The sequence below is a fragment of the Pholcus phalangioides genome, unplaced genomic scaffold (genome assembly GCF_987345545.1).
Source record: "Pholcus phalangioides strain wild (caught in Gottingen) unplaced genomic scaffold, Ppha-v1.0 ptg000009l_1, whole genome shotgun sequence".
Classification (NCBI taxonomy): domain Eukaryota; kingdom Metazoa; phylum Arthropoda; class Arachnida; order Araneae; family Pholcidae; genus Pholcus; species Pholcus phalangioides.
This window is the reverse complement of record NW_028301602.1, coordinates 37,532,298-37,646,750: the sequence shown is the minus strand read 5'-3', so window position 1 is coordinate 37,646,750 and position 114,453 is coordinate 37,532,298. Positions and strand designations below refer to the sequence as shown.

The following is a 114,453-nucleotide window of genomic DNA, read 5'->3' as shown; positions in this document are numbered from 1 at the left end:
AATAGGGAGAATGTTAGTTCAGGTGCCCAATAACTATCGAAAGGTTTTTCCCGTTTTTGGCGCACCTAATAAGATGAAGTCATTAAGAATATTTCATATCTTTATAAAAGGTGGTTGATGATGGTATGATTATTACCAATGGATGGTATTACCAATTTGGATGATTTATATGGAAGTTTTAGGAAAAATAGCCCGATGTTATGCGAATGTGTTAAATTTCGCTCGAAAATAGAATATGGTACACGGCCCACACAAGGTTGATAGGGCTCCAGCCCGGGACATATCTCATTACTTTTGTTATGAATTCGCTATGAAGGGGAACCCGGATCAAAGTGAACGCCATGGATATCAACGACTGTGATATAGATTTCACTTTTTTTAATGTATGATTTCAACTGAAGGATCGGAATTTCTAAGGGAAGCGTTGCGATCCACTGTGTGTGATTCCCCTTCCCATTTTTTTTTCTTCAATTCAAACCAAAAAAATATAATTAGCTGTAACTTTAGCCTTACAACATACGTGTAAGAAAATTGCGTTCAGAGTCGGCTTCCGTCGACGTACTCGCTGTTTGCGGTGGTCTTTTCACGGTCGACGTTTACCACCTGCGCTGGCTTCGTGTTGTTGTTGTTCGTCTGACTTTTGTGCATATTCTGAATGTCTTTTGAGAAAGGGCAGTTTGACGTCAAACGAGGAATGAGTCCGTCGGTGAGCGGTAACTGCTGCTGCTTCTTCTACCATGTTCGTTTTTGGTGAGTTTTTCCATGTTTCTAACGGGTAACATTGAAGTATGTACATGAATTTTTCCTTATTTTAAATATTATCATGCGATAAACATGTTCAAAACTACTTGGGGGAGACTAAATTGATGTCTATGATACTGTAATAACCTGTATCACATACACTTACTGGACTTACTAAAATATACTTCGACCCCCCTTATGTAAAGCTCATCTTAATAGGTAGTTTGGTTTTTATAAGCGTTCATACCGTGCCGTCTTCGTTATTAACGATTTGAAATGGATGAATTCGGTCCTTCACTGACAATTTGCAGTCGATCTTGTAAGGTTGCGAAGCGATCACTACCTCGATAATAAGCGACGACATCTGTGAAAGATTTCTGTCGATCTTTTCCAGACCAGTGTTCCTCAGCCTTTTTCCCCTTGGATTATATATTTTTTTCCGTCGGACCCCAGAGCCTTTTCATCATCATCCAGGAGTGAAACCCTGTCTAATTACTGAATTGATTTTTTTTCTTCAAATTTATACTGAGCATAAATTTTGAAATTGGGTCGGTCTATGGACGAGTTCAGTGAAGTTCTCTGATGTCTTGGTTCTATGTAGGATTGTCTCCACATCATTGGTAAAGTTATGCTCTGAGATGCTCCGTACTTGGCAGGAAGTAAAAGTTTGCATTTTCACATGCTACCCTCCATAATCATAGCAAAGGATTCTACATTTCATCATAGTAGCCCCCCCCCCCATGCACATGAGGCACTCTGGCTATGTCCGGATAGTTAAAATGGATCCATACTTTGAGAAGGACTGAGTTTTTATGTTCAGTAATTTGTTAGATTCTAAAAATAGTCACACTTTTCTTTCAGCATATAATTAAATTTAAAATTTTCATATCTTAATTTCTTTCATAGCTCTCTGTGGCCTTGTGATGGCTTCTCTCTCCCTTGATTTTCACCTGTGGCCTTCTTCAGAATATCCTAAGACCACTGGGGGGGATATAACCCCAGGTTGAGAACCATTTTTAACTTTAATTTTTCCACGTTTGTTTGATGATGAATGTGGTGGTCTCAACCGTGACCTACGTGAGTGACACTTACTTTCGAAGGTCACGTCTCAACTCCCGGTTAATGTTTTTCAGAGTACTGTATGACACATCCGTGAATTCGTTAACTTCATTCAGCTGTGTTATTTTTAACCTGCGGATCAAAAGATACTGAATGTTTTTGTGTTTCACGGACCCTTTGTGCCAATGATACGAAGGACAGGGAGTGATGATAAGATGAAGGCCACAGACCCCTTGAAAAAAAATAATCGGCATATTATAAATTAAAAAAAAACAATAGCTTAATTATTTTTCTATCCAAGATCACGGATTCCTTGAAATCTCTCCATGGACCTCTAGTTTAGGGCACCCCTGCTGTAGCCTAAAAGCTTTGCAGAAAGTCTGCAGAGGCTCTACCGACAACTACCGATCAATATCTGGTACTATACTTTTTTGGAATAACTGTGTAAACTGGTGAATTTGCACTTCCAGATGGGCCTTGATAGAATGGCTCCAAAGCATTATTTTTCCTAGGAACCCCAATGAGTCTATTAAGGCAGTCTTGGATCGCACACACCCCAGTTTAATTTGCATTTGTTATAATGTAAAAGTTCGGGATGGATGCAATTTTACCTTCTCTGAAAAAAAAATGAAGGGGTGGAGCCAAACGTTTGAAAACGAATTTCGAGTGGCTTTCACTCTGAAACGGATGAAAATAGGCTTGTAGGCAGTCGATATCATGCAAGATCATTACTGGATATATGTGACATCATCCATCCTATCCAGCAATCGATTCCGTCGTTTAGTACACGCATGTATCGTGTACTGAAAGAATAGATGAAAATGAAAAGCCGAAAATGAAGTTGAAGGTTTAAAAGAGAAATTTATGTAGGAGGGGGGGAGAGAGGGGAAATCGCATGCATGCATTACATTATCCAATTATTTCACTGGTTTAGCACTTTGTTATGAACGTTCTTTCTGTGAGATAGGGGTTTTTCTTTTCTTTTTTTTCACTTCAGCATGTTGCACTTGTTTATTAACTCATGTTGTCGGTCAGCCGCATGTGAGTTTCCTGGGCAACCGCAAAGGGTGGAGGGCGAGGGCTAGTCCGAACAATAAAAACACGACAGTTTCTGCGAAGAAGCAAGCTAATGGAATTCGAATCGTTCTGATCACGGAAAAACTCTCACTTTTTTTCGAACGCTCATCGATAAATATAAGAGAAGAAGCATCAGCAGCACCGCCACGAATTAATCTCTCGTGTTTCACGCATATTTCGTACGCAACATAGACCTTTCTTTCAGGACATCCTCAAAGATGCCTTTTTCTGCGGGACATGAAATATGTCAACCTAAAAAGTCGGGTGCAATATTATTATCGTTGTTTTTCGTTTTTTATTATTATTATTATTTCCAAGTTTTCTCCAAGATTGCCTCTCGTTTGTGGATAGTTTACCGAAATTCCCTACTTTTTGACGTAGAATAAATAAGTCATTCCAATATTTTAATATAACTGCAACGTACTCATTTCTGCGTACTCCATCGAATTGCGTATATACAGGGCGATTCAAAACTCAACGTACAAACTTTTAGGGGGGAGGTAGAAAACACAAAAACAAAACAGAATCACACATTAATGTATGACCAGAAACTCAACCTGAGCAGCTGTAGGATAAACGAAGATGCAGAAATGACAAGTTAATAATGGGCGGAAAAACTCTTTATTTAGCGATACTTTACACGAGGACAGTACGTTTACACGTTAAGTTTCACAACAAGTACTCAAAGCTCTTAACGTCCAGAGTTATGCATGCTTCACGACGCCCACGAATCCTTTCAAAAATACTCTGCATTTCGCGGACGTTTGCAGTTGCGAAGATTCTTACGGCGACGTCGGTGTCAGAGTCAACGGGCGTCTCGTAGACCATGGCTTTCAGGGTCCCCACAAAGTAATTGTTGCATGCTCTCCGTACGCAATCGGAACTTTGAATGACTAGTGCGGTATTCCAACTGAATCACTGGTTAACAGCGCCCTCCAGAGGACAACAGCGTACTCAAGCGTTCATAACTGTGGATAGTAAGAACTTTGAGCACTTGTTGTGAAACTTAACGTGTACACGTACTGTCCTCGTGTAAAGTATCACTAAATAAAGAGTTTTTGCATCCATTATTGGATTGTCATTTCTACATCTTCGTTTATCCTCCAGCTAATCGGGTTGGGGCTTCCGGTCATACATTCCTGTGTGATTCTGTTTTGTTTTTGTGTTTTTTACCTCCCGTAAAAGTCTGTACGTTGAGTTTTGAATCACCCTTTATATATTAGACATAGCTCTCCACTTCCTGCCAATTTTTCTTTTGGCGTTTTTTTGCTTTTTTTTTGTTTTTGTTTCTTTCAGCGTTCTTTGAGGAATTGTTACTAAGATCGTTTTGTAACAATTATGTATAAATACAATCAAAACCATAATACAAATAAATCACGAAAATAGATTGTAAATATATGCCAATTCATTCGTTTATTTCTATAATCCCTCAGTCTTTAATTTTGTGAACATCATCCAAAAATTCCACAAGATGAAAAAGTAAACACGGTGAAAAAAAATTTGGTGTCCTTGAACGGGACCCCTGCATGTTTCCCCTTTCGCCCATGCGCCAAGGTCTCCTACGACGTCTAGAATTGTTTAGTGTTTCTTTCTTTTTTCTATTAAACTAAAGACGCGTGTGATACTGCAGTCCTATTATTTTTCTGACAGAATAAGTAGATTGCAACGCTGGTTCCATAGTCTTGACGCATAATTATCGCCTTTTTTTCCGATCCGTAGAGTTCAATCAAGACCACCCTGTATGCATGTCAACTTTTTTTTTAGTAAGTTTCGCTCCTTCGGGCGAGTTTTGTTTTCTTCCTTAATGTAGTTTCAAGAACCGATCAAATGACTTGTATTCGTATTCATTTGTACATTAACGATTAATCACCAGACCAACTGTTAACGACGATGTTATTCTCTCATCTGCAACAAAACAACGACGATCACAACATTTAGAGATCGAATTTTTTTTTCCAATATGTCATCGTCATCATTACGACGTTGTACTAATGTCATTATAAAGTGAATTAATGAGCTGAATATACTTTTGACTCCAGCACGAAACGAATACTCCACGATTACATCGCAATATACTAATTTTATTGTTATTATTGACCAATCCTGGTTATAGATAGATTGGCATCACTAACCAATAGAAACGCGATGAGTAGTATATTTTCTTTTTACTAAATGTTTGTGATCGATAAACGCGATTGGCTTCGGTCTATTGCGAAGGTGATCGTTCACAATGCTGTCTTTCCGTGACAAGTCAAATTTCAGAGACACTTCGTCTCCTAGAGTTTTGTTTTCTGTCACTATAGTGGCTGATGAAGTAGGCTGGTGGTTATATATGTGCGCTTACAAGTCACTCACTTTTCAGTGGTCTTTCCCCTCCCCCCTTTCAATCAATGTTTGCGCGAGAATATATGCGATACAAACTCTGCTAGACCGGAAAATTAGCTATCGATCAAAAACATGTTATCTGAGAGTCAAACGATCTCTATCTTTTAATATAATATAAAAAGAAAACAAAATTCCTATTTGTTCTCTGCAATTGTAGTTCGTTTCGTGCACTATAAACTTTTCTCTCTCGCATAAATTAGAAATCTTATACACAATCACATCAAGGGACTTCAAAGCATCACCCTCGAAGTTTTTTGCAGTGACTCGCCTTCGAAAAGCGTTCCTGCGCAATTATCCGCATATGCAAATTCCTAAGAATGCAAGGGGTTGTTTGCCCTGTTTCGTTAAAAAAAAATGTTGGTTTTTCTATTCTGTACGTAATATATGTATAAGTCTTTAAAAATTGCTTTTTTAACAAACTAAGTTCGAAAACTTTTATTTCTATTCCAGCCATGTTAGAAATGACACATGGCAGTTCACACGTTTATGAAACGTGAATTGAAAAAAAAAAAATTTCTCTCCTCTCTTTTTATAGTCAAAAATTTGCCGCCCTGGGCTATAGCCCGCTTAGCCCCCCCCCCCCGTAAATACACCACTGGTTCATAGCCAATTTGCTGTAAACTGAATTTTTTTTAATCAAATAATTAAGGGAAATAAAAGGCCACAGGAAATCGCAGTGAATTATAATATAAATTACCTAAAAACGTTTAACATTACAAGTATGTTGAATTAAAATATGCATTTATAGCCATAAAATTATAGCCGCTGTGGTGGTCGAGTGATCACGGTGACTTACTCGCATGACGAGGACCCGAAACCGACCATGACCCCTCCGCTTTGTCCCCATAGGGGATATAAGCTCGTCACTCAGAGTGTTTGGGCCATGGTGGAAGAGCGATGCAACGTCCGCGGAGCATTAAGCACCGAAAGACCCACAGCGGGCAAGGAGACAAAAAGTTGAGGTTACATGGGCATGTGTGTACGAACGTCGCCAGCAGGCCTCGCAGGGAGCCCACGAATAATTATAGACACGTGTATATATATATAAGAGATATATATATATATATACAAACATATAAACACTCATATATATAATATATACACCCAGACGACATTGGCGACACATGCGACATTGTCCATTGACAGCAACGGGAATCAAGGAACTTCATTGTCTGTCAGAAGCCGCGCACAAAGACACCGTGAAACACCTCCAAAATATCTCATGTCATGCCAGAGGATCATAGTCTGAGTCTGATGAAGGCATGGACGGAGATATGGGGGGCGTGGGTGCCCCCCAGTGTCAAAGGTGGAGTCGACTGATCTAATGTATGAATTGACATAATCATCATCGTGCCCCCCCCCCCCAGACTCCCAAGTCTATCACCGCCTATGGGCGAAGAGTTGTTATCAGCTTGTGAGGGAACTGACACATTCGTACTTTGGCACTGTTTCGTGACTGTGATTTTGTCTTCGTTTGAAATGACGTATCTAATAAGGCGCTTAGTTCTTTCTATTCAGGAGTGTTTTCTCAGTAATTGTAGCTTCCAGGTGGTGTGATTCTGTGGCGTAGTAGAGCCAAAATGTGAAAGTCCTTGGTGTACTCGCATGTCGTAGCATAGTGAAATACGGTTCCCTCCCCTCCACATTTACACATGCTAGGAAACCTACTCTTATGAAAACGATGAAGATAGGAGAGGAAGGGGCCATGCTTTGGAAAAACAGGAGTTTTGAGACGGGTCAGGAGGCTACTACTACTATTGAACCAGACATTCATATCGTCCATATTCCTCTGCGGAACTTCTTACGAATCGGTCCATGTTGGAATGTGTGTGTAGTGAACCTGACGCGAAGTTTGCTTCTGTGTAATGCTTGTTGTGTGTAGTGCTTCCATCTGCCATCAAGTTTTCTAACTATGAGTGAAGCGTAATGATTAAATAATTGTATTGTTGTAGGCCTGTTGCTCTGTGTGGCGAGACTTTCAACGGGGAGATCGGTTCGCATTCGCTCCTCGAAGTTGGGAACCACAGAAAACCAACTTCAGCCGACCACCACTATGTGAATTTGGCTTCACATTCTACCAGGAGACTGAGTGGGGGCAATCCCAGTATGACTTGAAGTGCATTTGCGGTCGTGGTTGAATAGCCTTAGAGATATATGTATAGCAGATATCCTCCCTGAATTGAGTCAAGGCGCTTCTGTATTGATACGGTAGCATTGGCTCCCCATAAGGCGGCTCCATACACCAGAATACGTTGCGCAACCGTGATGTAAAGAGTCCTGCGCATCCTGGTGTTGATTCCCTCAATTCCTGCCTGCTATACAGTGAAGCCTCGTGAGTAGCTGATTGGCTCTTGTGTTCAGCTCTGTGATATGGTCTTTCCAGTCCAATTTGTCGTTAAAATGGATCCCTAGAATTTTAATTTTGTGGACTCTCTTGATGAAGTAATTTGACGAACGAATTTGTGGCGGGCGTTTCCCTTTGGGGGAGACCATCATAGAAAGTTTGTTTTGTTCATGCGGGTTCGAGCCCCACCGTTGCCACAAAGGTGGTCGGCTGAAGTTGGTTTTCTGTGGTTCCCAACTTCAAGGCGCGAATGCGAGCCGATCTCCCCGATAAAAAGTCTCGCCATAGAGTTCAACAGGCCTACAAATGGTGAAAATATTCAATCATTACACTTCACTCACTTCTGAAATATAGATGGCAGCACTGGAAAATCATACAAAACACTAGGTATGCTCTCAGACTGTCAGGTGCACAAACTTACACTTCCGCCACAACTTACTAGGTAGTAAATTGCTCATGGCTTGTGTTGTGCTCGGTTTGAAAAAAAGAAAGAAAAAGTCGTAGTTATATAATATAACTTGTATAACATCGAAATTATCTCAGTAAAGGATTAAAAATTCAAGTAAGCTTCGTTGAACAAACAAACGAAAAAAAAATGTGGCATTTCTGTTGAAAATAGTCATGGTTGTCAAAAATACGGGTCATATGGTCATCACAGTTATCGAGGATGATCGAAAAACTGATTCAGAGAGTTATTACTTATCTCCGTAGTTTTATAGCCTTCAAGCTCATACTCAACAATCATTCACTTTAATAGTTATACATAGACAGAGAAGAAATTCAGCTGTCAATCTGGCTTTGATACCGTGTAGTGAGCCTCATCCGAAAGTTCACAATTCCCAATCTGTAAAAATATATCTTTCTCGAATCCTCGTATTACTCATAGACATTCGAACGATACACACCTGAATGATACCTACCTGAATCGACTGAAATGATTTCGACCGATCGATCTTAATAATGTCTTGCTTACAATGCAGCTGTAGCACGTCCAATAACATTCCCGAGAAACTCGGGTCAGTTTATCTCGCACGATGATTTTTGAATTTGTCACCTGACCTGTATAAATATATATTTGTATAAAAAGTACAGTCAAATCTCGATAAGGTCGGAATTATACTATAAAAGTTTGATAGAAAATCTTTTACAAAATTTGACAAAAATACGATCAATAAGCATATTGGTTTCATTTGCTCGATGCAACATATAAGATTATCGTTGCATTTGTTAAGTTCTATAAAATAATTTTTATGAAACTTTTATTGGCTTAAAATTAGCAGTTCTATTAACGAACATCGCGTTTGACTGGTATCGCACTATAGGAGTTCTTTGACAAAGATCTCCCTTATACAATAAGTTTTGAAAAAGACATATGATAATGTAATGGTCAACTTTGGTAAAATACGTGTCCTGTCAAAGTTTCTTTTGTCACAGTTAGTCTCCTCATGTCATATTTGATATAAGCTTCACAGAGTTGATGCACTTTCTATCCTATAGTTTCAACCGCTGAATATATACTTTGTGATTTGATCGAATTAATTAAAAAAATGACTGATAGGTGGTCAGAGAGTGGGAGGTACAAATATCTTAATATATGAATATCAGAGATATGCATTTTTCCATGAGCAATCCATAGTCTTAGGCCGGTATTATATATAAAAGTTATAAAAAAAAATATTATAAAACGAAAAATGCAACCAATAAACGTATAGGTTACGTTTGAGTGAATGTGACCAAAAGGCTTATTGGTAGTTTTTTAAAGTTTTGTATAAAAGATATTTTACCAAAGTTTTATAGTGTAATCCCGGCCTTATCCACACACGCTTCTTTTCCTGCCTATTCTTTAAAATCAAAGCCATTACAATAAAAATGCATATGATAAATTTGCTACATAAATTTATGAATTATTATTTACAGCAATGATGATGATTCAATAATTATTCTCATGCCTAATTATTGACCGAAAATATAAAAAATGGTTCAAAAACCAAAAATCCCGCATAAAACTTTAGTGTTATCGGTTTGTCGTAATGCAAAAGAACTTGTGAAATTTTTTCCTCCATATTTCATGTATTAATTATTGATCTGCATTCATAACTGGCAAAAAAAACTTTTCCCTTAATATACTGGTAACAAAACAAGTGAATTCAAACTGACCAAAACTTTCAAAAATATTTTATAAATCTTTCATATAGTGTAATGTGATCTCAAAAAACCGACCTTTACGCTGGGATTACACTATAAAAGTTTTCTGAAAGTTCTTTTATAAAATTTGAAAAATTCAACCAGTAAGCTTATCGGTTGCATTTGCTCAAATGTAACCTATGAGCTTTATTGGCTGGATTTTTCAAGTTTTATAAAAATAATTTTATCAAACTTTTATAGCGTCATCCCGGAATTAGTAAAAAATTTCAAACTACTGGATATGTAGAAATTGTCAATGATGAATTATCCTTATGCCTAATTAATATTGAATATTTAAAAAAAACCGATTTAAATAACAACAAGCATACACAAAACTTTGGTATCGTCGATTTTTCGTAACTTAAAACTTTCCTTTTCATGTATTAATCATAGTCGAAGCTCGTTAAAAGGACCACCTTCGTTGCACGGAAAACGGACTTGATATTGGGAAATCGTTATATCGAACGTTTTGAAGAAGTCATAACCGTTTAGCTTCTTCGGAAAATTGTATATCGTATTGTTTTTATAATTATTTTATTTTATTTTTTATAATGATGCAATGGAAATTCATCTGGCTGAAAAAAACTATTACATTATTCAGTATGTACATTTTTTTTTACTCATGAAAGTACCGTTTATATGGCCTATATAAACTTACATTTATATTTTATTATATGCAGCAAAATAATAAGTTCACTTGCCTGCATATTGCTCCGTTGAGAAATTAAGTAAATTGCTCAATAAAATTCAGAATAATATTTTAAAAATAATCAGCTTCGTAGGAAATGAGAGTGAACCATCAGGTTCAAAAGCAAAACAGAATGGTAAGCAAAGTTTCCAGCAATAGCGCTAGTTAGCCATTGGGTTTTCTGTAGAAGTTACAGCGCTTGATCTTTTAACAATCCATGTTCCATAACTAATCTTCTCCAAACATCAAAGGTGAAGGTCAAACACACACTCACAACGGCAAATCTTTTCTATTTCTTTAAAAAAACGAGGGCCGAGTTGTGTTCGCTCGTTGTAATGGATTGAATGATATGCATCGGTGGTTATATTTAAAAGATAACATGGTGGAAATAGGAAAATGTTTGGGACCTGCCATACCTGTCGTTATAATGGAAAGGTCACTATAATGGACGGTCATTATAACGAGCGTCGACTGTATCATTTTGTGTATATATAATTTCAAAAAAAATATGTATACAATTTTGAAATCGAAAGTATTCTTGCTGAACCACCCTGTATTATTTTTGTCCGATGCCCATCCAAATGCTGTCTATAATAATTTCTGGTCCCTGATAAACTTAACCTCTCTTGCATCTCAGTTTTGAGGGAGAAAAAAATTCTAATGCCTGTGGGGTGTTTAACGGGAATTTTGCCCACAGCGGCATTTTCAAACCTACTTGAAGGCTTGCCTTTGCCAATTCTTGCATCATTTCATAATTTATTCTGGATTAATATATATATATATATGTATGTATGTATAAGGCCGGGACTACGCTATAAAAGTTTGATAAAACTTGAAAGTGTCACCTATAAGATTATTGATTACATTCTAGAAAATGCAACCGATGATCTTATTCGTAGCATTTTCAAGTTTTATAAAAGGACTTTTATCAAACTTTTACAGTGCAATCCTGGTCTTCCGGGGATGTTTCCCAATCTATTCCAAAACGGTTTGAGATTCCATCAACCGATCATGCCGTTAATTTTCGAAAACAAAATCTCTGGTTTTTTTTCTCAGAGCGCGATCAGAAATCTCTCCCCTTTAATTTCAAACCCATTACAGAAATACAAGTGTCCCCTAAATTCGTAAATAGTTGAAAAATTCATAAAAATTGAAGGAATTGGTATGTATATTGGAAATGGTATTTGCGGAAATATTATTCTCACGAAGACAGACTTTTTGATACCGAAAAGAAAAATCTGTTCAATTTTTTGTTGATAGAGGTCGCGGGACACCGGCAGGAGTGATTGAATCTTTCTTCAATCTCTTCTGTGTCCGACACTTTCGTAAACGGTTCACCATATTTTCGATTGTATAAAATGCTATGCCACACATCTTCAATACGTACATTTTTGAAAATTTTGAAACAATAAGAATAAAATGTGTTGCTAGCACCTTGCGCGCATAACATGTAACATGACACAATGTAGGTAATCAAATGTGATTTGCAATACAGCAACTATTATAAGTGTAGAATATTTATAATTTACATTGTTAAATACTTTATTTATAAATGAAAAATATCTCATAAATGCTCAAATAGTTAAAAAAAAATTATTAAAATCAAATAAATCAGTATATTTCTATGTAATTTGCGAAAAAAATTATTCTCACGAAAGGAGATTTTTTCAATTAGAAAAAAAAATTAGTTTTGATTTTTGTTAATAGGGGGCGCTGCACAAAATCGAATCGTAGAATTCCTTCACAGAACCTTTCATCAATCTCTGTATCCGATACGTTCGTTAAACTTCAGCCAGTGACTCGTGCGCTGAGCGAAACAACTTCACCAATAGTTCTTTATCCACCAATGGAAACCTTATCTTGGGTCCAGTAACAAGAAAATTCAGAAATGAGCTGTTTGTTAATCATACACCTTTTATAGGATTCTGATTTGTATATTTCAAGGGATTTGCATTTATATGCTGCATCCTCTGTAGTCTATATCGACAAAAATCTGAACTACTTTTTCTTCTGTACCGGGAAAAAATACTTTTTGTTAGAATCACTTTTTCGCCAAAATTGCATCTAAATATACCAATTCCTTCAATTTCTATGAATTTCAAAATTGTTTACGTAATGAGGATTTCCTTTCCCCCTTTCAAATCAATGGAAAATGCTGAAGGAAATAGAAGTTTCAGGGTGATAATTACATACATACGGAGATCCAAAACAACAGCAGAGCATCAATCAATCACCAGTCGAGGAATGATAATCAAGCGACCATTGTTCTCCTCGGTGATGTATGCGCTTATTATCTTCGATGCATAAAAATTAGATTGCTCAATTTAATCATTGATCAACTGGACTTTTTTTTTTTCGAAATTTCTATCTTTATTTTCCATATTTTTTAAAAGTTCGATTGATTCGCATTCGATAAATTTGGTTGAGTTCTATTTTAATTTTCCTCCGAATTTGGTCAATTTGCTGTAGATACTAATCAGATGCACTGTGATTTATTTTTAATTTCCTTATGTCGTACCAAATAAAACTAAATAAAGGTTATTTTTTCCCTTTTTCTTCCATAATTGATGTTTGATTTTATTCTTGAGGTTTTGAGGGAATCCGAAAACTCCCATCAAAGATTCAGTCGAATTGTGAAGAGTAACTACAGTCAAACATATTTATAACAGCATCGAAGATTCTACGAAATTTTGTCGTAAAGGACGAGAGAGAGAGAGAGAGAATTGTAGTTATAATATAATCAATGGTGACGTTATCATGACCTTTTGACCTTTTAGGTATATGGTGGTCACTGACCAGTATTTTCATGAAATTTTGGTCGTCCTGACTTAAGTGCAAAGAAGTCCCGTTATTTGACGTAGTTTCAACGAAGCCAACTGTTATTTTTATTAAGAGTATCCATACTTTTTGGGCTATATATGTTTGAATTTTTATACTTCATTGAAATCGAGGATTAAAGTTATTTTCCACAACTCATTAATTATATTATGACTACACTAATGCTCACAAGTTAAGCAAAAAAATCAAAAATGTGTGCTTATAAAAGCAGATGTTCTAATTGTTACTAATTTACACAGATGTCGGCCAATGTGAGATATGACCACTTATGTTCTGGATGCACAGGATCGACAACGCATCGATCCATACCAATAATAAGATTTTCAATGGAATTTTGCGGTATCGGGGTCCATTTAAGCGAAAGACTTGTTTGCAGCTCACCGAGGCTTTGGGAATGGTCATCGGGAGCAGTTGAATGTTTTGTCATGGATGTCAAATTCGGTTCAAGGTCAGAAGAAATGGGTGGCTATTCCACATACGAGTCAGCGTTCCAGACTGAACGTAATGCTCGACAACACAAACCTGGGTTAACTTTTGCATTATCGTCCATAAACCTGGCATCAGGTTCCGTGACAGAAAGAAATGGTGCGAGCATATGGTGCATGGATATCATCTCGATAGTACACTACCGTCTCTGAACCTCTAGTACAGACATAAAGGTCGGTGCGGGCACCAATAGCAATTTCTGTCCGGATCATCATATCGTTTCATCTATTTTCAATTGGTGAGATAAACAGTGGAATCCCGTTTTAACGAATACCGTTATAGCGAAAATCTCGTTTTAACGAACACTTTTCTGATTCCCCCCCCCAGATAAGTTTACATAGGAACAATACAAAAAACGTGGAATTCCTTTATAACGAAGTGATTTCTCCGGTCTCTTGGAGTTCGTTATAATGGGATTCGACTGTACAAGTGAAATAACTCGGCAAGATTCATGTAATAATCAAAGATAGATGTCTTTTTTTTCTAGATTTTTACTCTGTTCCCCCGATTCTATGCGATTTATGATCCGGCTCTGTCTTCGTTGCACGTGAGCGGCGGGTGCATTTGTAAGGTAATCGACAGTAAATACGTATTCTGTGATAATCGCGTGCGACTTTCTTATTTCTATTCGTAGCTATAATTGCCGTCACGTGCTCAATTCCACCCTCTTGTCATGTGAATGAACCACCTGTGGTCGAACGTCCGCCCCCTTCCCCATTACATATACCGTCGTTGTGGAACTCGAAACATGCAACTGGACGCGAAATGAAACGCCATTCAACAGATGCGCGTGTGTGTGTGTTTCCTTCTACTTTTGCTTTTTAAACGAACGAAAATATTCGAACTTTAAATTCTATTAAATATCCGTTTAAAAATTTATGAAATAGACTGCAGCGCAAATATTAAGCAGTTATGCAGGATAATTTCGTTATTCCCCTTGCCGCATTTTACTGACAAAACAGTCGATTCTAGAAGTATAGCCTACTTCCGATTAGGAAAAAAAACAAAATAAAACTGTGGAACTCAGTTACGTCATTCATGATGCAAAGGGGTTGTATAGTTATTAACATATAACTATAAAGGGGTTGTATTATAGTTATTAAAATATAAAAATTAACTTTTCATCTGCCCCCTCCCCCCGCCTTCAAAAACCCAATTAAAAAGTTACTTTACTGTGTCTTCCGAGGACACCAAAAAAAAGGGTTCACGTTTCTAAGCACAATATTCGCTGAGATATTTGAATTCAAAATCTGAGAAAAGTTGGGTGAGAACAGCGTAAATGATGGGGGGGGGGGGAGCGTTGTTCGTTAGTTTATATAATGCTGTTCTTCCCCAAATTTTCCTCCGATTTTTCAATTCAAATATCTCAGTGAATACTGAACTTTGTGACGTGAATTTTATTTCGTTGGCCTCAGAAGAGACAGGGCAACAACATAAATTAGATTTTTGAGGATAGGGTGCCTGTATAAAAAGTTCATTTTTATATCTTGGTAACTACACAACCCCTTGCAACATGAATGACGTATCTGAGTACTACACGTTATTCAGAAACTTTTCCTATCTGGAAGCATGCATCTAGGATCAACGGTTCACAAGTAAAATGTGGAAAATTAGAAAAAATTATTTATTTTTCTTCACTTACGATGAATTTTCATCAAATTTTTAAACTAATTCTTAGAATTATTGTTATTATTACTTTGATATTAATACTTTCATCGAAGGCTTTCTCAGCGTTAAGGTAAATTCTTATGAAAATAAATAAACTGTAAAAATATCACAGTTCCAAATACCGAGGTGTAGTTTTTTAGAGGCCAGCGGGCTTCATCGTAACTATTATCATTTTATTCAATCCCCCTTAAAAAGTTTATTGTCTGTTTTTTTTTTTAAATATTCGGTGGGACGTGGAAAGAAAGCTCAGAGAGCCATACATTTAAGATCCCTGTTCTTAAACATGTTTCTAAAGATGGTCACCACAATCGAGAAACTCATTTTCAAAAAGGAACATTTACAAAATTACTAAATTTACAGTACAGGTGAAAAAACGTATTCCTCCGGAACGGACTGCTTTACAAAAAGTGGAAAATAGTCGAACAGGTAGTATATGGGAGTGGTATAAGAATATTTAAATTCTATGTTTCTTGATCATCATTCAAGGGAGTTAAATACATTCAAATTTTCGAAATATTCAGTTTTGAAAGAAAATTAGCGGAAAAATATTACCTTTTGATTAAAATTTGAGGGGGTCTAGTCAGAAAAATTGGAAATTTTCTACGTCGCATGTTGGTTCCAGAACGATTTTACTAGCCCAGAGGAAGGTACCCTTACTACCCTCCCGTCATTAACATAAAAAACACAGTCATTCTACGGTGGAACTTCCAATAACGGACACCACCAACGGACACTTTTTTGAATTACGCCGACAGGATGTTCTTTACTATCCATTAACGGACACCACTCGTTAGTGGACAAAATTTTCGGTGTCATGGGTGTTCGTTATCGAGAGGTTCCATTGTAAAATATGACTTCGAAAGCGCTGCTGAAAAAATGTGCCGTTTTGAAAAAATTCCCTTATTGCCAATAAAACAACCACTTTATGTCCCCTTTTGAATGAAAAATAGCGAAGTTAAAGAACGGGGTGTATATGTTACCTTTTGGTAGGAACGACAAACTTCACATTTTAATTTCTACCAAAAATATTCCTGTTTGAATAAACAAGAGGTTCTTAACCTATGGGTCGCAGGGTTCTTGAGACAGGTCGTGAGAGCACACTTCAATCCAAGATCAATAAAAAAAGTTCCTAAATTATGCAAAATTCTTCCAGAATTAATGAAAGATAATTAAAAAATTAATGAAAGATAATTAAAAAATTAATGAAAGATAATTAAAAAATTAATGAAAGATAATATCTAAAATTAATGAAAGATAATTAAAAAATGAATTAAATATAATTGGAAATGATAAAGAAGTAAAATTCCAGAAGTGATAAAAGATATCTCAAGAACTAATGAAAAATAACTCAAGACTTGATTGAAAATACGTCTAAAATTAATGAAAGATAATTAATAAATTAAGGAAGGATTCCAGATTTGATGAAAAATAATTCTAAAATATTAATGAGACTGAAAATTGTACTGAGAAATAATTTTAAAATCAATGAATATTCACAATTTATGAAAGGAATATTTGGAGAATTATTGAAGGCTTTCAATAACCTTGGGTCCACTGTTTGGACTAAGGCCGTGTATGACAACGTCCGTGTGTCAATATGACCTATTGACAACATGGGTTTAACTAGGTTCGAAAACTAAACATTTTGTTAATCAGAAATATTTAACAAGAATTTTTAAATTTTAAAAGTAGCTGTGATGGGTCGCGAAGCTGATCATGTCGTTGATTTTGGGTCACGGCTGAAAAAGGTTAAGAACCCCTGGAATAAACCCTGCCGCATAATGAGACAGAACTCCTCCCAAAAATTCAGAAACCGTTAAAAAAAGTGCATTTCGGGAAGAAAAAAAAAACCCCCTTCCCTCTTGGAAAAAATAAGCTCCTCAATTGCGGTTGAAACATTACAAATCGGTTTTCTTGAAACACGGCCCTATAAACGCTCGGAAATTTTACGTACAGCATTATGTTTAGTTTGTTATGTCATCTCTTGATGCTACAATACTTATACAATATGAATTATGTAATGTAGTTGAAAAAAATATTAAAAAAAACGTGATAATTTCTTTTCGATTCGGGAAGTATTTTTCTCCTATCGATATTACAATTACGTAAAAAAAAAAAAGCCAAACTTTTCATTATTCATTTCTCTAATGTTCTTTTTTTTTTTTCTTTTCCTCATTGTCTATCCTCATTTCTTTTTAATGTCCACTAAGATCTGGTTACAATGGCTTGTGAGGCGCGAATTACTTCACTACAGTATACGTACAATTTCGAAGCATATAAATCGGAGAAAAAGAGTCTCTCAGGAAGTGCTTAATTCGATCGCTGATGCGAAAAGTCGTTCGTTGCGCACACAAATATATACTCACGTGAAAAAAAAAATAAATAAGACGAGGGGGGGATCTTTCTTGAGAAAAAGAATTGGTTGCATTAGGCAAGAAAGAAAAGAAAAAGCTTAATTCACTTCCCGAACATATTCTAAATGTACCACAAGGAAAACGATCTCTTTAAATTTATCTCGGATTAACTCGCGTCAAAGTACTCTTTTGGCTTAAGTAGCTTTTTTGATGATGATCCAAAAACTAGCTGAAACAATCAAATTGACATTTTTTATTCTTTCATCCAATATTGTTGAAATCGGACCGATTTCCGTCTTTTTTTTTGGGGGGGATTTCAACCGCGAACGTCCGAAATGCCTGTCTGTGTTGTGTAATGTATTCATATTTACCCTTGGTTTGAAACTTTGAAGTTCTACGGAGAAAAAGAAGCCAGGTTGATTTTGATTTTTTTAAGTGGTAGGCAAAAAAAAATGTGCAACATCAGACCACCGAGTCTCGATTGTTCGTGTGGTGATGTCTCGATTCATCTTTTCCCTTTTTATCCTCTTGTTGAAATAGTTGCCGTTTCATTTTCGGGGGGGGGGTGTGATAAATACCAGTTCTGTTTCTTTCGCTCCGTTTCCCGCCCCGTTCGTATGTTGACATCTTAAAAATGGGGTTCGGAGTGGACTTCAATATTTTTTTGAGTCAAGAACACGTGTGCATGCCCATCATCAGAAGAGCAGCGCCGATGTCAAGGATGCTCAACCTTTAGGACTGTGAGGGGTCACTTTATTGATTTGAAAACGTGTCAGACGCCACTTAAGGGATCTGGAAATATGCCGCGGGTCACTCGAGTGATCTCTAAATGTGCCGTTGGTCACTAAGCCATATGGAAATGCGGCTTGGACCGCTTGAGTGCTCTGGGACTGTACCGCAGGTCACTTTCGCGATTTGTAAATACCGCGCGAGTCACTTGAATTATCTGTAAATGTGCCGCCTTGTTAATTTTGACAAAATTAAGTTTGCCGGGGGTAGCGGGGTTGCGGGATTCATAAGATGACTCCGATAGCCACATTTGGCCCAAGAGCCATCGGTTGAGTATGTATGACCTATGTATTCATATGTCTAAACTACGACCAACATAAATGATGAATGTTTAGAATGGATGTCGATGTAGTGAGTATAGATTCAATCACATTGAGGACACTTACTACTTTGAAAGAGCATTGCGGTCCTCGCAAATCGTCATCGGCACGCAAATTTGTACCAGTCTCTGCCGCAGGAATATTTGAATTTGAAGTTATGAAATCGTCTATTTTTTTTTTTTTTTTGGCGATATTCGTGCGATATAAAAAGAGATAAATTGGATTTTTCAGTTGAGCCTCTGGTGAACAAGTACGACTGATTTCACGTCCCAGTGTCGGGTCATGACCCGGCTGTTGAAATGCACTGGTGTATACGTGAAAACTTTTTTTTTATTGAAATGCTGTATTTATACTGTATTAGGGGCCATTCAAGTATTACGTAAGCAGATTTTCAGCCATTTTTGACCCCCTCCCCCCACCCCTTGTCAGCAAAAGTCAGCAAAACACTGACCCCCCCCCCCCCCCGTCAGCAGCTTAGAATATTTCATATCTTCAAAAAGGGGTGGTTTATGACGTAAGCAACCTTTAAACCCCCCTCCCCCCCCCCTTGTCATCAAAAGTCAGCAAATCCGAAACTCCCCTCCCCCATAGATGCTGACGTAATACTTGAATGACCCCTTACTCACTGATATCACAATGCTCTGGAGACAAGACAACCATAAGTATTCTTTATGGGCATTGTATAATATTTTATCATGTGTATATATTGTTTGTAATTTGTGTTAATTGCATTTTTAATTGGGTTGCTGTATTTTTGAAACATATGACAACCATATTTTTATGGGCATCTTTTTATCAGCCACCTCGTTGGGCATTTTGCCTGTTGTGGCGTTGTATTTGTATTTGTATTTGTATTTGTATAAAAAAATCAATTTATTACAAAAATTTTGACAAAAATTTTGCGCCCCTTTTGAATAGAATACGTATTGCAAATCAGATATCTGACCAAAATGACTGCATTTCCAAAATTTGAAGTCACGAAACAGTTTTTTAACCGATGTTGTTTTTTTTCGGCCCGAAATATACTGAAAAATAGGATTTTTCTGGATGTTATGCCGAAATGAATCTGCCGAAAGAAAAGTGATTTGTCTCCTCCGAGAGATGATCGAAACCGGGTCTCCTTGCATACGTATTAGTTAGCGCTCTTGCCCGCCCGGTATACTAGGGGACCGGGGTTTGATTCCCGGAGACGACACAAATCCATTTTCTCCCCACAGATTCGCCTCGGCACATAACGTACATAAAATCTTATTTCTCAGTTATTTAACCTTTTAACTGGCGTTGACGAGATATCGTCTGAATAAACATGGGGAAACATGTTGATGTGTCTATGGGTAGATCACGTTCAGGCAAATCCAATGGTACCCTTCACTGGTGTCAGTGATGCGGTCTTCCGGTCTGAGTACCACACTATCATAACGAAATCACCTCACACTAGATCTCATGAATTGCTGTACAAGATGGGGGTAGATCTCGTTGAGGGGGACGAATATCCTAATTTACATATGTGTGTGTGCGTGTGTGAAGACTCTCTCTCTCTCTCTCTCTCTATTTTTAAGTTTTAGTTACCAAACCAAACAGGCCGTATTATACTGTAACGAGATTAAAAAAGGCGTTTTCTCGGATGTGTCGATGGCACAGCCACCATCCAATTTTTTTAATGTTGAGGCGATGAACTGGGAAGTCGAATCCTTATTTATGCGACCGACGCACAGTGGTCAATATAGCGAATTTATAAGGAAAAAAAATGTTTTCTCGAAAACTAATGAATAATTTTTGAAAAATTATTTTTGCTTCACATCAAAAATAGGCATCCACACAGGCTGAGAATTATAATTGAATAATAATAACGTTTGGGTAATTTTAAAACTACTTCGGCATGATTACTACGTTTTCTACATTTTCGATATTCTTTCCTTTTCAATGAAATAATTACTTATTTACTTTCTAGCTTTTACTGATGTTCCTTACTTTTCTGATTGAGTCTCCAAAATAATAACGCGTCACTCATATTTATTGCGAATAATATTTAGAAAATTATAACAATACCAAAACACATTCTAAACAAAATATTGCCGCGAAAACTTGGGATGAACACTTATTGGAGTTTATGAAGAATATGTAAAAAAAATCAAGATTTTCACTCAAAAATAATAAACTATTCTCTAATAACACAAAACATTAAAAATAAACAGTGCAAATGAACAAAATCTATGATTTGTGGGCTTGATTACGATTGAACATTTAAAATCACCATGCTGAATTTTTGTAGAAGAAACGTGTAAGGGTCTTGTTACTAGATCTCCACTTTTTTGATTAGAAACTGATGAAACATTTAATTTTCAGACGAAACTTACTACTCTTGACTTCTAGGCTATGTTAAAATTTTGACTTTTCATCAATATATTGGCTTAACAGGTCTGCTGACTTTTTAAAAGGCAAGCTCAACCCACCATTAGCGCGAATAACGTCAATCAACTCTAGACGAGTCACACGTAAGGCCATTTCAAAAGTTTCTTACGTAAAAAAGGGCGGCTGGTGGCGGCTACGCACAATGCAAAACGTTCACCATCAATGTATGGAACATCGGAAAAAACATTTCACGATTGAACCAAGTTAGTGGTTGTTTCGGACATTAGCCTACTGTTGAGACTGTCGACGTGTTTTTTTCCCTCCTCCCCTTCTCAAATGCAGTGAGTGTCACGTCGGGATCAAGAGATTCATTTACAAAATTTGACTTATTACAGTAGAACCTCTCCGTAACGGACGCCCGTAGGACCGAAAATTTTGTTCACTAACGAGGTGAGAGAATGGGTAGTAAAATACATTGAGACGTGTCGACGTAATTCAAAAAAGTGTCCGCTACGCTAACGGGGAGTCTGTTATGAGAGGTTGCACTGTAATAGGAACCCCAAGAAATCCTAGCACGTCTCTCATGTGGAAATATATTTTACAATTACCGATAAGGTAATAATAGTTTTTAGACGTTAAAATTCGGTAGAAATATTCAGTTAATGGGATATACTTTATTAACTATACACAGCTCTGATTTATCGCTCCTCCCAGAGTTGGATAATGTGGGAGAAAAAAAACAGCCTGTCCCTTAAATATGCGGGACGATCCAACGAACCTACGCAACTAATTGCCCGTCGTATAACCCTGGATACGCGTCTGATTGTGAAGGAAATTCACTGGTTTTTATTTCAAGATGGTGGCTGTGTCGGAATTCATTATTGTGAACTTATATGTATATTTAATATTTAAACAAGTTTCATGTATGTATTTGTGTGCTGCCACCTACCTTCTAAAAGCGAAACTGGCAATGAATAATATTCATATGAGTGCAATTTAAATGTCATCAGGTCTGTTACTCGCTGTGGTGAGAATCTTTTGATGGGAGACCGGCTCACTTATGCGCCTCGTAGTTGGGAAATGAGATTATACTGTAAATCATGATACATATAATGCTACAGGAAACGGAACCCACTTAGGTCAGTTATAATAGAAGTTATATACACTAAAAAGGCAAGCATATCGACTCCGAATTTTCGGTATGCAGGGTGGATACTATCGACCGTCCAATAATCACACACGTGATTCTTTGTGAAAAACTAATATATCGAAAAGTGTTTTCCCTTTTAGGATCGGACGAATATTAAGGAAGTTGTAACGTTTTGAAACTTTGTGACGTGTCAGTTTTCTAACGGTCAGTTACGCGCCAAACACCCAAGAGAACAATTTTCTCATGCAGTGGGTTGGTTGCCGCTAATTGAACTGAAATATTCTTCCCCCGTTAGAAGCCAAGTTCAGATATTTTCTTTCACGATTGGCACTTTTTCCCCTTCGTGTAGAGCAGTGATTCCCAACGTGAGCGTTAACACCACCTGGGACGACTGGATGTTCCAGGGGGACGGTAGAAGCTACGGGTATAACATAGGATCCTATGGGTTAGATTGCGTTGGGGATGATGTGGGAAAAATTTTCTGAAGGAGGCGATGGGACAAAAAAGGTTGGGAAACTATGGTGTAGAGCAGTAATTCCCAACGTGGGCGTTAACGCCCCCGGGTGGCGATGGAATATTCCAGGAGGGGGACGGTAGAAACTACGGGTATAGCATGGGATTCTATGGGTTAGATTGCGTTGGGCGGCGGCGGTGGGGGAAAAATTTCTGAAGAAGGGGGCAATGGAACAAGAAGGTTGGGAAACTGGTGTAGAGTGATGCTAACCTTGTTATTGCGTGTTAACTTCGCCCCACTATATTGGCAAATTTATCACCAGATTTGCGAGATCTATTAGAAAAATTGCTTTCCCTAAACCAACACTTATTTGCAAAAATATGGTAATTTTTTATTTTCCTTCACAGTTAAGTGAAATTTTTTTTTGACGGGAAAAGGATGAGGAAAAAAGAAAACTTGTTTGCACAGCTGCAGCTATCTTTCTTGATTCCTCTCGGATTATAGCATTGCTATCAGCTTAAGAACGCCGAGTTAAATTTTTGGTGCACGTTCGGTGAATTTGGCAGGATTCGAAAGTGAGACATCATCAGTTTTTAATGCATTATAACCATCGAGCTTATATTACTGAAGGGAGCATCCAGCCGCCACGACGTCGTCTACATCTAATGCAAGGAAACCACGTGACTCGGTGAAAACAAACACGATCCCCCATAGAGATCAATGTTAAAATTTCCGATTTTAGCATAGAAATGCGGAAATTTAGTAAGGTTTTCCGCCGCATCAATAATTTTAAAAATTGAATTCAATTTTTGATTTTCGAAATGTTAAGTTTGCTTAGAGATACGAAGCCCAGAAAATTAATTATAAAATAATGACCCAGACCCACTTTTGAGGTGGATATCTATGCAATAACACATTAATTTCAGCTTTTTATTTATATCTTCTCAAGCACGAAAATGAAAATTAATGTCTCCGTATTGTCTTTGTCTTATATTATCCAATTGCATCAATCCATATAGTTTAGGGTGTTTTGAAATTAACTGGAATTATTTCTCTAATTATTATTTCTTTCATTACTTCTGGAGTATTTGCTTTAATCAAAATTCTGGATTTGTTTCTTTCATTAATACTGGAATTATTCCTTTCATTGATTCTGAAATTATATATCATTAATTCTGGCATTATCTCTTTCATTAATTTTTTAATTATCTCATTAATTAAGTGAATTACCACTTTTTCATTAATGCTGGAATTATTTCTTTCATTAATTCCAGAATTTTTCTTTCATTAGTTTTGGAATTCTTTTACTTTAATTCTGGAATTATCGTTTTCATTAATTTTGAAATTATCACTTCATTAATGCTGAAATTATCACTTCATTAATGCTGAAATTATCACTTCATTAATGCTGAAATTATCACTTCATTAATGCTGAAATTATCACTTCATTAATGCTGAAATTACTTCTTCCATCGATTTTGGAATTATCTCTTCTATTAAATCTATAATTTTTTTCATTAATTTTGGAATTATCCCTTTTTCTTGATTCTGGAATTATCCCTTTTTCTTAATTCTGGAATTATCCCTTTTTCTTAATTCTGGAATTATCCCTTTTTCTTAATTCTGGAATTATTTCTTTCATTATTGATGCTGAAATTATCGCTTTCATTTATTTTGGAACTAAAATTATCTGTTTCATTAAAACTAGAATTTTTCTTTCATGAATTCTGGAATTATCACTTTCACTAATTCTGGAATTATCACTTTCACTAATTCTGGAATTATCACTTTCATTAATGCAGGAATTATCACTTTCATTAATTTTTGGAATTATCACTTCCATTAATTTTTTGAATTATCTTTCATTAATTCTGGAATTATCTTTAATTACTCTTATGAAAGGAATGCCACATGCGACTCATGAAAGGAACAAATCTAAATGAAAGAAGCATAGAAATGAATCGATCTGCCTTTTTTGTGCTTCAAAAAATACTCGATTAAAGCTGCGGAATTTCTTCAATGTAATCTATGTGGGCCCATAATTAATTTCAAAACACCCTAAACTACATGGATTGATGCAACTGGATAATATAAGACAATACGGAAGACATTAATTCTCATTTTCCCGCTTGAGAAGATATAAATAAAAAGCTGAAATTAATAGTAGTAATAATAAAAAAGCAATTACAAGTCCGGGATAGTGACACCATTCAACTAGTAAGAGAAACGTGGGTTGTTCGAGCCAAAATGAGCGACCATGTACTTGTCAACGCTAAACTTCATGCTCCATTCATTTGCCCATGTTCCAATCCTGTTCAAATAGGTCTGGAGCAACTCCCTCTCGCTTTGATTCCCGACTACCTCCATTAGCTTCACGTCATCTGCAAATTTGCTAACAATCCCATCGATAACCTGATCGAGTTTATCCATAAAAAAGTGAAAAAAAGTATGGGATCAAGGGCACTTCCTTGAAGGATTTCACTTGTGACGCCTGTCCAATGAAAACTCAGAATTAATGAAATAAATTGTTCCACAATTAATGAAATTTCAGAATTAATACAAATACAACACCACAAAAGGCAAAATGCCCAATAAGAATTCCCCGTTCACCATAACTCTCTTAACCACGATTCTATCCAATTCAGCAAGTTGCCCCCAATCCCAATATCGTGTAGTTGACCCGATCCAATGCCTTCTGGAAATCAAGATAAACGACATCGACATTCTTGCCTTTACCCAAAGCCTTAGTCACGTGATCATAGAAGCAAAGGAGGTTAGTTACACATGACTTCCCCTTCCTGAACCCATGCCGATTATCTGACAATGCATTATTCTCGTCTATCCACTTCACAAACTGGCTTTTGATGATAATTTCCAAAATGTTCGAGAGGGAGCTCGTCAAACTCACTGGACGATAATTGGACACAGCCTCTCTACTACCTTTTTTAAATATTGGAACAACATTAGCAAGCTTCCAATCTCTTAGGACGATATCCTCAGCAACGCTACTCCTGTAAATCTGTGTGAATGGCCCCAACAATTCATTAGCACATTCCCTGAGGACCCTGGGATAGATATCATCTGGTCCTGGTGCTTTGCTTACACATATATATATTTTAGAATATTTAGGACCTCCACGTCGTCCACTTGAATATCGTTGAGGATTTTATCACCCTACGCAACACCCGTACATTGAATAGCATTTTCTCTATTAAAAACCGACGTGAAAAAAGTCATTGAAAGCACTAAACATGCCTACATTGCTCTCTACCCTAGATCCTCCTATTGTGAGGGGGGCCAACTGTCCCCTTGTTATGACATTATCCATTAATGACGTTCCTAAAAATGATTTTGGGGGGGGGGTCAGAGCCAATGTTATCTGCCAACGTAGATTCAATTTATTTTTTTACTATCCCTTATCGCTTTTTTCAACGCTCTTCATTTATCAGTAAACAAGGAAAGGTCACCTCATCCAATTTTATACTCTCTGAAGCTCTTTTCTTTTCAAGATAAAGGTTACGCACGCTATCCGTGAAACATATTGGCTGCGATGTACAAACATGCTTTTTTCGAACAAAGTGTATGACGTCGTGCCGAACAGAGGACAGCTACGTACTAAATTCTTTCCACTGACTTATCACCCCGATTGATTCCAACCGGTCTTTGAAAACTTTCGCTAACCGTTCTCTCAAAACATCAAAGTTAGAAAACAAAGAACCAGTCTTTAGTTATCAACCCTACACGAAGAAAAGTTACAGAAAAAACTAACGACACGATGACCACTGGAAGAAAACTCATCCCCCATCGAAACATGTTCAACACGATCCTCGGAACTAGTGAGAACTAAATCCAAAATAGCAGTACACCCCTCTGATACATGCTGGTGCAAAAAATTATCGAGCACCAAGCTAAAAAAGTTTATTTCATATTGATCTCTAGCTGAAAAGTTCTTCCAATAGATACCCGGGTGATTGGAATCCCGTAATATGACAACCCTCTTATTATGCTAGCACATGTAGGGAAATTTCATGGTTCCACAATAGTGTGAAAATTAAAAATCAAGGGAAAATAATTCCAGAATGAGTAAAAATTCAGAATTGATACGAGGTAAAAATTTAAGAATTGGTGGAAGTCTCTAAGAATTTATCGTGAGTGCTGGGGGTGGGGGGGGGCTAACCTCTCACACACAAAGAGCGGGAACCGGTGCGAGGCACCTCTCGTTGTGTATGTTGTGTGTTGTCGCACACCCCTTTGGGCGGCTCTGAATTTACGGCCTTTTCGATTATCCACTGGTGAGAGATTCTTTTCTATAATCAAATTTGCACTTCAAAATAAAGCTTGATATTCTGGTGCGCTGTAAGTTTTGGAATATTAAATGCTGTTTGGGTGTGGATGTGAATTGAATACAATGATTCTAGAACCAATCCCCCCCCCCTCCAGGTTTTTCGTTACTAATATATCACCACTTCATGTGAACATAAGCGTGACATGCTAAGCAGATGGAGGAACAACTCATTCAGAAGTAATTTGTGCTCAGAGATGCACAGCGAAGAAGACATGGGTCATTAGAACATTCTTATGTATATGTAATCTCTATCATTATCCATCAATATTTCATGTTAGGTACATTATTATTACTTTTTAGATGTTTTTTATTTTTTCATTTGGCTGTTTAACGTCTAAGAAGGCATCCTAAACAAGATGGAGGGATGATATCCGAAAGATGGTGGGAGTTTAACTGAATGGCGAAAGAAAAATGGAAAAATTTAGAGCAAAGGTGCTCAACCTTTAGAAGAGTGTTGGCCCCCTTCATTAATTTGAAAACGTGCCGCGAGCCACTTGAGTGATTCTTTCTTTCATAATTTTTGAATTATATCGGTGATCAATGGAACTTTGTTCAAATTTGACAATTCTTTTGACAATTAGTTGCGATGTCCCGTGTTTTCACGTAGGGATTTCCGTATTTTTATCGAAGAAATATGATGAGGCTGAGTATATAATGTATATTTTCCCTAACGAACTCTTGAAGCGGCCATCGACAGACAGCGCCTTCATTTCCAGCCCATCTCATTCATGGCTGTAAACTGCAATGTAGCGATATGGACAGAGTTGGTGTTTGGTGAAGTAGGTATATAATGAGTCGTGTTGTGAATTGATACTTTTCTACCGGAACACCTTTCGTAGGCCGGGCTCTAGGACAGGCATCTTCAACCCATTGCTCGTGAGCACCACGGTGCTTCCTGAAACATCCAGAATGGTTGATGATCGTGTCTGATTTCGTGCTCGCGAGCACTTGGTCAACGTTCCAGTTAAACACCTTGTACAAATTGCATTCAAGGATTGAAATCCATCCTGATTTCATGCATTCGTACGCCAAATAAGGGTAAGGTCTTCGTAAGTGAATAAGTAAGTGAGCTCTTCTGCCGTAAGGGTGCTCTTCTTTTGATGATGGGTACAGGTAGTGCTCACGACTAGAAAAAAGTTGAAGACCTCTGTTCTAGGACATCAGCTCGACAAAACTTGTCTATTTTCATGTCGCTACGCTTTCCGTCGAAGTGTTGAAGTTCAAGTCTAAAATTTGCATCAAAATCGTTCATTATTTTCGGGATGACCATAAACGTATTTAACGTGAGAATTTTACCATATTAATTCCAAAAACGAGTTGTGAAAGAACTTGATGAAACATGGCGGTTTTTTGCCTTCACTGAAACAACATGGAGAGGCGGGAATTGACAATTTATTAATGACCTGTTCGTTTCGTCTTCATTATTATTCGATAAAACGCATCGCGTTGTTCTCGGATAAAATATTTTGTGGTGTAGGAGATAACGGATACACTGCTCTACTATTGGCCGTCATGCGTGAATCAGAGTATCGGATTGGTGGTAGGTTCACGCTTGGCTGGCCATTCCGGTGCGAGATCGAGGTGTGATGGGAGTGGAGGAAAAAAAAAAGCGATTCACTCTTCTCATTGCACAAAGATACTGTTGGTGGCAAAAGAAATCTAGAAATGTTCAGTGGCGTACAACGCATCGATCCTCTTGCGTGAATCGATTCGCGAGACCGGAATGTAACTCGCTCGGACACGGGCAATGTATAGAAATATGTACATAGAAATAATTGCGTGGAATGAACAGCCTACGAAATAAAAATGCCAGGTGAAAAAATTACGGAATTTTGACAGGAGAAACAATTTTCTTTCATAGCTTTGGATATGACATCTCAAGGTAAGTGAGATAAAAATTCGATGTTTGTAATTAAGTGAGAATCAAGTTTTATATGATATGAAAATATATAATTAGAGATAGAAGGAACTGAGAAAAAGAGTTATAGCACCACCACTGCTCTTTGGATTAAAAAGAAACCACGAAGAAGTACTCTAAAATCTTTATAAAGAACGATTTGCTTCCAGGGCAGGGGAATGTTAACTATCGTTATTTCACGGACCCAATAAGGTGAAGACCATAGACCATTCATAATAAAAATCAGTACGTAGCAATGTAAGGCCGTAGTGAGAAGTGGGGGGGGGGGGACCAGACCCCCCCCCCCCCAAATGTGAGAAAATGACCGAGAAAAGAGGTCTTCCCCCCCGAAATGCAAGTGGTCCCCCCCGAACGAGATTTCTGGCAACGGGCCTGTAGCAATGGAAAAATATTTTGTTTTCTTTTCTTCTCATGCACGTTTCACCCTTCCCTTCCCCCTGCAATCTCTCAGGTGAAGAACCCCTGCTTTTTAGGGTGACTTTTTCCCCTGATCGGAAGCATTTCACCTACTGATTTAATGCTAATTTATATTGAGTTAAAGAGCCATAGGAGAGTAACACAGCTTTTCTTTTCCTTGGAGGGGAACTTTTTCTGCGAGGGGGGAAAAAAAATCGTTTTGTTTTCTTTTAGATGACTTCGCATCATTCACTTAACAGATGCACACGAGGAATAAATCAATGTTAAATGGATTTTTACTTGCCAGAACCTGTGGGTTCATTTTACCCGAGCCTCCTAATAAATTCAGTGAGGCTTTAGGGCTGAGCACTAAAGTTCATATGAGGCATTCTATACCAGTGGTTCTCAACCTTTTCTGACTCGCTTTTCAGGATATAATTTCTATGGCGGAGCCCTTTACGCCTCTTTTCTGTTTGTTTATCAAATTTATTGATTTATTTTATTATCCTCGAGTGGTCGCGGAGCACCGGTTGAGAATCGCTGCTCTATACTAAGGTTTTCAACAGCTGGCTGCTGCGAAGATGAATTTGGGAAAGAGAAAAAAATTCAAATGCCGTGGCGCTGTGGGAATCGAACCCTCGTCCTCTTAGGGGCCGTTCAAGTATTACGTCATCATCGATGGGGCGGGGGGGTTCCGATTTGCTGACTGTTGATGACAAGGGGGCAGGGGGGTTGGATAATGCTTACGTCATCAACCACCCTTTATGAAAATATGAAATATTTTTAATAGCATCTTACTCGGTGAGCCAAAAACGGGAAACACCTTTCGTTAGTTTGTGGGCACTTGAAGTGACATTCCCCCTATTGATGAATTGCCCTGTAGAGACACTTCATAATCTCTAAATATTTCGCGGATCCAAGCGATCTAGAAATGCGCCCGGGATGCTTGAGTGCTCTGGAATTGTGCCACGCATCACTCAAGTGATCCGTAATTATATGCCGCGGATCACTTAAATAACTGAGAATGTGCCATGGGTAACTTGAGTGACGTAGAACGGCACTGGGGGGGGGGCACTTAAGTGCTCTAAAACTGCGTCACATATCACTCAAGGGATGTCTAAATGTGTCACGGATCGCTTAAGTGTTCTGGAACCGTGTCCCGGGTCATTTAAGTGATCTGAAAATGTGCCGCTTTGTTCATTTTTACAAAATTATGTTTGAAGAGGGCAGGCCGCATCAGATAACCCCCAGGGCCATATTTAGTCCGCGGGCCAAGGGCGTTCATGCGATTTATTACATATGGCTTAGAGGGTTGGTCGCAATGAATTTATTAAAGATAAATTTTGAGTTCATAGCCTTCAAATAACATTGAAATTAACAGAAATTGATCATAATAACATATAAAGGTATTCCGAAATTTCAAATAAGTTTTTGATTTTCGGGGGGGGGGGGCATGAGCTAGCCCTCTATGCCACCCTGTTTACGTCTCTGATCCCACCAATATGCGTTAGTATTCAGAGGGGCAGAGCTGATGACGAAATTTTGCTGACAAAGGGGAGGGGGGTCAGAGTTTTGTTGACTTTTGCTGACGGGGGGGGGGGTTGTCAAAAACGGCCGAGTGAGCGCACTAGACTACAAAGGTTCATATGAGGCACTGCCTTATATATCTCAAAGAAATTGGCCGATTGCTTTGTATCTATAAAATGCAGTTGTAATATTAAGTGAATCAATTAACACCGAATAGGCAGCTGAAGTATGTGAGAAGGCCGGTCGTCCACTGGGAACTATAGGGGCGAAAACAAGTCGCGTGTAAGCGCAAGACCCCCCTCTATATAATGTGTATGTACGTCTTGCGCATACACGCGACTTATTTTCGCTCCTAGTTAGCTTCCCAGTGGACGATCGGCCTAAAGGTGCTTGCTGAAGTCGATAGTGGCATAAATATGAAAAAACTCGTCAGTAATGGACCCTTTTTCTCATACGTTGGTGATAAACGAATTGCCTGAAATAAGGGCTTCAGCAAAACAAAGATAATTTAATTTAGGTATTAAATCATGAGCATTCATACAAATCAGCATTTCTCAACCTTTCTGAACCCAAGAACTAGTAAAAACGTCCAAAACGCTCTGATTCAACGCAATGTTTTTCATGAATCCGATTCTCTTGCTTGAACTTACGCGACTATTACTAAAATTTTCAGCATAAAAATGAATAATTTTCGTTAAATTAGACCTATATTTTCAAGTCTGCCTTGGACCACCTCTCCTCCGCTGACCATAGTACGAGAAACGCAGATACAAACAATCAAATAACTGGAGATTTTTATTCGAGGTTAAGGAATCAATTAAGTTACTTTCAGATCTTGCGTGCATATTATAACGCTCGTGGTGCATTGACTCTTCTTACTTTATGGTAAAAAATACTTTATTGGTTACTTTTTCTATGCTCTTAATCATCATCATCATCAACAACAACAACCATTTTCAATCCACTGCTGGATGAAGGTCTCCTCTAAATTTTGCTCAGGTCTGATGCTTTAGCCATCCAGTTGACTCCAGACACTTTCCTGATTTCGTCAATCCATCTTGCGTGGGGACGCCTTCTCGGACGTTTAACACCACGGGAGTACCACTTTAGAATACTTGTGGTCCATCTGTTGTCCTATCTTCTAGCAATATGTCCAGCTCATTTCCAGTTTCAAACGTTTGATTATTTCCATGATATCATATACCTTTGTGTGGTTCCTTATCCAAGTGATTGTTTTCTGTCTCTTCTTGTGATGCCTAACATACATCTTTTCATGCTCCTTTGCGTTGTCTGTAGCTTTTGTATCGTCTTGCTTGTGAGTGTCCATGTTTCAGCTCCATAAGTCAATGCTGGGAGCACAACACACTGGTTAAACAATTTTCTTTTCAGGCATAAAATGGCATGTGACTCTTCAGAATTACAAAGTGTTCGCCAAAAGTGCTCCATCCAATCGTGATTCTTCTGTTTATTTCATTAATGATTCCGTTGTCCATGGTAATTTCTTGCCCCAGATATACATAGCTTTCTACTTCTTCTATCTCTGTGTTGTTGTGCAAGATTGTCCTCTTCAACGCAAACGGGTTGAACATAACTTTAATCTTTTGCAGGTTCATTTTCAAGCCCACGTGAGAATTAGATTCAATATATAGAGAATTAAATGATGAAAATAATTTATTTATGCATTTTTCGAATTGCCTGAAACATGATTTTGGAAATCGGCACTCGGAAAACACCGGCTGTCAAAGGAACCGGGGGGGAGGGGGGGCTTTTAGTATATTTATGTAGTATTATTCGTAGTATATATAACGTGTATATTACGTAGTATATAATGCGTATATTATGTGTAAAATGTAGTATAATCGTGTATATATGTAGTATTTTTAGCTCCCCGTTAAAAATTCTCGCCACAAAAAGCAACAGGCCTACAACGGTGCAATTAATTAATCATTACACTTCACTTATGGTTAGAAAAACTGATGGCATAACTACGCAGCACATAACCCCCCTTTTCTGTTGTTTAATGCAATTTTGTGTTTGTTTGCTTACGGGCTTCGGCCTAAAGCAGGAATAAAATATTATTATTAGTATTATTATCAGTCTTGTAATGTTGGTTTTCGTCAAAGGTATCAACAAACAAAACCAATAATACTATTCGATTTACTCATCCTGGACCATAGTTATGTTCAGTTAAGTAATTAATTGACGGTTTAGCATATTTACCAACACGAGCTTCGGATTGAACATAATCTTAGTTGAATATGATAAATTCTCGGTACCAAAAATTAGTAAATTAGAGTTTGCCTGATTTTACTGACCGCTGTCGAGAGTGTCTACTAACGGGGAGTGAAATACATTAAAGCCCTATTCCACGGGACCGCGGATCGGTAAAGTGTCCATTAGGGCATGTTCCACTACATTTATATCGTTTATTTTATCCATAATCAACTATCTTTACCCGTTAAAAACTCGTGTTATTATCTTTGATGAACTGTATCAAATTTCAACGAGCCACGGAGCCGTAGTTACCTCTTACAAGGGAACAACATTTAATAGGTTTGCAGAACATTTCATGGGTGTCGATTGTGATGAAGAAAATACAAAAAAAATCTTGTTTTCGACTGTTTCTTCTTCCTCCGTAACAAATCATACCCCACCGCTCTGTCTAAAGGAAGAGATTCAGTCTACGCTTGTTTTAACGACTCCCATTTTTCCGTTGAAACCGAACGTTATATGGGGTGGTCATTATGACCAAAGGAAAGCATGTAGAATAGGTGTCATATGAAAACATTTTGGACTTGTCGTACCGGACGTTACAATGGAATGGTCGCAAAACGTAAGGTCGTTATAATGAGCGTCGACTTATAAGCCTGGGCCATGGCCAAAAAATGTGTTCACAATAAAAAGAAAATATTTGATTTTTTGAACAGAATTGCGCCAGCAAAAAATGAACAAAATCAGACTTTACACTTTCTTTTTCAAAAATAATGGAACTTGCTGCTTAGATATACAATTAAATCTCGTTATAACGAACTCCAAAGAGACCGGAGAAATCACTTCGTTATAAAGGAATTCCGGGGATTTTTTGCATTGCTCCTATGTAAACTTATCTGAGGGATTAGAAAAGTGTTCGTTAAACCGAGATTTTCGCTATAACAGTATTCGTTAAACCGAGATTTTCGCTATAACGGTATTCGTTAAAACGGGATTCGACTGTACCTAGAACGTGGCTTTGAAATTCGATCCTGAAGCAGAGACGGAGATCTGTCAGAAAATCTCCCTTGAGTGAACGTTAGACTCACCTTTTGGAATGACCTTGAATGTAGCTTGTTGTAGAAGTAGAAATGTCTTGAATAGTTTTTGTAAACCACACGGGGGCTAATTTGACTGAGAGTCAAGTTTTGGAAATGTTTCCATACGGCTATTCTTCCACGAGATTACTGTGGTTCCCAAACTGGAGGTTTGTGCGCTAACCCCTGGGCTGCAAGTACTGCTACTAAACCACGCTGTTACTTTCTGAAATTCCACCGAAGAACTTTAACCACCGTTCAGGGTTTTTTATTCGTTCAAAGACAGCGTAAGTTCTAATTTCGAACTCGTACATAAAGCTCAGCAGTTATGAGTAGAGGCGTGAGTGGGGGAGGGGGTGGGGGTGAGTAAGGAGCTCGATCCCCTTCCCCCACCAAGTCGACCGCTTAATTTTTGTAAGAAGGAATTATTTTTATAAAAAAAAACATGGAAAAAGTATTGAAAGAAAATAATTTTACATGATATTCATGAAAGTATCTTTTTTCTAATATAATCTCGATTTCGGTTTCTGTTAATTTTAATCCCTTTTTTTTAAGAGGATAGAGAATAACTCAAAAATTCTCTCGATGAAATTCCATGAGCTTTCCCCCTCCCCCCCCCCTCCCAATGGTCGAGCCTGCGTACGCTCCTGACTATGAGTGTTATTTCTAACTTTCAAAGTAGGAATAAAATGAAGCAATCGTGAGTAACGCCTCCCACCAATGCTTTCGAGAGAATTCGCGTTGAAACCATAGTGAGAGGGTGGGAGGAGGAGCAGGGGGAGGAGACCCTTCGTTGGATTGAGGTAATTTCTAACAAAATTTATAAAGCGTCGAAAATTACCTTTCGCCGGCATTACACTATAAAAGTTTTAGAAAATTTCTTTTCTAAAAATTGACAAATGCAACCAATAAGCGTATCGGTTACGCTTTTTTTAAAGTTTGTAAAAGACCCTTTATCAAACTTTTATAGTGTAATCCCGGCTTACGGAAAGGATTTTCAAGCATTTGCATGTTGAAACTAATTGCCTCATATTTAATAGGCCTATCTATTCCTTTTTTTTTTTGGTTCCGCAATAATCCCAATATTGTAGCACTTCGTGATATAGCCACTCTTTTATAACGTCACTTGTTCATGCCAATGAATAGTTCGATTTTGCCCTTTTTATAACATGATCCCCCCACCCATTTATAAACTAATAGAGTTCGTTCGAATTTGTAAAAATAAGAGTGGATTGTAGTTTAGTAAAAGTCCACTATATAATGAGTACAGCTTATAATGACGAAGAAATATAAAAAGAATTCAAAGTTGGCATCATGTTTATTAACAAATATAAGAATTATAAACAATAATGGAGATAAAACAGAAATGCTCACAAAATTTTCACCTGACAATACGACGGAAAAGAAAATTAAATTCGCTTATAGCGGAAATTCATTTTAACGGCAATTTTTCCCCGCAATCATGACATCTCGTTATAAAAGATTTCCTCTGTATGCACGTTATATCTAAATTTCTCTCTCACTAGGGAAATGTAGTATGATTTATGAACTAAAATTCAAAAATAGAGATTATATTAAAAGAGAAAATTTCACTTTTTTTCGGTGCACGTTCTGTGTTTTGGAATTACGGTTAACTACAGAAAAAAAAACTGTTTCAAGAACTGGTGCTCGTCCTTCTGGTGACTAATTAGTCAGTTCGTTGATCTTCACGTTAATACTGGCATTGATAGAATCAACTGTCATTGAGAAAACTTTTCACACAGTTTCTCGATTGTTATTTTTATGAGAGTACAAATCACATTTATGAAGTTTACTTCGCCAGGAAAATGTGTACAGGGTATCTTGTAAGTGGTTATTGCGGCCTTTATTTCACCAACCATCCGCCGTAGAGATATAGTTTCAATTTAAAAAATGCTCAACAGGCATTCAAAAATTTCCTTCTACCAAAGTTCTGAGAGTGAAAATACAGTGTGTAACAATCTGTTTCTCTAAATCTATTTTTGATACGGTCTCCCTGTCCTCTAACTTCCAATTAGATAATTGTTACCCTGTGTCTCCTGAGGTGAAAATAACAAAAAAAAATGAAAATACAATCCTACACAATTTCAAGTTTCTAAGTGCAATGTTCGCTTAGATACAGTCGAATCTCGTTATAACGAACTCCAAGAGGCCTGAGAAATCACTTCGTTATAACGAAATTTCGTTATAAAGGAATTCCGGGTTTTTGCATTGTTCCTATGTAAACTTATCTGAGGGATTAGAAAAGTGTTCGTTAAACCGAGATTTTCGCTATAACGGTATTCGTTAAAACGAGATTCGACTGTATTCGAATTCAAAAATCGGAGAAAAGTTAGGAAAGGACAGCATAAATGAGGGAAAGGAGCTTTGTCCGTTAGTTTTTGCTGTTATTTCATAACTTTTCTCCGGTTTTTGAATTGAAATATTTCCCTCAGAAACTTGGATTTTTTTTGGCCTCAGCAGATACAGGGCAACAACTTTCTAATTGGAAGTTAGAGGACAAGAAAATCATATTTTGATTTTTTTTTATTTCGTGGCACACTGTATTTTTAATGTCAAAAATGGTCCAGGGTAATTCTTGAACGAATTTTGAGCATTTTTAAAATTATAAGCACACCTCTACGACGTACGGTTGATAGGATAGAGGCCGCATTAGCACTTACAGGACACCCTGTATACAGAGCAGGGAATGTTTTCTTCTCATAAATTCCTCTTCGCATATTTTACTTATTCACGCAAAAATAAAGAAAAACAGTGTTTTTCTCCCCACCATTTTTCCAACTTTGAGGCTCGAATGTGAGCCGGTCTCGTGTTTAAAAAAGGCCTTTTCACTGACAGCACAGACAAGCCTTCATACTCACATAAATACGAAAATTTAGGCTACTGCCAATTTCACTTCTCATTTGGAAGCCAGGTGAGATCACCACTAGAACACGAAACAATAAATCATAAATATAATAGGACTATGCTTATACAGTCGAATCCCGTTTTAACGAATACCGTTATAGTGAAAATCTCGTTTTAACGAAAAAAGTTGTCTAATCCCCCAGGAATAATGCTAGGTAACCTGTAATTCCTTTATAACGAAATTTCGTTTTAACGAAGTGATTCCTCCGGTCTCTTGGCGTTCGTTATGACGGGGGATTCGACTGTACTTACGCACAATACGTTTCCGGAATGTACTAATTCATTAGAATTTCTCTGAGGAATGTTTACGAGACGCATGTAACGGTTCAGTAAGTTGCGTAAGAATAAAGAAAAGAATCGGTCTATGTCTGAAATGGGATTTTAGAAAACATGCAGACATTCAAAAATCTGGTCAGAAATTGTTCGAATTGACTCTTTTTATGTCATGTTTTCTTCACCCCAATGTAGCACAAATTGTGTGCCACCGTGAATAAAATACAGTAGTATTTAAAGTATATAAATTAATACAGGCGTTCACCTTACTCAGATACTACTACTTAACTGCACATGCACCTCGTACACATTCCCCCACTGAATTTCTAGCTAATCGGCACATGTTGTAACGTGTAGTGGGACGTGTGAGTGTATGTACATGCATAGCCCTAACGTATTCATGTTGTTAGAGTTGTGCTTATCTCGTGTTGTTGCTGGTGCTGCCATCTGGGTTCCATATTTTGAAGATGATCTTGATTAATCAGTAGCTAATTAGTAACCGATATATCTCGAAATTATTACGTATTTAATCTCCCCTGTTTGTTTAATGTCAATTTTCTGCGTTGTCTGAATGGCCGTTCATTAAACATCCTGCGAAGTATCTTTCGAAGTCTTTATCCCGGTATAACCGGGCCCGAGGTCAACTTAACCCCTTTCTAAGGCCGTGGAAAGTATATCCCCTCCCCCCTCACCTACTTCTTGTTAAATACTCCTTTGAGAAGTGTTTTTCTCACTGTGATAGTTTTGCGTTGCTATGACTGACATATGACTGGAATCACTGGTTGCCACCTCAAGATTGTGAATTTTTAAGGGTGGGGGACAAATACTCCCCCTCCCTTAAAAAAACTTATTAAAGGGTGAGAACTTAATCAATAAAATAAAAATGATTTCCCTCAGTGTGGTATTCTCAAACGGTAAAAATTCATAAATACAAAAGAGAAAAAAATGACCCTTTAAAGGGTTATGGAAGCCTTGAGCAAAGAAGACATAACGGAACTTCCTAAAATGATGGGCAGGCATCTCTGGGCGAAAGCCCCATTTGTTAATACAAAAATGAGGACTAATCAGGGTTTTGAAAACTATATTAAATATTCACTTTATTGTCATCGAGGGAAAACGTTTGACGTCTTCCTCTTATTCGATTTTTTTCAATCGGGGCCGTTCAAGTATTACGTCATCATTGATGGGGGGGAGGGGGGGGGTTTTGATAATGGTTACGTCATCAACCACCCTTTATGAAAATATGAGTTAGGATTCAGAGGGGCAGAGCTGATGACGAAATTTTGCTGACAACGGGGGGAGGGGGTCAAAAATGGCTAAAAATTTGCTTACGTAATGCTTGAACGGCCCCATCTCTCGTGCATCTTTTTTTTTAATCACAAATTTGGGGCCATTCAAGTATTAGGTAAGCAGATTTTCAGCCATTTTTGACCCCCTCCCTCCCCTTGTCAGCAAAAGTCAGTAAAACACTGACACCCCCCCCCCCCCTTGTCAGCAAAATTTCGTCAGCATCTTAGAATATTTCTTATCTTGAAATAGGGGTTGTTGATGACGTAAGCAACCTTCGAACCCCCCCCCCTCGATGCTGACGTAATACTTGAATGACCCCTTTCAATATTTCTCATCACATGAAGCATTTACTTAATTTGCGTATTTTCTCATGATTCCTATTCGTTTTTACAACCCATTCCACTTCATTTTGGATTTTTTTTTCCCCCATTAAAAATCTTGAGTTTTTCTTTCGCGAATCTTACACCCGTTATAATATTTCTCTTCTCGACGCTCGTCGTTAGTTAATGAACGAAATAGAGACTCGCAAGTCTCGAATAGTTCATGTCTGTTCCGCTTCCATGAAACAAACTTGCAGGTGGTATTTGTACAAAAATTAGACCGACGAATTCCCCCACGAGAAATAGTCGAAAGTGATAAGCAAACCACCGAGTAGACAGCACCTTATTACACTTCTTCGGAGTTTTAACTCCGTTCGCGGATCGCATTTCGGGGTCGAGCAAAGTTCGCGTTAAGACAATTTGACGACTTGAGCCTGCTTTTTCTGAAATTCCTGGGAAAACTATTCCATGACTCCTACTTATATCGGAGAGTTACAACTGGATTCAATCTATACTTTTATTTTCTGCGCGCATTTCGATGTCTTTTGCGCGATATCGTTGAATAAACTTGACTTTTACGGGGAAACTTTATATAGGAAGTGTAATATTTTAAAGTCCTAACTAACAACGAAATACTTTAGTTTTTTTTTCTTTACAACGTTTTGCCCTAGATCAGTTTATACAGACATACATTGGCTAAGGCTGGGCGTACACTGGTTGGACAAGACAAGACGGCCATAGCCAAGCTTAGTCATTGTTGTTCACGTCGGTTTTCATGGCGCAACGTTTTCATTTGTAGTATGACTAACCAGTGTGCGTTGCGCCATACAAATCAACGCGAACAACAATGACTAAGCTTGTGTTGTCTAACCGGTGTACGCCCAGCCTTATTGAACTAAGTGCACACCAGGGATCCATGAACCACTTGAGGGGAGGCGGGTCCCCAGGAAGCTTTCAGGAGGTCTATAAGCTTGGATGAGAAACAAACTAAATAATATTCTGAAAGGGAGTCCGAGGTTCTTATTTTATAGGTAAAAAGGGTTAATGAAACACAAAATGTTAGGAACCCCTGGCGTACACAGTGCTTGGAAAGTACACAACGCTGAGATCTGGTACGCCGGTTGTCATCACCGTTTCAACAACAGGCAATGCATAAAAAGTCTGTGTGACCACAATATGCCTTGATATTTATGAATCCAGTGTGAACATAAAACGCGGATGAAGACAACACAAATGTGCTTGAGATTTGGAAAATCTATTGTGTAGTCTCAAAATCATACCCATACATCCAATTCTCAGACCCAGTGCTGATCCTCGATATCAAAGATAAATCGTTCAGCCAGGGCCAGGCTTAGGTATTTTGCGGGGAACGCTTGAAAAACAATTTCACTTCACTGCTCTTCTACTACTCAACCGTATATGCACCTCATACACATTCCTCCAAGGAATTTTCACTGCCCTTCTGCAATACCTGTATCAATGCCCCCAAATAAGGGGGAACGCTGTATATAAACTGCAGTGATTCTGAAATTTTTGTCATCCGCGTTTGCTCACAAGTCTAACAAAAAATCGCTTCAAAGTACAGAACCGGCACATATCAATTTCAACATTTCACCACGATGCCCCTGACAATGATTTGGCGACAACCCAAAAGAGCCAGATATCATCGATTCTGTTAAAAAAAACCGTCTATTCACAACCAATTAAGTGCCGCTTCAACGCATGGGATCACCTAAGCAATGCCTTGTGGCCTCGGGTGCATACGAGTTCTCAAAATCGCTTACGGTTTTTGAAAATATGTAAAATGTTGGACTGCATTTCCAGCCAGGTAACAGGGAGGAGGGGGGAGTGATGTTTCAAGATGCTTTCGAGATTCTGACAATAATATAATCGAATTATATTACGTTATATTCACCTGGAGCAACTCAAAAATACGATAGGACACTGAGACTTATGATCACGTAATGAGTTACTTTCATCTTTTTTTTTTCCACTTGCTTCGTCTGTATTTTCTGCGTCGCTCGTTCGGGAAATAAATATTTTAATTTGAAATTGCAGAAAAGTTTTCTTCTAATCCTTCCGACGAAAGAGAATCCAAAAAATTCAAAAAAAAAAAAAAAAAAAAATCTCATAGACGTTCCAATTTCGAGAAATGAACCGAAAGCCTCGTAATTCGATCTAATACTCTGTTTGCCCGGAGCCATCTTATACTAACAATAACAATAATAATCCCCTCATCATTCGATTTTTCAGAGAAAAGTTTTCTTTCTCTTCCTTTGAATGAACTTCATTTCAGTGGAAAAATAAATAAAACCATCGATACGGGGTAGTGAATTCCAACAAACGATAACGCGACGACGACATTTCTACAACAAACGTCGTCTTCTACTCTTTTTCACCTCGGGGGCAGACACGAGATATTTTTTTTTTTTTTCGCATTTTATTTTGGAATAGGTGGTGTAACGGCGTCAGTGAAGCACAAACGAGGACAATAACATTTTACCAACTATTCCACGACGATGATGATAATGATGATGATACGCCATCGAAATATATACGCCATCTTTATTATTATTATTATTATTACTGTATATTCTTTCTGGTTTGATGACCGAATAAAGAAAAAGTGAGAAAATAGGTCAAGCTGACAGAATATGTTATAGCATTGCGATTATTATACCACCATTATTATTATTATGGTCCATAGCTGATGGTTCGAAATGTCCGAATGAGAAACTTCTCCTAATATTCACGTCATATCAACGTCTAAACCCGACGAAAAAACGACCATGTGGAATATTCAATTAAGAGTATCTTGTCACTTTTATTGCCTTGGTATATTACTGTAGTAACCATCATTGCAGGATCGAATTAAATGGTAGAAGGTGTGAGGGATTCGTGGGCTAGACGGTCGGTTACTGGCCTATATTAAGATTAAACGGAATTATACGTGAAATGCGTCGCGGGTAACTGAATATCTGAAACGTATTGTTAACAATCCTATATAAGTTTGGTTTTTCTTTTCTTTTTTTTCAAATGCATCCAATTTCCTTTGTACAGAAAATAAGAAATTTTAGAAAGAAGGAAATAACAAGTTTGTCTCCGAAGTAAGGTAGCTTTTTAATTTTTTTCTACATTTATTACTTTGAGAGATTTGTGGGAAAATTTTTCGGTGCTTTGTTTGAATTTTATTTATTTATTTTATTTATATAATAGTGCTTGGCCGAGGCCTCTACAAGAGAATGCGGTGGAGATGCTTGACATAGATTAGGATTGAAAATTTTTTGATTTATTGGCATATGACTTGACAAGTTTTAGAAATATAATCAGGAATCGTAGGACTATCAATAATATATGTTGCCTCAATCGGTTATTGTTCGAGAAGATAATACAGATTATATAAAGATTCCATCCCAAAAATATCTCACGACACCCCTGACAGAGCACATGACCGACACATCATTTGAAGAAATCACTTTTCTTAGACATTCAAACCTGTCGACATGGAATAACAACTTGGGAATGCAACCCAGTTGCTTCCTGTGATGACCACTTAAAATAGAGATCTCAAACCTTTAGATCATTCATTTTTGACTTCTGATTCGACAGATTGAAAAAGCGTCTCGATTGTCTATAAACTGATATTAACCATACGTACAAAAACAGGAATTTATGCTCCTCTAAAAATTTATTTCTTTGAGGAGACCTGGTGAAATCTTTTAAATCTCTTCACATAAAAAAAGGGATATTTAAAAACTTTTCTACTTAGCTCTCAAAATTTGCAATCCCTTAGCATTCGTATTAACAAATATAGATTCTAACAAATGCTCTCCATTATTATATCCATTTATATGCGTCCATGTGATTTTAATAAATTTTATAAACTATGATCATGTAAATTTCATTGATTGGCTTCCAGTACGGGTATAATTACCTCTTGAAAACTCATTGTTTTTAGTTTTAATTGCAAATAAAATTGTATATAAATAAATATATATAATTAATTATATTAATTCGATTTTAACTCAAATGGGTGTAATCGTGGGTGTAGAAACGAGTGTGCTAAGAATGATACTCGAGGTTATTAAAGATGACGAAGGTTTTTAACAGCCGGCTGATGCCAAGATGAATTAAGGAAAGAAAGAAAATTCAACTGCTCTTGTGGGGAATCGAATCCACGTCTCTCACTTGCCGGGTGAGTGCTCTAAACCACAAAGGCAATAATTATTAAAAAGATCAACTATCTAATTAATCCCTCAGTGCCGTCCCACCTACCCAGTACGCATGATTAAATCAACATATGCCGGCGTCATACGTACTGAATGAATGAACGCCAGGGTCTCTGACACCGGACTTATCTCGTTGCCGAGATCTCTTCCAGCCCAGCTTCGTGGCAGAGTCTGGAACAAAGTGAGTGCACCTAACAGTCTGAGTGTGTAGCTAGTGTTGTGTATGATATTTCAGTGCTGCCATCTGTACTTCAAATTGTGAGTGAAGTGTAATGATTGAATATTTGTAACGTTGTAGGCCTGTTGCTCTCTGTGGCGAGACTTTTTAACGGGGAGATCGGCTCGCATTCATGCCTTGAAGTTGGGAACCACAGTAAACCAACTTCAGCCGACCACCACTGTGGGGTTCGAACCCGGATCCTCGCATCGCGAGTCCGTCACTATAACCACTCGACCACCACAGCGGCGGCGTCATACGTACTAAGTACATCGCGACTGCCAACAGCATATCTTAATTTTTTAATCCATTATATTATTTCACTGTCTCTGCATGCTGGTATCATTCAAGAAAGGAACAATATGGCTTTGCACAACCATAACTATTATGTTATTTTCATTTATCATATTTTATTGTGAGTGATGAGCGTTTGCTGCTTAACACGTGGGGATCCGACATATCATTGTAAAGAGCATGTTTTCACCCATTTAGCTAAAATGCTCTATATAATTGAGTTAGTAGTTTGTTACAGTCAGGAGGCTGTGTTATAAATCTGTGGGGGGCTGTGTTTTTTGGCAGCCGTAGAAGTGGGAAAAACAAGTTTACCAAAGAAAATATCATATGAATTTTCAAGTAATGCAAGTGATACTATACATTATTATAGACAAGACTTTATTTTATGAACATAAGAAATTTCAAATTATTTCAATGATTAGTTTAAAAGCTATAATTTCTTGACTAAACATCTGGAGAAACCGGTGATTTCATTTAAATCACCTCCGATCTACGAGATGGGATTCGCGTTCAAATCTCTTCCGGGCGTGAAGGGCTAAAATCGATGTTACTATTCCTCGTATAGAACACACATTGATTTCTTACACACAGGAAAATTTTAAATTCTCAATATATTTTTAACTCTTTCATTCATTCAACATTAACCAATTTTGTGTCATAGATTTTTTGAAATAAAATTAAGTCATATATTTGCAATATTTATGCCAAGAATATGACAAATTTATATATTTTTTTATAGAAAAATCTGATATATTTTACATAGAAATCTGGCAGGGGTCGTAAATGACCCGTTGAGCACGAGCTCGTCTCAGAGCGTTTATTCATGCTTGGGTAACTACCCATTGGGCATAAATGTGTTAATTTTGAACTGATGCGAAAATTTACCTTTTTTTTTTTATGCGTACAAGGTGTTTTTTTTCAGGCTGATTAAGTTACTTTCTTGGAAGCATCGACATCGGAAATTGGAAATTTATTTTTACGAAAAACAGTCAATTCATACCCGTTACTGCCAAAGTCCCAAATTGGCCAGTTCGTACATTGGCCAATTTCGTTGTAAATTTACCCCGCCAATGTCCGTATAGATGACTTCTCTATGTTCACCGTATTTCTTTTTAAACATGTTAATTGTGTTATAATTCGCGAATCCCCCCCCCCGGAAGTAAGCTATTCCATTTATTCTCAACCCTATTAGAGAAAAACTCCTGCGACACCACAACCTGGAATTGTCTCTTACCAAACGATACTGGTGTCCCCTTGTAAAAGCGTGTAACAATAATTCATAGTCCATCCTATCCATCCCGTTGAAAATTTTGGACACTTCGTGTTAAAGAGGGAGGTGCGAACGAGTCGGTGACAAGGAAGAAGACTATTTATTGTACAAGATAAGACACAATATACACGTACGCACACACCTACGCAGATAACTGCAAACGACCGGTTCATGGACGTACAGCATCATCTATACACATACGTATATAACATAAACTAGTGTGATTACATTTCCAACACGTGAAGACACCTTGTAAGAACACTTCGATCGTATCTCCCCAACACCTGTGTGTTCAGCCAATGTAAGCATATTTAAGAAATCAAATCTTTCTTTATAGCTCAAGTCTTGTGTCCCCTCAAGAGCACGCATGGCTCTTCTCTGCACCCCCTCGACCAAGTCAATGCCCCTCTGTATGTATGGTTTACAAAACCTGAAGACATACACCAACCCAGAACGAACTAAGCTGCGGATCATCGCAGGAGAACGTGAAGACACCTTCTTAAGAATGAAACCGAACATTCTATTCGATTTTTCGGCCACCGCTGAGCAATGTTCAGAAAACCTAAAAGCCGCTCATCAGTGAGATTTCCAAAATCGCGGTGTATAATAATAACATCATTCAACTCGTATCACCAAATTGGCGTATTTTTACGTGACAATTATGTCCGCTTTAGTTATGGCAACCCATCAAACTGCAGTCACGCGTTTCGGTAATCGGCTTTTTTTTCCAAATTTGACAAAAAACTATGTCGCTATTATTATATATAAATAGTTGTTTTCTCTCAAATTTCTCTTTTTTCTCTCTCTCGTCACATGAAGCTTATCCAATACAGCTACTACTAAACCACACATGCACCTCGTCCATAATCCTCTACGGAACTTCTAGCGAATTGGTACATGTTGAAATGTGCGTGTACGTGTAATGAACCTGACCTGAAGTTTGTTTCTTGTGATTCTTGTTATGTGTAGTGTTGCCAGCGGTCATTACTTTTTCTAACTATCAGTGAAGTGATTAGAGTTTACCGTTGTAGGCCTGTTACATGTGGTCATGTATCACACGTTGACGACGAAAAAATGGATTTCGTGCCAACCGGACCGTCTTACATCAGCACATTGAACTTTGGCCAGGGATCTCCAGCCACTTCGTGGATTGGCTAGCCACAGCCCGAATAATTTCTGAAAATCCGACTCTGGCCAAAATTCTTGGCCACTTCATGAATTCGCCGCACTTCGGGCTTTAGCAGTAATATATAACATTAAACGCAGAAATCTTTTTATTTGGGGGGGGGGGGCGTGGGTTGCGTTTATTTTATTGGTGTATCACAGGTGGACCCACTACAGTAGAACTTCCCGATAAAGGACGCTGATGATGATACTGAAATTTTTGTACGCTAATAAAGAATGTCCGTTAATCTGTAGTGAAATAAATGCATTAAAACCCAGGGTAGCATGATTCTGTGATAGAGGTGTGCGACAGGTGCGATCACACCGGACCCCCCCCCCCTCCCCGCGTTTTGTGGAAGCCCTGCGCTCACGGTAAATTATTCGAGGATGTTTTTCACCAATTCTAAAATTATTTATTGCATTATTTCTGGATTTCCATCATTTCTGGAATTTTTTTCTATCGTTATAACTCTGAATATATTTTCTTCCATTCTAGAATACTTTTTTTCATCAATACAGAATTTACATTGGTGCTGGAATTATTTATTTCAATTATTTTTAGTTCATCAAGTCTTTTAATGATCATGAAATTATTTCTTTTAATGATTATCATGGAAATTATTTCTCTCTCATCAGTTCTGAAATGTTTTCTCAAAGAAGTAAATTTGAAGTTATTTCTTTCGCAAATTTTGTAAGCAATATATTTTTGTTCAGATTACTATTTTTTCAGCATTTCTGTAAATTCTGTAACTATGTAAGTCTTTTCGTCACCGAGCAACTGCAAGGGACACATATTTCTCGCGGGCCACGCGTTGAAGACCCCTGCTCTACTATACAGGGTGTCCTGTAAGTGCTTATGCGGCCTTTATCTCAGGAATCGTGCGTCGTAGAGGTATGATTCCAATTTAAAAAATGCTCATAAGGCTTTCAAAAATTTCCCGGTGCCAGTTTTGAGAGTGAAAATACAGTGTTCCACAAAATAAAAAAAATATATACATTTTTATACGGTTCCCTTGTCCTCTAACTTTCGATTACAAAGTTGTGGCCCGATCTCACTTGAGGCCGACATAAAAAAATTTCAGTTTTCTGAATGAAATATTTGCTGAGATATTTCAGTTCGAAAATTTGGAGAAAAGTTATGGGGAAAAAACAGCAAAAACTAACGGACAACGCTCTTTTCCCGTATTTTTGCTGTCTTTTCCCAACTTTTCTCCGATTTTTGAATTCGAATATCTCACGAAACTGCACTAAATGTGAAGAAAATAGGCAGGCCAAAAGGCATTTATAATTAATGGGAAAAAAAGAAAAGTGACTAAAAGCTACGATATTAAGGATCCGAAAAACTGGCAAGAAAATTAACTGCACTCACTGCATCTACTATTAGAATAAATTGATTATAATAATGTATTATTAAGTTAAGCTTATATTATTATGCCAAAAAAGTGTTTGTGAGTGTGGTCCTTCAAGATTGGGTCGGAGTTTGATTTAATCGAATACTTAATTATGTAGCTGATTGTCATGCAAAATAGTGCTAGCTGAAATTAAAGAATAATTATATATAAATACAAATACAAGGCCACAGCAGGCAAATTGCCCAATGAGGTGGCTAAGAAAAAGATACCCATAGCAAAAATATGGATATCATATATTTCCTTAAATACAGCAACCCAATTAAAAATGTAATTATAAAAAAGTAAAAACTATACACCCTATAATTTTCACGATGAATTATTTGAACATTTTTATATAATAACGACATATTTTTCCTCAACATTTTCAAATATTGAGATATGCATTAGATCGGTTTGCCTCGAATTTGAAAAAAATATCTCTGCAATTCTGGAAATAATTTTTGCATACCTATAAAATAACTTGGCATGTTTATTCGCAGTGCATTCATTTATGGCGTAAAAAAATAAAATAAAGACAACGTCGGCTCCAGAGCTAGAGCCCTGTCAGCTCTCACCCCCACCCTGTTGAAGCCATGACGCAACTGATACGGTATTGGCGCAGTTATCGGTCAGCTATTCAATGTTATGCAATGCGTAAGCAAGACATGTTACGTGAAGCATGTGGAGAAACAAACTTCTAATTTATTCTCAGCTTTTCTACATGGAACTCTTACAAACTTGTTGCGAGTTCGATGATATGTTGATTCTTATCTGAAAGCTACGTATGTACGTATATCAGAGATGAAAAGTCATCGTCACTTCTATGCCGAACCAATTTTGCTGTCTCGAGCGTAAGTGAGTTATTAGCGTTAAAAATGGGACGTTAAAAATCTATTAACGTTTAAATGGAGCCAAAAGAAGGTGGGAGAGGGGGGGGGGGCTTGCTGATAAGAATAAATACTGAGGGTTGAAGATTTTAAAAATAAATAGAAGTTCTCAATGCTAAAAACGCCCAAGTTTTACAGTAGGCCTGGACAAATCCCCGTCGTAAGGTCAACATAGCGACTAAAAAATTAGTATCGGTGCCTAAAATGTTCATTTTGTATAGTTACTTAATTGCAGGCTGAGAGCGGGAAAAAGTGTTTGGAATTTGTAGTAGCATATCTGCCAACACGAAAGACTGTCACTATGCCCTGAAAAAGTCAAAAGACTCAGTGTTCTGGACCTTTTCTCCATTCGGGTAAAAAAGAGTTTTGGCGCTTAGATTTTTTTGCGATTTGCCCAGCCCTGTTTTACAGAATATGAGATCTAAGATTCACGAATAACCATAAAATAATGCCGAAATAGGCATTTACGGCTGAAAATATTCAATAAAGCATTTTTACAAAAAAAAAAAAAAGTTTGAAAATAGACAAAAAAAGCATTCTATATTTTGCCATAACTTTCGCGCCCTAATGATCAATAATGTGAAAATGCACGCTTATCAAAAATTTGAGAACTATTGTCTCATTAATTAATTAATTATTATTACTATCGATTAACAGCGATAAGAACCTTAGAGAGAGATAGTGTTTAACCTCGCGTATGTGAGAATCAATAGATTCGTTTCTCTCCTAATTGACTCGATCGAAACGGAATCAAACACTCGGCAAAGTCCAACAAGAAGATAACGTTATTCGAATCGTTTTCCATAGACTTCAAACTCTGACATGAGAATAGTCTTTGAGACAAGTATGTCACGGGACATGCTCCGTTAGTCATTTCCGAACAATGTTTTTTCTTAAGAAATTCTTCTTAAAAGACAATTTTTTTTTCTCTCCTTTCCTCTTCCTTCGCATTCAATTTTTTTTCTTCTGCATTTCAAATAAGTATCATGTGCGAAAAAATAAAATAAATAGAAATAAATGTGCAAACGACGAATCCGGCCATAAATGATGCGAAACTGCTCTATCAGCTAAAATGTAGAAGAAGAAAAAAAAAATGTAATGAATTCACTCAGAAATGAAGAGGGAAATCGGTTTTTTTAATGTTTCGGTCGATAGTTTATGGCCGGATAATTTTCCTTATTTTTCGTTTTTTTCTTATCCTATATAAAAGTTTTCTTCTTTTTTTTCCCCCTTTATGAGACAGAAAGAAAATCCCCCCTCAATCTCTTAACAAATGAATAAGGAAGCAAATTTGTATTTCGGTTTCAAATCCCGATCTCTTAAATAGAACGGAAGTTTCAAAAAACACGTGTGCATTCACACTGATCCGGAGAGAAAAAAATTTTGTTGTGTGTGTGTCCGAAATTTCAATAGGGATTAAGCGGAAAAGAAATAATTTAAAACATGTCTTTAAAGAATTATAAAAGTGTTTAATGTTAATTTGCCAAAAGGAACGCCGTCCGTCGGCTTAAGATTATAACGTGTTTCTCTCTCAGATTAAGTAAACTTCCGGTGAAATTATTCCTGTTATTAAATAAGAAATTGTTTCTCTTATTACGAACGAAGATATACATCTCGATTGGACTTGAAAATGATTGTGGCCTCGAGTGAAACAGGAGCCCCCAAATCAATGAATGTTTCCATCGATTATGTTATCATTTCTTTCTCATGGCTCTGATACACATATGGTAATTCCGAAACTCTTCGTTACGTAATTCTGAATTTTTTCATTAGTTCTCAAGTAACTTTCTTTCATCATTGCTAAAATGCTTTCTTTCATTATCTTTGAATTTTCACTTCAACCCCTGTGAAATGATTTCTTTCTTCCATTCCGAATTTTCATCTAGTATGAAATTATTTTTTATAATAATTCTAAAATTATTTCTTTACATATACTTCTGAATTTTCAATAGTTCTGAAATTATTTCCGTCCCATAATTCCGAAGTTTTTCTTTCCATAATACTCAAATCATTTCTTTTCATAATTCTGAAATTATGTCTTTAAATCATTTTTTTTAATTCTGAAATTGCTGAAATTATATCTTTAAATCATTTTTTTTTTAAATTCTGAAATTATTTATTTTCCTTCAATTCTAATAATATTTCTTTCTTGAATTCCGAAATTATTTCTTTCTTCAATCCTTGAATTTTATCAATTCGGAAATTATTTCTGTCCTTAATTCTAAGACTATTTTGTTTTCAGAATTCTGGATTTTCATTAGTTCTAAAATAACATTTTTCGTGAGATCTGAAATTTTTTCATCAATTTTCCTGAATGGAGATTGTAATGACTTTCAAGTCTCGTAATAATGAGATCCGTCAGTTTGTGCGAATTCGAAAGATCTCTCAAGGGAATCCATCCCACACACAAAATTTCTTAACAATTTTCTCTTACCCACCTTTTTTTTTCATTGAGGCTGCTGTAATATATAGCTCCTCCCGAAACACCATGCTCCGAATCCCGACTTTTCCAGGATCGATCTGACCAATCGGAGATCGTTCCCACCAGGGATATGACACGCCCAACAATATCGAACGAAGCATAAAAAATTAGCTCTTGCCTTTCGTAGCATTTGATTTCAATTCGTCGGTACAATATTCGCGGATGATTTAGTTCAGATTTGTCTGGCTAATGTTCTCTGTTTTAATCCGATGCTACACTATAAAAGTTTTATAAATCTTGAAAAATGCAACCAATATGCATATCGGTCACATTCGAGCAAATGCCCTTTCATAGAAAAATTTTTTGAAACTTTTATAGTGTAGTCCGGTATTGCACTATATAAAAAAACTTTTTATGAAACTTGACAAAGGCAACCAATAAGCTTATCTGTTGCATTTGCTTCAACGTAACCTATAAGAGCTTTTATGGTTACATTTTCAAGTTTTATTAAAGAATTTTTTTTAAATTTTTTTATAGGGTTATAAATTTAAAAGTTTAACAAAATATCTTTTACAAAACTTTGAAGAAACAACTAATAAGCCTATTGGTTATATTTGTTCCAATGAGACCGATCTGCTTATTCATTGTATTTTTCAAGGTCTATAAAGGATCTTTTATAAAGCTTTTATAGTGTAATCCCGGCCTTACTGAGAATGTTTCTTGGCAATCACTCGATATAAAAGGTTAATGAATAACTTTCAAAATTAATTTCTTCAAAGAACCCTTCAAAAAATCATGTGCTGCATAGAAATATTGCTCCAATTCTGAAATAATTTTAGCTGTCTAGTTTAGTTTTTGTTAGTGGCAGTTGGCTATACCAGCTTATAAATATGTAAATACTTGAGGAAGTTTAAAATCTTTGCGTATCGACAAAAAAAAATTCAATATCACACAATATGCGTTTATTTAACTAGAATAAGAAGAAAAACTTAGACCTGTATTACATTATAAAAGTTCTATAAAAACTATTTCATAAAATTTTACAAATGCAAACAATAAGCATGTCGGTCACATTTGCTAGAATGTAACCGGCAAGCTCATTGGTTGCGTTTTTCAATTTTTATAAAAGAACGTTTATCAAACTTTTATAGCGTAATCCCGGCTTTTGATCTTGACCTTTCATTGACAATAACTTCTTTATTTTCTGCATGTCAACTACATTACTCTTTGAAAAAAAAATGGGCATAGTATAATATGTTATTGTGGTTTTACCTCCATATTAGCCCGGATAAGATTCCCTTTTCAAAAAAAAAAAAGATGAAATTCCTTATGAGAGACAATGTGTGACCTGCCTTTGGCTTTCTTTTTCGGTATATTGATTCTGATGATGGTTTTGATCTTGGTTAATGTAGATATGAGACTGTACATACATTTAGTCATATTTAACCACATTTAATCGCATTTTATTTAATTCATGTTCCCCTGGGGACTACTCACCCACTGGTCTGATTGATCAGTGCGATTATGTTATTTTTCTTGAAAAAAAGAAAGAAAAAAGACACCTTTTTGGGTGTTAGGTGAGCCTACGTATTCGCCCACTTAATGTTTATAGTCATCATGGCAAAGCGCATTACTGCTATGGAAATCGCAGAGTTTATGAAAAATTCCTTGACATTGTCATATTGAGCGGGTAACTTCAACATTGTCTCTATGGGAGAATTTCGGTGTCGAAGGATTTTATCCGTTTAAGCTGAGTATACGTTGATCCGTTATCCGGTTAAGCGGGACCGACTGTAGTTCACCTACCATCCTGTATTTTTGGATCTTGTTCAGACGTAGCGGGGGCTAGTTCCTTCGGGGTCCGTGAGTTTGACACCTCTGTTTTAACTGAAGATTCAGACGCAACTATATTCAGAGAAAGTGTGCAGAAGTTTTTTATCTCATAATATGAAGTGGGACAACCCCTCGGAAATTTTTTAGATTGGAGAAAACGAGAGACATAAGTAAAGAGAGCAAGTGTCCATCAAAAACAGAGACGAATCATCGCAACGGGATAGTTAGTACGAGTGGATAGATATAGCCTTCGGATACACTCTCGGCGTCCTCGTTAGGCACTTGATAGATAACAAGGAATCTGTCGATCGCCGTATAATAAACGACAGCCAATTTCGCAAACAACAAGAGGTACTTCTACGAGAGCAACTCATACCATACGATCGCGTATATATCGAGACAGAAGTATCATCGTGTGAGTTATTCGGTGCTCAAGTGCTCTACTCATCCGTGAAACTCATTAGTGGATCTGAGCCTCCGCAAAACCTCAATATCAACAGAGCTATGTTGTCTTACTTGTCGTAGGTACATTGTACGCACGAAGCTTGTGTGTAATGGGGGAATTGTAATAATTTTTTACGTGCTTTTTTCTTCAAATTGCTTTTCTTTCTCTCTCTCTGTTCTCGCACGTTTAAATTGTCAATTTTTGTTTCTTTTTCTTGAAATCTTGAATTTTCTGGAGGGAAAAGGCGGAAACGACGGGCGTTGCCGCATTCCGTTAAGCACACACACACGCATGCTGATCGCTAGATAAGATGGATTTGCTCATTTACCTGTCGGACTGATTTCGAGTACTGATAATTAATAATAATGAGTGATAAGGGGAACGTCACGGTTCGTTTTCGAGCGTTTTACTCGTTAGTTAATCGACGACGGACAAATTTTTCGACATTTGTTTTTTGTTCTGGGTCGAATCGCAGATATTCATCTGTTAAAATGTAAAGAGTATCCACCCGTGACGTAATACTTAATCATTTTCGGTCTGCTTCTGTACCGGGCGTTTTAAATTGTTCGGATTAATAACCGTTTTTTCAGGGTTGTAATTATTATCATTTCATAACTCGTCAAGTTTTGTGATGTAAGATTAAAGAACTTCGTCTTTTAGTTGCGTGTCGAAATTAGATTAAATGTACAGTCGAACTTGGTTAATTCAAAGTCCAAAGTTACTGTGAAAAAGTTCGAATTATCCAGTTAATCTATCCTGGATCTCTAAAACGAGCACAAACTGTAACTTGGCCATCAACATTCATATAGGATAATAATTATCAATTATTAAAATTTTAAAACATCACTTGCGAAATTTTAATAGTTTATAAGTAAAATAAAATTTATCTCAGCTGCTACATTATTCCCACTGTTCTGGAATCAGCATCACTGCAGAATTTCTCAACCATGTCAAAGCCTGGTTAACGAAAATAGTTCATGATCATCCGGTACGAAACTACTTCCCAAATTTTGCTTGCTATTCTTATGCTATGCAAGTAAATATACTTTTATTAACGTATTACAAAAAATGTGCACTTTCCGATACTTTCCATTCTTTTAATGGCGGGGAAAAAACTCAGATTTAGAATGTTACACTTTGATCTATCGGTTGAAAAACATAGTCGGTATTAAGTGGTACACAGTCTCGATGTACTCAAGCTGAACAATGTTAAAATTGGTATATAAATTATGACAAAAAAGAGTGGCTAGAAAAATTTTCAAACTTTTATTAATCTTCAAAAATTTGTTGTTTAACGAGAGGAAAGCAGTCTGGCTTCTCTTGCATTTTTTCTTAACTAAATTTCCCCATATAAAAATCATGATTGTTTTCCTCCAACTTCGAATTATCTTTGAAAAAAGTTCGAACTAAACAAGAAATTTCAACATTAAATTAAATAGGAAACTCAAGGGGAGTGCACAAATGTTGGAATTATCCAAAATTCGAGTTGGCCAAGTTCACTGTATTATCTGGAGGATCCCCCATTTCGTTACTCGTGATCTCTCGCGAATCATTCCGTCAAAAATGAACCAAGTGCGAACTTGTTTTCAACCATCAACTTTACCTCAGGAAACTTCAACCCTTCAGATACGGCGGGCCAAATCGAAACTTCCTACGAATCCCGCGGGCCGCCAAGCTCAAATAATTTAGATACATTTCAATCAATAGAGGGGGCCGATGGGGCCCGCGCGAGTTACAGGGGACAAAAAATAATTGAATACTTTTATTTATTCTGAAATTATTTATTCCAGAAAAGTTTCCTAAAATTTTCTTTGTGTAGTAACTAAATTGCAGTCTGAGAGTAACACAAAATGTTTGGAATTTGGAAAGAGGGGTCACTATGTCCTGAAAAAGTTAAAAATAAGCATTATTTTGGACTTTTTCCCGAGTAAAAATTTTTTGGCTTCTAAAAAATTATTCTGGCGCCCTAGATTTTTGTGCGATTTGTCCAGCCCTGGCTTGTGTATTACTATAGAAATTTAATTTTTTTTTTACTATATCTGAAAAACTAGAGCCGATCTGACAAAAACAATGCCAGATTCCGAATCAGTGCGTGCTCGAGTGGCGTGGTGGTAAGATGCTCATCTACCACCGTGAAGGTTGCCGTCACGGATTCATACCCGAGGAAGGATGTAGATAAGCTATTTTCCCTAACGAGCCTGAGGTGAGGCGATAGATAGCGCTTTCATTTCCAATCCATCTCGTTAATGGCAGTAAATTGCAATATAGCGCCCCAAAGTCACTGAAATATCTTTGACAATAAAATCAGTACTGAGCAGTGTTACTTATGAACAAGCTATTTTAAAATGAAGTTTTTGCCGTCGAATAGTACTTGAACCGCATATACAACTGTCTATAACAGAGGTTCTTAAAGAGGAGTACACGGAAGTACTGGAAAACTCGGAACGTAAGGATAATACATTATCATTTCATTTATAATACATTTCCTCAATACAGTATTTAATTCAATTGGATAGTATAATTGGGATACCTAAAGTATTAGGAAGATTACATGAATCCGTCAGTTTGGTTGAGAGAGCAATCAACTCATTGTTTTCATAGTGCTATATATTAATATTAGTTTATTATGGAGTCTGCCGTAACCTTCATTTCATTGACATGGGGGTCTGTGACTTCATCCTATTCATACAAAAGTGTTCGTAGAACACAAACGGTTAATAACCCTTGGTTTTATTTCTATAAGACTCGAAAAATTATACTTTATCTTTTGGCATTTGTTTTGTCTAGATCAGATAAGCTATATATATATAATGTTGCCAAGTTAAACTGAGGATGTCACTTGTGCTATTTTTTTTTTTAATGTGTAAAGGGTTGAGAGATTCAAATTATATAACCTATAAAACTCTGTGATCTTTCTTCTAACCATTGACATCATTAACTCTTTCCCTACTATATCCGGCCGATCCGGCCCGTCATGCAGACTACCAGATCCGGCCCAGCCGGCCGAGGTAGGGGGGATAGGCATTTCACATTCTTTTATTCCGTGGGCGGGACGCAGTGACGGATTGTTGACGGCTGCTGAGTGGGGTTCTTGTCGGAGAAAGAGGATTATTTTAAAGCTAGTTACCTATGAAAGAATGACTATTGACAATGACAATACCTCGGATGAGCTTTGAGAAAGACGCGTGGTTACTATCTTTTGAAATTTCGCCAACATTCTGATTTTCATTGAAAGTTTATTTCGTTTTCTTTGAAACTAGTAAAAGATCCGCCAGCTAGCTATAGGTTTAATTAGTAGTCGGAGAATTTTTTCCGTAATACAATAGGAAAAAAAGAACATTAATTTAAATACATCAGAATATCTTAATTTCTTTTTCTGATTAAAAACTTACGAAAATTTTATTTTTGACATTTTTTATGAAACACTCAAAAAGTTCAGATGCACTGTACATCGGACCTATTAAATTTTGAAGGAATCAATGTCGAAAAAGACAACTAAATATTATTGTATTTGCACATCACTGTCGTTATTGTTAATTAACTTACGTACAATTTCAAATGATTTCTAGAACTAAGATTACCGAAGTTCGACCTTTCCCTATTTTTTCTAGCTGTTTGTGTTTTTCTAGCAAAATATACGCACACCAAGAAAATAAGATGTTTCCGTCAAAAAAGTAATTAAATATCGGTAAAACTGAAAGGGAAATTTTTATTTTTTATTTGTTTTGGATTTAGTGCGAATTCCATCTTCCACATCCAACTGCAGTGGTTCTCAACCTTTCGTCACTCGTGGCCATGCCCCCCCCCCTCCCCACATATTGAATCAGATTGGCTCGGATCTCCTGCATCACGGGCCTTCTTATGCGGGAGGGGGGAATTAAGAATCATCCCGGACCCCGGGGTTGGTGCCCTGTCAGCTCTACCCTTGTGGGGGTCATGCCAACATCTACTAGAGAATTTTCAAGGCCGCAACACGAGCTCGTGACGTCACTAAACTTAGGCGACTGCTTGCGCTACGCACTGTGGAATCGACTTGATATATGTACCGTACTCAATTATTCCGCGAGTAAAATTGGTGCTATGAAATATTTCTGCCTTAACGTTTTACTAGATGAATTTAGATTATATATATTTTTTTATTTTACTCACCCCCCCCCCTCATTTTTCAGTTCAGACAAAAATACAAAAAATTCCCTGTACTTGTCTGGGTTCACAGAACCATTGAAAATATGAGCCACAGAAAAAAAATTATCCTTTTCCTCCTTGAAAATGGTTTTAGGAAAATAAATTTATGACTGAAATGAAATTTTTCTCAATCAAGTTTCATATCACACACCTACAGAGAAAAAAAAATTAACAGAAAGTGGAAGTTTTTTTAAAATTAATATTTTCTAGTGGGTTTATTATGTTTTCTAGTGGGTGTTGGTCATGCTCGTGCCTCCCTTGCCCTGTTCATAGTTCATCTGTGGCTCGCAAAATAATTTAATATAGATATTGTACATCCATAAAAGAACCACTTCAAAGCATAAATAGGCACACACATACACATCAGTATTTCCAGCTCGTCGTGACGCCCCTCACAAAAAAGTGGGAACACCCCCTAGGAGCCACAACGCACACTTTGAGAAACACTGCCCTGTCGGCTTAAAATTGGTGATAACAAAACTAGAATAGATTTTGATAAGCACCACTCCTTGTCTCCAACATTTTCAGCTTCTAATCCACTTGACAGAAGGTTGAGATGCTTGAAGAATTCACTATCGCAAAGTGAACAATACATGTATGAGAAGATAAGTAAGGGCTGTTATACAGGCGAGTTCCAAGAAAAATTGGCCTGGCCTATACTCAATACATATATGCTTGTAACAATAGCAGAATTTGGGTTGTGGCTCTCACCATCGGTTTGTTGTGCTGTTTGTTATCCTGCTGCTTTTTCGTGTTTGGACATCTCTTTTCATTTTTAGCTCTCGTTTTGTTTGTATCAAAACAACGGCTGGATTAAGGAAAATATTCGCCCATGGGCAGGGCACTGCAAAAGAAAGACTTCTTGAAAACAGAAAGACTTATGGTGAAAAGATTCGGAGCTTCAAATGATTTGAATGATTTCCTACTGCGATTGGAGTTTGGGAGGTCCTTACTTATCTGAAAACACGGTATTTAAAATTCTTTTCAAAAAAGAGGATTTCTTTTATCGATTCATAGATTGGGAGTGGAGAACTACGGCTCTGTGGGTACGTACACGTGGCTCCTCAGTAAAACTAAGAAAAGCATAATACAGTGTAGTTTACTAGCAAAAAAAAGAAAAACTTTTTGTCTCGTGAATAAGTTTTGAGTTATTGTGAAAGACAGCTTTGAGGCTCCTTGGACTGAAAAGCTAGCTGACCCCAAATGGCGTGTAATTCAGAGATCTCTATAAGTATTTTGTTGGGAAATGCAAAGGTGTTGTATTAGAGAAAATCTACCTTTATTCTCGTGTATTTCCCAGGGCACCTTTTTTTGACCACCAATGCGTCTGGTATTGGGTTCCATTGTGTGATAAATAAGGATTAAAAGTTTGTGGGATGTTTATATAGTCTAAACTCTGTCTTCTACTAACAGACATGCTACTAGTTATAAGCAATCTTCTTGAATAGATAATGTCCACAACATAGGCGTACGCAGAATTTTCTCGAGGGGGTTTTCAGATTTTTTTCCCTTCTGGGGAGGGGTTTTTACTTTTTTTCCTGCAAAATATCCTGCACTATAATCTTGGCTCACTCCCCCCCCCCCCCCCGCGTACGCCAATGGTCCACACAATTCTGTAATGTGATTAGTTTAGGGATTATTTTTAAGCTTTACATTTCTCTAGTTTTCGTCATCTTGTCTTGATACATATTCTGTTTAAAACAGTAGGTCGTAAAATATTTTGTCACTCAGCCTCTTAAATCTTTATCGATTAATAAGTTTAATCCGATTTCTGCTGTCACAAAATGCCGTTGATGAGGACAATTGGCGAAGTTGGTTATGTCAAATAGCATAAGTAGCCAAAACTTTGCATCACGGGAAATTTACTGTGTGAAGAAAGACGAATCTTCTTTTCATACCCGTTCGCTTTGTTTGGTCGGAGAAGAGAGCGTTGAAATACTTTGCTTTCTACGAGTAGTCCAGTCATTGTTGCGAAAGGTTCTACAATGTGCAGCAGAAGAATAGACGAAATAAATATGGGGGGGAAAGAAATTTGTCTCGAAGAAGCTCTCCGAAATTCTAGGGTCCATAGATTTGCACCCCTCTGGTAGGTAAAGAGTTAACGTCTACTTTCGCTGAATTGTTCACATGGATTTTTCCTGGGAAAAAATGGAACTAGACGATCGATTTTCTAAACTAGGTGGACATAATACCGATTTTAAAGATATTTCGTGTCAAAATACTTTAAAAAAAGGAGTCAAAAACGATAGCATCTGAAGCCACGACAAATCAATAACAATCACGAAAATAATATACAGGTATTGTCACAAACGTTTTCAACGATGCATCGTTCAAAATATCACAATGATTCGAAAAAAATCACGCCCCAAGAAATGACACAAAATAGAATATTTTCCTAAATATGTCTAAAATCAATTATTGTTATATGTATTATAAAACATTTTTTTTTTTTGTTTTGAAAATAAAATAGTAGGAAGTGTATGGTTTTTGATGTATTTCAGAAGGAAAAAAAAGTCTTGTCTGATGCGAAAATGTTTTTTTTTTTCTTATTTAATGATCTTAAAAAGCTCTTCGTGAGGAAATTGTCGCCAAATACACAATAAAAAAAAAAGTAGACACAGAGATTGTTGTGTTGTTACTTACCCAGTTTCTGTCTCATTTCTTTTACTTGATACTTAACTTTCTCACTCTACAACCCAAGCATGAAAGGAAACAAATCCTTCTCTCTCCATCAAACGTTATTCTATTCGCGTATTTCCAGCACGAAATTAATACTTTAATTAACTGTTACTGAACCCTCCATTACCTTTTTTGTTTCGAATTAAAATCGAGGATATATCTAATTACTGTGAGTTGTGGATGCAACTTTTTTTTTACTGCAGCGCACCACAAAAGTTTATTCTTTAATAAAATTTAAAATAACTGATAAATAAATATCGTTAATACTTTTATCGGTGATCAGGGATCATGTACATATTCTAGAATATATGGGGGTGAAGATTTCATAAAATGTAAAACTTCGAAGGAACAAATTAAAAAATTGAATTTTACGTGCCTCATAAGTATAGGCACAAAATCAAATTCGTGCAAATTACAATATGCCACGTGGATTTACTTCACAAAAGGGTATTTGTCATTGTTACCACATGAACCTTGAATGATTTCGTTAGTTATCCACTACGCCAAAATCCACTCGGTCCTCGAACAAGGAAGTATTGTGAATATGGGTACTGAGGTCTCACAAGGTAAATCTGTTTCTCAAATTTGTATCGAACCAAATTGATTTAAATGAGGCATCTATAGAGTGGTAGCACGTGGTGAGAATAGTGAACCAAACTCGAGACCTGGAAGACACTTAGTGACCAGTTAACACGACGACGGAAAAATACGAAGACTGGCTCTACAACAAGAGCACTCTTCTAGTGAAATAAAATATAGAACGGGATTGAATATTTCAAGAGAAACTGTTCGTGGATGAATTCACGAAATATTTGCAAAATAAAAAGACATTGAACATTGAAGGACCGGACACACCCCGCTTCCCATCTCAGAGAGATATCGAAGCTTTCCCGGGGGATGGGTGTATCCGGAAATTTATTAATTTATGTGAAAATAACAAACAACGATATACATATATACAATAAAGAATCTGGAGTAAAAATTGTGATCGTAGCATCATCCACAGATAATCAGTCCGTAATCGTAATAGTCCTTATATAAATAATCAAAGAATAATTTTTGTCTTGTATGTGATTCTAGTTTATCCAATCTAGAATATACCAATCTCAGCAATCAAGCAAAATAAAAAGACAAAACATGATTCGTGTATCCTTCTCAAAACATCGCCATTAGAAAGCGCATTTGAACTGGACTCGTTAATTACCATGGTAAACTCCAAGTTATGAAATCAAAACTTATGCATTGAAATGTGGAAGAAAGAAAGATACCCACATAGTTAACACGATATTACAACCCCGTGAAAACAATCTGGTCTAAAATCAAAAATGATAATTTCAAAAAAATTAAACATCAATTTTTGCCGGAAAAAAGAAGAAATATGAAAACAATATTTGTTTCTAAACAATATGAAAAGGTTTTGCCATCACATGAGGCAATTCCTATTCTTACTGTGTTTAAAACCGACGGAAGAAAGAGACCATAACATAATAGATAATGGTATCGTCGACACAAAATTATATTGTATGCGTGTAGTACAAAAATACCGACGAAAAGCGAACAAGACAGATCCTGTGTTTCCTCTTGCCGTTGCGATCGAAAATTTTGCGAAGCGAATCGAAGCGTTAAAAGCTTTACATCGCGTTAATGAGTGCGATCCAGTCGACATCCATCATTAGCTACAACTTTTCCTCGCAACACTTATGCACCAACATAATGAGACGCATGTGTCCCCTCGCCAGCTAATAACATTAATATATTTTGACAACACTAATTTATATTTTCCGATGATATCGCGAAGAGCATCTGAAAGGAGTAAATACAGAGTGTCCCACAAACTTGGACAGATTTTAAAAGAAATGTGAAAAATATATCAACAGATCGACAGGGGTTTGCCCTTAGACTTCTCAGAGTCGAATTCTTTCTGACAAGACAATGAATTAGTTAAAATTCTTGTAATAGGTGGCTCTGCGTGGTCTCGTTGCCCGAGAATAAGCAATTTCTAGAAGATGGGAATTAAAAACTAGCTGCAGCAAAACAGCTAGCAACAAAAAAGTTTAATTCCAAAAATCTTATTTTGATTAAACCGAATAAAAATATATGTATAATAAAACATTAACAATAAATTATATATAAGAAATGTGAAGTAAATTACAGTTTTGTTGTATTATTATGTCTTTTTAATTCATTGACTGCGGGAATAGCTGGAGAAATGCATCTCTCTTTCCCTACGGGAGCAAGAAAAAAAAGATAACTTTTTCTTTTTTTTGTGAAAGATAGATGGCAATCAAACTCGGACGTTGCGAATTCAATATAATCCACAAAAAGGGGGTGGTACGTTGCACAAAATCTGTTCTTGAACCCCCACTGTCCCCGGCGCACTAATGATTGATGGCAGACACCCTACCACTACACCAGCCCATGTACAAGTAATTCCATACAGTACAAGTAAACTTGTCAGAGAATAGAAAAATACTCCGAAAAATCACTAACGAAAGAGGTAAATACAAAATTGTGATCCTTGTATTTGACTTTTTCGTTGGGGATTTTTCCAAGTATTATTAAGCAGTCTCTCTCTAATAGAAAAACAATTTAAAAAATCAAGACCTCAAGAACATGTACGTCATTTTTAGAATTTCACCTTAAAAAAAGCATTTCAAATGATCACAGGATGATTGAGCAGACTACTACGCTCGCATGAGCGGGTCCGCTCCACTCATAATTATTCGTAATTATTTGAATATAAAGGTAATAAGTTAAAATTGTTAATTTATTTAAATGGGTAATTGTTTAAGGATTATTTTGTATTTAAAAAATTATTTGTAAGATGACTAGGTAACAGGTGTGGTATTAATTGAGGCTTGGCTTTTGGTATTCGTAAAGGACACATGCAGGGCGGCCACGAGTGATAAAAGATGTAAGAAAAGAAGATGGTGCTTTGGAGAGCGAGAATAATGAATTTTAGAATTTTAATGACTAGTATGGATATTGCTCGCTTAGAAATGGATGTAAAGGAGGTAAGAGAGGAAATCTAGTACAAAAAGCGGCATTGCCCGTTAGAGCACCTGTGCTCTGCAAGTAACATGAGGGTGGCTTCAGGTATTAATATGAAGGTGACCGGTGCACGTCGGCGTTCTAATTATTTATGAAGGGCCGAAATTTATTAGGGCAGATGAATAGCACAGATCTTCTCAGGAATGGTCACGCGAAAGTCCAATCGAATTGCCCTTGATTGAGGCCTCAAATTAAAATGTAGCACGGAAAACAAAATTGCAAGACGGAGCGAATCCGGAGTTCTAAGGTGGAGCCAAAGAGGATGTAAAATCAGGAGGCCCGATGGTAGAAGGAACATACATAGAGAAGTGAGAAGTTTTGGTTTGATGGAAGTGGTTTTGGAATAGCGAGGAGTCGAGGGGACTCGAGTTGATAGTTGTGGGACAATGAGCCGAGAATGATGGTATGTCCAGGTACATGAAAAATCGAAGTGTCGTAGTGCCGTGTGTAGGAAGTGCGAAAGTGCCGTGTGGAGGAAGTGAAGGCCTAGGATGGCAAGGAGATCACCACCGAGGACCGGGGTGAGTACACCAATCTATTGTTCCCTTAACCCGTAATGTCCAGTTATGTAATTGTTGGATTGATATGTAATGTGTAACGCCTCAGATACATTAGATAAAGGTTACCTGCAATTGTGCTGATAGCATAAAAAATTTTATATTGTTAAGGACATAAATTACAGTCTGTATTGATGTCTGCTGTGTTTAAACTTCTAAATTCAATATTTTTATACTTTAAACTGGCCTCCGTGCGTTTATCACTGGGTTATACTGTAATCATGTTTCTGTAAACGGAACTACGACACTTCGATTTTTCATGTACCTGGACATACCATCATTCTCGGCTCATTGTCCCACGACTCCTCGCTATTCCAAAACCACTTCCATCAAACCAAAACCACTTCCATCAAACCAAAACTTCTCACTTCTCGATTTTATCTTTTTTAACTCTCTATTCTATGTTCCTTCTACCATCGGGCCTCCTGATTTTACATCCTCTTCGGCTCCTCCTTAGAACCCCGGATTCGAAGGAGACGGTTACACACCAGTGTGAAAGTCGCACCGGCAGTTTGCTTAAGGGTAATGTATACATGACGATTCGATCTCTTTCTAATATATTCTCACTCTTCAATACCCTCTCTTTCTTTTGAAGTTGCATCTTCTTTTCAGTGGAGGAATCTATTGACATCCACTATTCACGTATTTTCCATCTCACATTCTTATTTCATAGCTTCATACCTTGCCAGATCAATTGTGCTTCATCGGCAGTTGGCCTAAAGCACCATCTTCTTTTCTTACATCTTTTATCACTCGTGGCCGCCCTGCACGTGTCCTTTACGAATACCAAAAGCCAAGCCTCAATTAATACCACACTTGTTACCTAGTCATCTTTCAAATAATTTTTTAAATACAAAATAATCCTTAAACAATTACGCATTTGAATAAATTAAAAAATTTAACTAATTACCTTTATATTCAAATAATTACGAATAATTATGAACATTGCGGACCCGCTCGTCATCTGTGGATGATGGGAGTGCTTTAAGTGTAAAAAGACCGTGATTGCATTAGTAGAAAATATTATGGTTGTCTTATCTAAGTATGCATAGCTTCTCGATTTATTGCATTCGGTTTATCGTACTTCTATAGGTAAACTATTCACTATTCCATTAATTTGACAACCCTATTAAAGGAAAAACTCCCTGCGACATCACAACCTTGAATTTTCCCTTACTAAACGGTACTGGTGTCCCCTTTTCGTAACAGTTAATTGACGGTGTAACGCATGGTCCATCTTATCCATCTCGTTGGAAATTTTAAACACTTCGATCACATCCCCCCGACACCTGCGTTCCTCCAGTGTAAACATATTCAGGAGAAATCATTCCTTTTTTCTTTGCTTAAGCCTTTTATATAATACTGTATTGAGAATACTTAAGCCTCGTATGTCATCCATAGCACGCGTAGATCTTTTCTGCAACCCCCTCCCATAACCAAGTCTACGTTCCTCTCTGTAGTTATTGTCTCCAAAACCTTATGGCATGCTCTCTAGTCAGACCAGGTTAATAGTCTTTTTGGCTTCCTCCACGGGGATAGGAGTGGGTGTGATAGGAATGGGGGATGGGGGAGTTTCTTCACCGAAGAATAAGGAAGATAAACTCAACTCCAGCTGCAAAAGAGATTTCTGTGATTAATTTTTTATTTAAAAACTTAATAATAAACTTATAAATCTCATGAACTTACGCCATGGGGATGAATTTGAGAAATAACTTTTTACTTCTGACTTAATAACTTAATTGAGACTGGCTCTGATGTGTGATTGTAGATCTTTATCTCCTAAAGAGTTCCGGATAATAGCGGATAACTTTTTAAGTGAAAAGGTTGAGATTCAGATGTAAAACAGCACTCTTCATCAGTACAAAAACTATCGTAGAAAGCCAGAGAATCCCGAATATCCCACGCAAATATGGCAATCATTCCGATCATTTTCTCAAAATTCTGATTGCATTGTCAACGTATAACTTAAAGATGTTCGGACGAGCTCTGGTGAGTTGGATTTAAGTGTTTTATCCACGTTTGTCTCGTCTACTGTAGATTCAAAAATACATGCAACAGAATTCGATCATGACAAATCTTTAATTGTACTCAAATTTTCAGAAGTTAAAATGAAACTCGAGGCCAAATTCTGTATGTACAAAAGAAGCCTCGTGATAATGAAATCTGATAATTGTCAATAGTTTGAAGGCGGGTATTTCTAGCTTGGTGAGAGAGGGCGGCAGAAAAATCACTTTGCCAGTGCGGGCCTATGGTGCACTTAAGACGGCCCTGTGGGAGGAAGGGGGGGGGTGTAACCAAAGGATAGAACAACAAACTCTTGATCATGTTATCCCATTTCCATCGGCCATTTTCCTCGCATTTTGGGTGGGGGGGGGGATCCACCTCTCTTCACTGTGGTCTTAGTAGTTGACTTTAATTCTTGCTTTGGCTATATCATTGGCCCGTTTATATCAAAGTGGAGCTCTTAAAAACCACCACATACTTTTACAGAAAAACATGTCAACCAATACTTTCTAAAAACGACAACGTTATCATCGGGGCTATTGCCCGAACTGCCCGGGGAATGTAAAAATTTTGACGGGGCATGTATTTTTTTCAGTGGTTTCTAACATTGGTTTTTCAAAATCGCGCTATAGCGAAAACGCGTAAGGCGAGGGATGCCTGTATAACAATTCCTTTAACTTTTAAGAATTTTCATTTTTACGAATTTATGGGGCACTCCGTTCATATTTCAATACGTATACCAATTGTTATGAATCGTAAATCTTTGAAGGACTTACAACTTTTTTTTTTCTTCTATGGAATGGACTTAATGGCCGATTGCAGTCTACATTCTGCAATGTCCAAAACAGGTTAAGTTCGGTTGTTTAAAAACCTCTTCCTGTTTGCAGAGTATCGATGACGATTATTATTATTATTGCTTCGAGAGTAATCAGACCAAAACAAGCTTTTCTCGGCATTAGTGAGTGTGGTCCGCTTCCTCTAATAATCGAACGCTGTAAAGTAATACTGTCAAACAAACAGTATGCAGATAGTTCATGAATTATTCGAGAATAATATCTTCTCTCTCGGATTAAAAGGAGGGATTTGCTCGTTGTTTTTTTTACGGAATAAATGATGTGAAGCCATTCTCTCTCTCTCGTTTAGTACTCTTTCTCACAACGTATAATTTTGTTTTCTTTGGCCTCACGTTTTGACCGTATGTTTGCGGCTCTTGAAATTCAGTGGACAATTCTTGTTGTGAAACTTTCGTAAATTTTGGTCACGGTTCGATTGGTAACCGAATTATACAGTAATTGCTTTTTTTTTTGGTAAAATATCTAATTGGTGATAGGAAAACAAAATTTAGATAAGGAGCTTAGAATTACTCACAACCTTTTTTTTAAACTTCGTGAAATAAAGAGTTAACGTTAATTAGGAAGATCTTATTCATTGATTTAGACCGTTCTTGCTTCTTACTGATCGCGGTCGAAATAATAACCGGAAAGATTTTGTTTAGAGATTCGTCAGAAAAAATCGTCGGCATCAATGAAGTTCTATTCTCAAGTTTATACGGAAGGATATGTCAAAAAATGAAGTGGCTAATACACATGTACATGTCATTAATTTGGACGTCATAAAAATAGTCATTATTCCAATTTTGAAGACGTCATCTATGGATGTCATTTAATGACGATATTTTGCCCTTCAGTTCTCTCGCAACAAAAAGTCGCGATGAAAATGTGCAAAAAAAAAGAGCTAGTGGATTAAATGCCAACAATCTCACATCAGTTTCACTTCATTCAGTAATGAAATATTGGACTCTCGTTGCCAGATCCCTGGTTCGATCCCCGCAGGTGGCACAATGATGGTCGGAAAAAGTTGGCGCACTGAGGACGCCATGCGAGACGGTCTTCCATTTGAAACAGTCTTGCCACAGCGATTAAGAGACGTTACGAAACCTAAATTGCACACAATATTCGTTCATTGCCAGTTTTATCTATAAAAAATAGATTGCAGCAACTGAACACTTTCTCCGCAGAGAACAGGCAGACCTTCAACATGATACCTTACATAAAATGAAAATTCAAGCACATTAGCCATAATGTTATTTCTAAATATATAGCTATAATAAAAGTATGCATTTGCAACCTCTGACTAACGGTCACCCCTCTTTTACTGACAATTTTTTCTGTCTTACCGGTGTCCACAAAACAAGTGTTTTACTGCATTTTAAAGACCGGCCAAAACTGCATAAACAGAAGAAATTCACCGAACGTACTTACGGAAAAGACAGAAATAAGAACCAATATGTATTTTATTTATTTAATCAAAAACTATGCAGTAGCGGCTACATGAAATGGGCGAAGTGTTTCGTTGGCCGCAGGAAATCCCCGGTTGAAAACACTACTAGACGCGGTTGAACACTATTAGGTCAAGTTCTACAGAAACCATTTGAAAATCCGCCGGGACAGCGGGATGTCTGGTAACACAATTTATGGAATACAAATGTTTTTAGTTTTGTGGAAACTTCAATGTATAAGTTTTATTTTAATACACGATTCAATGAACGTTCGTCAATAACGTGTATTATCAACGATGACGTCGGTAAAATGGCCACAGTGGAGTTATGGCAATGCACCACCAAATATTGGTATGAAAAAGGCGGAGGACCAAGACAGCTGCTCACGCACAACTCTCAGCGAATGAATAGTTACTGGCTGTTTAATGATCACGCTATCAAAAAAATAATAATAATTCAAAAGTAAAAGCTTGCGACAAAAGCTCCCTAAACGCGACCATGCGTCGTTCCTAGCGACACGCGAAATTTTCAAACGCACGACGCCGATATTAAACAACACGTTGATAGGATTGCACCAGTCAAAAAAAATGTATCTCTAGCATTTGCATTGGCTTTGTGACTCAAATGTGGCCCACCGCGAGCCATTTTTTTTATTTTGGTTGTGCACGCGGCATGCTGTCACGGCATCATTGTTAGATACATGGGCTCTCTCTCTCAAAAAAAATGGTAATGGTAACCGTCATCTAATATTCATATCGCACCCGTGATTGTGTCTGTAGTTGCTAATACTTTTATGTCATTCCATTGAAGCCCTCTTCAATCATGGTGCGTCTGGGCCCCCTCCCCCCGAAAGAAATAATGCAAAAGATGTAATATGTTCCGTGTTTTCAAGGACCCTCCTAATACTTAGTTCATTTTTTCTTCACAATTTAGGTAAATGATCCAACTACAGTAAAATCTCGATAAGTCGAATGTGCAGCGACCGACGAAAAACTTCGGGGTTATCGTTAGTTCGACTAATCGGCAGTTCCGATTTAATAGTGAGGAGAGGAAAGATTTATTATATAATAATAGCGCCGATTACAAATATCGTAATAACATGTCAAGCTACTGGGGATTGAGAAAATCGAAAAAAATTAGTCCAATTTAATTATTGAATGAGAATATTTAGAAATAAACTAGACGCACATACTGTATTATAGAAATGGACGCATATATGATACTCGTATAAATGAAACGAATTATAAATAAAGATTGTTTTCTGTCAAAAAAACGCGGTGATTTCTGACTATCTCTTTCTCTCTTTTTTGTCCTCCTTTCGTGAGAAAGCCATACATTTTTTGCAAGCAGACAAATAAATCCGCTAAATGAATCTGCTAAATTCTATTGCTAAAATGCTAAAAAAAGTCGCATTGCTAATACTGCATTGCTAATATCGCATTGCAAGCTACTTTTTAAATTTCTCTCATTCACAAAAACTTCGACTTAAAGGAAGAAAACTTAGAGTAAAAGCAAAATTCTAACACTAAAACACGGAAAAGGTTTTGGAGCTGAGTAAAAACTTCGACTTAAACAGATGTTTCAGCTATCGGAGTTCGACTTAACGCGCTTTGTACCGTGTTCGACTTATCGACTGTATACTTCATTTTTGTTCTTAATGACAATATAATGCTTCGTTGCATGTGCATGATATTTTCCAGTTAATTATTGTTATCATGCTCCTACTCCAATCGTTCTCAAAGTGTACCGCTTCGTGGTTCCCATGAATGACTGTCTCTGTGGTTCCCGTCTAAAAGCCGAGCAGAGAATATTGATGTACGTCTAGGAAGAGAATTGTCCCTTTAATTGGCAAGCATTAAAATATCCAGAAGAGAAACATTTTTCAGGGATTATATTAAGCAATTGAAGGTACACTGAATGCTATTTTACATGTCATAAAAAGGTTTATTGTCAATATTTAAAAAAATATGGGATGTTTCACTTCAGGGAACACACAAGTATAAAAATGTCATTTATTGTATGACAACTTACTTTTCTATCGTTGTTGAAGAATGCAAAGCAATATGTCTCCCCCACATATGATATTTCCCTCCAAAATGCAAAAGTCAAAAATCGTTCTTGCTTGGCCTGTCAAGAAATAGGAGACGTGTGTACCTTTGAGCCACTCTAACCTGGTAATTATAGGAACTTCATGAACATCTCACAAGTAAAAATCCAATGTTTAGGAGTTGCCTAAAAACATCAATGTCGAAATGAGCTCAAAATAATGCCTTTATTAAAAAAAAAAAAAAAAACTCATATTGTGTTCGAAAGCAACACTGCCAAATAAATAAATGAAGGGTTAATATGTAAGAATAAGACACTTTATTCTACTATTTTGGGCACGACAGTAACAATCTTGAGAGCATAATGGATATGTGACCGTTAGGGTGACAGAGCCGCTACTAAATGACCGCTAAAGCCTGAAGTAAATTATCACAAGTGCGAGGAAGACTCAAGAAAATTATCACAAAAGCAAGGAAGTATCAAATTAATTTCAATTTCAATTTCAAATTTATTTTACAATTTGTATGAATACATGTTATATGGCAACCAAGGAGACAAATGTCCCGTACTGGTTGTTGCAATGAGTAGGTTTAAAAAATACAGTACAGTGATATTAGTTACAGATATATGATGAGAAAAAAATACAAAAAATATAGTAGTTACAGATAAAAATAGTATAATTAACAAAAAATAAATATGTTAAAAATTGCAATATAAATAATAAAGGATATTCTCAACGGCGGAGGTGCTATAAAAATTACATATGAATAATATCAACATGAGTTCTTAATATTGACCCGAAATACACAAAAGGAAAAAAAAATATGAATAACATATTAACGATATACATAATAAATATGAAGCCAACACATGAATTTGTATAGGATTATGGAAGGTGATTTAAAGATATGATTTAATTAAGCATAATGTTAGAGTATGTAATCAGAAATGGGACTTAATGAGTTCGAGAAGGTAAAGTTTGAGGCGTTTTTTAAAGGAAGTAAATGTAGTAGTGTCAGTGATTTCTCTGGGTAGATTATTATAGAATTTCGGAATCAGAAAGCAAAAGTGCTATTGCGTCTTTCTACAATTATTAAAAGAGCAATGCACCCTCGAGTAAATTCAGTATATCATCAACTATAAAAACAAACTATGAAAGTATTATAAGATTCATCGAAAGACTGGTTATTTGTGGAGATGAAGATTACAAGGAAGAAAATTCATCACTGCCCCCCCCCCCCCCCACGGGGACTCGAACCCCGGTCTCTCGCTTGCCGGACGAGTGCTCTACCATCTAAGCTATGGAAGCAGATAGAATATTTCAACCTTGGAGCGTATATAAAAGGCACCGTCCATGTACGTTTCTATATATGAAAGTATTATTTTTACTGTTACAGGCGATTATTTACTGTTACATTATATCTTGTTTTCGATCAATCCTAGTTAGTTTTCTTCATTTTGAGCCCGCTATTTCATATTACCCATCAGGTAACATTTTTTAAAAGGATTGTTTTCGCAGACATGATATTTAATATTCAAATATCACACATTTGTTAATGCACACAACGGTAAGAATCCAAATTTTTCTATAAAAAAATGGAAGTTTTAGGTTCTCATCATCTTTGAATTGGAATAATCAAAAAAATTAAAAAAATGTAATTTCAATATATATTCCCTCCACACTTCCTACACATATTAAAACTATGTGAATTCTGAATAGAAAGTTTTCTGTTGAATATAAAGTAGAACAATAATTTTGTTTTTTTCCTTTCGTTAATTCAGGGAGAGCTGATCTCGGTGGAATTGAAAACGAGACGCTCGACTTCAGCCAGCTGGAAGATTACATCAATGACGACAATGAAAATAACATGTAAGTACTGTGCGTCTTTCGAACGCATGTAAATAAGCAGCGACGCCGTTCTAGATGATTTCCACCCTGAGGACTCCTCGGGGTTGGAGGAGGGAGGCGCCTGTTGGTTTTAAGACTAGTGTACTAGTCTGGAGGCTTTGGCTCAACTTACTTAATTTTGTTGACCGGGAAGGGGGAGATGAAAAATGTCGAAAATTCTGTTTACGTTACGCAGGGTGTCCCATAAATCCGTAAATAATTTAAGAATTCATAAAAATTGAAGTAATTGAGGTATTTAAATGCGGTTTTTCAGAGAAAGTTTATAAATATGAAGGGTGATTTTTTTTTTTTATTAGCAAAAAAATTATTTCAAATTTTTGTCGATAGAAGACACTGCACGAAAGTCCGGAAGGAGTGATTGGACTTCAACCTTTTTCCAATCTCTTCTGCGACTGAAGCTTCGGTCACATCTCTTCATAAAGCTTCGGTCGGTGATTCGTGGATGAGGCATTCGCGTTATTAGAATGTTGTGCTTAGATTTGATACTGTCGTGAACACACATGATTCAGGAAAGACGTCAAAGAAGCATTAATTTATAGTTATTAGGGGCTGGAATAAATAAAGGAAGAACTATTCAATGAATCTTTCTTTCCAAATCTTAAAAAATGCAAAAACATGTTTTCTTTTATAGTTTCGTTTTGGAATTAATTTTCAAAAAGAAATGGAGCCAAAATTAAATATTAGCCATAGCTGAAAAGACATTATATAATAAGTAAAAGAATTCATAGGAATTAATTATAGGATAATTAATGTAATCAATTACAGAAAAAAAAAATAACCCTGAATTTTTCTAACAGATGAAAAACGTATTATCCAAGCGGGTTGCAGGAAGGTAGGTCGCATTGCTCTAGGGGTGCGGGAAGGAAAATAAGATTGGGAACCACCGACTTATAGACGAATATGAAGCGCAAGGTACCATTTAAAAATTTTCAACAATATTCAAGAAAAAAAAGACTAAAATAATGTCAAAAAAGCCTCGAATAAGAATTCCTGGAACTCAAAATATCAGAACGATAAAAAAAAATTTCATGCTTTTCCATTGAAGCACTAAAATTACTTCACACGTGAAATTGTACGTTTAGTCAACCTCGAGGATTTCATGTTTACATTATACCAGAGAAATAGAATTTTGCATGACCGAAAACCGTAATTGGTGGAACGGGGTTCCAATGGATAGTTATAATCCATCAAACCCCCTTCATCATGACTCTGCCAATTCCTGTGCAGTAGTGCGCTTTGCAATGATAGTTAGATTCTAATAAGATGGGTGAAGACGTAGGTTCACCTGAGACCCAAGGGGTTTTTTTTTTTTTCCTTTCAAGCTCGTTTTTTCTTTCGGCTCTTGAGAGCCGAGCCATAATTTCGTAGTTTTCAAATGTTCATAGACCTGGCAACACAGGTCGAGGCATGTGTAGAAAAGTTTTTGGTCTTTTTAATCGTGCTTTGTGTCTAGTGTCGTATAAATCTCCGCAAGGTGTGAAATTGAGAATCGTTCAATCTATCAAGTAAGTTCTTTGCCAGTTTCTTTGCATATGACGTTACATCAGCTACTCCGGAATCACGTCTGATATTAACGTTTCTAACGTACCAAGGTAGTCCGGTGTATCTCCTCAGAGTGTTGTTCTGAAATCTCTCCAGAGCGATGATATTCATTTTCTTCGAGAACAACCAGACAGGCGCAGCATACAGAAGAATCGGTCTAATTGCCATCTTATACAGAATAATTTTATTTCGAATTGAAAGACTCGAGTGCCTGTGGCATAGTCTGTTGAGCATGACCGAGGCCACGGTCGCCCTACGGATGGCATCAACACACTGCCGGGAGAAACTGAATCTCTTGTCCATTATCACTCCCAAATATTTATTGTGAATGACTGGGTTGATTATAACTCCTTGTACCTCTATGTGTGCTTGTTGTGGTAATGAGGACTTGTTAGTGAACCACATGAATTTGGTTTTATCTGCATTCAGTTCAACACGGGTTCGCACACACCAGCGCTCGACCAATCTTACCATTTCTTGCAAGTTTGAAAGAGCCTTGCCAGGGTCCTTATCTGTACGACAAAGGGCACTATCGTCGGCATAAAGAGCGGCGAAACCCTTAGGGGCAACTGAGAAGTCATTCACATGAAAATTGTGTAGGATGGGACCTAACACACTTCCCTGAGCTATTGATGAACGAATCTGTCTAGAATTAGATATTGAGTCATTTATCTGTACTCGGAAGGAGCGCGAGTCGAGATAATTGCTCACAAATTTGATGATGTTATACGGCATTCCCATGCGAATCATCTTAAACAGCAGCCCATTGTGCCAAACTTTATCAAAAGATTTCTTTAAATCGAAAAAGGCTACTGCTGCAGTGTCTTTATAAATTTTGGCTTCTTGAATTCGTTCTACGAACCGCAATAATTGAGTGGTGGTTGAGTACTTGCTGCGGAAACCGTGCTGCTCTGGACCGATAATATTATTGTCCTCTACAAATTTGTGTAGTCTTCATAATGAACTGAGAAGTGAGATTGCGCCCCAATTCTATGGATAGTATAGGTCATGTCCAACTTAGAATTTCATATTGTATTTTTTTTTAATATTGAATATAAAATACTGTTAAAAAATTTCACAAAATTTCCTAGAAGTCAAAATATCTAAAAAATATTATAATCCTTGGCTTTTAATTTGTTCATGAGCTAAAATTAAAATTAACTCTGAAGACTACACAAAGCGAGGTTTTATCACGAGAAATTATGGTAATTAAATTTTTGTCGATAGGAAGCGCTTTAGCCAATCAAATCGCGTAATTCCGTATAAAAATGCGTTCATAGTAACCAGTTATTATGCGTAATCGCCGAGCATTTTGGTAAATTTGATAAATTTCTCTAAATCAATCCCTTTTATCGGCTTGGCCGTTTCCTTTTTCCCAATTCATTTCCCGTTAGTCGTATTAGAGTAGATGAAACCGGGCTTCCAAAGGTTGACAATCATTGCTATATGTGATAATTCACACATGTATTGTGTCATTATATCGAGGTACGAACGTAAAATTCTTTGTAATTATATCGGGGTACGAACGTAAAATTCGTTATCATTATATCGGGGTCCGACTATATTCATCATACACATACCAGACCCATTTGTCATTTTTTTCATATTTATCAAATTACCAATTACACCAGGGTATTATGCATAATCACAGATAAAAGCAATAAATTTCAAGTATTTATCGAATTTACTAACGGCTCTTGGGTATTACGCATAATCACTGGTAGGAATAATAAATTTATCAAACTTACCAAGACGATTGGTAAGTATGCATAATAACCGGTTTATCACATTTACCGTAACATACATACCAAACATCATAAATGCGCTGCTCACGAACACCTCAGTGCTCACTCAAATGTGCTCGATACTTGTGCCGGATTCCGTACTCGTGTAATTTCAATTAACCACCCTATTCAAGCCACATAAGACGTGTTGGGTTGTCACGAGGATGATTTCATTCTGAAGAAGGGTGCTCGTGACTGATATTTCTTGTACCTATAAAGTAATTTTCGTTTATATAATTAAATTTGCAAAAAGCAGTCTTGTGTTCAAACCGATTAGTTGCTGAGCATTAGCGGAGGGATAGTTGTGGATTGCTCACAAAAGGATTACTTGGGCTCTAAGCTCAGGGTAGTCTTAACAGTACCATAGGCTCAAAACAAATGTGACGTTCTAAGGGAACCCGTCTAGTTGGCAGTATCTGTCTAACACTTTACATTCTTAGTATCAAAAATCCTAGTGCCAAATCTCATTATCACTAGCCTCCTCCCCCAATGCACTTCAAACAATACATTTAGGGCAGGGACGCCCACCGAGGGGTTCCACTTTGCCAGCAAAAGGTGTTCCGGTAGAAAAGTATCAATATGCACATTGTGCATTGCACAATGCGATAAAATCCTGCTAGGTTGACCACATTCCCTTAATAAAAATACGGGAAGGCGGGATACATAGGGATTTTGGCCTGAGATTGTCGAATGCAAGTAAAGTTGCCAATTACAGCCACAAAAATTTCAAAGGCAAGTCAATTACAGCCAGAAAATTCGTGGAAGGCAAATAAGGTTGCCTATTATAGACAATAGAATTGTCAAAGGCAAGTGGCCAACTATTACTAAAACTGTTGGAACTGTATCGCGGATCACTCAAGTAAATTCGTCGTTTAGTTCATTTTTTACAAAATTAGGCTCGACGTTACGGTCCACATCTGGCCCGCGGGTCACGGGTTGAGCATATTATGTTATATATAGACGATTAACATGACAACAATAAATTAATCGAACGTGTCTGTATTTATGTGTACGTAGATACTTTCAAGAAGCTCTGGTTAGTAGTGATCTGAAATTGTCGTCCGAGTCCGTCAAGGAACAACTGTACGTCGTTGGTTCGAATCGTGGCCAAACTATAGCAACGACGACCGATGCGCCTTCAGCGTTGACTTCACAGTTGAGGACGGAATCTCAGTTGCCTCATGGAATCAGTTCGGGCGCGTCACTTGGAAGGTCTGTGTCTTTCCGACACAGAGGAGGAACTATTTCTTCGTCGAACTTCACCAAGCCGTAAGTAAATCACATTTGCTATCGCTGTATTTTAATTGCTAGAATTGCGCTTTTTTTTTTTTTTTCCTGCCGTTAGTGATCGATGCCATTACTTTTCCATCCATTTTTGACTGACATTACATTTACGCAATGATTTGTTTAAAAAGTTTTTCTCAATTAATTTGTTAAAATTTAAAAAAAAATCTAATGAGAGTATCTAACGTGACGTTTGTGTATGAGGAATGCCCGTTTATGCGTTTAAGAAATGCTGCTATCTGTCTTCCGAGTTCGGAAGCAAAGAACTTGGTAGGTCATTTTAACTGTTGCATTATACATGGTAGTTAATTGGGCTTAAAAAAATCGTGGCTTAAAAGTTTCGTAACCAATGGGCTAGATCAGTGGTATTGAGAAGACACCAACGAATGAGGCAAATACACAAAAAATAATAAAAATACTAATGCAGCGTCTTGATTGGACATTTGCGGAATAGTGTTATTCTGTAAATGTCCAATCAGGACGCTGCATTAGTATCTCACGCAGGCTCACAGCTTCATTCTGACCACGACGTTTGAAGTGAACAGACGTACTTCTTCCGCTGAGCAACCGAGCGTTAAGATTTGGTATTCAACCCAAGTGGGAACTCGGTCAGCGAGACTAGTGGTTAAATTTTTCCTCTGAAGACGGCACCCATTGGTGTCGAAATGCATTAGGACTTATTATTTTTTGTGTATTTGCCTTATTCGTTGGTGTCTTCTCAATATTCTTGGGCAAAGTTGATCAACTCTTCTAGATCAGTGGTTCTCAACCGGGGGGTCATATGACCCCCCAGTGGTACTGAGATACTTCAAGGGGGCCACGGAAGAAAATGGAGAAAGGGGCCATGACAGGTGGTTTGGAGGGCTGCAGAGAGCTAAGAAGAAAAATTAAGGTGTGAAGAAATAAAGCTTTTATATTAGTGACTATACACTTATAGAATTCAACGAAACCACCCGTAAATCCAGGGCCGTCTTAGGGCTTGGATCCACCCGGGCCTCACCGCCTACATTTTGTCACAAGTTCCCTAGGATGGGGTTATTCGCAGGCCCCCGGTTAGAATTTTCACAGACTCGACTCCCTCCTCTATGTTAAAGTGTGAAAACAAAAAATTATGAAAACCATATCAGGCCCCGGGCTGCAGCTTTGTCAGTCCCACTCTTGTGAGGGGTCATGCCCGGGGGCCTCATGTCCATAAGTGACCCCACCTTATGATATTTTGTATAGTACAATTAATTTTGAAAATAAGTAGGAAATATGTAGGCTGTTTATTTCTAGGTAAGTACGAAACTACCATAGCATAACTTTGCCTAGGGGGCATGATGTTGAGACGGTCCTGAATAGAACTCGGACTAGCGGGGAGATGAATAAATTATAGGCCAGTGGTCTAGAGGACAATTTTCTTTGATAAATTTTCGTTCAGTATAAATTCACTAGAAAAACCATTTCAATACGTATAAAGGATCTTGCTTCTAGGTGAGAGTTGAAGACTCTGGGTAAGACGGGGAGCCACAAGAAAAAAATATGGTTCAAAAGGGGCCACGGGCAAAAAAGGGTTAAGAAACACTGGGCTAGATCATAGTTTCCCAACCTTTTTTGACCCGTCGCCCCGTTCTTCAGAAATGTTTTTCTCCCATCGCCCCCCAACGCAATCTCACCCATAGGATCCTATGTTACACCCGTAGCTTCTACCGCCTGCCTCACTTTCCATCACCCCCTAGAGGGCGTACACGCCCACGTTGGGAATCACTGGGCAAGATCAATGGAGGCAAAGCCCATCAACATTCCAATGTCAATTTAAAAAAATTTATCACAAAGAAGTGCTTGAATGTTTAGATCAGTATTCCGCAAAGTGAGCAACGTTGCTCCTTGGAGTAAGGGTTAGAATCTCCAAATATTACATGGTATCTTATGAGATGGCTTAATCCCGAGGGGTGGGATTGGGAGCTGTGGTTATCATGAGCCCCGAATGATAATTGCTATTGATTCGTAATCATCTTATTACACAAAGAATTTACTAATCTTTCCTTTTGTCTTTTTCAGTCATCATTTGCCTGACAGTCCACCGGATTCGGGATCGGAGCCACCATTTTCACCACCTCACGAAGGTAATGCTAATCATATTTAATACGAAATAATAAGGTTAAAATGAACAGCTTCAAAATTATATAAATAGGAATTTACAGGAACACATGAGAATATTAGAGATCCTTTTATTTTAAACTATCTACACACAACCAACACCAGCTTTTGTCTAATAAAGCTGGTGTTGACATAGCCGTCTAAACGCATGGAAAAAAATATGGTGCCTCATGAAAATGAACTCTAGTTAAAATTTTGAAAGTAAACATATGAATTGGTAGGCAGGTAATTTTTTATCCAGGTCTATTTACCGGCCTCGGAAAAATAATTTTACCCGGGAACCCATGAGCCTCTTAAAACGGTCTCGGGTGTTGACACAACCCAGTCGAGTTCCTAGGTTTCCCTATCCATTTGCGATTTGGTCATCTCATTTCTGTGTCTGATACATGTAGATGTAAAAGATATGCTCCTAGAATGTCCAGACGGTTCATCAGTCTGATGCTAAGAAATTGCACAGAAAGAACGCGTAATATGAAAACGTGGGCTCTTTTTTTTTTTTTTTTTTCAATGCATTTTCTACTTTTCTGAATCTTTCACTTTAAATGAATCACGTTCAAAGAATTTCAGGAAAATAAGTGTAGATACATCTGGAAAAAGATTCCGAGAGGGACATGAGTTAATCGGACTCGAGAGTGATGAGTCAATCAATCATTGACGCTAAAATTCAGCTTACGACACTGCTGTTTTTTGTTAGCGCATGCTTCCATATCAACGGAAATGTTTGTTAGCCGAGGCAGAAAAAACACGAAAAAAATGTTCGTTAGCAGAAAAACTCGAAAGCCGAGGCAGGCGTTCGGTAGTCGAGGTATCGCTGTATTTGTACGATCTCTGACAGAAGAAAAAAAAAACCGACACATTAAAAAAAATCCCCGACGTATAAAACGAAATTCATCCAGTAACATTCATCGACGTATAAGTAATTAAAGCTCTTGAATTTCCTTTTTCTCTTTTTTTCCCTCAACTATCTGCATATTTCTTTTACGACTTGGTCATCTTAGCATTTGAAAAATAGCAAAAATCAAGAATTTGAACTATCGATATCTCATCAAATTTTCGCTCATATATCAAGGAATAAATTTCTTTCGACTGATAAAGTCGAAAATAATAGAGAAAGGTGCACATGTTACTAATTAACATATCCATCGTATAATTTTTTTTTATACATTCTCTCCAGTTATTATTTTACACGTTATGACACTATAAGATGAATTTCGCGTCTTCCCTTGATAAATATTTTATAATTCTTAGAACCAAATTTATTTCTTTAGTTTATCTCTTTCAGATGTTGTTCGTGAAACACTCCTTACGATATTCTCCTCAAAAAAAATATACAGTAGAACTTGGTAATTCGAGAAAAAAAAAACTTGGTTAATTCGAATTTTGGATAATTTAAACATTTACGAATTCTTCTTGAGTTTTCTATTTAGTTTAATGTTGAAATTTCTTGTTTAATTCGTACTTTTTGGATAATTCGAAGTTAGAGGGAAAAAATTGACTTTGAAATGAGCAAATATTTATTTTGGAAAAATTCTGCAAGAAGCCTGGATATATGCTCTTCTCGATCAAATTATTAAATAAATTTTCAATGACTAATAAAAGTTTTAAAATTCTGTTTTTCTCCAATCTTTTATGTGATAATTTAATGTCCATTCTACCATTGTTCAACTTGAGTATATCGGAACTCTGCACACCACTTAATTCCGACTATGTTTTTTCACCCTATAAATGTAGTCAAACCTATATGTAGTCCTTTTGCTGATCCTGGATAGATTAATCCATATTATTGAATAATTCAATATTTTGGATAATTCCAACTTTTCTCCGGTGATTTTGGACTTCGAATCAACCAAGTTCGACTGTATTTCCCTCCATTGTAACTTCCACTGTGGAGGAATTTAGCTGCAGGTTTCGCAGCCTTTTCGAAAGTTTTCGAAGATTCGGAAGCTCACATCGCAAAATTACGCCTTATAGAAAATAGAAACAGCTCTTGTTTAAAATTTTCCAACTGATATGACAGCGCTTTTTTGCTCTTGAATATTCGCAAGGATCGTTGATGCATTTAATCAATACACGTTTTACATCCCATTGCTTTTTTATTCATTAAATATAAATTTAATTATTACAACGTGCGTATGGTTTATTTTAATATTGCAGATCCGAAATTGAATTGTGCATCAAGAACATCGATAGATGTACTTCAGCAGAGTTCCCAGAACGGCATCGAGGTACCGCCGTCTGGTAAGCGCTACGCTCACCAGCAAGCGCTCCACCACAACAACAAACACGCCACTGCTCACGATGCTGGTGGTCTCAATTCATCGACTACTACAAATACGTCGCCTCTTCATTTACAGCATCATCTCCACCATCACCTCCATCATCATAATACGGTGAGTAACCACGAAACGAATCACTGATCACCTACCTACGGAGCTGATTTCTGATTTTGATCGGAATGTTTCGGAAAATTATTACCATCTTTCACCGAAGTTTCATCATCTCTTACAGATGTGTGGGGGGGGGGGGTTGATTAATTGATATGATTGTCGTGTCATCGGTTTTCCATGCTCCGTCACCGTTCAGACAAAAAAATTCAGAGTCATGAAAACAAAAACTACCTCTTTTTTGATTACGTTTGATCGATCAATGCTGACAGTTTTCACGTTGGTCTTTGAATGACTATCTATCACTTCAGTATATGGATTGAATCTCGGATTTGACCCATCCAGTGGCGTACCCGAAACAAAAATTCATTGCTCATTCCATCTCGTTGATTTTGATGGTAAAATGACAGCACTTAACTGAGAACTAATAACACTCAAACCATTATCATCTTGTAATCTTTTAAGCCCTGTTTGCATGGGAAGTAGAAAAAGCAGGTTTAAAATCCGCTTCAAGAGAGAGAATTTTCACAAATGTCTGCTCTCCATTTCTTTCCTAAGGGTATTAGACATAGAGCGTCAGTATTTCAGATTCTGGAAACCCGCGTCGTCTCCGATACTTCACACGCTAGAATATATACTCACGCAAAACTGTGAAGAGCAAACACACTCTTTCGATACAACTCACTTACCCCTGAAAGGGAAGAAACAATAGTAAATTCACCCTTGGGGCGATAGACCGGAGTGTTGCTTGGTTTAGGAGAATTTTTTCTTAATCAGGGGTCCACGGATCCCTAGGGAATCCTTGCAGAATTTCCATATTGTCCATGAACTTGAATGAGAAAACAATTAATATCAGGTAAGAGACTTTCTCAATATTATGCCGAGGCGAACTACGGAAAGAAAAGCTAGTTATCTCCTCTGGCAATCGAACCCAGATCCTTTTGCAATCCGTGCAAGTGCACCAACCAATACGCCACAGTGACATATCTTACCTTTCCTTACGACACACGTAGTGCATAGGTGGAGATAGACTTGAAAGTCTGGGGAGGGCACGGTCATTATTGCTGGGGGGCACGATGATGATGATGTCAATTCATATTACTCATATACGTTAGATCAGATCAGTCAACTCCACCTCTGACGCCTCCAAGATACTCCCCTCCCGTATCTCCGCCCATGACGTAGTAGCTCTTTAAAACGCACATTAATTTACTATATCTACATTATTATTAGGTAAAGGGATCTGTGGCCTCCATCATATTGGCAAGGGGAACTCCTGGCCATCTTATTGGCATCTGTGGAACACATACGGTTAATAACCCCTGGTTTAAAGCGAGGCACATATGTTCCAGATAACCATAAGTGCTTTTTTTTTTTTTTTGTCTGGGTTGACAATACCTTGACGTTTTCATAGTAATTTCACTTAATTCATTTTTTTGTTAGAAACCGATTTGCATTTATTATTACTTTTTTTTATAAAGATAGCGTGGTCTTCACGTATTCCCAAGGGATCAGCATGATCCTTCCAGGGAATTTGTTTGTATTAGGTTAGTAGACATTCATGCCCGAACCGGGATTCGTTTATTTGACTCGATGTCTCGGTTTTTGTCTCTGGATAAAATATTTCCAGCTTACACATACGTCGAATATGAAAGTCTTCTCTTTCAACTCATTCGTTTTGTGCATTTCTATTTGCATAATATGATTCTAACTTTCTAACTTAGATGAAAATGAAAACTATCGAATACATTGGTGCCATTATTAGTAATGTTATGATAAGTTGAATTTGTTTAATTTAAAAGTTTTTAATTTTTTTAAATGGATATTATAGCTTGAAAGTGAGCAAAATTCACTGTTATATAACTTTTAATAAAGATGTCTCACTATAAAACCTTGCCGCAGCTTTAGACTCTCTCTCTCTCTCTTAAGTGTGATTTCCGACGCTGCAAATTTTCTTCAAATTCCGACTTTCTCGCCATTATTTTTGACGGTTGGCAACCTTACTGAGCAGACCAGAAAGCAAAGGCTAAGCAATAAAAATTATTAATTCATTTTCAATTAATTCATTTGATAAAGGACCGTTTTTCTTCTCCAATCGGCAGATGTGATTCTTGGCAAGTTTGCACACCTCATTTAAAGTTGTAACCAGTTAATTTAAATGTGTTTTAAAATAAATATGTGATTGAACGCCGCGTAACTTTTGATTTGAGACATCCCTTTGATTATGTTATTTTATTGGTTGATTATTTGCAGTCTTTATCGAACGTCGCTCTGCAATCATCACATTCGACGTCTTTACCGCTTCTCACGATCTCTTCAATCAATCCCCAGGGAGCACCGCTATTGAATCACCTGAGTCAGACTGTGCTGCCGTCGGTCATAGCCAACAACCTGCAGAATGCTCATGCGATGATGACGCCGCCCAGTGGACACCTCGAGCCCCTTTATTCTAAGTATTACTCTGCTTGGCTATCTATTTGTCTCAATTCATGCTTAATAACCCCTTCACGTACAAGGTTTTCGCAAGAAATCAAGATTACCTCTATTTAACAAATCGGCGATAAATATGGTAACCTTGTCCTAACCTAACCGCACGTTGGAAAAAGAAAGAAGGGGAAGGAAAACTATACAAAAAGAAAAAGTATAATAGATAATGTAGAGATGAGAGAGTTTTCCCACCCTCGTCCCCTTTCCACCCTCAACGTAGGTGAACAACTACTTCTCTTTCACTCTTACATGTATATAGGAAAAAGATACAATGTAAAGAAAGAAAGGGAAGAAAAATCAACTTTCATAGATAATAGACAATCGTGATAATAGGGTTGCTATAAATCTTCACAATGATGAAGAGAGCGGAAGGAAAACACAGAGAACTTGTTTGAATTTATTCCACTGGTGTTCGAACTTAATATCGCGCCCGTGATCGTAACGAGGTTAACCCACATTTAACTTCGAACTGTGGAAGTGAACTGCGGGTAATGCAAGCACGTAACTTAACATTTGGGTAGAACCCAGAATAGAATTCATTATGTGAATTCACCTCAACCCACAATGGAGGTGAGACTCGGCTGCAAAAGCTGGCCATTACCGTTGATTACTTGGCTATAAAATGAGAGTTCTCGACGTAACTACGAACCCTGGTATCTACAAGGTATTGAAGCGAACGCTTGGAAACAGCCACCGCGGTCAGACATAAAAATGAAGAAGATAAAAGATAGAGACAACTGAATACAATGAAGACGTGGGATTTTGGAGGAAAAATTCTACTTTCAGCTGAGGGAAAATCAAACCACCGTACCTCCACATTCCGAATGACAGCGCTAGACCACTACACTTCAAAACCACTGAGGTTTTCCTTATTTGGATCATATATACGCTGAACGTAAAAGTGAAATGAAGGCTTTGATGTTCCCTGCAATAAAAAGTATTACATTTTGCTATACTGCTACGATTTTTTCCGATTGAATTGGTGTATGTTTTTTTTTCTTTTGTCGAGGGGGGGAATGAATATTGGCGAGAATTCTCCAAGGGTTCTATAGCAAAACCCATCTTCAACCTCTTACTCATGAACATAGTAATGATCGGTGCTTAGGAGCGCCAAATTCGTCCGATACTCAAAATATACTAAACATTCTTCCTTAAGGATTAACATTCCACTAATGCCAATTTGATATAGGCGTTTAAGGACATACGGTAGGCAACCTCAACCTGTGTTGCTTGCAAGCGTTACGGTCGCAGTGCTCAATAGTGCAAGCAGAGAATGCTCGATGCTTGTCCGCAATTTCGTTTTCGCGAGAGAAATTAATGAAACATGAATTGAGTACCCTATCAAAGCATTTACCCATTCGTGCCTGAAACTTTTTTTCCCGCAAAGTCGAATTAATTCATATATTTGCTGTATTTATGTTATAAATATTATGCATTATATTTCTAGCGGCGAAGAAATGCTGTACGAAAACGTTTCAAGCCCTACAGTAGGTTCGAGTTTCAAAAAGAGAAAAGTTTCCGAGTCTCCGAAGGCCTCTCGGAACGGGATGAACGAAGCCGTGCACATCAAGACAGAGCCAGGTAAAAACACTCCATTTCATCACTCACTAATTTTCACCTACAAGTGTTACCAGTGGTAGATGATATACGTGTACCATCGCAAAGCGCGTCACATCAATAAATTTGTTTATTTTATAGCCACCACGCCAGTAGCAGTTGAACAGGGAGGTTCCATACTGGCGGCGTCCAGCGACGACGATTACAACATAGACGTGACCCTCAACGACCGTGGGTCACCGTTCGCCGATGCAACATATCAGTGCATACGGTTTCAGCCATTCCAACAGAGCACGTGGGCCCAACTTCTGGACAGGGACATGAGCGACATGTAAGTTGGATAAAAAAAACCACCGCAATACGTATAGCAGTCAATTCATTTCAAATGGCGTTGAACGAGCTCGTCGGTGTTGTTATTTGTTGTTCTAATGTGGGAATTATTCTTTCCGGGCAGAACACCACCTCACTTTCGAGTTGATGCGGACAAAGGTTTCAATTACAGCAACGCCGACGAATCTTTCGTTTGTCAGAAGAAGAATCACTTTCAAGTGACGGTGCACGTCCAAAACTCTTCGGCGACGTCAAAGCCGTGCTACATCCGCACTCCCGAAGGAACGATGGCCATCGACAAATTCGCTCTTCACTTCCACGGGGTCAAAGTAATATAGAACTTTCTTTTACTTATTCTCATTCTCTATCTTTTTTGATCAAGCTGTCTATTTTCTGACTCACTGACCGACATAAAAAATTATGCAATCGAAACAATTCAAGCACAGCATTGCACCCCTACCCTAACATATTTATGATGTCAGAATCAAGCATGTTTCATGTTCTAGCAGTTCTGCCATCTGTCTTTCATATCTTGAAGTGAAAATGACAAATTCCCGAATTTTCATATTAGTACGTGAGTACCGCGTTGAAAGTCTGCTTTCAGAAGATCGTGCAGGTTTGATTCAGAGTGTGCTGCTATCTCCCAAATAGGAAGAGAGAAGCTACTATTGCTAAATCGAACATGCAGCGCATAAATATTCCTTTGAGGAATTTCTAAAGAACGGAATTTGCTATGCAATGTATACCAAACACGTTGTTTGTGTCTGAGGAATGAAGGCTATGCGTTCAAGAAGTGCTGCCATCTGCCGAATATTCGAAGTATTATTTTCTTGGACATATTATGTGCGAATTATCCTCTGACGTCTCGGGACAAGATATTGATCCGAGTCCTTTGAGACAGAGCCGTCTTAAGAGTATCATGGGCCCGGGTCAATTGATTTTTCTGAGGCCCTACCAAACAGTCTCGAAAATTTCCACCAGATCTCATTTTTGTGAGGCCCCTGGGCCGTGCCCGGGTGGGCCCATGCGATAAGACGGCACTGCTTTGAGAAAACCAGGATTCGCAAACCAGCTCATTAGACTCGAGAGCCTTGGGACTCTCGATGTAACCAACTAATATAGGGACATCCGACTCCGCACATTTTGAATCACGCGGATGCTTTTACATTGGGCAAAGCAACACCATCGTACCGACTGACGGAGTGGATCATATATAACTACAGTGTTACCGGTTCGTAAATAGTAGACGTAAATGCATTTTCAATGTGAATCAGTGCTAAAATTTCATTTGCGCGCGTTTCATCTTCAAAATGGAATTTTTCTTCTGTAGATGGAGTCTGTGACGCAGATGATCAAAGTGGAACAGTCTCAGTCGGACAGGAGCAAGAAACCATTTAAGCCAGTTCCGTGAGTACAATACATGTATATATGCTCTCTGTATCTCGCTCACTAAAATAGAATTTTTGATGATCCTCTCTCTCAAATGGTTTAAACACCACATTTAAGAATTAGCATAAACTCATTAGCATTTGAACCCATTTCAGAGTTGCTAGATGAGTGCCTTTAGTCTTATTATTGAATAAAACGGTGCTCAGGAATTGAAAATGGTTGAAGAGCTCCGGTATTGTTATTGAGAAAGATGTTGAGAAAGCAACGCCTGTATCTACCGTTGCAATGCAACACCTGAAGGTGCGGGGGCTATCGCTGAGTTAATGGAGGCTACTATGTCTCTAGTGTCAGCGCATCACGCTCCTGTGCGTGTTATAAAGAAAGAAATCGTTAAAGCTCTGGGGGTACAGGTGTTAGTACGCTTGCCACAATCGTGAGAGGACCAAGATTCAATTCCCCTGCGGAAACTCTTACTTCCAAAGTTCATCTCAGCATTTAATATCCTGAAAATCTTTTTCCTTGAAACAGTATTATCTTTATTTCGATTCGCTCGCAAATCTGCCCATAGAAACATCACAGAATATAGTACGTATGCTGGAAACTTTTATGTTTGCCAAATCGAGTTCATTACAGAGAAAGTACTTTTTTTGGTGATTTCAGCGCGGAACTTCTACCGGACCAGGTGACGAAGACGACCGTCGGCCGGCTCCACTTCAGCGAGACAACGTCTAACAACATGCGTAAAAAGGGCAAACCGAACCCGGACCAGAGGTTCTTCTTCCTGGTCGTGAGCCTGTGCGCTCACGTCTCCTCCGGCGACAACGAAGACACTACCTACCCCGTTGTTGCACATTCCTCCGAGAAGATCATCGTTCGAGTAAGTGTTTCATAACATAATAAATAAGCAGGGTGAGCAGAATTTGGTCTGTTAGGAAGCATGTATTCTGCAGCTGTAACCATTGGACGGATCAGTGTTAAAAATTCGCACAATTTGAAAGAAACTCTTTGAAAGATTCTGCAGTAACGAGTTACAAAATCATTATTATAGAGGGCACTTTATACTAGTCGGGTGTTGGTTGGCGTGGCGTCTTTTTAGTCGTGACGCCTTTAGCGTGGGACCTTATCTTTTCGAATAGTCCCACAGACCTGTTAAAAGTTATGATTGTTTCAAGTTCTTAGTGGTGCTCCATATTTTGTGTCTTCCATATTTTGAAGGAAAAATGGTCGATGCGTGAATTTTTTCGTCTTGCGTAAGTATCGTGTTGAAGATCTGTCTGTTCTCTGTGGACTTTTGTAAAATATGAGAACTGTTACAAAATAGTGTGAGCTAGCTCTGACTTTCGACGTCACTGTCGTTACACTCTCTATTACAGAGGTTCTCAACCGGAGGTCCTCGGAAAGGTTTCCGGGATCCGTGAGCATGGAATGATCTAAAAATTAAGTTATTGTTTTTACATTATTTTAAGCTACATATTATTCTGTAAAGGGGTTCGTAGCTTTTACCCATACAGCGGCATTCCCGAGAGAAAGAGAGAGAGAGAGAGAGAGAGGAGAGAAAGAAAGAGAATCTCGTCTTAAGAAGACGAATTTTCACAATCCCGAGCTAAGCTAGCTCTGTACAGAGAGCTTTGCCTGATAACATATCATCCCGTTTCCTGTCGATCAATTGCCAGTGGGTGAAGTCAGCTTTTGTTCCAAGTCTGATAACACAAAGGGAAAATATCAATAATAATTTGGAATTTTTTTGGGGGATAAATTGTAATTTGTAAATTTTGGAATTTCGAAATTTGTAATTTTTTTGGTTTATTTGCTTTTTTTGTTTTTCAATATTGACATGTCACATTGAATAACTTTTTGTAATCGCCAACATGATCCATGCGATCCCTGGTGTTTCGAACACTTGATGATGTGTAATTATGTCATAAACAAAAAAAAAATTCAACCATAATATCCTTTCCCTTCGATGTATTATACGATTATGCGTGCCACATAAATAACAGAAAAAAATTATAGTTTTTTTATCTTCCCTTGTTTATTATTAATATTACTATTTTGTGTTCGGGGGGGGGGAAGCATTCATCCGTTCACGCAATCGGAAAAAAAAATATTTTTCTTGAAAAATAGGTGGCAATTTCTAGAAGATTTAGTGATTCCCATTTTGGCAGTTATAATGAATAATCAGGAAATTTTTAAAAACCCGTTAAAAGGGTTAATCTTACCAGACCGGCGAAGGGGATCCCTAGCCTTCGTGTTAGAGGCACAAAGGGTCCGTGGGCAAAATATGGTAATTTAATCCATAGGGCTGCTTGGAAGGACGTTATGTCCCTTGGGGCCCAATATGACTATTGTGTTCATGTGTTGTTCTTTATAGGTGGTTTCTGTTCTGTCTTTTATATTTTTTCGTGTTTGTTTTTGTTTACTGTGCACCTGAAAATATCCTAATTCAGCAATTTTATATTACAGCTATACCTATTTGTTTATGAATGTCAGCTTTTATATAATCGTTTCTTTCTCTCGAGGCATCTAACCCAGGACAGTTTGAAAACGACATGGAATTATCCTGGCAGAAAGGCACAACACCCGAATCCATATTCCACGGGGTAAGTAGTCATCAATCAAGTTCTCGAGAGAGAATCAATTCGATCTGCCATTTACTATAGAAAAATTCTCATTCCTGTGAATATTTTCGAGAGACCCTGTATTTTCCCCTCCCCTTATCTCTGACAGGGTCGCGTAGGGATCAACACGGATCGGCCGGAAGAATCCCTCGTCGTCCACGGGAACATCAAAGTCACGGGTCACATCGTTCAGCCTTCCGATGCGAGGGCGAAAGTGGACATCCAAGAAGTAAGTGACACGCTGATCTGATACGTTAGAAAAAATACTGCATTCAAAAAGTTAGTGGTGGATGGCAACATGGAATTCATGTGATGCCTCTGTCTGTTACTTGCAGCTGGATACAAAAGAGCAGTTGAAGAACGTTGCGAACCTCAGGATAGTCCGCTACAGGTATCTTCCGGAATTCGCGAAGCAAGTCGGTCTGGACCAAGGGACGACTGACACTGGTGTCATAGCTCAGGAAGTGCGGACGGTGCTCCCGGAAGCCGTCATGGAAGCCGGTGACGTACTCCTCCAGGATGAGAAGCTCGTCGAAAACTTGCTCGTCGTCAACAAGGTAACGTCGTCAATATAAAAAAATATGGCGACATTATATATACGTACATGCACGCACCGATGTACGGAATTCCCCCAACGTCAGGGGGTCAAAGCCAGAGATAATTTTTACCATATGAAAAACACAGATTTTGTACATATATTTGCAAAAAAAAGCGGGCAGAGCTGAGTTCGGACGTTGTATTGGAAGGAATGGTCTTTGTACGTCGTTATAATGGATGAATAGAGAAAAATTTGGGACGTATCGTTAAAATTGGGACTGTCGTTGTAATGAAGGGGGGGGGGGGGTCTTCAATATTTCTCGAGTCGCGAGCACTGCATTCGCCCATCATCAAACGTAGAGCACCCCCCTGACAGCAAATACAAATACAAATACAAATACAACGCCACAACAGGCAAAATGCCCAACGAGGTGGCTGATAAAAAGATGCCCATAAAAATATGGTTGTCATATGTCATATGTTTGACACTGTTGCCTGAAATCTGCGCAATTGTAAGTTTTGAATGCTTTTTTACAGGGTGTTTAATGGAAGCGTTGATCAAGTGTGCGCGAAATCGGAGAGGAGCACCGAGCACTCTTGGTGCTTGCGAGCAACAGGTTGAACATATTAATGGAATTACTATGCTGTTATGTAATCATTTCCAGGAGCGGCTCTTGGGTCGTGTGTATATTTCTCCCCCCCCCCCACCTCACGTACAGGCTTTTGGCAACAAATTTAGACAATCCCTATTTGCAGTACCAGTGATAATTCTAAAAGCAAAAAAGGTTTCCTTGTTCACGCATGTTAGAAAAAGTAAGAAGCAGAATATAAAAAGAAAAAGAAGTAGAAAAGAGGAAAAAAGTAGGGAAGAGGAAAAAAGAAGTAGGAAAGAGGAAAAAAAGAAGTAGAAAGGAAAAAAAAGTACTGTATGGATAAATATAGAGATTATAGATAGTACTCTTTCTCCCTCTCCCTCCTCAACGAGTTTTTTCTCTCTCTCTTATATGCAGTATATGTAGAGTAGCAAGATGCATTATATGCGGAAGATGAACAAACAGGAGTATAGAGAGAACGAGGAGGAAAAAATTAACTTCCATTCATAGGGTTTATAGGGTTGCAATGAAAGTTCGCGATGATGAGAAAAAAGGTATAAAAAAAACAGTGAGAGCTGGAATGAATTTCTTCCACTTGCATTTTGACGAGATATCTCGTCCGTGATCGTCAAAGGGTTAAATAAAGGGTTGAACACTTCGTTCGTATTTTCAGGAAAGAATCTTCATGGAAAACGTTGGCGCGGTAAAGGAACTCTGCAAAGTCACAGACAACCTTGAAAACAGGATCGACGAATTGGAGAAGATCAATAAGAAGCTGACGAGCATCAAACGCAAGGACAGCCTCAAATCTACGTCTACCGTCGCAAGGTAATTGTTGTGATAATAATAATGTTTAAATTGCTTGTTTACATCCGTGATAACGCGTCTTTTTACTGCATCGGTATCGATCTACTTAGTAGTTTTGTTTTTGTTTATACGTGACGTAATCAGTCAAATTTACGAATATAATTTCTAAAAAACATCGATGGTTGCCAATTAACTGGTACGTTATTAGTTTGTTTTTCCTGTTCATCCGATCCTTTCCAGAGATTTTCAATCGCTCAGTTCTTTTCCTTCCTTACGCATGCTTCGGTTATGTGTATATTCGTGATCAGATCGTTCGATCGATCGAAATGATGATTGATTGGAAGTATTGACCGATCGGGAATTCCAAACTCGTGTTCAATCGACCTAGCGGGTCATCTACGAGTATCGACAACGAGACACACAATTCTTTCTTGAACAATTTTCTGAAATTTGTACGAGTGGTTTTGAGCGCTTGACGCAAAGCGCATGTGCAGCACGTGCTATGTGACTACTAGTACTTAACCATACCCATGCATTGTACATATTCCTCTACGAATTTTCTTACTAATTGGTACATCAAGGAGCGAGGAGCGTGTTGTGTGTGTGTGTGTGTGTGTATAGTTGCGATAAAAAATCCGGTTATATTATGCAATAAATATTATTGTGCATAAGCGCAGAGCATTTGGTAAGGCTCCTTTCACACGGAGCGGATGCGGACGCGGGTCCGCATACCCTTTCAAACGAGCACTGAAGATTCGTGCATAAAAACTGTTTTTTTCGCAATTTTTGTAATTATTTTTCTCCTTCACCCCTGATTCAGTGCCCATAGGCAGCCTAGAGGCATTCTTTGGTGATTTAATCTAGAGCCACATAGAATATGGGAATAAAGATGTCTTCATTCCGATCCTCACAAGTAGTCGATGGGAGAAAATGTCTTCAAATATTTTCAAAATATTTTGAAAAAAAAAAATCCGTCTTTTCGGAAAAATATGGAAGAAAAATTCAAAAAACATCCAATGTTCGAAAAATCAAATCCAAAAACATCCAAAACATTTGATATTCCAAAAAAAAGAAAAAAAAATTCAGGAGATGGGAATTCACGGGTGGAGACGTTCAAAATGTCTGTGCTTAGAAATATTCACATAACAATTCTGTCTTAGGCCGGGATTACACTATAAAAGTTCGTTTATAAAACTTGAAAAATTCAACCAATAGGCGGATCAGTTAAGTTCTCTCGAATGTAACAGATGTGTTTATTGGTTACATTTTTCAAGTTTTATAAAATAACTTTCATAAACCTTTTAGAGTGAAATCCCATCCTTAGATTAGTCTCACTTCTGAAACATAAAATTTCATTTTTTCAGTTTATAGACTGAATATCGAGTAAAATAAACTTGTAGGTATCGGGGGAACCACCAAAAATATTCAAGTGCTTAGGGCCCTTCAAACGACTTAATCCGGCCCTGAGTGAACGTCGTACGGGGATAACGTTGTTTAATAAAAGTATTTTTTTTAAAGTTTAAAAAAATTAACAGTTAAAAAATTTAAAAAAATAACAAATATTTAAAATAATATTTCAGATATTTATATTTTTAAATAATTTTAAAAATTTAAAAAGAAAAGAATTAAATTTTTAAATTAAATTTAAAAGTTATTAAAGTATGTAGTCAATTAAATATTCGTAATGAACAGAACGGCTTATAATTTTGGTCCCGTCAGTTTCCCTTGTTGGCAGGTTTTATTATATTAAATTGACAAAAGGCCGTTAAAGTTGCTATATCTCAATCTCAGAAGGAAACGGAGGGATAGACGTATGTGGGTACATTATATTAATGAGCAGGGACCATCATATGAGTTTTTAAGGGTATTTATGGCAAATAATTAAAAAAATTCCGTGAAAAATCACCTTCAAAAAGTAGCCAAAGATGCGGATGAATTCGCTCCGCATCCGCATCGTGTGAATAGCTCTGAATAAACCTATTGTCAAAACTTCTATGTGCGGATGCGGAGCCCGCACTTAGGTTTTGACACATGCGGACGTCGTCCGGACCCGCATGAACATTCCCTAGGTGCGGAGATTTTTCGGCTCGTCTGAAAGGCGCAGTATATTCCAATTGTTAAAACTTCTTCCGGACCCGTGTCCGCATCCGCATCCGCTCCGTGTGAAAGGCCTCTTTAGTTTCCCCAAATTTATCACTTTTAGATGGGCAGAGATACGGGGGGCATGGGTTGCGCCCCCCCCCCCATCGTCACAGGTGGAACCTGTTGTTCTAATGTGTATGTGTATATATGAATTGACGTCATCATCTCATCATCATCATCATCATCATGCCCCCATCCCCAAACTTTCACGTGTATTTCCACCTATGTACTTTACTGGGTATTATGCATAGTACCCAAGCATCGGTGATAAATTTAACAAGTACTAAAAAAGAGTTATATCATTTTTACCGGCGATTATGCATAACACTCAAACGTCGCGTCGTTGGTAAACATGATACATCGTACTATTTGATATACCATACATGATAATAAATTTTACGATCGTACCCCGATGTAGGTGCAATACTACATCGGGGTACGATCGTAAAATTTATTATCATTATATTGGGTTATGACTATATTCATCACACACATACTAGACTCATTTGGAATTTTTTGATATTTATCAAATTTACCAAAGGCACTTGGTTACTATGTATAATCACCGGTAAAAAAGTGATAAATTTATCAAATTTCCCGAGACGATTGGTAAACATGCATAATAATCCGTTAATAGGTATAATAACCTATTTATCACATTTACGCATGCATACGCAACCTTAACGTACTTTTGTCGTCAGAATTATGTTTGTTTCTTGTTGTTGCCATCTGTCGAGATGTATATATAACATCACGTGATTCCCTTCACTGCAGAAAAATTCAAAGATATCTCGCGTCCTTTAAACCCCCCATTTCGGTAATGCCGAGCGCAGCTAGCTCTGTACGGCAGTTTTTGCCTAATGCGAGCCAGTTTCCATTTAAAAAAGGTCTTTCCGCAGAGAGCAGGCAGAGCTTCAGCATCATGCTTAAATGAAAAATTCAGGCATTTACCATCCTCAAAATAAGGGACACAAATGGCAACATCAGCAAGAACTCGAAACAAAAAACCTAACTGTAACAATATAAATACGTTGGGGGGGGATACATATAACATACATTCACACAACACATTTCTACATGTGCCGATTCATTAAATATTCCGCAGAGGAATGCGTACTAGGTGCATGTACGGTTGAGAACAAGAAAAAGTCTTTGCCTCTAATAACATGTTTTCCATATATAACCACCCCACACCCTTCCCAACCTTTCAGACCAACTGCCAGTGGGCGGAGAAAGTTTTTGTTGAAAGTTTGATAACAGAAGAGAGCGCTTTTTCCTGTTTTTTCGAAATAGTATAGGAATATGCGTGCTGTATAAACAATAGAAAAAAGATAAAATATTTGTCTTCCTTGTTTTTTATTATTATTTTCAATCTCGGGGGGGAGCAAAAGCAATATCATCGCACAAAATCAGAAATAAAATATTTTTCTTAAAAATGGGTGTGGTAATTTCTAGAATGTTTATTGATTTCCATTGTGGCAGTTATATATGATGAGGATCAAGGAAGCACCGTTGAAAAATTAGGGGGGGGGCACATCTTGATGCAATATGCAATATAAAAATTGAGTTGCCAAATATTTCCAAGATTAGCTAATAATATTCGTACGAACGTGTCTTTTCAGCCGAGTTGGTACGCCCAAGACAAGGAAAAGATCGCACTACTCGGCGTCGAGAAAATGCAATTTGTCTTATCAAGTAAATTCTTGCTCTAGTCGTTTCGTTCAGTCGACGATCGTGGCTCTCGTCCTCATCATGGCTTTCTGGTAAGCAAACGCCTTTTCTCGTTCATAAAAGCTATCGAGTGACATCGCATAACATTGGGGATGCCACATTAAAACATACACTGCTGCTAAGAGACAAGATTTTTTTTTCCCCCGACCACCAATATTCAATCATATCTAGACGGAATTCCTAATACTTAAATCATCGATATTGTTCTGTGAAGTAGGAGGAGGACTGGAACTCCCCCCGTTGCTGCCTGTAAAAGAATCGTGGTTTCAACCCCCCGCCCCCCTTCCCAGTACAGTAGTTCTTCGCAATTCGACGTAAGAATTTTTTGGTTTATCCCGGATGATCTAAATTTAAGGGCTTGCAGCATGAACGGGTGGCTTCATTTCTCTTTCATGCTACCAAGAAGACACCACCCCTTCCCCCCCACTTTTTAGCCCCGATGTTACGATTATTACTCTATCTATTAAGAGACTTGGGAACAAACTGCTGAGTTACCTTTGTCTAGCAACGAACAAGGAAATACTGTATATATATATATATATATTTATTTTTTTTACAAGAAGTACTTAACTTAAAAGTGTCAAAATGAAGCTACCTGCTTCTTGTGTGTGTGTGTGCCGCAAGCCTTTCAAATGTCGGATAGACACATATGGATAACATGCCCCACAGTTCAACACACGTCGTACACAGAATAGTATTGAATTGCTGGACACCACTGTACCTGTGGAATATCAATTACAGTGAAACCTGTACGAAGGGACTGAAATGATATTCCGTTTTTGACAGACTTCCGTTTAAGGCTAGGATTACATTATAAAAGTTTGATAAACGTTATTTTATAAAACTTTTATAGTGTAATCGTGGCCTTATAAAGGTTCAAATCAAAGCACTAATCATTGATTATATGATATATTTTGATTCCGTTTAAGACAGGTTTCCGTCTCATACAGTGTCCGTCTTACACAGGTTTCACTATAAATGGGTTGAATTGGTGCTTCTTAACTCAAAAAAATCATCACAGCTTCTTTTCAACTCTTTTTTTTCCTTTTTTTACCCATAATAGTCTAGTGGCTTTGGCTACGCTGTATATAATGGAATGGCAGAATCGTCATTGGATAATCTCATATATCCCGCATCCTTCAGTCATAACAGTGAATAGGTATGTGCTTCTACTATTCATTGCGTTCTAGCTTTTAACTTTATTTATTTCGGCTCAATTTATGCGTTTTATATCAATGCTATCATTATTACTACAGCATTACTCACGAAGAAAACGAGTGTCATTTGAGCTGAGAAATAGCCGATATTTAGAGCTCCTGATAAGGATCAAACTCTTTTCATTGCGAATGTGGATACTAAACGATTTTTCTGAATATAAAATTATGATTCACTGAGAGAACGAGAAACTTTTGAAAAATTTTCATAATCGTCAGTATGAAATGTTTTCATGTTTGTAGGGAGCTTTTAAGTCATCATAAATATGCAGACAGGAATCAAAATTCTTAAGAATATGGCGAATGGGGACACTAAGAGTCTTGAATGCACATTTAGAGATGAAATGTTGACACATGATTCGAACACATAAGGTGTTCAACACTTATCCAAGAGTTTGCACACGTTAATTTTGGGATATGATGCGAGTTGCATCTGTTAGATTGCCTTCGCGGTATGGCCAATCATCAGATTACATCGTATACCCTCCGGAGTAAAGCGGAGTTTGCTTTCAACTTATACAGGAGCCTCGTATCCGAATTCAGACATCTTGTCTGCTAATGCTGACGCGACCTATCGTTGAGAAACTCGTCCGGAGTTTGGTTTGATCATATAAATGACTTATTGGACAAAATCAGCATGAAGCCACCACACATGACCGCTGATAGCCCAGAGAGAGACCAACTAGAAATGGTTTGCGCTCTTCCCTAAGGGAGTGAAGGGTCTCCTCCCCGTTGAAAAGTCTCGCCACAGACAGCAACAAGCCTACAACGATACAATTATTCAGTCATTACACTTCCCCTTATAGTTAAAAAAATTGACGGCGGAGGGCAGCACTAATAATAACAAGCATTGCACAGAAACAGACTTTATATTCACAAACACATACATGCACAGCTTCCAGCATGGCCCAGGTCCTCTTCGACCACCTGAAAAAGATCTCTTCATTGAGACAGAGAAGCGGGCCATGATCTTCTGGTAAAATTAATCTCCTTAACTGTACTAATTTGATTAATCGGTGCAATTAAGGGGATCAAAATTAGAGTTCAAAGTTCAAGAAAAAGCTTTGCCGACCAAATAAACGTAGTTACGGAACGCCAAAAATGCACTGGTAGAGGATTTTTTTCTCGAGCCACTCCTGAATTGATTTGTGATTTGTGCATTGTAACATTCTATGCTATCATTATGCTTGTGTGAATCGATATCGTTCAATAGTTTTCCAGTAGCGACGAGCGAAATCGAACTATCGCCAATGGAGAGGGCGTCTACGGCGATCATAACGAACGGCGCAACGTCACCGTTGGCGACGCTCTTTTTTCCCGGCTACTCCAAAGCGACAACGATGTCGGGTAATTACTTATATTTATCTTGGAATTTTTTTACGTTTAACCTTTAGCGGTCCTAAGCAGAGTTTTAGCAGAGGTCCTTTAACAGAGGTTTTTTCGGCACTTTGTTGGCACAGTTCGCACTTTATATAGCACTTCCTGCGCGGTGAGGAAGGCCCCTGGATGTTTGTTCCTTAGTGTGCTTTTTGTACTGCTTATGAGTTCTGCTGAGAAGCCGAATTCACAGGGGCCTTCTTTAATCGTAGGTGGGTTGTTGTATTGTGGTAGCAAAGAAGTACCATTGCTTCTTGATCCAAAGGGTTAAAACTGTTCTTGCTTAGTTTGTTCATTTACTTTTTTCTTGGACGTGTATTCGCGTCAATGATGAAATGTTTTGTTTTTCTCTCGTGCCCTTCGCAAGTTCACAGAAATCCGCTCTCTTCTGGCGCAGCGGCGAACGTTCCTACTACCACTGCGAGTCAATATCGTCCGTCCGGACAGAGTCATACAAAAGTTCCTGATGAGTTGGTCTTCGGCCTCCCGTCACCCGGGGTGTGCGTCGACGATTGCCGCGTCTATTGCTGCAGCAGCTCGAATCTCGAAGGCATCGACCGCGAAGTCACCCTAGTGCCTGGGGACCATCACCAGAATCATCGACACCTGTCGCACGTCGACGCCAAAAGAGGTGGAACGACTATGCTTTCTTCGGGTGAGTAAAAATATAACGGAGTACTGCCGCTTATGGTGATCACTAGGTGGGGGGGGGGGTCTAATAACAATTACCAAAGGCGTATGTAAAGGGGAGGCTAAGCAGGCCTAGGGCGGCAAATTTGAGGTATGAGTAGTCAAAGGAATTAGAGTAGAATGGAAAAAGGCAACATAAATTCGCATCTACCTAGAGAGATGGGTGACAGTTCAATAAGCGACCAAAAGAGTGACCCAGAGAGTGTGCAAGCATGCGAACGACCACAAGAGTAATCTAGGTAGTGTGCAAGCATATGAGCGACCAAGAAGTGAGCATTCGTGTGAATGTCTAAAAAAGTGGCCGAAAGAGCGAGGTGTAAGTGATTGAAAGAATGACCTAGAGAGTGAGGGACAAGTCACCGAGTGACCAAAAGAGTAGCCTGGGGAGTGTTTGGGCATGGGAGTGGCCAGAAGAATGCTCCAATTTTGACCAGACAATTTAAACCATAAATAAGCCTCTAAATAGAAAGCGGTTGACAAGTGAGTGGTCAACTCAGTGTCAACTCAGTGGTGGCAAAGCGGTTGGTTCAGTGAGTGACCAAAAGAGTGTAAACATGTGAGTGACCAAGAGTGTGCAAGCCCCCGAGTGACTAAAACAATGTGGAAACATGTGAGTGACCTTAACTTTATCCGAAAAAAACCCTGAAGCAGATAAGATGGCCATTGTTTCAATTGTCCTTTATTTGTGTGTTAAGTAAATTAATTTATTTTAACAAATTCCATCATTGCTGTTGATATTCACGAGTGCGTGTGTGTTTGTTCAGTATAAAGGCGTGAGTGACCAAAAGACTAACCTAAAAATTGTGAATGCATATGAATGAAAAAAACAATATTTAGGCATGTTAGTGACCTAGAGATGAAAGGGACAGGGCAATAAGCGATCAAAATAGTGACCTAAGGAGTAAGGAATCACGTCAGTTAGTGACCGAAAGAGCTATCCCTGAAGCTTGTTAAGTATGGGCGTAACAAAAAAAATGTGCAAGCATGTGAGTGGCCAAAAGAGCAAGGTGCCAGGTCGATGAGTAATGGAAATAATGACGTAGAGAATGTGTTTGCATTGGAGTGACCTAGAGAGCTAGGAACCTCGTCAGTGACCGAAAAAGTGACCTAGTGAATGTGAAAGCATGTGAGCCACCAGAAGAGAGGGATATATTTACGGAGTGGGGAGGGGGGCGCTGAGCAGGCTATAGTGCCAGGCGACGAATTTGAAGAATGAGTAGTCAAGAAAATTAGACTAGATGGGTAAAGAGGCGGTAAAACTTATATAGCGTGCCAAAGACCAAGGGAAAACCATAAATTCGCCTCTGATAACAACCGATTGATTACTTTATCCGAAACAAGCCCTGAAGCTTCAATTCAACCATTCTTTCAATTGTCCTTCTATTAGTGTGTGAGATAAGTAAATTAATTCATTTTTAACAAATTCCACCTTTGCTGCCGATATTCATGAGTGTGTGTGTGTGTTTATTCAGTAATGAAAGCGAATCTCGAGCATCGAGAGTTCGACAACGACGTCGTCGGTCACGATGAAAACTTGGCGTTGAATGAGAAGTTGACGGACACCGACAAGGGGTGGACGGCGTCCAAGCCTCTCGGGCAGAAAGAGAGCCACGACGACGCGGAAACGCTCACAAACCACAATCTCCTTCAACTCAAAAGAATACGCAAGAGGACCTTTTCGGCCAGAGACTCGCAAAAGACCGACGTCGAAAAAGGTAAGGGGAACCGATTACAAATGCTCAGCTCATGACCCGCGGCCCAAATGTGGCCCTCGGAGTCATCTGACGTAGCCAGCGACCTCGGAACTAAATTTGTAAAAATTAACTAAGCAGCATATGACCAGATTATTTAAGTTGCCCCGCGATGCCTACTCAATTACTTGACTGAGTTCTACCTCACTCAAGTAATCCGCACATTCCCAGATCACTTAAGTGACCCGCAGCACATTTACAGATCACTCAAGGGACCTGGGTCACATTTATAGATCCCTTAAATGACCCGCGGTACAGTTCCTCGTGATTTAACTATCCTGGGGCGCTGTTTCAGATCACTCAAGTGACCCACGGCACGTTTTCACTTCGATGAAATGTCCCGCAGAATATTTACGGATCAATCAAATGACAGGGCAGAAAAAAAATTGTTCGGATTTTTGTCGATAAGGTGCGTTGCACGAATGCAAATCAGAGTCCAAGTCCTATAAAATGCCAGGTATATGATTAACAGTTCATTTCTGAATTTTCCTGTTGATGACACATAAGGTTCTTGTTGCGATGGTGATTAAGGCTCTCATTGGTGGATTAAGAACTATTGATGAAGGTGTTTTACACAAATCACACACATGTTGCACACAAATCGTCGGCTGAATCTTTGTGAACGGTTCACAAATAGAAGATATTGAAGAAAGGTTCAGGTTCAATCATTCCTGATTCGTTTTGTATGCAGCGCCCTCTATCCATAAGAATTTGAACTAACCTTTTTCTGCAAATAAATGAATACTAAAGTAAATAAATAATACACAACACACACTTGCTTCCAAAAGTTAAGCACGCGACGACTTATATAACATAACGACACCACTTTAACCGTGTCCTTCTGGATTGGACGGTTAATGGGAACACAAATGCGTGGTACTCGGGCGCATAGTCCCTTCATGTGGAGTTTTCGGCGCACAGTAATGGCAAATATTGTCTTACCAAGTGATGCTGCAACAATGGATGTAACAGTGGTGAAAGTCACCCGTAGATTCCACTTGGGTACTATAGCAATATACTAGATGGGGATGGTAACCAGGGCCGTCTTAAGAGCATCATAGGCTCCCGGGCCAAGTGATTTTTCTGAGGCTCTACGAGGCAGATTCTTGAAAACTTCAACCAGATCTCATTTTTGTGAGGCCCCTTCTTCTCTTGAGGCCCCCGGGCCGTGCCCGGGTAGGCCCATTCCTTAAGATGGCACTGATGGTAATCCGGTTGACTATACCCATGTCTCCGATCAGCTGGTTTCGTAACCGGTATATTGCTATAGTAGCTAAGCGAAAATCGACGAGCGACCTTCACTGTTACTTCCAAGGTTGCCATATCACTCGGTATGACACTATCTACTGGTACTGAGCGCCGACGGCTCCACGTGAAGGGACTGTATGCGCGAGCACAACGCGTTTGTGTTCCACTAACGGTGCACTCTACAGAGGCATGATTAAAGTGGTGTCGTAATGCTATACAAGTCATCGCGTGCTAAACTTTTGGAAGCGAGTGTATATACTGTATATATATATATATATCCCCTTCGTGAGAATAACTTTTTCACAAACCGCATTCCGCTATACCAATGCCTTCAATTTTTATGAATTTTTTAGGGTATTTACGAATTTATGGGACACCCTGTATATATTTTAATTAATAAAGGACAATTTGAATAAATCATGATTACTGCAGGACAATCGGTGGAGTAATGATGAAGGGGGGTTTGATGGGTTAATACTACCAATCGGAACCCCGAATCACCAATTATGGCTTACGGTTTACTGCAGGAAGCCTAAAATCTGGCTCTATATATCAAAATCAAATAACAGATTATACAATAGGACGGGACCAAAAATTACGTTCGTCATGTCTCGAGGTCAATTACAAAAATTCGTGCCCACTGCAGCAGAGTTTGACTGTATTTACAGGATATCTCAAAAACGACTCCCGACTTTGAAATGGCATAACCTCGAAACAGTAGAAAAATAAAGAAAGTTGCTTATTTTTTTTCTTTCATGGACAGACCTGAAATTAGCACAACACTATCTATTCAGAGTTACGAAATTGGTTACATTCATGTCACTGTTTCGAAGAAATTTTATTTTAATCCCTTCACTTACAGGATTTTGGCAACAAATTTGGATGATATATATTTGACGTATCGGTGATAAATCTGGTAACCTTATCCTAAACTTACCGCGCTTTAAGAAAAGGAAGAAGAAGGGGGAGAGAAAAAAATATATAGAAGAAAAAACAAATACAGCAATAGATAAGGGGACAAGAGAAAGTACAGTCAAACCTCGTTAGTGCGTCACCCGGTTAACACCTCACCCCGCTTACCGGATCACTTTTTGGAAGTCCCTATTTTCTTCGGGCAGGAAATGGCACAGCTATGGATTACTCCGTTTAATGAGTCACTCCGCATATCAAGTCATATTTTTGCTCTCCCAAGAGTGACTCATTAACGAGGTTTGACTGTATACTGTAGATTTCTCTTTTCGCCCTCAACCCTCATATGTCCTCTCATTCACTCTTGATCATTTTTGTCGCACTATGGTCATTTTCTGCACACGAGATAATTAGACCGGGCCCTACAATTTATTGCCGATTTCGAACGGCAGCCTTTTGTTTGTATACTCATCCAGACGTTGGTGCGCTAACCACTGGGCGGAAGACTCCCTGCGGTAGCAATCTTTTTCTGTGGTCATGTCACCGGTTCTGTACCCCTGTATCAGGAAAGATTCTGACAAGGACGAACCTGCTATCGAACTCGCGACACCTATAAACATACTTTGGTACTTTGGGCAAGTATCTTTTCGACCTGGACTACACCCCCAACCCCCCCCCCTTTCACTCTTACATATATATATGCAGTCGAATCCCGTTATAACGAACTCCAAGAGACCGGACAAATCACTTCATTACAACGAAATTTCGTTATAAAGGAATTCCAGGTTTTTTTTGCATTGTTCCTAAGTAAACTTATTTGGGGATTACAAAAGTGTTCGTTGAAACGAGATTTTCGGTATAACGGTATTCGTTAAAACGGGATTTGACTGTAGTAGAAAGATACATTATATATGGGGGGAGGAATCACTAACTTAGAAAGAACGAGGAAGAAAAAAAACAACTTCATAGGGTTACAAGAAAGATTCGCGATGGTGAGGAGAGAAGAGGGAAAACACAGAGAACTGGATTGAATTTATCCCACTAGCGTTCGCACGAAATATTTCGTCCGTGAAGGGGTTAAAGTTAGGAATTTTTTTCTTAACTCCCCGTAAGTCAATTCGTGTTGTTGTAACGCACCATTTTCAACAACAATGACTCTCTTTTGAAACTTATATTCAAAATAGTAATAAGTGGGACGGAAACTCTAAACTCAGTTTTGCTGTTAGTATTGTTTATTTACATTCGCTCAAGTCTATTTTCACTTGATCTTCTAACAGTTACGAGGATGTGATTTCTTTCTTTACTTGATATTTTGTAGGTGCCTCTTTTCTAACGGGTATCCTTCTGGAAGAACTCAACACGACGCTAACGTTGAAATGGTGCAAAGAAGAGATCGACGATTCCTATAAGGTCCGGTGGACTTGCAATTTGTTCCTGTCTCGACATTTCTCGCTGTCAAATGTCACCATCCGTTTCAGGTGAGGCTAAAATTTAGTATACAGTTAGTATAATTTTAAGATAAGTAGTAGTCAACCCGTACACCTCCTATAAAGCGTAAACCATTTCAGCAGAGACTTATTTTCCGATTTCCAGAAAAAACTTATGTAAAGGTCACATAATATGTGACCTTTACATCTATCGTTCTTTAGTTCTTTACTCCCTCGTCGAAGATTTGGGCGAAATTCGATGAAGAAACAGCTCGAACGGCAAGACAAAGCTCTAAAGCGGCAAGTATCGTGTGGAAATAGATACATACTTATCTGAACCACTTTTATCTAGGCTGTCTGACCCTTTACTTTTGTGGGATCAAAGAAAGTTAATATTACCCCCATTTGTACAAAATACAATGAGAAGGCTTTGCACGCCATCCAGCTCAGATCCTTGTGAAAGCATTTCTTCTAAAGCGGGTCAAATAATGACTGAGAAAAGAAATAGGTATTACAAACTAACAGGCTAACTAAAACTACAATAATTTTTGTCCAATATAATTCTTAAACAGTTTGAAAGTGTAAAATAGTGTAAATCATTTTAGCAATTAGTGATGTAAGTGTAAAATTCATGTTATCATAACATCATTTTTAATAAATGTTTGTTCACAAAACAGTGTTGTTGTTTTTTTACACCTTAACTTGATCCATACATTTTTTTGTCTCTCTCTCGTCTCATAATAATTAATTTCAGTGAACTATCAAATAAGAATTGGTTTTTTTCCCAGACCTTACCAGGTAAGAAGCAGTTAAACGCCCTTGATGACAATAGGAATAAACCCATCTTTATCGGTGCTCACTTCCCAGATGAAAGACTTGGATGAAAATAAGAAGCACTCGGCCAATCCTCAAAATATTATACCTGCCGTAAAAAAAAAAAAAAATCTGTTCTTAGAAATGGAAAGGGCACTAGGTTTATTCCCAAAGAGCGGAGACCATTCGATTTTCGTAGGCAGTTAAATTTTGATTTATTGGTAGCTTCACACATTCAAAATGAACTATGTAGTTCACTTGAACTAGTTCAATAAAAAGATCTATCTCAAAAGAAACAGTTCCGTAAAAAGAATGACTTTGCCCATCTCTAATACGCATATACATTAGACCAGTCGGCCCCCGACATTGAGCTGAAGGGGGGGGGGGCAATTCCTCCCTATCTCCGCTAATGTACTATTAGCATATTTTTAATTGAACCTTAAATTAATTAATTAACCCATTAAAGACGACTTTGATTTTTTTGAAAGACAAAAAATTCTGAGTGGAACTTATTGGCTTCTTACCAACCGGCGTTTAGTTGATTTTTTTAATAGACTAAAATGATTGATTAAGGGGGGAAATATACAGTTTGCCTTGATTTTAATGTTATTTGTAAACAGATGAAATCTTGCTTAGTAAAGGTGAATTGTTTTTAACCATGAACTTTATTTCATTTATTAAATTTGATGTGAATTTTATAAATCTCTGAACACGTAAAATTTCAGCAGCTCTCAAAAAATGACGCAGACGAGGAATCAACTCCTTCTAGGTAAAAAAGTATTGCACTTATATAGCCGCATTTTTATATGAAATGACACTAACTTTCTACTTTCCAAAATGAGAAAAAAAATGGTAAAATGGAGTTTTGACCACGTATTTTCCATGTATATTGAAATATTCACGATCCAGGTTTAAACTGATTGTTTTTCTGCAAATAAGATATTATAACCCCTTTCAGACCCAGTAATTACAAACTTGAACATAGTTTTTTCTCACTGCGGATATTCTTTCTTAACTTCATGAAGTTCAGCCCTGACTTCAATGATCAATCAAAGGCACATGATCTTTGGAGTCAGGGCTGAATTCCCTGAGGTAAGAAAAAAAAGAATATCTAAAGCGAAAAAAAACAAACCCCACGTGAGTACAGGGTCTGAAAGAGATAAATAACCGTCTGGTTTCCTCACTAATTTTCAAATGTTGTTTGTTGAACTTTACAGCTCAGAAAACGAACTAATATCGGACCTTTGTACAACCGGAGAATTCTTCTCGTGTCCAGAGAATACCGCCACAAGAGACCTTCCAGCCCCGAACAATGGCAAAAGTCTAATAGTGAGCTGTTACTACGTACTCATAAACGATTTTAAATGAACTAACTGCCGAGAAATGAAGGGTTCGGACGAATAACGGTCTATGTTACATTTTTGTGAAATCGGTTTTTTTACTGAATAATGTGCCGTATATCTTCCGTTACAGGTTCTTCAAGTTACTTCCTGCAGAAACCCACATATTTCGTTGCTCTGTCATTTTAAACAGCTGCAATCGTGATTTCTGTAATTGGAACCAAAGATCTTGTTACCGTTGTGTCTCAGTTACCATCCCAGACGGAAAAACTCCTTGTTACTCTCAGGAGGGAAAAAAAACACTTTTCAGAGATAACTTTAATCGCGTCTCCTGTAATGTTTGAAAAAATGGCATATATACACCGTTATTCGTCCCAAAAAATCCTTCAAATATAAATTTCTCTATATTTATTTTTGTATTACTGTATTTTAATATCTCTCGATTGCGAATATCCACATCATATCTCGGGGTTATTTTCCAATTTGAAATAGGACGATATGATACGTATTGTCATTAAAATGACTGTTCACTAGGCTGCCCAAATTTTCTCGAGAAATATGCGGTAAATTGTGATCCCCCTAAATACTGGATATCGCCAGTTGACATCACAAAAGTTGCCGGTGATAAGCGAAGTTGTGCTAATTATCTCTGTGATCCCTGAAAATGGCCAATGGCGTGAAATGAAACGCCACTGAAAACAGTGGTCGTAATTCATTTCAAGGAAGAAATTAATTGCAATTATTGTTTTGGACAAATAAATTTATTGTCGTAATTATCATGATACATTATAATTTAAGTCTAAGATGATCGAAAAGTCACTTGGCATTTGAAAGTTTAGAAATTTACAGAATATTGTCTTAAAAAGGATAAAAACTTATGTACTGGAAACGACGTGGAAGTTTTATTGAAACCTAAAAAAAGTTACAAAAATGGCCAACAGATGACATTTCGTTTGATAACAAAATCGTATGACAATGCATCTGTTAGTTTAGATTAATTTACATATTAATTAACGTAGATTAAAAGTATGTCTAGCGTCATCTCTTGGCTGTTTCTGTAAATATTTTAAGGTTAAACAATGAAAACCCATGTCGTTTCCAGCATATGTGTCCATTTTTATCCTTTCACGTACGTTATTTCGCGAATTATTGATCTTTCAAATGCTAACTGAATTCTGGATCACCCTGTACTTTTCATTGATCAATTGCTGAAACCGTTGCTAAGTTTTATTAAAGCATTTGTCCTCTGTATTGCATCCATCAGTAGACAATTTCTCCATTTGAAGAAAATTCCAGAATGACAAAGCCAATCCCAAACGCAAACTGAAAATTTGTTGGAAAAGCTCAAAGCATCATTCAGACACGTGGATTGACTACCTAGTCATAGCATAAATCTAGAACTTAATCTAGAATAAATAATAAATTAACATAATCTAAAACTAACATAAATCTAGAATCTGTCCAATCTAGAACCAATAGACAACCTCAGGTCAGCGGACCAAATGAGGCCCATCAAGGGGTTCCGTCCGGCCCTCTAAAGTGATTCCGGTAGAAAAGTATCAATACACACAACACGATAAATACCTTTGCTGAACAAATATCTTTCATAAAAATGTAGGATGCCGCCAAAAAAGTTGTCAAGGCAAGTGAAGTTGCCAATCACGGCCGAAAAATTTGTCAAAGGTAAATAAAGTTGCTACTAACAATCAAAAAAATTGTCCAAGTTGAGTAATATTGCCAATAACAGCCAAAAAAAAATTGTCGAAAGCAAGTTAGTTGACAGTTATCACTACAATTGCTGAAAAATTGACGAAGACGGAAAATTTACTTTAAGTCAAAACATAAATGTTGGACAAACAGATAAGATGAATATATTTATCTGATTATAATTAATAATAATGAAGCAATAATAATATAATTTATAAGTCATGAAAGTAATTTCAATTGTTAATTTAAAAAATTCAATCAAGCCTTGTTGAAAATAAGGGGGAAAACGGGACATTTTATTAAAAAGTTGGGATGACCAAAGTTATAGTAATATTCCATAAAATACGGATCATATGATCTTGGACCACGAGCGGTAGAAAATCCGCATATCTGGCAACCCATGGTCGGTCCACAGACCAAATGTGGCCTTCAAAGTCATCTGATGCGGCTCGTGATAGTTTGAAAAATTATGCATTCATCATGTAAAAAATATTTAATTTTTTTTTTAATTATATAGAACTTCTAAAAAATAAATACAGTTATCAATTAAGCCTACACCTAATGCATATTTTGCTGGTACAGTCAACGCCGCTTATTATAATCACGGATAATGTTATCATTTGAGAGCTGTTATCACTTTTGCAAAGAACAGAACGGACCAATACCATAACGTGGGCAAAAATTCGTTTGTAGTTATCGGCACTTCGGATAATGTTATATTTTTATCCGTCGAAAGTTTTTTTTGCACATTCGGAACCTAAGGTTTAACCAGACTTATTTTTCTTCCCCTGTAAGTTATTGTTATCAGGCTGTAAGACTATGTAAGAGGCTGAAGGTGTCCCCCTTTGTCGACAAACATTTCCATACTTAATGTTGCGATCAGTCCGTCGTATTCGCTGTGATCCATGTCCGTGTGGAGCTGCTTCTGCAATGTCACTTCTTATGGTGAAGGAAAACGTCTGACGAAAAAAAAGCCTTTTCCTTCAGTTCTTGATCAGTTTCTTTCAGTTAACCAGTCTCAAATTTCTTTTTCAAAGAGATTTTCTCAAGGGATCTGTGAAATGTATCGAACACATTTAAAAAAAGTATCGTAGTTCGTGATATAAAAACGGGCATTATAGACAGTTCCATTCTAATGCCTCACAATGGGTTGAGTAAAAATGCAGAATACTCAAAGGGGAAAAAAGCGTCCAATTTTTTAAATACAATGCAGAAAAAATGGACGATGTTCGATGGGTTCAGAAAGGGGAAGCCATGTGTAACCAATCTCCTTTGCTTCTATGATCACGTGACTAAAGCTTTGGATAAAGGCAAAAATGCAGATGTTGTTTACCTTGATTTCCAGAAGGCATTCGATCGGGTCCAACATCGTAAACTCTTGATGCGTTAACACGAAATTGGGATTGAGGGGTAACGTGTGAATTGGATAGAATCGTGGTTAACAGATACGTCACAACGGGTTGTGGTGAACGGGGAATTCTATGATAGGGCAGGTGTCACAAGTGTGGTCCCTCTAGGAAGTGTCCTTGCCCCCCCCCCCATACCTTTTTTCCCTTTTTTGTCGATAAACTAGATCAGGATATCGGTGGGATTGTTAGCAAATTCGCAGATGACGTGAAGCTAAGCTAATGGGGTAGTCAGGAATCAAAGTGATTGAGAGTTGCTCCAGACCAACTTAAGCAGGATTGCAGCATGGGAAAACGAATGGAGCATGACGTTTAGCGTTGACAAGTGCATGGTTGCTCATTTTGGTTCGAACAACCCCCGTTTCAGTTACGAGTTAGATGATATCACTATACCGGATTCAACTAGGTCACTCATTTGAGAATTCTCATTGACGAGCGGCTTGGGTTGTCTCAACATTGATCAGCGGTGGTCAACAAGGTTACGCTTTTCTGAGGATTAGTTCGTCCTGGACCGGAGTATACCGGAAGGTTTTAGATACCATACCTACAAAGGAACATAGACTTCGTTGAAGGGATGCAGAGACGAGCTACGAGTGGCCTTTGTGGCACACGGGACTTGAGTTCTGAAAAGAAAGACTTGAATATGTTTACATTGGAAGAACGCAGGTGTCGGGGGATATGATCAAACTGTTCAAAATTTTCAACGGGATGGATAAGATGGAACATAAATTATTAACACGCCATCAATCGAATGCTTCGACAAGGGGACACTATTATCCATTGGTAAGGGACAATTCTAGGTTGTGGTGACGCAGGGAGTTTTTTTCTAATAGGGTTGTGAATAAATGGAATAGCTTTCCTCCGGAAGGGAGTAAATTCTAACGCAATTGAAAAAGAAATACGATGAACATGTTGGGGTAAATCGAGAAGCTATCCATACTTAGAATGAGACAATCATAAATATTTTTATAGACATCGTATTATATTTTATCATGTTCACATAGTTTTTAGTTTTCATAATTGTATTTTTAATTGGATTCTTGTATTTTAGAAATATTATATGACATCCATATTTATTGTGGGCATCTTTTTCTCAGCCACCTCGTTTGTCATTTTGCCTGTTGTGGCCTTTTTTGTATTTATATTTGAATATTTTGCAACCAATTTATGTGGGGAGAGAAAAACAGTTGTCCCGTTTTATCAATACTCATTTTCCATACGTCCCGTTCAACCAAGCTGGATGTATGGTCACAGAACTTGCATATGGGACTTCTTTCGGGTATAATCATTCGGTTATTGACATCAGAGACCAGAGTCCCGATGTGATCAAATTAAGCTGCGTGGACTGTATTTTTGTTTTATTTGTGTAATTACAGATTTATAAAATTTTTACATAAAACATGTACACCTTTATCGTGTTTCGTTTCAATCAGATGAACTCGTGGACTTTACCAGTTGGCTCATATTTCAAGAGCAGCTACAAGTTCCGAACGGTGTCTCGAAGCATGTTTCCTGATGGACAGCAGGTGAGTGAAAATGTCATCAATTAAGCCAAAAGAAATGCTAAAAAAAATATCTTGGCATCGTAATATGTAATGAAGCGAGCGGTCAAATACAAAATTCCTACAGGGTGTCTTCACATCGGCGAATGAAAGGCTGGTGCACCCTCTTGTAAACTCCAGGTGTCGCATTGATCTTGTTCGCTGCAAGAAAAATTCTTGCGACGAGATTTTCTACAGGTGCTAAAGCCACGTGTCCCTCTTGAGTGGTGAATGGAACAGGCTGCAACAATCTAGGAAGCATTTCCTCCAGGAAGACACTGTACGCTGCATCAGTCAGGTCACACCAGCCAATCACCAAGGATATCTGCCATGGTCAAGGCAAATCTCTGCTGGTATTTAAGACAGATAAGGGCGGGGAGATTTGAAAAGTAGCCATTAGTAGCATATACATGAATGGTATGGTAATGTAGCCTCCTAGATATGATTATACCCCCGTTTTATTAATCATAATAAACAAACTTTAAGTTTATATAAGCTGTAATTTTATCAACTCTTAGATATGATCATGTATATACTACTACCATTTACAGCCAAAAAATTGTTAGAAGCAAAAGGCTGAAAATGTTGCCACAGGCAAGTAAAGGTGCCGATTACAGTCAAAAAATTGTCAAAGGCAAGTAATGGTCCCAACTATCGTTAAAACTGCTGAAAAAATCGTTAAAAATTTGAAAAAAAAAATGTGTATTATTACCACAGAGAGTCAAAATGTAATCCTCCAAAAAAAGTTTGTTTGACAAATATATGTGCGATGAATATATTTGTCATGACTGTAAATAATTATAATTTGAATCATAACATAGTTTGTTTCATAAAAATAACCTTATTTCTTGATTTCAAAAAATCAAAAAATGAAATTAAACGCTGCTGGAAATGAGAGAAGAAAAAACGGGACATTTTATAAAAAAAAAGGTCAATTTGGCCAAAATTACGGGAACGTCCCGTAAAATACGGGTCGTATGGTCACCACCAATATGTGGAAGTGAATGAACCTATATGTACTGCCGCGAGTAGCAGAAGCACCGCATATCTGGCCCTCGAACTGTAAAGGTTGTGCATTATGCATCCATGTACTGGAGCATCCACTTCACTAACTCTAGCCGGCGAACATAGTTTTCTGCGAATTAAACATTAGGCATTCCTTGGGCATGTTTCTAATTTTCGCTTTTCTGACACTCTGAGAGAATGGATTTCTACTATAGGTTCCATTGTAAATATTGTTTGTCTTGAGATGAGTACGTACTATCACACCTTCTTTTCCAAACAGTTTACGAACCCAATACTACTACTACTAAACCGTACATCACCTCATACACATTCCTCTACGGAATTTCTAACGAATCGGCACATGCTCGAATGTGTGTTGTGAGTGTGTGTATAGCCCTTGCGTATTTATGTTGTCGAGTTGCGCTTGTGTTTCGTTTTCATTCCGCCATCTGTCTTCCATTTTTTGAAGTAAAGATGGAAATGCTTGAATTCTCATGTTTTGTCAGTTTCATGTTGTAGGTCTGCCTGCGCTATGCGGAGAGACTTTTTCAAATGGGAGACCGGCCCGCGCATTCGCGCCTCGAAGCTGGAAAACCGCAGAAAACCAGCTTCAACCGACCACCACTGTGCCGTCAACGGGGTTCGAACCTGGATCCTGAGGACGAGAGTCCAGCACGATGCACACACGACCGCACATCGGCTACGAAGTAGTATAGCGTAACTTCTAGTTCCCCACTTCGAGGGGCGAATACGAGCCGATCTCCCCGTTAAAAAAATCTCGCCGCAGAGAGCAACAGGCCTACAACATTACAATTATTCATTCGTTACACTTCACTCGCTATGAGTTGAGAAAAAACTCATAGTTTAAAAAACTGATTGCAGTTGGCAGCACTGTACATAACAAGCATTACACAGAAACAAACTTCACGGAAGGTTCACTATACATACACACACATTCCAACGTGTACCAATTCGTTAGAAGTTCCGCAGAGGAATGTGGACGAGGTGTTCATGTCTGGTTTAGTAATAGTAGTAGCATAAGTACCATTTTTTAAATTGATGCAATCCGTTTTAAATTGATGCTAGCTCAAATTTGTTACTCTTTCTTACAGGTGTGTAATTTGCCAGAAGGATATCACCAAGTTACAGAATTCACTCTCGTGTTCCAGAGGATGTGCGACAAATGATTGTTTGCGCGCTCATTCGTCCCTATGACCAAGTTTCTCCAAAAGACTTTCGTTTTGGAGATTAGAAGGGGAAAAAAATGGATTTTTCTCGACTAGACTACCTTACATCACGGTTCGACAAAAACAAGGAAAGAAGGCGTTTACTAAAAAGAAATTAAGGACTACGTACTAACGGCTACTAGATGACGTACCGAAATTGATTGCGCGCAAAAACGCACACAGACCGACGAGCCACATTTTTCATCGCTGAAAATTCAAAAATTCCGCTCGAAACTTTTTTTTCTATTTTTTTTTCTGAGATTTATTTCTTTGACTCTCAGGCGACGACATGCGAAATAAATTAATAAATTAAAAAATTGGTGGTTTTTTCTTTAAATTTTTGTTTATTGTTCTTTCGTTGTTTGAAATGAAAAAGAGTCGACTCGTGCGGCTTTTCAAAGTTGGTGATTTTCTAAAATGAAACAGCTAAGGCATCAGTATATCCCATGTATCCGTCGAAGAAAATACGAGAAATAAGAATCTGACATACGGTATATTATCGATTCTTGCGAGACGTGAAATAATACGTAATTATTTGCGAAATCACTTGAAATTTCAAAAGGGCGTGGGAAAATAATGGGCAACAACAAATCGCAGTGCATTAAAGACTATTTCGTCAAAAAAAACGTTATTACGTTACAAATGAGTGGAATGAATACAGTAGAACAGCGGCTCTCAAACTTTTCTGTCTCGCGGAGCCCTTTTCAGTGAATAATTTCTATGGTGGAGCCCTGCTTAGCACGAGGAGCCCTTTTTAGTATATTATTTATATGGCGGTGCCCTTTGGGCCTCTTTTTTTGTTTGTTTATCAAATTTATTGATTTATTTTATTATTCTTGAGTGGCCGCGGAGCCCCTGGGAAGTGCACACGGAGCACCGGTTGAAAACCAGAAACTTGAACGCGCTGTGCTCAAGTTTCTGTTGAGAGGCAGAAAATTTCATAGTATTTAAAATTGAAAAAATCGAAAATGTGTGTTTTGGAAGATTTGCGTGCACCAACCCTCTTAACAATGCTTCAATGAATTTCTCTGTGTAAAAGCTAAAAATTCCCCAGACCCCCTTGGGCAGAGGAAATGAAGACCGTGGGCCATCTTTCCCCCCCCCCTCCCCCACCCCTGAAAAAAATTTCAGCATCAAACAATTTAATTGTTTTTCCATTCATTTTTTCAGTGATCATTTTCATTATGTTTAACGTTTTCTCTTTTGCAAAACAATTCTAATTGGCCGATATTTATAGAAGCCGGATTATATATATATAGATAGATATTCAGATATTATTAATTCAGGCCGTCAACTAGGCTGGGCCGACAGATCAATGTTTCGGGTCCCAGAGCTGAATAGGGGGTCTCATAAAAAAAGTTAACTTATTTTGCATATTCCTCAGAAAATTTGACAGTTTTTCGTTTGAAAATAATCAGAAAATTCAGAAGGCGGACAGATCCTT

General features: G+C 37.7%; 1 protein-coding gene across 3 annotated transcripts; it reads left to right on the top strand.

Annotated features, from left to right (window-relative positions):
- Positions 1 to 646: 646 nt before the first annotated feature.
- Positions 647 to 113,303, top strand: LOC149083024 (myelin regulatory factor-like). Of its 3 annotated transcripts, none has more exons than XM_089236122.1 (24): positions 647 to 750; positions 71,905 to 71,992; positions 76,375 to 76,626; positions 78,682 to 78,746; positions 80,935 to 81,170; positions 83,418 to 83,617; positions 85,099 to 85,232; positions 85,350 to 85,539; positions 85,663 to 85,867; positions 86,869 to 86,945; positions 87,588 to 87,804; positions 89,447 to 89,527; positions 89,655 to 89,774; positions 89,881 to 90,102; positions 91,349 to 91,503; positions 95,247 to 95,387; positions 96,419 to 96,514; positions 97,783 to 97,916; positions 98,314 to 98,601; positions 100,109 to 100,351; positions 103,863 to 104,022; positions 106,002 to 106,113; positions 110,671 to 110,763; positions 112,896 to 113,303. In XM_089236122.1, exons 1-24 carry the CDS (start codon positions 738 to 740, stop codon positions 112,968 to 112,970), a joined length of 3,597 nt encoding a protein of 1,198 aa, XP_089092248.1. In that variant the 5' UTR covers positions 647 to 737; the 3' UTR covers positions 112,971 to 113,303. The 3 variants fall into 3 exon arrangements, with proteins under 3 accessions (XP_089092248.1, XP_089092249.1, XP_089092247.1); XM_089236123.1 differs by lacking the exon at positions 647 to 750 and adding an exon at positions 29,022 to 29,116 and having other exon boundaries at positions 98,344 to 98,601; XM_089236121.1 differs by lacking the exon at positions 647 to 750 and adding an exon at positions 29,022 to 29,116.
- The last annotated feature ends 1,150 nt before the right edge of the window (positions 113,304 to 114,453 follow it).

Excerpts from the sequence above, each read along its gene's own strand:
- LOC149083024 (XM_089236122.1), top strand. Across the intron at positions 76,627-78,681 it reads TCGTCGAACTTCACCAAGCC|TCATCATTTGCCTGACAGTC; the intron begins GTAAGTAAATCA and ends TGTCTTTTTCAG. Across the intron at positions 90,103-91,348 it reads ACTTGCTCGTCGTCAACAAG|GAAAGAATCTTCATGGAAAA; the intron begins GTAACGTCGTCA and ends TCGTATTTTCAG.